Source organism: Molossus molossus, unplaced genomic scaffold (assembly GCF_014108415.1).
Source record: "Molossus molossus isolate mMolMol1 unplaced genomic scaffold, mMolMol1.p scaffold_m16_p_20, whole genome shotgun sequence".
Lineage (NCBI taxonomy): Eukaryota > Metazoa > Chordata > Mammalia > Chiroptera > Molossidae > Molossus > Molossus molossus.
In genome coordinates this window covers 36,855,554-36,999,732 of record NW_023425356.1, presented here as the reverse complement: position 1 = coordinate 36,999,732, position 144,179 = coordinate 36,855,554, and the positions used below count along the sequence as shown (strand labels likewise).

Sequence of the window (144,179 nt, the reverse complement as noted above, 5' to 3'; positions counted from 1 at the left end):
TGGGGATTCTCTTCCTGGCACTGGAACCCTGAACTGGGCTCCTGGTGGGGACGGGGACCCCTCAGTCCTCAGGGAGGTGTCCCCCTGATTTTATCTGCCACACGTGTGTGTGGGACCAGCCCCTCCGCCCCTCCTACCAGTCTGGATGTGGCTGCTGCTTTAATTCCGTAGTTGTAGGACTTCATTCAGCTCGATGTCAGGTAGTTCTGAATGATGGTTGTGCTGTAGTTTAGTTGTCATTTTGATGTGGTTGTGGGAGGACGCGATACCTTGTTTACCTACCCACCATCTTGACCGGAAGTTCGACCTTTAAACGTTTTTGACAAAACACTTAAAATTAATTATCTTGCTGTCAGTTGTAAATGTATAGGGAAATGCAAAACAATAGTAAAGCTAACGTTTATTTAGTACCCTGTAATTTAAAACATGAGACACCTTAAAAATAAAAGTGTTCTATTTCTTTCTAATAAAACATATTAAGAACGGTGCTTGCCGTCTCATCACATAACATGCAATACCGTCTTTTCTATGTTTCGGTGAATGACACTTTCTAAATCTGGATCAGCTTCCAACATTTTGTCCTTTGAGTTTTCAGTGTTGTGAAAACATCTCCAAGAGTGCCTTCCATGTGAAGATTCTTTGCAGTGTCACTTCCTCTGGACATCCTCCTCCTTTTCATCACAAGCACTTTCGTCCACGAGTTTGCCTTCCGAGTTCTTTTGGCTGCTTCCATCGTCTCCCATGGCGACAATGTCAGCAGCCCCACCGTGAGCTGTTAATCTATACGTCCATCTATGTTCAACTTAAATTTCACTTTCAAAGTTTTCACTCTTCATTTCTTTGATGCATTTTCATTTTGGGGGCCAAGTCTCTCTTTTGATTATCCATTTTTGTAAAATGTCCAATGGGTTTATTACTAGGAGACAAGGAGGAAACAGCACATACTTTTCCGTCTTTGTGAACTCAACAGATCAACAGTGACCAATAATCAAATGACAGACTTTTTAATTTTTATTTTTATTGAATTTATTGGAGTGACATTGGTTAATGAACTTATATAGGTTTCAGGTACACAATTCTATAATACATCATCTGTATACTCTATTATGTGTTCACCAGGCCAAAGTTAAGTCTCCTTCTGTCACCATTTATCTCCCTTTACCCCCGCCCACACTTTCCCTCTGATAGTCACCATACTGTTGTCTGTGTCTATGAGGGTTTGTTTGTTTGTTTGTTTTGGCTTAATCCCTTCACCTTTTTCACTCAGCCTCCCAAACCCCCTCCCCTCTGACAATTGTCAGTCTGTTCTCTGTATCCATGAGTCTGTTTCTTTTGTTGTTGTTGTTAGTTTATCTTATTCATTAGATTCCACATATAAGTGAGATCATGTGGTATTTGTCTTTCTCTGACTGGCTTATTTCATTTAGCATCATGGTCTCCAGGTCCATCCATGCTGTCACAAAGGCAAGATTTCCTTCTTTTTTTTGATCCTCACCCGAGGACATTTTTCCATTTTTTGTTCAGATAGAGTGAGAGGAAGAGAGAGGAAGAGACAGAAAGTGAGAAACATCGATGTGAAAGGGACACATTGAGTGGCTGCCTCCCGCACTACCCAACCAGGGCCGGGGACAAACTGCAACCAAGGCACATGCCCTTAGTGGGAACCACACCCAGGTCTCTCTGGACCACAGGCCAACTCTCTAACCGCTGAGCCAAACTGGCCAGGGCTTTTTTTTTTTTTCCTTATTGATTTGGGAGAGTGAAGAAGGGAGAGGGAGAGAGAGAAACATCAATGAGAGAGAAATTGATTGGCCGCCTTCTGCTTGCTCCCCACTGGGGATTGAGCCCACAACCTGGGCATGTGCCCTGACCAGGAATAGAACCAGCAACCTCTTGGTGCATGGGTCAATGCTCAACCACTGAGGCACACCGACCTGCAGATTTCCTTCTTTTTTATGGCTGAATAATATTCCACTGTGTAAATGTACCACAGCTTTATAATCCACTTATCTACTGATTGATGAGCACTTGGGCTGTTTCCACATCTTGGCTATTGTAAATGAAGCTGCTATGAACATAGGGGTGTACATATTCTTTCAAATTAGTGTTTTGGGTTTCTTTGGATATATTCCAAGAGTGGAATCACTGGGTCCAACAGCAGTTCCATTTTTAGTTGTTTGAGGAAACTCCATACTGTTTTCCACAGTAGCTGCACCAGTCTGCCTTCCCACCAGCAGTGTACTGCGGTCCTTTTTCTCCACATCCTGGCCTGCACGTGCTATTTATCCAACCGACAGGCTTTGAAAGGAGTGGTGTGATCAGTTGCTGGTCGTGTTGTGCATCTGGTTTTTGCACAGTGAATTGTGCACTGAAAAGTTAACAGCAAAGTTTGTGCTTTACACAGTTACTCACAGTTAACATACAGCAGTAACTGAAATTGAACTGTGCTGAGAGGGGGCTGGTTTATGATAACTGCGATCCACACATATCAGAGCCATGCAAAATGAGGACTGCCTCTCTAGACCCCCACGTATTCATCATCGAGCTTCAACCATTATCAGCTCATGGCCAATCTTGTTTCTGTAACTACCCCACTGGCTCTTTCTTTCCTGCATTATTTTGAAGCAAATCCCAGACATCTCATCATTTCATGCATAATTATCTCAATAACTCAGATTGGGGGGTTTGAACCCAGCTCTATCTAATTCCAGAGTCTGAGTTCTTAGTGATGACATTCTAAAGCTTCCTGGGAAAAGGAGTAGACCCAGAGAAGTATAATGACATGTTAATAGTACTTGATCTTTTCATCCTGTCAACAACCCTGCGAAGTATTGTATTCATTTTTTCAGATGAGGAATTAAGGCACAGAGAAGCTAAGTGACTTATTCATGGTCAGAGTGAGAGGGTAGTTGAGTCAGGCTTTAAGTTCAGATCTCCTGATTCCACATCCATTCTCATTCCTGTACATCACAACCACATGGAAGGAGGTCCTTAAACTCCCATCGTTGACTTTCTCCTGTGCCCAACCTCCTGTACCAGTTAGCCCCCAGCTATGGACAAGAACTCACGTACTAATACTTCCTTCTCTCTGCACCTCCAGTCTTATTGAAATACGTGGTGAATGGAAAAATGAGTCCAATCAAGGACTCAGCACAAATCTTTGTGCAGGTGTTGACTTCTCCCAATCCTGGGGGGAATGGTTCCTTCTGGCACTGAATCCATTGCCAGGGCCACACTTGCTGGGTGCTCAGGAGTCCTGGTGTACCAACAACCCTCCTTCACAGGTGTCTTTGCCACGGACTGTAACAATGGCTGTGCAAGCTGAAACCATGCAAAGTGATCTTAATAAACAATGAGGAACAAAAAGCCTCGTGGAGCAGGTTACTGGGATGAAACCTAGTATATCCTCCACCCCGAGGCCTGAGTTAAATCACTCTTGGCTTCTTGCTTGAACACCTCTGCTCTTGACTGGAGCACTCCATGTGCTTGAATCTCTGGCAAGGGAAAAAGCAGTGCCCGAGTTCTGATACCCTGGAAACTGCAGAGAAGACACGAGGCAGGAGGAGTGGGGAGGGGAAAGAGAAAAGAAACCCTGCCTGTCCATCTCCTGGCACCTCCCTGAACCCTGCTACTAATTGTAATGGGACTTGCTGTGTCCCAGCTCATAATTTCTCAAGCACTAAGATAATAGGCCTTATTAATGGCCTCTCATTGCTCTCTTTCCTTTCTACTACAGCTTTGTTATTTCTCTGTGAACCTTCCTTCTATTCTGGAACAAAAGCATATTTTCTCTCCTGCTCTTGGAGGGAGTCAAGCAAGACAGAGTCATTTCAGCCCCCTTTGTCTGCAGTTCCGGGCAGTCTCAGAAGTGACTTTGGGTGTGGCCGGGACGAGGATATTTAAGGAAAGAGTTGGGAGGCACCAAGAACAGAGGGACTGGGAGCTGCCAAGGGAAAGAAATGGGTGGTTCAGTTGAATATCTATTTTGGTACTAGACACTGTCACCTTACATATGGCATCCCATTGATTGAAATGGACAGTTGCTATTTTGTCTTCTCAAGTTCAGCTCTCCTCTACTCTAAGTTCTTATTTTTTGGTAACAGCATTTATAAATATCCTTTCCTCTCTTCTCCCTACTCTACCAACAGATTCTGGTGGGACTGTCAATCACAAAACTCTTCTCCCCTCCCAAGGGGGGGGGGGGGGCATGCAAACAGATCTGACCAATCAGAGACTTCCTTGAGCTTGTATATACTGACACAGGAAAAGAGAGGTCCTCATTCCCTCTGGGTTACTAAGCAAAATTACAATCATTGCCACCACTTCTATGGAGAAAGCTTATTTATAATAGGAGAAAATGAGGGTACTAGCAGGAAGAAGCAGAGTTGGGGTGTGTGTGTGTGTGTGTAGAGACAGAGAGAGAGAAACTGAGAAACATATCTCTGTATCTCTATCTATGTACCTATATATGTATCTATCTATCTACCTACCTACCAACCTCTATCCATCCATCCATCTATGAGAAAGAGAGACAGAGAGGAGAAAGAGATCTGAAACTATTTTAGTCTCTGTATTAAGTTACGATGTAAACCAATAATACTTCTTTTTTTTTTTGGTGTAAGCTTGAGTTCTGTTTTCAATACTCAGAACAAAGAAAGCTCTAATAGAATCCTTTCATTGTCATTTCAATCTCACAAAGTAGTCAAGGCTCAGGGAATTAACTTGTCCAGAAGTCATTTATTTAGTCAGTCATTGGTGAGCCAAGGTGCACTCCAGGTCTCTGCTCCCCCAGCTCTGCTGCCAGCACTCTGCTGAGCTGCCACCTAACAGGTAAAACCTGGTCCTGCCCCCAAGAAACGTCTGCAAGGAAATTAGACCTTTATAAACCACTGTAAAGCAAGATAGAACACAGTGCTATAACTGGGGTACAAATAAAATTCAGTGGGATCCACAGAGGAGGGAGTATTTGAGACTGCAGTTGTGCCTCAAGTCAGCTCAGACCTAGCTTGGGGGACTCCTGAATACTTGGATGCCCAAAGAAACCTCAAAGTAACCAGTCTCCCAGAGTCACTCTGGGCTTTTCTGGCACTGGCTATTGACTGATGTGCAAACCAACAGTTATGACAACCCTAAACAGAAACTGATTGCTGGAAGCTGTGGCCACTATTTGCAGAGCTTGGCATTGTTTGTGACTCTGCCATTCATATTGACAGTTGCCCTGAAACCTTTGCTCGGGAGAGCTCCACCCCATTCCCACTGCTCAGCTGGGCTGCCTGGTTCGTCAGACTCCATTACTTCCTGCTACAACCGCAATAAGTCTGCAGCTGAGTTGGGGTTGGAAAAAGGTAAGCGTGAATAATTATTTTCCAGGCATCTACCAAGGGAAATGACTTTGCACATGCCATTAACAAGCTATTTGCAAAATAGGCAGTACACTCAATTGTTTATTCAATAGTGGTTTTCAGTGTTTTCTTTTTCCTACTCGAGCCCACTTTAAGCCAGGCACAAGAGCCCACAGACAATCAACCCCATCCTTTCTCATGTACCCATGGAAAAATAATGCAGGGATACTCGTAAGGAGCATTGTAAAGTATATTCGGGGGTAGTAAGTGTACATGTGCTTTAGCAATTAGGGCATAAATGATTCATATTCAAATTTCAATGCATAATTGTCTTTAGGTATAATTACTGGAAAATTAAAGGCCAAAAAATACGGTTGAAGCAAATATGTAACACTAGTCACTTTAAGGTTAACCAAACAAATCACAACTAACTTGTTAATGATGAAGGTAAGTTATCAGTAAGTTATAATTAAAAACAAGAATGGCAGCAATCGAAGACCTTGACCCACATATGGCCACACTGACGGTATACTAATGACAGAGTTTCAGTCCAGAGAATGTCAATGTGTGGGCAAGTCTCCATCAGAACTTTCCCTGGAAGCCGGACTTCTTGGTGAAATATTAAACTAGAATTTGGGGGGGGGGGGGGTACGTGCCCCTAGCAGGAACCAAACCTGGACTCTCTGGTCCGCAGGCCAACACTCCAACCGCTGAGCCAAACCAGCCAGGGCTTACACTAGAATTTTTGTAAGATTTGGTAGCTCATTGATTTTGGTTTATGAATTTCAAATTAGATTAACCTTTAATAATTCACTTAGCAAGCTTTCCGTAAGTCTTAGATGTACATAAAAATGGGAGTGTATGGATTTGTAAATAGTTTGTCCCAAAGGACTGAAGGGAAGACTTGCTTTCTTGGGTCAGTTTGAGGCCTGTCAGGTGGGCCTCGGGTAGCTTTTGAGAATCACTGGTTGCAAGACTCTGGAACATAGCTGCAATGTTATTTGCAAGGGTCCTGGTCCAAGGCAGGAGTGGGGTATGAGAACTGACAGCCGGGGACATTTGTTCCAATTCTCCTGCCTTCGACAGTAAGAGTTTGCTCCACTTTCTCCTGCCTGGAGCTCAGAGAAAGTGGAGCGTTCCAACCCAACACTCCCAGTTAGGTTTGCATGGAGGTCAATGTAACTTGGAAATTTTTCACACTTGCTAAAAGTGTTTGGCTTTCAGCAAGTTTGGCTTGGTCTGTTTTCTCAGTGGTTAGAGCATTGGCTCACGGACCAAAGAGTCATGGGTTTGATTCTGGTCAAGGGCACGTACCTCGATTGCAGTTTAGTCCCTGGCCCTGGTCAAGGTCGAGCAGGAGGTAACAAATCAATGTTTCTCTCTCTTTCTCTCTCTCCCTCCAACTCTATCTGAAGACAAATGGAAAAATATCCTTGGGTGAGGATTAAAAAAAAAAACAGCAACCTCCTCAAAGCAATGAAAATAGATATTGGTGACTCACAGAAGAGTTATGATATTTTATTTGTGGCTAGAAAATTACATGAGAGAAAGACCAGGAAGTAGTATGCCAGAAAACCCAGCAGTGCCAGTCTCCAAAGGTAGAACGCCTTCTACCTTAGAAAATAACACTTCATTTATTTGTTTTTGTTTTTGTTTTTTTTATCCTCACCCGAGGACATTTTTCCATTTTCTCTTCAGATAGAGTTGGAGGGAGTAGGAGGGAGTAGGAGGGAGGGAGGGAAGGGGGTGGGGGAGAGAAAGAGAGAGAGAGAGAAAGAGAGAGAGAGAGAGAGAGAAACATCGACATGAAAGGGACACATCGAGTGGCTGCCACCAGCACGACCAACCAGGGCTGGGGACAAACTGCAACCGAGGTACGCACCCTTAGTGGGAACTGAACCCAAACCTCTCTGGACTGCAGGCCGACACTCCAACCGCTGAGTCAAACTGGCCAGGGCAAGATTGGCTTTTCAATGAGTCAGGCCTTCATGTAAAGCTCCTTAACTCCTGGATAAATCATCCTGGGCAAGTGGGTTGATGGATTGTGAGTGATTCATGCATAACATAAGCTCTCCTGTGTTTCTAGCCTCATGAGTCAGCCAGCTCTAGCTTATGTGTGTCTTGGTTGTGAAACCTAAGGTTCAGTGACTGGGGGAGTGTTAAGAGTTGAACTGTGGCCCTCCACTTCCCCATGTGACCCAATTCATAAGTGGAAGTCCTAACCCCTAGTACCTCAGAATGTGATCTTATTTGGAGATAGGGATCTTAAAGAGGTACTCAAATTAAAAGAAAGTCATTAAGATGGGCCCCAATCCAATATGATTGGTGTCATAAGAAAGGGAAATTTGGATCTGGAGACAGACAAATAGAGGGAAGATATGTGAAGAGACACTGAGAGGGAGATGGCCACCTAATAGCCAAAGAGGGAAGTTTGAAACAAATGCTTTCCTCACAGCTTTCAGAAGGACCAACCAGTCCTCCCAACAGCTTGATCTGGGCCTTCCAGCTTCCTGAACAGTGAGAAAATACATTTCTTTTTCTTTTTTCAAAGCACTCACTGGTACTTTTTACTAGCAAACTAATACAGAGAGCAACAGAGCCCAGGAGACTAATTTTTCCTATATCCTCACAAGATAGTTTTAGGAATTAAATGAACTAGTAGATATAAAAGCATTTTTCTAATAGGTAAAAGCTACAATGATGATGAAAAGGGTTGGTATTAATGTTGTAGCCCATCCCTGGCTACCATATTTAAAACCACTATACTTTAAAAATCAGCCCCCAAAACTAAAAGCATTTCTCTTAAGAACAGGAACAAGAGAGGGATGCCTACTTTTGCCACTGCTATTTAACATAGCACTAGAAGTCTTAGCCAGAGCAATTAGACAAGAAGAAAAAATAAAAGGGATCCAAATTGGAAAGAAGGAAGTGAAACTGTCATTATTTGCAGATGACAAGATATTTATTATACATAGAAAACACTAAAGACTCAATCAAAAATCTACTAGATTTAATAAATGAATTTGGCAAAGTAGCAGGACACAAAATTAGCATCCAGAAATTGATGGTATTCTTATATACCAATAATGAACACTCAGAAAGGGAAACTAAAAAAATAATACCATTTATGATTGCAACAAAAAATAAATAAAATACCTAGGAATAAACTTAACCAAGGAGGTAAAAAGTCTGTTCTCAGAAAACTACAGGACATTGAAAAAAGAAATAGAGGCAGATATAAAAAAGTGGAAACACACACTCCCCTCGTCAGACCCTATTTTCATGCTACTGCACATCCTGGGCCAGAGGCTCAAAGGACACAGCCAATTTAGGAAAGGGTGTGGCTGAGGAAGATGGTGTAGGTGAAGGTGGCTATATGACCACTTCTCCCCACCCTTCCCACCCTCTAGACTCTCTTCCCTACCTGTTTTTGCTATGGCTGTAAAGGTATTTTTCCTCTGCCCCACTCTCTGACATGCCTTTACTCTGGGATCCTATTTTAGGCCTGGGTGGGGGCACTTGGGGCTGGTCTTAGGAGGGGGCCAGGCTGCAAACTGCCTTGTACCCCCTGGACACCCTCACATGAGTTTTTTCTGTGTTATTTCATAAGACTCTTTGAAGCCCAATAAAGCATGTGGGAGGTTTAAAAAAAAAAAAAAAAAAAGGAAACATATACCATGTTCATGGATTGGAAAAATGTCCATACTACCCAACACAATCTACAGATTCAATGCAATTCCTATATCCTCAATGGCATATTTCACAGATCTAGAACAAATACTCCAAAAGTATATATGGAACCTTAAAAGACCCCAAATAACCACAGCAATCTTGAAAAAGAAGAACAAAGTGGGAGGGATCTCAATACCAGATATCAAGTTATACTACAAAGCCATCGTAATCAAAACAGCCTAGTACTGGCACAAGAACAAATGTATAGATCAATGGAACAGAGCAGAGAACCCAGATATTGAACCAAAACAGTATGCACAATTAATATTTGACAAAGGAAGCAAGAACATACAGTGGAGAAAAGACAGTCTCTTTAATAAATGGTGTTGGGAAAATTGGACAGCTACATGCAAAAAAATGAAACTAGACTACCAACTTACACCATACACAAGAATAAACTCAAAATGGATAAAAAGACTTAAATGTAACTCATGAAACCATAAACATCCTAGAAGAAAAAGTAGGCATAAAAAGCTCAGACATCATACGTAGTGGAATTTTCACTGATACATTGCCTAGGGTAAGAGAAACACAGGAAAAAATTAATAAATGAGACTATATCAAACTAAAAAGCTTCTGCATGGCAAAAGAAACCAGCATCAAAATGAAAAGGGAACTCACTCTCTGGGAGAACATATTTGCCAGTGATACATCAGATAAGGGGTTAATATCCAAAATATACAGAGTACTCATACAACTCAACAAAAGGAAGACAAACAATCCAATTTAAAAATGGGCCAAGGACTTGAATAGGCACTAATCCAAATAAGACATGCAAATGGCCAGGAGACATATGAAAAAATGCTCAACATCTCTAATCAGCAGAGAGATGCAAATTAAAACCACTATGAGATATCAACTCACACCTACCACAATGGCTACTATCAACAAATCATCAAACAACGAGTGCTGACGAAGGTGTGGAGAAAAGAAGACTCTAGTACACTGCTGGTGGGAATGCAGACTGGTGCAGCCACCATGGAAAACAATATGGTGTTTCCTCAAAAAATAAAAAATGGAACTTCCATTTGACCCAGTGATCCCAGTTCTTGGAATATATCCTAAGAAGCCTAAAACACCAATGAGGAAGAATATGTGCACCCCTATGTTCATAGCAGCACTATTTACAATTGTTAAGATCTGGAAACAGCCCTGGCCAGTTTGGCTCAGCAGTTGGAGTGTCGGCCTGCGGTACAGAGAGACCCGGGTTCGGTTCCCGCTAAGGGCACTTACCTCGGTTGCAGTTTGTCCCTGGCCCTGGTTGGTCGTGTGGGTGGCAGCCACTCGATGTGTCCCTTCACATCGATGTTTCTCCCTCTCTCTCTCTTCCTCTCTCTCCCTCCCACTCTATCTGAACAAAAAATGGAAAAATGTCCTCGGGTGAGGATAAAAAAAAAAAAAAAGATCTGGAAACAGCCCAGTAGATGAATGGATAAAACAGCTGTGGTACATACACACAATGAAACACTATGCAGCTGTAAGAGAGATCTCTTACCCTTTCAGACACCTGGAGGGACCTGGAGACTATTATGCTGAGCAAAATAAGCCAGTCAAAGACAAGTACCACATGAACTCATTTATTTATGGAACATAATGAACAAAATAAGCTGTCCACCAAAAGAGATCCAGAGTCATGGAAGTAGGGAACAGACTGACAAACCTCAGAGGGATGGGGGGCATGGGAAGAGATAAATAAAGAACTTATATGCATATATACATAACCAATGGATGCGAACATTAGGTTGGGGAAACAAGAAGGGGAGGTGGGAGTGGGAAAAGGGGGTTAATGGTGAAAAAGGGGGACATCTATAATACTTTCAACAATAAAAAATAATAATTTTTTAAAAATCAGCCCCTTCCATACATGCACACTGAATCCCTTTTCTTGATTTATTTTTCCCTACATAGTGCTTTTCGCCTTCTAACATACTAGACATTTTACTTATTTTGTTTATTGTCTGCTTCTTCCCAGTAGAAGTAAAGCTTCACGAGGGGTATCTTGCTTTTTTGTTCCCTGCTGTCTCCCGAGCACCCAGAACTTTGCCTGGCACCTAGCAAGTCCTCAATACACTCGTTGGATGAATCATAAATACATATTTGTATCTTGTCATCATCATCAGGCTATTGCCTATTAATTCTCATTTTAAAAATAAACAGCCCTGGCCAGTTTTGCTCAGCAGTTAGAGTGTCCACCGGTGGTCCAGAGAGACCCGGGTTCGGTTCCCACTAGGGGCATGTACCTCAGTTGCAGTTTGTCCCCAGCCCTGGTTGGGTCGTGAGGGGGCAGCTACTTGATGTGTCTCTTTCACGTCGATGTTTTCTCTCTCTCTTCCTCTCCCTCCCTCCCACTCTATCTGAACAAAGAATGGAAAAATGTCCTCAGGTGAGGATTAAAAGAAAAAAATAAATAAAAAATAAACATTCCCGCATGGCCAGTGTGGCTCAATGGTTGAGCATCGACCCATGCACCCAGAGGTTGCCAGTTTGATTCCTGGTCAGGGCTCATGCCCGGTTGTGGGCCCATTCCCTAGTGGGGAGCATGCAAGAGGCGGCCAACTGATGTTCTCTCTCATCAATGTTTCTATCTCTCTCTCTCCTTCCTTCCTCTCTCTCTAAAATCAATAAAGAAAAAAAGTTCCGCAGGTTTTGAAAAACGAATTTCCCTAGGAAACATGGAATACCCTAGACTATATATTTTGTATTCTTTGTGAATTCTGTAAATATTTTGCATATTAGAGACAAGAAGTTATTCAGCGTTTACTTTGGAGGTAAAGGGAAAAGGGGAGTAGACAGTCTTTGTCCAAGTCATCATCTGTTTTCCATTCGTGAGCAATCTGTGGAGGGTTTACTCTGTCCAGCACTGTGCTGAGTTCTGTGTTGGTGGAGCAGGAAGGTAGATACAAAGGATGCAACAGCTATTCCTCAATAAGCTTCCGGGCTCCTGGAGATGTTAGTGTTACAGGTCAGGTTCCCTGGGTCTCAGGTAGAGATTCAGGAGCAAGAAGTTTGTCAGGGAGTGTTCTCAAGAACAACACCTGTATGGGACCGAGAAAACCAGGACTGGTCAGAGGTGCGAGTTGACCTGAATGTGACAAAAGCCTCCGCCAATCCCACAGGGAGCTCTGAAGCTGAGGTGGCCCTTCAGAGATGTCCTGAGCTGAGGCACGGGAGATGTGCCCTCATGCTCTCCATCCAATGGCACTGGGTGCAGGCCTCCCGCCAGGAGGGAAAGTAAACTTGGACAAAACAATGACCTTCCGTGGAGGGAAACTCGTGGGAGGGACTCAGCTAAGAGCTTTCAGCAGGCAACACCCCCAGAAGTTGGGGGCTCTGTGCCTTGTCCCTGCAGGTGTGAGTGGCACACCACAGCATCCACCAGAAGGGAACACACCACGACAATACAAAGTGTGATATGACATCACGGGGCTGTAACAATGGTGCAGATGTAGTAGAAGGAGCATCGGAAGGTGGAGAGGTCACATCTGCTAGGGAGAAAGGAAAACCTCCTGAGGAAGTTGAGGTCCTCGGGTCTGTGCCAGCCCTCCCACCCCTGGCCCAGGAGACGAGCTAACGCGAAGGAATCGCACGTTCCTAGCTCATGGGGAAGGAGCACGGAGCAGTGGGCGGGGATGAGGTGTCTGCAGTCATCTCCTTCCTCAGCACTTTCAGAGTTCTCGGCCCAGGGGTCAGTCACATCGACCTCCAGGATTTCATGGTCTCCGCAGGCTCCGGAAGCCCCCGATGGCGCAGGCAGAGAGCTGCCCATGGAGACCCGTCAGGTGTGTCCACTGACTCCTGCTCACACACTGGCTTACTCGACTGGGCACTCCCTGTATGGTCCCAGAACAAACCCATCCAAAGTGACCCCAGAATTCTGAGTCTAGATGGCACTTTGCTAAGACAGTGCCTCTCAGTCTCAAAAATTTTTGTTTCTATCGGGCCCGGTTGTTCACCCAGTTTTGAAGCGTGGTTGTGAAGACTGGTGAACCTGGAGCCACCTTTCTGGGATCGGAGTAGATGAGAAAGTGATGCTCTACTCTCCGGCAAGGCCAGGGTATTTTCATCGGTTTTGTGACTTATCTTTCTGTTTGAAAGATGCCCCCAGGATTTCCCATGGATTTACCCCTTGCCCCCAACAGCAGCGTGTCCCCTTTCCCACTGTATAATCTTCCCCTTGAAAGCTTCCACCTTCAGGCACGGCCAGGAGCTGCTGTCAGAGCGGGATGAAGGTCTCCCTCCCAGTGCTTTGCATACATCTGTATAGTGCAACGCACAATTAAACAAATAAAGCGAAGCACTTAGCCCTGTGGCAGAGAGGGCCTCATTTTCCTGTTCGTAGAATTCAGAGCTTGGTCTTACTCAGTGATCTTTATTTTTTTTAATTATTATTTTTATTATTATTATTATTTTTTATCCTCACCCGAGGACATTTTTCCATTTTTTGTTCAGGTAGAGTGGGAGGGAGAGAGAGGAACAGAGAGAGAGAGAGAGAGAAACATCGATGTGAAAGGAACACATCGAGTGGCTGCCACCCGCACAACCGACCAGGCCGGGGACAAACTGCAACCGAGGTACATGCCCTTAGCGGGAACCGAACCCGGGTCTCTCAGGACCGCAGGCCGACGCTCTAACCGCTGAGCCAAACTGGCCAGGGCTACTCAGTGATCTTTAATTTACTTGCTAGGCCCTTCCATGCCAAGAGCCAGTGAATTAGACCGACCTTAAGCAGCTGTCTGAGACCAGGTATAATAGTAACCTAGTGTTGCTTACAAATTACCACAAAATTTAGTGGCTTAAAACAACAAACATGTATTATCTCAGTTTCTTTTGGTCAGGGATTCTAGAGAAGTTTAACAGAATGGTTCTGCACAGGGCCCCTCATGAGGTTGTGGTTAGGTTATCGGCAGGGCTGCAGTCATTTAAAGGCTTGACTGGGGTTGGAAGATTCATTTCTAACATAGCTAAACTCACAGTCTCAGTCCCGTGGCACACAGACCTCTAGGTCATGGTACCTGGCTTCTATGGGAGAAGGTGATCCAAGAGAGAGTGACCAAGGTGGAAGCCATGTGACTTACTCTTGGAAGTGACATACAGTTACTTTTGCCACATTCTGTCCATTAGTAGCAGTCACCAAGTTCAGCCCAGAACCAAGGGGAGGAGACTCAAGCTCCTACAGGAGTGGGGAATGTCCAGCCCTTGCGCCTTATCAGGCCTGAGAAATCAATACCAGCTAAGATCAATGCCTCACCAAATTAGCCTGACCAAATATAGCAGGCTAATTTTTTTTTTTAAATCCTCACCCGAGGATATTTTTCCATTTATCTCCAGATCCAGTGGGGGGAGGGGTGCATCAATGCAAGAGAGACACACTAGCCCAGCTGGTGTGGCTCGGTGGTTGAATGTGGACCCATGCACCAAGAGGTTGCCGGTTTGATTCCTGGTCAAGAGGTTGTGGGCCTGATCTCCAGTGGGGTCATGCAGGGGGCAGCCAATCGATGTTCTCTCTCATTGATGTTTCTATCTCTCTCTCCCTCTTCCTTCCTCTCTCTCTAAAATCAGCACAAAAAAATTTTTTTTTTTTTAAAAAGAGAGACACATTGACTAGCCACCTCCCCCATGACTCCAACCAGGGCCAGGACCAAACCACAACCAAGGTACGTGCCCTTGACCAGAATCGAACCCGCAACACTTTGGTCTGCCGGCCGACTCTCTAACTGCTGAGCCAAACCTACAGGGCAATAGCAGGCTAATTTTTAAGTTGATGATTCTGTATGTCCCGTGAATGATGTTATAAATATCCAAAATGGTCCTTGGCAGAAAAAAGGTTCCCCATCCCTGACAGGTCAAAGAATTAGTGGACATAATTCAAAACCACTTCGTAAGAGAATGTGGCAGAATGTCACGTTGAGCTTCAGCGTGAGCCCTGAGCACAAGTGCGAATTGGAGCCTCACCTTGTTGCAAGTGTCTCTCCAGTGCCCTCGCCCCCAACCCCATCACCACTTCTTTGGCTCAGCGTCTCAGCTTGTGTTCTCACTCTCCCATCAGTCCATCCCAGCCCATTGCTTTATCCTTCCCTAGGGATATCTGTGCCCCGAAGGAGGTGGTCAGACATGTTGACGGACTAACCCACTCCTGGCTAATGCGGGCATTTCATTATTGGAAACTGCCTCTACTGTGAAAGCAAAAGCTATCCTCGTGGAGCAAGAATGCATTTAGAGGGCAGTTCCCTGGAGGACCGTGGGGTGACTGCCCAAAGCACTCACAGATATGGGGTCTCCTAGGGAGCTTGCATGCAGCAAAGGATGAAGAAGAATGTCCAACTTGCTGCATTTTCCAAAGCCTGCTCCGTTCCCTTCTACCTCTGAGGTAGAATAAGCTTTAGGCCTGGTGATGGCTCCTTTCAGGGAAGTCCTTCCTGTCAGCCTCTGCTTCCGATCCTGTGTTGGGACCATAGCTCAAGAGAGATGCTTCAAGTTCTTACTAAACCAGCTGCCAGAGCCCCCTCCTCCATCGTCCCCTCCCCCACGTTTCGTCTACTGTTGTTCCCCCTTATCTGCAACTTTGTTTCAGTAACCCACAGTCAACTGTGGTCTGAAAATGGAAAATTCCAGAAATAAACAATTCATAGATTTTATTTATTTTATTTTATTTTATTTTGGAACATGCCCCTAGCAGGAACCGAACCCGGGTCTCTGGTCCGCAGGCCAATGCTCCAACCACTGAGCCAAACCAGCCAGGGCAACAATTCATAGATTTTAAATTGTGCACTGTTCTGAGTAGTGTGGTGAAATCCCATGCCATCCTGCTCTGTCCCTCCGGGATGTGAATCATCCCTTTGTTCAGCATCTCCATGCTGTGTGTGCCACACCTCCATCAGTCACTTAGTACCCTCTCAGTTATCAGATCACCTATCACAGTGCTTGTGTTCAAGTAACCCGTATTTACTTAATAATGCCACATTTACATAACTTTAAATGTTTTTTTTCTTTTTTGACTTTAGATTGAGAGGAAGAGAGAGGGAGAGATAGAAACATCGATGAGAGAGAACATTGATTGGCTGCCTCCTGCATGCCCCCCACTGGGAATCAGGCCCACAGCCTGGGCATGTGCCCTGACCGGGAATTGAAATGGTGATCTCTTGGTACATGGATCAATGCTCAACCACTGAGCCACACCAGCCGGGCCATTTACATAACTTTTATTACAGTATATTATTATAGTTGTTCTACTTTATTACTACTTATTGTTGTTCATCTCTTACTGTGCCTAATTTATAAATTAAGCTTTATCATAGGTAAGTATGTATAGAAAAAACTTGTATTAATAGGGATCAGTGCGATCCACCGGGAGTCTTGGAACATATCCCCCACAGTCAAGGGAGAGATACTATATTAAGCTGTACCACCTCCCATCCTAGAGTGGACAGCAGAGTTGAACCAGTTTCTCAGAGTCCATCTGGGTTGGGCCCTCAGAGCCACTGTTAATAACTATAATAACTGTGCTCTTTGGGGTCAACCAGCCAGGCCTGGTTCCATCAGGAACACAGGGAGCTGGACCTACAGTTTATCAACACCTCTCAGATTTGCTTTCGTTAGTTGGTTCCAATCACCAGATGATGGATACGCTCTGCTGTTGTCTCTAGGAGTCTAAAGAGGGAGTAGAGTCCATGTAACATCAAGGCTGAGTGCTCGGGGCTAGATCCCCTCTTCTATCTGTTGCTTCCTCTCCTCTCCCTTACCATGGCCAGGTCCAGGCCCTAGTGACCTCTAACCAGATGATTGCAAGAGCCTCTCTGCTGTCCTCCAGGCTCTGCTTGGTGCACTTCAAACTACACAGTGCTTCTGGCTTGCTCAATGGTGGTGCCTCTCGACAGCTTTCCGTGGCTCTTGGATTCATCTCCCAAGTGAAGGATGCATTCTACTCCCTAGTTTTCCAGCCACATCCCCCACCACTTGGCTTCTTATGTGCAGTTATTCAGCCAAATTAAACTCTGGGTTGTTTCCCAAACCTACTCTGACATTTTCCCACCTCTGCTTCTGTTGTTCTCTGATCTGTAATGTTCTCCTTTCTCACCTGACTTACACTTCTTTCTCCTAATTTCTTCTCACTTCCACCTCAAGCCATATCCCTTATGAACATAGACAGACAATTCTGACTAAAATTTCAGCAAACCAAATCTAACAATATGTAAAAGGATAATGCAGCATGATTAAATAGGGTTTATCCCAGGAATGTAAGGTTGGTTTAGCGTTCCAAAATCAACCAGTGTAATTCATTGTATTCATTTTCTAGTGTTGTATAAAAAGTTAGCACAAACTTAACAGTTCCAAACAACCCAATTTTATTAACTCACAGTTGCTGTAAATCAGAAGCCCAAGCATGGCACAACTGGATTCTCTGCCCAGGGTCTTACCTGGCTGGAACCAAATTGGCCATAGCTGTGGTTCTCATGCAGGGCCTGGGGTTCTCTTTCAATCTGGCAACAGCCCTTTATTGTACCTCTTTCTGTGGCCTATTTTATTGTAGAAATACTTGCAGCTTTGTCTTCTACCTACCACACTCCCTGCCTTGAGGGCAGATTTTGTGAAATTGTACCAAGAAGTCCAAATATACTACTGCTTTCTTGAGCATTCTGTAACAGTGAATAAAGAGTCACTTCAGGTTTTATATTTCTCCCATTTTGCCACAGAACTTGTCTGCATTCCTCCCATTTGTCAGTACTTTCCCCAGTCTGGTAGTCAGCATTTCTGACAGCTGCTTGGCATGGCTTGCAGTTAAAGACAGCCATATGCCCTGTCGGGTGTGGCTAAGCTGGTTGGGCATCGTCCCATGCACCAAAGGGTTGCCAGTTTTATTCCCAGTCAGGGCACATGCCAGGACTGTGGGCTTAATCCCTGGTGGGGGCATGCAGGAGACAGCTGATCAATGTTTTAGCTCTTACATCAATGTTTTTTTTTTTTTGTTCTCTCTCTCTAAAAATCAATTAAAAAATTTTTTTAATCTTAAAAAAAAAAAAAGACAGCCATCTGTAAAAGGCACAGTGCCACACAGCCCGTTCTCTGGAGATGGCAGTGATAACAATAATCACTATTACTTATTTACAGTCTAATGGGCCAAAGCACTTTTATTTTAGAACTCATACCCAAACGTGGGTCCGCCATTTCTGGATTAAACTTTCATTTTAAGAAGTTACATCTAGCAAATCGAACCAGACAGAGAGATATCTGAGAAACTGAAGCAAATACCCATACCCCAAAATAGGGGACTGTCCTTGGACACACAGTTCAAAGTGGTTCTATACTTCTCCCCACATCTCAGTTATACCTTCTTTGAGTCCTTGTCTCACGTTCATGTCCATGTGATGGGGGCAGACAGAGGATTGAGGCTATGGGAGCCGCCAGGGACTGTCCCTTCCTTCACCCATAGAGATCTCCAGCTGGATGAAGTAAGTCAATCAAGGAGGTTCAGGGATGCAGTACTAGTTAACAGCTCAGGCTTTGGAGCCCAACCGTCTGGGGTTGAATCCCAGGATGTATTTCTTAATATTTCGTACCTCAGTTTCCTCATCTGTAAAATGGAACAATTATAGCACTTCTCTCATAAGCTTAATACAAAGACTAAGTGAACTAATTCATTTAGAACAGTGACTGGCACAGAGTAAGTATTCATTTGTAAAGGTTAGCTAGTATTATTATCTTTAGAGCTGTTGTTCGCAGCCCTGTCTGTGTATTCAAATTAACGGGGAAGATTTTGAAAAATGCTGATGCTCAGCATCACAAACCTAGATCAGGGCTGCTCGTCTGTGACACTGTTGATGTTTTGGATCGCTAATTGTTTGTTGTTGAAGGTTGTCCTATGCATTGTAAGATGTTTAGCAGCATCCCTGGCCTTTACTCATCAAAGGCCAATAGCATATCTTCCCCTCCACTCTCAGATGTGATAACCAAAATTGTCCTCTGACATTGCTAAATATCCAGTAGGGGCAAAAATTGACCTCAGCTGGGATCCACTGCCCCACATGAGTGAAATCATAGCTTCTGGATGTGGGGCCTGGGCATGGTCTTCCCCAGGGCAGATCCGGGTCTGGTGGGGCATGAAGCTTATAAAATTTGGGGGTCGCCCTGGCCAATTTGGCTCAGCGGTTAGAGTGTTGGCCTGCAGCCCAGAGAGACGCGGGTTCAGTTCCCGCTAAGGGCATGTAACTCGGTTGCAGTTTGTCCCTGGCCCTGGTTGGGTCGTGTGGGTGGCAGCCACTCGATGTGTCCCTTTCACGTCGATGTTACTCTCTCTCTCTCTTCCTCTCTCTCCCTCCCACTCTATCTGAACAAAAAGCAAAGAAATGTCCTCGGGTGAGGATAAAAACAAAAATTGGGGGGGTCTCTCTTTTAGAAAAATAATACATATTACAAAATTAGGTATGAAGTGAATATTCATTTAGAACGAGTAAAGAAATCACAATAAAATATTGGTGACTTAGAGATTCATATCACTTTGTTTTGAGATCACTGTAGATAATTTACCAGCAAAAATTCTTCTTGATAACAACCTGGCTTTCTCTTCCCACCTGTAATGCTCTACACCTCCCGGCTTTCCCGTAGGCCCTGAAGTTAAAGCCACCTGAGCGAGCTTTACGGGAAATCTACCTCTGGGCCTTTTCTCGCTGCAGTGCAGCTCTCTGGATGGAGGCCCAGCTGGGCAGAGCAGGCACAAGGCCCACAAGGTCTAGTTACCTTCATCAAGATTTCAGAAAACTTGGCAATGGGAGGTAGGTTGGAGGCAGTCAGAGAGCACAGCCAGAGGAAATTGAGATTGTAGTCCAAACCCAACGTCTGGAGAACCATAACTCCGGTCATGAAACAAGTAGTTCCAACAACAGTGCTGAGCTTTGTTTTCAGACTTAGCACTGAGGTCCTGGGCCGGGTAATTGGTCAAAATTGAGGACTAGGGGTGGTGGGGGCCAGACAGAGGAGAGATTTGCCTTACCTGTCAGTATAGTTATCCTCCATGAATACTTCAGGAAAACTGACTCCAGAAACCAAAAAAAAAACAGGCAATGGGCAGGTCACACAGGCACCCAGCAGCTATAACTAGGGAGCCCGACTCCAGGTCTTAGAGAGTGGACTTACTTTCAGCCCCATTAGATGAGGTTATAAGGAGAGACTAAGCATATAATACTGAACTGTGCTATAGACTGAATAGTTGTGTCCTCCTCAAATTCACATATTAAAATCCTAACTCCCAATGTGATGGTATTAGGAGGGAGAACCTTTGGGAAGTGATTAAGTTATAAGAGTAGAGCCCTCATGAATGGGATTAGAGACCCCAGCCCAGTTGGTGTGGTTCATTGGTTGAGCGTCGACCCATGCATCAAGAGGTCGCCAGTTCGATTTCCAGTCAGGGCACATGTCCAGGCTGTGGGTCCGATCCCCAGTGGGAGACATGCAGGAGGTGGCCAATCGATGTTCTCTCTCATTGATGTTTCTATCTCTCCCTCTCCCTTCCTCTCTCTCTAAAAATCAATAAAGAAAAAAAAAATTTAAAGAGACCCCATAGCCCTAGCCAATATTGTTCAGTGGTGAGTGCATTGGCCCACGCACCAAAGGGTCACAGATTTGATTCCAAGTCAAGGGCACATACCTAGGTTGCAGGTTCAATCCCTGGCCCCAGTTGGGGTGTATGTGGGAGCCAACAAATGGATGTGTCTCTCTTGCATTGATGTTTCTCTCTCCTCTCTCTCTCCCTTCCTCTCTTCCACTCTCTCTAAAAGAGATAGAGAGAGAGAAAGATATATATAGAGAGAGATACCCCATAGAGCTTCCTTGCATCTGCTGTCACTTGAGGACACAATAAAAACATGGCAGTCTATGAAGCAGGTAGTGGGATCTCACCAGACACTGAATCTGCCAGCAACTTGATCTTGGACTTCTCAGCCTCCAGAACTATTAGAAATACATTTCTGTTGTTTATAAACCACCCAGTCTCTGTTATATGTTATAAACGAAGGCAAATTCCCTGCCTCCCTTTGGGTGGGCTCCAGAACTGGACGTGAGGAAGAGCAGCTAGGACTGGGTATAGACATAAGCTGTGAACCCAGATGGGATGCGCTGGGAACTGCTGAGGAAGAGGAAATGAAGCCAGGACCAACAGGGTAAATGCTACTGAACAGCTCTCTTGATCTTGTGGATGGACCTTCCAGCTCCTCATGCCATCATTGTGGTTGCCCATGGAAGCATCATGGAACTTGCTAAGATAAAATGATGAAATTAGCCCTGGCCGGTTTGGCTCAGCGGTTAGAGCGTTGGCCTGCGGTACAGAGAGACCCGGGTTTGGTTCCCGCTAAGGGCATGTACCTCGGTTGCAGTTTGTCCCCGGCCCTGGTTGGTTGTGCGGGTGGCAGCCACTCGATGTGTCCCTTTCACATCGATGTTTCCCTCTCTCTCTCTTCCTCTCTCTCCCTCCCACTCTGTCTGAACAAAAAATGCAAAAATGTCCTTGGGTGAGGATAAAAAAAAAAAAAAAAAAAGATGAAATTAGGGGTTTTCCATACCCAGGAAATCAAAAGAATTGAACCTTGAAATCACCCATGCAATTTGGGTTGACCAGATATTCGATTGATCAGACCTGGGGATGAGGACTACTTAACTATGAACTGTGCTCTAAAGGTTAAATGGTTATACCAAGGATCACATAGACTATTTCCATGAAGTGACCCCTTTAGCACACTTAATAGAGAGTGTCTATACTTTCAATATCATTACTGCTGTCATTTCATTAACCAAGATTCCTAGCAAGTACTGTGCCTTCATGAGGCAGTGAAAAGGACAGATTCCTTTTCATTCAGAATTACCCTGGTGTAAAGTTTGGGTGAGCTTTTTGGGGACATTGATTACAGCATGTGTGATGGCATGAGGGGCAAAGTGGAGGAGGTTTTTTTTTTCAGTTTGACTCCCTTGGATAACTGTAGTCGTTTCCTTATCCTACCTGTGTTCCAGTTATGCATGAATATGGCTGCATGTGCTCTAATCTTTATACTATAAACCATCAGGGAAGAGGCAATCTGTGTTTAACTGTTACTGTAGTCAAACAAGTCATCCTAATGAGCCAAGAGAATCTCCATTCTGCCTCCAAGTGTTCTTCCAACCTTGGGCGTTTGAATCACTCAACTAACCTAGGAAACTAATTTGAACCAGTGATTTCAGCCTCTTCCCCATTCTTTTACCAAAATTTCTATTGGGACATGAATCCATCTTCCTCACCCTTTCTCTCCCTTTCCTTGCCCACTCATTGGTAATCCTGCAAATGGATAATAAAGTGGTCCAAAGAAGGCAATGGTAACAGAAAAAGCAACAAGTTGGGATAATTTTGAAATTAGAACTTCAAATAATCCCTTGAGCAATGAGGACAAATTGCATAACATGAGAAGTATGTCTTTTTTCTCCCAAATAACCAAAGTCTTCCAGGCCATATTCCATAATTCTAGGAACTCATATTTCTCACAGGATTATAGTGAGAAATAAAGATAAGTATATAAAAGTGACTGACACATCAATGATAGTTATTAAGTAGTAAATATTACTAATACTATGAATTTGGTAGAAACACATTCTCTAACTCTAGAGTCAGACAGACCTGAATTTGTATGACCTTGAACAAGTTATTTAAACTCACAAAGCCTCAGTTTCCTCATCTATAAGTGAAAGGAAATAACTCCTACTTCATACAGTTGTTACGCAGATGAAATGTACTGATGCTATAATATTAGCATTATGCTTGTCATATAGAAAATGCTGAATGGCCCCGGCCGGTTTGGCTCAGCGGTTAGAGCGTCGGCCTGCGGTCCTGAGAGACCCGGGTTCGGTTCCCGCTAAGGGCGCGTACCTCGGTTGCAGTTTGTCCCCGGCCCTGGTCAGTTGTGCGGGTGGCAGCCACTCAATGTGTTCCTTTCACATCGATGTTTCTCTCTCTCTCTCTGTTCCTCTCTCTCCCTCCCACTCTACCTGAACAAAAAATGGAAAAATGTCCTCCTGTGAGGATAAAAAAAAAAAAATGCTGAATGAACACGGTTGTTATATTCATGTTTTTATGCGGTCTTTTTAATTCTGTTTTTGTTTAGTTTGTCCTTGATGCCATCCCACATACCATTTCCTTGTTAATGACCCCGCATATCTTCCCTCCCCCACCTTTTGGAATATCTATGCTTTTATAATTCCAAAATCAACTTGGAAGAATCCCATTGGATTCCTTTTTCTAATCCTTATTGAGTCTACTTTGATTACTTTTCCCCCCTTAAATTCTATAGGTCCTTTCTTTTTGCCATTGCTATTTTAATTTAGAACACTCTTGATGCACAACCCTTTATTCAAACCCAGCACATTTTGTGACTTGGAAACTCTTTATTCAGTAACAGTCATACTTTTGATTAAAACCGTGATGCTTGATTCAAGGGGCAATTCCAGTCTTCCATCTGCGTGCCTTTGAGCCCTCCGTTACCATGAGTGAGAACCCCACAGGGAAAACCGCTGCCCTCCAAATTAGAGCGGCAAACAGGTGAATACAGACACTGATAACTTGCCAGAGTAGAAACCTTCAGAGGACCCAGTACCGGGGTAGAGAACTTGAACTGTAATCGATGAATTGTTGGAGGCTCAGTATGGACAAGTCTGAGCACCTAGTCATAAGGTGCTCCCACACATTTGTGAATTTTACCTCTAGCAACTCTACCAGGTTGTCACAGGGAATATCAGGAAAAAAAAAATGCCCTCATGCTTTCCACAGGGTGAGGGGAAAAGGGACCATTTTGAAATATGCCACAGCATTCTGGTCTTCTTAACAAAGCACATGGATTTTAATAGGATAATAAAGGAATACTATGAACAACTCTACGCCCACAAATTTGATAAGGTAGATGAAATGGACCCATTCTTTAAAAACAACCCACCAAAACGCACCCAAGAAAAGACAACCTGAATAGGCTTATTACTGTTAAAGGAATTGAATCAGTCATTGACCTTCTAAAAGAGAAATCACCAGGCCCAGATGAGTTCACTGGGGAATTTTACCAAACATTTAAATAAGAAATATATCAACAGAAACTGTCATTCATTGCTAGTGAGAATGTAAAATGGTACAGCCACTATAGAAGACAGCTTGGCAGTTTCTTACAAAACAAAACACACTCTTACCATACAATCAAGCAATCATGCTCCTTGGTATTTACTCAAAGGAGGTGGGCACTTACGTCCACATAAAATCCTACCCACAGATGTTTATAGCAACTTTATTCATAATTGCCAAAACTTGGAAGCAATGAAGATGTCCTTCAGCAGGTGAATCAATAAAATGTTGTACATCCTGACAACAGAACATATTCATCACTAAAAAGAAATAAGCTATCGCGCTGGCCAGTTTGGCTCAGCGGTTAGAGCGTCGGCCTGTGGTCCAGAGAGACCGGGTTCGGTTCCCGCTAAGGGCACGTACCTCAGTTGCAGTTTGTCCCCGGCCCTGGTCGGGGTCATGCGGGAGGCAGCCAGATGTGTCTCTTTCACGTCAATGTTTCTCTCTCTCTCTCTCTCTCTCTCTCTCTCTCTCTCTCTCTCTCTCTCTCTCTCCCTCTCTTTCCCTCCCACTCTATCTGAACAATAGAAATGGAAAAATGTCCTCAGGTGAGGATAAAAAAAAAGAGAGAGAGAAATAAGCTATCAAGCCATGAAAAGACATGGAGAAAACTTAAATGCAATTACTAAGTGAAAGAAGCCAATCTCTGAAAAGCCTACACATGATGTGATTCCAACTATATGACATTCTGGAAAAAACAACCCTCCAAAACCTATAGAAACCTGTTTACCTATAGAAATAGTAAACAGATCAGTGGTTGCTAGAGCTGGGAAGAGGAAGGAATGAATAGGCAGAGTACAGAGGATTGTTAGGACCATGAAACTATTCTGTATAATGCTACAATGGTGGATACATGTCATTATACATTTGTCATAAACCCACACAATGCACAACACCAAGCGTGAACTTCAATATAAGCTATGGACATTGGGGGATAATGATGTGTCAGTTAGATTCGTCGATTGTAACAAAGGGACCACTCTGACGCAGGATGCTGATAGTGCGGGAGGCTGTGCGTGTGGGAGGGGAGGGGTAGTATGGGAACTTTCTGCTCAGTTTTGCTGTGAACCTAAACGTGCTCTGAAAAACAAAGTTAGTTAAATAAATATATAGAGCATTAGTCTTTAATACCACCCACTTTTACATTTGTCTCTTTTTCCTAATACATGGTTATTGTTGAAATAAATAATGTCTACGTTTAAGACCCCTTTTGAGATCTTAAGGCTCAATCTTAAGGTCTTCCTAGCACCAAATGCCAACTCTGGGCAACCTTTCTCCTCTTCGGCTTTTGTGGCTTTATTTATAACGCTCATCTCAAAAGTTAAAGGCTTTTCCCAATCAATCCTAGTTTTCCTAAGAACCCAATATAAACCTAAATATTTTTCATTACAAGAATATATGATAAATAAATTGTGGAAATATATTTCATTTGATATAGTCATACTAAGTGGTCATTAAAATAAACATATTAGAAATATGTATTTTGACAGTGTGTATTAGACAAAGTTTATTAGAAATGATAGATCTCTCAAATATGCTCAGTAACAATACCAAGTTGCACAGTATTACACATAGCATACTATTTTTTCATTTATTTGTATTTATTTATATTGTTAAACACATTATTTCTGCAAAGTATAAAAACACAATAATAGTAAACAATCAAAAACAGAAGAAGGGCCCTAGCCGGTTTGGCTCAGCGGTTAGAGCGTCAGCCTGAGGTCCGGAGAGACCCAAGTTCGGTTCCCGCTAAGGGCACATACCTCGGTTGCAGTTTGTCCCCGGCCCTGGTTGGGTTGTGCGGGTGGCAACCACTTGATGTGTCCCTTTCACGTCGATGTTTCTCTCTCTCTCTCTCCCTCCCACTCTATCTGAACAAAATATTGGAAGAAAAAAAAAACAGAAGGAGAGTGGGTGGGGTGGGGGAGAGAACCCAGGGACTTCAACTTTATTTTAAAGAATCTGTCACGCAAATACCACATGATGTCACTTATATATGGAATATAATGAACATAACAGTCTGAGGAATACAGTAGACCCAGACACATGGAAGTAGGGCACAGACTGACATCTCTCAGAAGAGGGGATGGGGGGTGGGAGGGTGGGAAGAGATAAACCACAGAACTTATATGCATGTATGCATGACCAATGGACATGGACAACTAAGCCGGGGACAGGGTGGAGGGGGGGTGGGGTGGGGGGTGCCAATGGGGTAAAAAGGTAAAATATCTGTAACAAAAAAATAAATCAATAAATAAATTCATAAAAAAAAAAAAAAAAAGAATCTGTCATGGAACTTCTGGTTTTCCCCTCAGGGGCCCTTCGGGGTAAGATGTCCCTGTTGCCTGGCCATTTTCTAGCGCAATGCTTTCATTTGTTCCCACGTGTCACTTTCAGTTTTGAGAGGCATACTAACTGCGGCATTCTGAAATTTGTGAACTTAATTTTGTTCACTCTATCTTTACCATTACTATTTTATAGGCAGTGCCCATAAAGATTCTGTTTAGAAGTAATTAGACCTAGTATTAAATCCCAGAGCTATCACCTGTTGGTGGTTTGGTGTCAAGTAAGTTATTTAATTTGTCTGTAAAATGGTGTTAACAAAAATATTCCTCTCTGGTTGTTATGAGGTCCTTTATGAAATAGTGGCTGACATAGAGCTGGTATTCAGTAAATGCTAGCTTCTTTTTTTTTTTTTTTTTTGGCCTCACCCGAGGACATTTTTTTTTTGATATTTTGTTCAGATAGAGTGGGAGGGAGAGAGAGAGAGAGAAACATCGACGTGAAAGGGACACATCGAGTGGTTGCCACCCACACGACCCAACCAGGGCCGGGGACAAACTGCAACCGAGGTACATGCCCTTAGCGGGAACTGAACCTGGGTCTCTCTGGACCGCAGTCCAATGCTCTAACTGCTGAGCCAAACTGGCCAGGGCAATGCTAGCTTCTTTAAAACTTAAATCCTATTCATTTTTAGTCTTGGAACTATTTGTGGTTTGAATGAATAGATGAATGAATGAATGATGAATGCCAGGAGAATTATATAGTCAACAATGAAGTAGCTATACTGAGAGCAGGCTAGATATTTTACTTGGAAATATAAGTAATAAGTTAAAGCACCAGTTAACAGTTCATGAATAAGTGTGTTTTAAAGGTTAAAAAAAATAAGTGAGTACTTTATTTTTTTGTTTGTTTTTTTAATTTTATTTTTGTTACAGATGTTTCTCCTTTTTTTTACCCATAAGTGAGTACTTTAAACTACACCATTGACAGGAAGTTGATATATCATTGTAAAATGTGTGATGCAATTTGTCCCCAGCCCCGGCAACCACTCGATGTGTCTCTCACATCGATGTTTCTCTCTCTCTCTTCCTCCCTCACTCCCTCCCACTCTATCTGAAGATAGATGAAAAAGTGTCCATGGGTGAGGATTAAAAAAAAATGTGTGATGCAAAAAATTAAGCTGTCTCTTAGACTAGCCTCAAGCTGCCATCAATAGCATGGATGGTTCTAGTCATGTCATATGATATATCACATAGAGAACCTGTATTAACAAAAATATGAAAGTCATGATCCAGAATTACTAAGAATGAAATGGGGGGGTGGAGGTGGGGAATTTTAAAGTTAAACATGCAGGTGTGTTATGGTCTTAAATGTAATAGTAGCTACGGTTAATATGTGATCTTCCAGGCAATAGACAGATAAGCCCCTTAACAAACCAGCATTCAGAAAATTCAGGATAGTAAAAATCTTGTTTCCTTTTTTGAGTGCTTGAAGTTTGGAGACCTCTTGGAACAGAAAGTGCCTATTCAAATATTTTTCAAAGTAGTCAAGTATTTCTCAAAGTGTGGTCTAGCTCATCAATAAGGAGCAAATGGATATCCTATGTCTCCAGAGAGGATATTCTGAAAAGGATATATCAGTTGTGTAGGAGTCTAGCCAAAAATGCATAACTCAAATATAATCACTAGAAAACATTAGCTAAACTTACAATAAGGGATATTCTATAAAATAATTGATTTGTAGTCTTTAAAAACTGCCAGGGTCATAAAAAACAAAAATAGGCTGGGGCACTGTTCCAGATTAAAGGAGACAAAAGGAAAGTCACATTAAATGAAACATGTGGTCCCTGGCTTGAATCCTATATGGGGGGGGGGGAGGTTGCTGTAAAAGGCATTAATGAGACAATTGATAAAATTGGAATATGAATTGTGTATTAGATAAAAGTATCTTATCAACGTGAAGTGTCCTGAATTTGGTAAGTGAAGAGTGGTTCTATAGAGAGAATATCCTAATTCTTAGTAAATAAACATTAGTAAATGAAGTTTTCATTTTTTAAAAATAAATGTTTGCCTTTGCTGGTTTGGCTTAGCGGTTAGAGCATTGGCCTGCAGTCCACAGAGACCCGGGTTCAGTTCCTGCTAAGGGCACGTAACTCATTGCAGTTTGTCCCCAGCCCTGGTTGGGTCGTGCAGGTGGCAACTACTCGATGTGTCCCTTTCACGTCAATGTTTTTCTCTCTCTCCCTCCCACTCTATCTGAACAAAATATGGAAAGGTGTCCTCGGGTGAGGAAAAAAATAAAACAAATAAATAAATAAAATAAATGTTTAATTATTTTCCTTTATTTATTATTTTTTACAAATATATTTTTAATTGATTTTCAGAGAGAGAGGAAGGGAGAGGGAGAGAGAGAGAGAAAAACATCGATGGGAGAACGAAATATCGATTGGCTGCCTCCTGCACTCCTGCTACTGGGGATCGAGCCCACAACCCAGGCATGTGCCCTGACAGAACCAAACCCATGGCCTTTTGGGTTTTTTTTTATCATCCTCACCCGAGGACATTTTTCCATTCTTTGTTCAGATAGAGTGGGAGGGAGAGAGAGGAACACAGAGAGAGAGAAACATCGATGTGAAAGGGACACATCGAGTGGTCGCCACCCGCACAACCAACCAGGGCCGGGGACAAACTGCAACCGAGGTACATGCCCTTAGCGGGAACCGAACCCGGATCTCTCCGGACCGCAGGCTGATGCTCTAACTGCTGAGCCAAACCAGCCAGGGCAAACCCATGGCCTTTTGGTATACAGGACAATGTTCCAACCTACTGAGCTATACTGACGGGGGCCACACTGAAGGTTTTTTTTGTTTTGTTTAATTTTTTGTTGTTGTTTATTTCTGCATGTTTATTGCCAATTTTAATCTGTTACATAACCATATTCTTAATTTACATGCACCTGAATCACTAGGAAGTGTTGTTAAAATACAAATGTCCAGGCCCTGCCCTCAGAGTTCCTGATTCTGGGGCAGGGCCAAAAATGTACATTTTTTAAAAAAATTAATTAATTTATTTTTGTTACAGATGTTTCCCCTTTTTCACCCACTGATTCCCCCTCCCTCTCCCTCCCCACCCTGTCCCCACCTTTGTTGTCCATGTCCATTGTTCATACGTACATGTATATAAATTCTGTGGTTTATCTCTCCCCCCCACCCCCTCTTCAGGGGATTGTCAGTCTGTACCCCACTTCCATGTTTCTGGGACTACCCCGTTCATTATATTCCACAAATAAGTGAGATCATGTGATATTTGTCTTTCTCTGCTTGCTTGGATTGTTTCACTTAGGATATACTTTCCAGGTCCCTCCATGTCGTCTCAAAGGATAAGAGATCTTTCTTTCTTACAGCTGCATAGTACTCCATTGTGTACATGTACCACAGCTTTTTTATCCATTCATCCACTGATGGACACTTGGGCTGTTTCCAGATCTTAGCTCTTGTAAATAGTGCTGCTATGAACATGGGGGTACATATATTCTTTCTGATTCGTTTCAGGCTTCTTAGGATATATTCCTAGAAGCGGGATCACTGGGACTAATGGAAGTTCTATTTTTAATTTTTTGAGGTAACACCATATTGTTTTCCATAGTGGCTGCACAAATCTGCATTCCCACCAGCAGTGCACTAGAGTCCCCTTTTCTCCACACCCTCGCCAACACTTGTTTGATGATTTGTTGATGGCAGCCATTCTGACAGGTGTGAGGTGATACCTCATTGTTATTTTAATTTGCATCTCTCTGATGATTAGTGATGTTGAGCATTTCTTTGTATGTCTCTTGGCCATTTGTATGTCCTGTTTGGAGAGATATTTGTATTTAGCTCCTCTGCCCATTTTTTCATTGGGTTTTCTGTCTTCCTTTTGTTGAGTTGTATGAGCACTCTATATATATTGGAAATTAACCCCTTATCTGATATATCATTGGCAACTATGCTCTCCCATAGAGTGGGTTGCCTTTCCATTTTGATGATTGTATCTTTTGCTGTGCAAAAGCTTTTGAGTTTGATGTAGTCCCATGTGTTCATTTTCTCCTTTGTTTCTGTTGCCTTAGGTGATGTATCTGAGAAATTCTGCTGCGTATAATGTCTGAAATTTTGTTCCCTACATTTTCTTCTAGGATTTTTATGGATTCATGAATAACATTTAATTCTTTTATCCATTTTGAGTGTATTCTTGTGTATGGTGTAAGTTGATGGTCTAGTTTCATTTTTTTGCATGTAGCTGTCCAATTTTCCCAACACCATTTATTAAAGAGGCTGTCTGTACTCCACTGTATGCTCTTGCCACCTTTGTCAAATATTAATTGAGCATATTGCCTTGGGTCCATTTCCGGGTTCTCTGTTCTGTTCCACTGGTCTATATGCCTGTTCTTGTGCCAGTACCAAGCTGTTTTGATTACAGTGGCTTTGTAGTATAACCTGAAATCTGGTCATGTGATCCCTCCAACTTTGTTCTTCTTTTTCAAGATTGCTGTGGCTATTCGAGGTCTTTTTTGGTTCCACATGAACTTTTGAAGTATTTGTTCTAGTTTTGTGAAGTATGTCGTTGGTATTCACACTGAAGTTTTAAGAAGTAAAGAGGCATAATATGAAACTTTCTCTGAAATTATTTAGAAAAAAAATGTATAGATAAAGAACAATAGAGATAGAGAAAAAGATTGCTAAAGCAACTGCAGCAAAATATTAAAAACTAATGAATCTTGGTAAAGCATACATGAGAGTTCTTTGTGCTGTTTTTGCAACTTTTCTGTAAATTTGAAATTATATCAAAATAAAAGTTAATTTAATAAAGTGTTCATGGATCACCTGAATCAGAATATTTAAGTAAAGTACTAACTAAAGATCCAGATTCATAGCCCTGTCACTGAATCAAAAATTATGGGGGTAGAACCTGGGAATGTTCATTTAAAATATTCTTGCCCAGCCCTGGCCAGTTTGACTCAGCGGTTGGAGCATCGGCCTGTGGACCAGAGAGTTCTGGGTTCGGTTCCTGCTAGGGGCACGTACCAAAAGAAAAAAAAAGTCTTGCCCACCTGACCAGTGTGGCTCAGTGGTTGAGTGTTGACCCACGCACCAAGAGGTTGCCGGTTCGATTCCAAGTTAGGGCACATGCCCAGGTTGTGGGCCAAATCCCCAATGGGGGGCAAGCAGGAGGTGGCTATTTGATATTCTCTCTCATTGATGCTTTTTTCTCTCTCCCCCCCTTCCTCTCTCTCAAAAATCAATAAAGAAAAAAAATTAAAAATAAATAAAATAAAATATTCTTGCCCTGGCCAGGTAGCTCAGTTAGTTAGAGTATAATCCTGATGCACCAAGGTTGTTGGTCAGGGCACTTTCAAGAATCAACCAAATAAATTAATTCGGCAAAGTAGCAGGATGCACTATTAATATCCAGAAATCAGTGGCATTTTTATACACCAATAGTGAACTATCAGAAAGAGAAACTAAGAAAATAATCCCAGCCCTAGCTGGTCTGGCTCAGCGGTTAGAGCATTGGCCCATGGACCAGAGTCCCAGGTTCGGTTCCTGCTAAGGGCATGCACTTAGGTTCCTGTTTGTCCCCAGCCCCGGTTGGGTCGTGTGGGTGGCAGCCACTCAATGTGTCTCTCTCACATCGATGCTTCTCTCTCTCTTCCTCCCTCTCTCCCTCCCATTCTATCTGAAGATAAATGCAAAAATGTCTTCGGGTGAGAATAAAAAAAAAATTTCCATTTCCCATTGCAACAACAAAAAATAATGCCTAGGAATAAACTTAACCGAGGAGGTAAAAGACCTGTACTCAGAACACTATAGGACATTGAAAAGAGAAATACTAGAGGAAGATACAAACAAGTGGAAGCATACACTGTATTCATGGTTTGGAAGAATTAACATCACTAAAATGCCCATGCTACCCAAAACAATCTATATATTCAACATAATTTCTATTAAAATACCAATGGCATTTCACAGATCTAGAGCAAATATTCCAAAAATTTATATGGAACCAAAAAGACCCTGAATAGCCTCAGCAATCTCGAGAAAGAAGAACAAAGTTGGAGGTGTCACAATACCTGTAATTGTAATCAAAACAGCCTGGTACTGGCATAACAACAGGCATAAAGACCAATGGAACAGGATAGAGAGCCCAGAAATCAACCCGTGCCTTTATAATCAATTAATATTTGACAAAGGAGGTAAGTGCATGTGTTGGGAAAATTGGACAGGTACATCTAAAAAAAAATGAAGAAAGAAAGAAACTAGACCACCAACTGACACCACACACAGGAATGAACTCAAAACGGGTAAAAGACTTAAATGTAAGTCTTGAAACCATAAAAATCCTAGAAGAAAACATAGGCAGTAAAATCTCAGACATTTCTTGGATGTCTTGGATCAGTATTTTTGCTGATACATCTCCTAGGGCAAGGGAAACAAAATAAAAAATAAACAAATGAGACTATATCAAGCTAAAAAGCAGCAAAAGAAACTATAACAAAATGAAAAGGGAACCCACTGTATGGGAGGACATATTCACCAATGATACATCTGATAAAGGGTTAATTTCCAAAATATATAAAGAACTTGTACAGCTCAATACCAGGAAGACAAACTGCTGTTGGGAATGCAGACCGGTGCAGCCCCTGTGGAAAACAGTGTGAAGTTTCCTCAAAAAAATTAAAAATAGAACTGCCATTTGACCCAGCAATCCCACTTCTGGGAATATATCCTAAGAATCCCGAAACACCAATCAGAAAGAATATATGCACCTCTATGTTCATAGCAGTGTTACTTACAAGAGCCAAGATCTGGAAACAATCCAAGTGCCCTTCAGCAGATGAGTCGATAAAAAACTGGGGTACATTTATACAATGGAATGCTATGTGGCTATAAAAAAGAAGGAAATCTTTCCCTGGCCAGTTTGGCTCAATGGTTGGAGCGTCAGTCTGCGGTCCAGAGAGACCCAGGTTCGGTTCCTGCTAAGGGCATGTACCTCGGTTGCAGTTTGTCCCCAGCCCTGGTTGGGTCGTGCGAGAGGCAGCCACTCAGTGTGTCCCTTTCATGTTGATGTTTCTCTCTCTCTCTTCCTCTCTCTCCCTCCCACTCTATCTGAACAAAAAATGGAAAAATGTCCTCGGGTGAGGATAAAAAAAATTTTTTTGAAAAAGAAGGAGCTCTTGCCCTGGCCAGTTTGCTCAGTCGTTAGAGCATCAGCCCGCAGTCCAGAGAGAACTGGGTTCGGTTCCCACTAAGGGCATGTACCTCGGTTGCAGTGTGTTTCTGGCCCAGTTGGGGTTGTGCAGGAGGCAGCCACTCAATGTGTTCCTTTCACGTCGATGTTTCTCTCTCTCTCTCTCTCTCTCTCTCTCTCTCTCTCTCTCTCCCCTCCTCCCACTTCCTCTGTCCCTCCCACTGTATCTGAACAAAAATGGAAAAATGTCCTTGGGTGAGCATAAAAAAAAGAAGGAACTCTTACCCTCTGCACAACATGGATAGACCTGGAGAGTATTATGCTAAGCAAAATAAGCCAGTCAGAGAAAGACCAATATATAATCTCACTAATATATGGAATCAAATGAACAAAATAAACTGACAAACAAAATATAACCAGAAGCATGGATACATGGAACAGACTAGCGGGTGCCTGAGGGGAGGGGTGTGGGGGTGACGATAAGGAAGGTGAAGGAATTATCTAAAGAACATATATGCATTCCCCATGGACATGGACAATAGTGTGGCGAAGGCCAAGGGAGCCAGGAGCTGGAGGCAGGGGTGAGATGGGCAAAGGGGGGCGGGAGGGAATGGAGGACATCTGCAATAGTGTCAACATTAACAATTTCTAAGCCCTCGCCCTGGCCGGTTTGGCTCAGCGGTTAGAGCGTTGGCCTGCGGTCCGGAGAGACCCGGGTTCGGTTCCCGCTAAGGGCACGTACCTCGGTTGCAGTTTGTCCCCGGCCCTGGTCGGTTGTGCGGGTGGTGGCCACTCGATGTGTCCCTTTCACGTCGGTGTTTCTCTCTCTCTCTTCCTCTCTCTCCCTCCCGCTCTACCTGAACAAAAAATGGAAAAATGTCCTCGGGTGAGGATGATAAAAAAAAAAAAAATTCTAAGCCCTGGCCAGTTTGGCTCAGCGGTTAGAGCATCTGCCCACGGACCAGAGAGGCCGGGGTTTGGTTCCCACTAAGGGCACGTACCTCGGTTGCAATTTGTCCCAGGCCCCGGTTGGGGTCCTGTGAGTGGCAACCACTCGATGTGTCTCTCACATGTTTATGTTTCTCTCTCTTTCTCCCACTCTATCTGAAGATTAATGCAAAAATGTCCTCAGGTAAGGATAAAAAAAATCTAATAAAGAAATAGAAATAGACTAAAAATAAATAAATAAAATTGATTTTGGTGATAGCTGCACAACTCTGTGACTATACTAAAAACTGTTGAACTATACATTTTATTTTTTATGTATTTATTTATTTTTTATCCTCACCCAAGGACATTTTTCCATTTTTGTTCAGATAGAGTGGGAGGGAGAGAAAGAAAGAGAGAGAGAGGGAGAAATATCGACATGAAAGGGACACATGGAGTGGCTGCCTCCCACATGACCCCAACCAACCAGGGCCAGGGATGAACCACAACTGAGGTACATGCCCTTGGCTGGAATCGAACCCACTACTCATTGGTCCGCGGGCAGATGCTCTAACCCAGTGGTTCTCAACCTTCCTAATGCTGTGACCCTTTAATACAGTTCCTCATGTTGTGGTGACCCCCAACCATAAAATTATTTTTGTTGCTACTTCATAACTGTAATTATGCTACTATTATGTCTTAGGCAACCCCTGTGAAAGGGTCGTTCGACCCTCAAAGGGGTCACGACCCACAGGTTGAGAAACGTTGCTAACCACTGAGCCAAACTAGCCAGGGCTGAACTGTACATTTTAAATAGGTGAATTGTATGATATGTGAATTATCTCAATAAAGCTGCTTTACATATAAATGACCACATATATATACGGTCTGCGTCTTTCCTCCTTTCCTCTCAGAAATAGCAGTTGCTCAATAGGTGCTCTTTACTACTTAGAAGTTGGATGGTTTTTAAATAGTACCGTGAAATGAGGGAATTCCTAGTAATTCTTTTACTTAATGTGTCTAGGAAACTTAAATTAAAATTTCTCTAGATGATCAAAAGCACATAAATAGTGGCTGCAGATATGTTTCCAGTTGAGGGTCAGGGAGACAGTCATTCTATTGAGATGGAGGAGAGAGAATGTAGTTCATAGATGTTTAAAGAGGATATTATATTCGAAATGAGACAAATGGGATGGCAAGCTGATCAGGGATATATACAGAGATTTCCAAGAGGCCCAGAGGGCCTAGTTGAGTCTAAAAGCCATATTGCATTGCATCACCTCTCTGTATAGACCTGTGTCATTTTTTTCCAATGGAGCCCAAGAGCCCCAATATGGATACAACACAAAATTGATTCCTCTCTGGTTTTGTAGGGCAGGTATAATACCAAGACTATGGGAAGGCAAGGGTAAAATAATTGGGTTCCTATAGAGTATAAATGAATAATATTAAGAGATGGTAATGATTAACTTGCAAAGAAAATAGTTAAGTGCTTTATGGATATAAAAAACACTAACAAAGAAGTTCCTGAAGGTTCACTAGAGATTTTAGATGAAATATAAATGGAGATTTATAGTTAGATTTTAGATTAAATATAAAAGCAGAATGCTGTTTAAGTGTAAATTTTGATCCTCTAATATCAATCTTGTTTAATCATTGTTTACTTGGCTCACAACTCTAACCTCTTATTTCTAAAGCCACCAATTGTTTTTTTGTTTTGTTTTAATTTTTTTTCTTTGTTGATATTTAGAGAGAGAAGAAGGGAGAGGGAGAGAGAGAGATAGAAACATTGATGAGAAAGAACATTGATTGGCTTCCTCCTGCATGCTTCCCACTGGAGATCGGGCCCACAACCTGGGCATGTGCCCTGACCGGGAATCGAACCAGCGACCTCTTGGTGCATGGGTCGACACTCTACCACTGAGCCACACTGGCTGGGCACCACCAATTAGTTTTATGGTACAAAAAAAGACTTATGGTGACAATTAAGAAGTTATATATACTGTTTGCTATTTCTACTAAGAGAGGTGGAACATTTTGCAAAGAATGTTAAAATATCATAAAACCCAATGGTAAACATAAGTTAGTAATCATTTCTTTAACTATCTTACTTTAGAAATATGAGTTAGGAAATACGACAGAAGCAAATGATTACTTGGAAATACTGTCAGAAGCACAGTTATTATACCAATAAAATCTAGATAAGTAGCTAATGGTAACTATTGGGACACTTTGTTGTATCAAAAACATTTTAGAGCCCTGGCTGGTTTGGTTCAGTGGTTAGAGTGTCGGACCAAGAGTTTCAGGTTCGATTCCAGTCAAGGGCACTGTCAAGGGCATGGTCAGTGTCACATACTTCGGTTGCAGTTCAGTCCCAGCCCTGGCCAGGGTCGTGTAGGAGGCAACCAATCGAAGTCACATCGTTGTTTTTCTTTCTCTCCCCATCCCTCATTCCCTCCCATTCTATCTAAAAATAAATGGAAAAATATCCTCAGGTGAGGATTAAAAAACACACACACAACATTTTAGAGCATATCCAGGTGAAAGAATTCTTGGCTTCATTTACAAGTTTATTTGACTGTTAGGCTATAAAGAAGATTGTTTCCCTTGTGGAACACATTGATCTGAGGTAATTTAAATGGCCCTTGCCTAAAGGTAGTACGTTAGCCGTAATTTTTTCTTTATAGCCTTTGATTCTTGAAAGTAAAGCCTAGACCAGATGGTTTATACTGTAGCTAAGATAATATCCTCTTGGGTCTACCCTGGTGTTTCAGTGCTTAGAAGAATATAATTAGAGTAGTCCTATGTGGAATGTGAAGTCCAGATTTGACTCTTTCACTTGAGTTATTCCTGCTGTCTTAGAAATAGCATTTCTGACCTCTCACCATGTCCTGCCAGTTTTGCCTCCTAAATTTCTCTCAAATCTACCCTCTTCTCAGCTCCATGGCCACCATCCTTATCCCAAGCTACCATCTTCTCTTGCCTGGATACTCCACCAGTCTGTTGGGTCTTATCAATTCCAATGCTATCTTCCTACACTCAGTTTTCCACACAGTAGTCCGAGTGTGATCTTCAGAAGAAATTAGATCATGTAAAACTACTAGGGTGACCAATTCCTTGGTTTGCCCAGGACTATCCCATGTCAGCACTGACATCCCTCAGTCCCAGGCAAACTGGGATGGTTGGGTACTCTAGGATTCTGCTCAGAATTTGCCATCATCAAAGCCAAGATGAGTTGGTCACTGTAAGACAACACCAACTTTATTTCTGATACATTCCAATCATCCTTGGAATAACCCCTCTATAATGGTCTATGAGGTCCTATAGGACATGTCTTTTGCCTTGTCTCCAGTTTCTATCATGCTAGGCTTGCCCCTGGGCACACCACTCTAGGTACACTGGTTTTCTCTTAATTACAAGAACTCACTGTGCTTCTTTCAACCTCAGGGCCTTTGCCTTTCATTTTCCTACAGGAAATGCACTTTCTGCATCCCTTCACTTAGTTAATTCAGGTTCATCATTCATATCTTAGCTTCATCCTACCTCACTGTTAGAGGCCTCTAGCTCTCAAAACAGCCTGTTCCTTTCCTTCATAGCACTTACGCAATTTGCCATATTAGTAGTAGATTTATGTCTTATTCCAATACCAGACCATAAATTCTATCAGTGTAAAAAGCATGTTTTTGTTTATCATTGTGGCTTTAATGTCTAGAATGTTCCTGGGACATAAAAGTAGCTCAACAGATATCCACTTTAGTTTACTGCTAATGGGCTAGACTTGAGATTTTTAAAGCATTTCCCTGCTTCTAATCTGTTCACCTTCCAAACCATGATGTGCTCTACTGCCATGCTCATCTTCTAGATGTAGATACCCTCTGCTTTTCCACAGCCATCATTGTGTTCTATATGGCTCTGTTGATATGCCCCTGTATATAATTAGAGTACATTTACTAAGAGTGTACTTTGCACCAGCACCATGCTAAATACTTTATATACTTAATCTAATTTGCTCCTCACAACCACTCTTGAGGAATGTTCTACCTATTTTACATGTGAGAAGAGAGAGGCTTAGAGAGATTAAGTAACTAATCTATTAGGGTCATAGGGTTTATAAATGATATCACCAAGTTGGTGCCTGATGCAAAAACCCTTGCATTTTTTACTTTTAATTACATGTTTTATCAGTTAGAATTAGGTTTGGCTGGATGTGACAGAAAAGTCCAAAGTACAGTGATAGCGGCTTAAGCAAGAGAGAAAAATTACATCTTTCTCATGTTGAGGAGAACAAAGGAAAGCAGTCTGGAGCTGTTGGCTCGCCCAAGCTTGTAGCTTCTACCTTCTGGTCCAAAATGACTACTTGAGCTCCAGTTACTCTCATCACTATTTAGTTAACAAGCAAGTGGAAGATGTAATGATGGTTGTGCCCTTGTCCTTTAATGATACTAGTTTAGAGAAGTCACAGCTGACACTTCTGTTTATATATCTCATTAGCCAGAATAGTCATATGATCACACCTCCCTGCAAAGGAGTCTGGGAAATGTAGTCTATGTTTTGGTCAGCTATGATCCCAACTTAAAAAAAAAATCCTCTTACAAGAAGAAAGAATGAATGGATATTGGGGCAAGTAATCAGCATCTTCCAAATACATGTGATAGCAAATTCTACTTCTGACTTGCTAATTATGTACAATTTAGTTTCATTCTACATAATCTTGTTTTTCCACCCATCACTCAACTTAAACCTTTGCCACAATAGAGACATTCAGCCATTCACTTCTCTGTCTCCCAAACAAATCAAACTCATTTTAAGTTTTACTCTCCTTGCTCTCTCCTCCTTGGGAAGGCCTCCTGACAGCTTACACAATGCTTATCCACTCTTTACCAACCAGCGCCCCTCCCTCCTCCATGGAGGTTCTGCTGACTCTTCCAGTCAGTGTACATCCCTCTTCTTTGAACTCAATGGCAAACATCCAATGCACACATAGCATAGAGGCATTCATTATCTTCTAAAAGTCTCCTCTACAGTAGCTTTCTTTCCCCAAAATATGGGAGAAGCAAAATTCTGGGCACATAGCAAACACCTAATAAATACTTGTTGGTTAATATGTAAAACAGTCTTCATTATGTACTCTAACACTTATCTAGACCTTTGATTTATTCAGCATTTTGTCAATGCAAGTTAGTTTGCACAATGGACTTTTGTTGTCCCTATTCCATGACAATGTATCTATCTAATGAATACTTACTGAGTACACATTAAAAGCCCCCATGGAAGAAAGGTTAGTTCCGACTTGGTTTCAAGTTTTAAGTTGACGTGATGTTGTTTGTTGTACTGTAGTGCACTGCTTATCAAACCTTATTTGTATTCAAATCACCTGTGGATCTTGTTAAAATGTAGATACTACCCTGGCTGGTGTGGCTCATTTGGTTGAGCGGCATCCTATGCACCAAGAGGTCACTGGTTCAACTCCCAGTCAGGGTACATGCCCCGGTTTCAGGCTCGATCCCCAGTAGAGGGTGTGCAGGAAGCAGCCAACTGATGGTTTTCTGTCATGAATGTTTCTCTCTCTCTCTCTCTCTCTCTCTCTCTCTCTCTCTCTCTCTCTCCCTTCCCCTCTCTCTTTAAAAATTAATTTAAAAAAATAAATGCAGATATTGCATTTAAGGAGATTTGGGATGGAGCCCAAGAATCTGCATTTCTAACCCATCACAGGTGATGTGATGTTGGCAGACCACACATTAAATTGCAAGGCTGCAGAGATCTTCAGAGCATTTGCCTCAGGTCACCCGAAGGTGCTTTAAAACACTGAAGATCCCTGGGCCCCACCCCAGACCCACTGAATCAGGATCTATGGGATGGGGCCTAAGAATCTGCATTTTAAAAACTGTCCAGGAAATTCTTATATGATTAAAGTCTGAACTTAAAAAGATCCCCAGATGATCCTTATGATTAAGCATGTTTAAGAAATTTTTTTTTTTATCCTCACCTGAGGACATTTTCCCATATTTTGTTCAGATAGAGTAGGAGGGAGAGAGAGAGAGAGAAACATTGACATGAAAGGGACACATCGAGTGGCTGCCACCCGCACGACCCAACCAGGGCCAGGGACAAACTGCAACCGAGGTATGCCCCCTTAGTTGGAACTGAACCCGGGTCTCTCTGGACCACGGGCCAATGCTCCAACTGCTGAACCAAACCAGCCAGGCTGTTTAAGAAATATTGAGGCTGGTTTCCTCCTGTGGGGTGAAACCCTCCATGTAGACCTCAACTCCAGTGTCTTTTCTCTGGAGCTATCAAGTTCCCAAACATGTCTCGAAGATATGACTCCAGGGCCACTGTATTTTCTCCAGAAAATTCAACTTGTGCCAAGTTGAATATGCCATAGAGTCCACTGGACATGCAGGCACCTGTTTGGGAATTTCAGCAAATGATAGTGTCTTGCTCGCTGCAGAGCGACGCAATATCCACAAGCTTCTTGAAGAAGTCCTTTTTCCAGAAGAATGGATAAACTCAACAAGGACATGACTTGCAGTGTGGCAGGCGTAACTTCTGCTGCTAATGTTCTGACTAATGAACTGAGGCTCATTGATCAAAGGTATTTATTACAGCATCTGGAACCAACTCCTTGTGAGAAGTTGGTTACAGCACTGTGTGATATCAAACAGGCTTATACACAGTTTGGAGGAAAATGTCCTTTTGGTGTTTCACTGGCTAGGATAAGCACTATGGCCTTCAGCTCTATCAAAGCGACCCTAGTGGAAATTATGGGGGATGGAAAGCCACATGCACTGGAAATAATAGTGCCACAGCTGTGTCAATGTTAAAACAAGACTTTGGAAAAGGAGAAATGACTCTGAAGTCAATACTTACTTTAGCTATCAAAGTCCTCAGTAAGACCATGGATGTTAGCAAACCCTCTGCCAAAAAAGTGGGAATTGCAACACTAACAAGAGTGAATGGAAAGATGGTCATCAGAGTTCTCAGAGAGAAGGAAGGGGAACACTTGATCAAAAAACATGAGGAAGAAAAAGCTACAGCTGAGTGTGAGAAGAAAGAGAAAGAACAAAAAGAAAAGGAGAAATAGAAGACAAAATTGGGGATTTTAAAACTCTTTTGGGGCACCATTTCAGTGTGAAAGCTGCCCTCTTCCACACTGGGAAGGCATTGGCGTTTTAAAAACCTGGATAATGGAAAAGTAGGATGGTTCCATCTGATTGGGCCCTCGATATTTCTGTCCAGTTGAATGATGATTGATCTTCATGGACCTTTTAATTCCGAATCACTTCCCCCTTTTTGGGAATAAAATTTGAAAAGAATGAAAATGGTGAAAAAGGAAAAAGGAAAAAGAAACATGGAAATAGAATTGTGAAAGTTTTGGAATAATGTCATTCAATTCAACATAACAGGGAGTTACTAAAACTTTACCAAACTTTCATATGAAAACTTAAACTATATAATTAGTATAACTTGAATGGCTCTAAACTAAAAATCCCACACTTTAAGCAGCGTTTTAGCATCACTCTTTTGCTCATACCTTTGTTTGATTCATAGTACTTAAAACAGAAGTTTGAGTCTAGAAGACGATACAATAGGAAACCAAGGGGTGAGGTGTTCTTTATTGACAGTTCCCAATTTGCAATCAGGTTATACGTTAAGAGAATGTTGTAAGTTTGCTTTTCCTTATAGAAATAATATTCTGGGTGAGAAGGAGTAGAGAGGAGGACCTGCCAGCCTTTGGGGTGACAAAGGATGTGACATTCATTCCAGGGCCTGCCTTGGCTATGTTGGGAAGGAGGAGCTGGTCCAGGATCCCCCAGCTCTACTCTGAGGTTTTCCAAGACTGAGTGGTTGCCAGCAGCTGATTCCAGATAATTTAGATCTCTATTTCGGTTTATGCTTTGAGCCAAAGTTGAAGAGAAACAAAGAATTTGAAAGTATGTATATTTATTTAAATATGGGTTTTATTATTGGTTTTTTGTTTTTGTTTTTGTTTTAGAGAGGAAGGGAAAGGGAGAGAGAGATAGAAACATCAATGAGAGAGTAACACTAATTGGCTGCCTCCTGCATGCCCCTTACTGGGGATCAAGCCCACAACTCAGTTTGTGCCCTAATGGGGAATGGAACACTCTACCTCTTGGTGCATGGGATGATGCTCAACCAACTGAGCCACATCAGCTGGGCTGAAAGTATATTTTATAAAATATTTCTTGAAGACATTTCAAGAGAAAACCACTTGTAAAGAAATGTTTTCTTTACCCTTCTTTCAATCAATAAGTACCTGTCCACCTCAGGGAGTTACTGTTAGCATTCAGCATCTAACAAGGCGTGTGTGTGTGTGTGTGTGTGTGTGTAAGAGAGAGAGAGCCCTGGCAAGTTTGGCTCAGTGGTTAGAGTGTCGGCCTGCGGACCAGAGAGTCCCGGGTTTGGTTCCCACTAAGAGCACGTACGTCAGTTGCAGTTCGCCCTGGCTCTGGTTGGGGTCATGTGGGTGGCAACCAGTCAATGTGTCTCTCTCACATCGATGTTTCTCTCTCTCTCTCTTCCTCCCTCCCTCTCTCCTGCTCTATCTGAAGTTAAAAAAAAGAGAGAGAGAGAAAGAGAAAGAGAGAGTGGGCTTTGTTGACTGCAAAGTGCAGGAGAAATGCAAGGTGGAATGATTTTCATTACAATAGAGTCTTAGGCACCAGGTTCAATCCCGAATATGACAAATTAAGTTTAAAGACACAGTTGGAATAGGAGCAGAGTGAAAATTTCTGCCCAAATCTCTTATGATTTAAGCTGATGAGAGCCATGGAAAGAGCCAAGCTGCACTGCAGAAGGCTTGGATAAGAGGAGGAAAATTAACCCAGATAAGCATAAGTAACATGCTTTAGAGAAAACATAAAACGTACTGTCAGCCCTGAATGGCTTGTTAATGCTGATGTATCAGGTGATCAGGGAGTAGGTGTAGCACAGAAAAGGTGTGATGGGCAGAGAAGCTGGACCTCCGTCACCTGACTAAGGGACTGCCTGAGGACTCACAAAGGGTCACTAACCATTTGCCAGGACTGAGGACGTGGAATTTTGAGTGCTAAAACTCAAAGTTTCAGGGATGTGCAACTTTAAGTGCTAAAATGATGAAAGTCTTGGGCAAATCAGGAAGTTGGTCACTATGACCACACTGGCTCTATTTCTGACACATTCTATGATGAACAAACCATCTATGTTCTCCGCACCTATTTCCTTTGTTCATAAGTGGACTTATTCTGTGTTCCTTTCCTACAGGGAAATTCTTCTCTTCTCAAACATCACCAAATTCCACACCCCAACACCAGAGCAAAGATACTCCAGTGTTGCTGTGTTTTTTTTAATTAGTTTATTTTTGTTACAGGTATTTCTCTTTTTTCCCCCATTGACACCCTCCTCCCTCTCCTGCCACACCCCCAGCATTATTGTCTATGTCCTTGTTTACACATACTTGTGTAAAAGTTCTGTGGTTTATCTCTTCCCTCCCCCAACATCCACCTCTTCTGAGGTTTGCCAGTCTGCACCCCACTTCATGTCTCTGGGTCTATTTTGTTCCTCGGCTTGTTTTGTTCATTATATTCCACAAATAAGTGTTTTGTTTTGTTTTGTTTTGTGTGTGTGGGTGGGGGGGGGGTGGAACCCAGCAGTATAGGACACCTGTGAAATAAAAGGTTCCAGAATAAATTAGGAGTTTGTTGTCAATGGCAGGACTTGGAGATGAAAAAAAGCTTGAGTTATGAGATTCAGTGGGGTCTCCTGAGGATGGAAATGAGGGCAGAGGAAACGGAGAAGAAACTTGCCCAAGAAGCTTGTCAGGATACTATTTCCAAAAAGAAGTCCATGCTAGGAAATTCTATAGACAGAGTCCAAGGAAACTGCCAAGTTGGAATTCAGGTAACTGTGAGGAGAGTGGTCTTGTCCAGAAATTAAGGGGAACTCAGGACCTTTAAAAGACCTAGCTTTGCCAAGGGGCCCGAGAGGCTGGAGAAAGTGGATTTGGCCTTAAACTAGAGGCTGAACTTGGAAGGACAGAAAAATGGAAAGGGTCAAGCTACTAAAGGACCAACAGGTAAAGAGGTGAAATGGAGGAGCTGGAACTTGTTTGCATTCTGAGCACCTGGAACTTCTCAAATCTGAACAGTTTATATGCTAAGATCTTGAACTGCAGGTCCCTAACTGGGCACTTAATTGTGGCCATCCACGGCAACAAACATGCAGAAGGAATCTCTGAGAGAGAAAAATGAAGTCTATCCTTAATTTGAGGCAGTGTGTCTCTCTCTATAAATGCAGTAGTTACTCAGAGAAGGAACTCAGAGTCCTAGACAAGCAGACAGGCTTCCCCTGGCTGTTGAAAGATGGTCAAAAAGAAAGAAGGATAGCATGCCAGGTAAGGGAAACAGCCAAAATGAAGCTATGGAATATACTCATTTAAAAAAGGTAGAGGAAACTGATTGGGAAGTCAGCGAGAATTGAAGAAGAGTTTGACAACGTTTCCCAACATTGTTGAAAACGGTAATAATAGTGTGGGGTGAATGGAGGCAACCAGTCTGCTGCCCTAGAAGCACCAGGCTCTGCCATGCGAACCTGAGACATATCAGTGTATGTGGCCCACTGGCTGATAAGCTCTAGATTTTAGAATAATGAGTGAGGAATCTGGTATTGAAGGCCCTGGCTGAAGTAAATAAAATAGAGACATTCGGACTTGATTTGTCAGGACGTGGAGAACCAATGTCAAAACTTGAACAGAAAAATGAAATGTTCAAAATGATACTTTAAGGAAAATACTATGACTACACTATCCAGGATGGGTTAGGAGTTAGGTAATAGCTTGAGAATGGAAAATACTATGACTACACTATCCAGGATGGGTTAGGAGTTAGGTAATAGCTTGAGAATGGAGGAAGGAAACTATTTTAACATTAAGTAGTATTTTGTGCAATTAGTGATTTCATTGAGGTAGTTCTGACCACTGAATACTACTGAAATACTTATTTTTAAAATATTGAATCAACACATTTCAAATTAACTGTTTTGTTAATCCTCACCCAAGGTTATTTTTCCATTGATTTTTAGATGGAATGGAAGGGAGAGAGGGAGAGAGAGAAACATCGATGTGAGAGAGACACATCAAGTGGTTGCCTCCTGCACGGCCTCCAATAGGATCCAACCTGCAACCCATGTACGTGCCCTTGACTGGGAATTGAACTCGGGACCCTTTGGTCCACAGGTCAACGCTGTAACTGCTGGGCCAAACCGTCCAGGGCTGAAATACATTTTAAAATAAAATATTAGCAACACTATTTCTTCTGGGTATGGTTTGGATGACGATGATGATGATAATATCACCATTCAAGGTATCCTCTTGTCAACTTCAAAAATGAAGAGCCCTGGCCGGTTTGGCTCAGCGGTTAGAGCGTCGGCCTGTGGTCCAGAGAGACCAAGGTTCGGTTCCCGCTAAGGGCACATACCTGGGTTGCAGTTTGTCCCCAGCCTTGGTTGGGTTGTGCCGGTGGCAACCACTCAATGTGTCCCTTTCACGTGGATGTCTGTCTGTCTGTCTGCCTCTCTCTCTCTCTCTCTCACCCTCCCTCCCACTCTATCTGAACAAAAAATGGAAAAATGTCCTCGGGTGAGGATAAAAAAAAAATGAAAAGAATTAATTTAGTCTAAATTAAACTAACATTGAATTTAAAACTTTGTTTCCTACCACATACAAGGCTCTAAGGTAGACACTGGGAAAACAATAATGAAATAGGTGATGTGGAACCCCTAGTCTTAGCAGACAACCTGAAATATAAAACATCCAGGCTTGTTCCAATGTCCTAAGCTCTGTGACAGAAGCATACATATGGAGGAAGACACAATGAACTCTAGGAGTGAGGATATGGATCCTTTGACACAGAGAAGGGAAAAGCATGGACCAAAAAAAAAAAAAAAAAACAAACCATGAGCTTGTATGTGTGAAATTGCATAGAGCATCCTTTCAAGAAGGTGAGTACCTTAGTCTGGCTAGTACAATAGCTGGGGGGCGGGGGTAGGGGTGGGGATGGGGGGTGCAGCATGGGAGGAGCCAGGAGGTAGTGATTAGAGGTGAGAATGGAAGAGAGTAGCATCCTCTGAAACTGCCTCTCTCTCTCACTGGACTTTCTACCAGTCTCCTAGAGAGGCAATGTGTGTGGTCAGTAGCATGGGCTCTGGAGCTTCAATACTGGGAATCAAGTCCCTGCCCTGCCACTTGCTAGCTGAGTAACCTAAGGCAGATTATTGAATCTCTTCATCTGTAAAATATGGATAACAATACGGTCCTCTTAAGGTCTTTGTGATGACTGCATGCAAGTAAAGCACAGAGAAGAGGACCTAGAAGTTGAAAATCAGCTTTTATTATTAACACAATCAGCAATAACGTGATTATTTTAGTTCTTATGTTAGGAAAATGCAATTTTAAATGTGAATTTTTCTTATCCATAGGTGTACTACATGACTTCATAGGTTCTATCAGTGGAGAAACTTGCTGAAATAGCCTTCTCTAAAATATCTCACAAGAATACTCATCCATTGTAGTGCCCGAGAATCTACCACTAGAAGGTTCGTTGTAAAATGTTTATATTTTAGTAAAAGGGAACATAGTTTTTTAGCTATAAGCATCTGAGCATGAACCAATTTACCACTGTAGGCAGGAAGGACAGGGCTGAGCCAAGGAAATGCAATGTTGGACAGGTGAGAAGGAAAGTTCTATCTTGCTTAGGGATCATTTTGATATTAAGAGAGGAAAAGGGAAATTAGTTGAAGAGGAGAGCAGCCCAGAGGAGAAGAGAGAATTATTTACTTAATATTGCTTAGGGCCAAGCTTGTTAATGAAAAGTTGCTGAAACGGCTTAAATAAAACTGCAGTCAAGCCATAATGGTTTAACCCAGGACTTGTCTAAAAAATATTAAGGTTATAAGCCCTAATACATTTTATATAAAATGATTACTAACATAGAAGAAAAAAATATTTTTATATGTAATATATTTACATATATATTTCTTTTTGTTTGAAGTTAAAGCTGACAACAGTCAGAATTCATTATTCTCTTAGGGTGCTCATTTTTAGGCTGCAACTGTTTCTAGTGATATGGGGTGCTTGTGCTAAATCATTGCACATTTACAATACTGCTGATGGGGTTTCCCCCTAGAGAGGAAATAGTTCATTGGAGCTTTAGTGCAGAAATCGGCACAGGTAGGCGAAATGTTTTTATAATTGCCACTAGGAAAATGAGAGGGCCCAGGGGGGATTTTGCTGCCCAAGGGAGCCCCTCCCTAGTTATAGCTTAATTTGTTGTGTGTATGTGGACCAGATGGGTGGAATTAAACCTTCTAAGGTGTTGTGGTTAGATTGTTTTAAAACATCCGGAGACTCCAAGGAATGTGAGAAGTTATATTTCTTTTTCAAAGGACCATCCTTCTGTGGTTCAACTGTGGGTTCTGGAAACAGAAACTATAATGCCTGTGGCTATAGGGTGGGGTCTGTTTTCCTTTTTCCCCTATTGGGATATATATGAAGGCTATGAATTTCTTAATTAATATGTTGGTGTTTTGGTAAACACGGCTCAAAGGTAGCAAGATAGGGGAGAAAAGCTAATTAGTCATTGAAGAAAGTCCTTGCTTTCTACATATCTGTGTACCCTGAAGAACTGGCCTTCCCAGTCCTCCTGTTACAGTCATTCAGAGCATTCATACAGCCGTCTGCCTGTGGTGTTGTGGAAATAAGCTACAGAAAAATCTCAGGAGGCTGCTTAAGTGGGTTGAGGGCAAAAAAAAATTATAGTCGAGAGGAAAGTAGTATATATAAGGTGAAAGAGAACAAAATATTTATCTAAAATGAACTCTGAAATAGAAGAAATACAAACATTGTGTGACATTGTTCCCTGAAGTCAGCCCAAATGCAGTTTTTTATCCATTGTAGGTACTGAATTATCTTGAAACTAAATGTGCTCCAGTGGTAAAGGAAGTTAAAAAGATAAGCCCTTCATTCACCCAGGGGAAAGAGAAAAGCATATCTACACTTGAAACACAACGTGTTGCTCTTTTTGCTTAGCTTCAAGAAAAGTCTAATGAGATTGGAGCCAGTCAAGAAAACAGCTGAAATAATCAAAATTAGGGCTTCTATATCCCTTCCATCAGGACCTACTTAAATGGCAATTTCTGCGATCTAGACAGTAGAAGGATTATGTTATTGGTAAATTGTGTCCCCTTAGAATTCATATATTGAAGCCCTGATTCTCAGTAGCTCAGAATGAGACTACATTTGGAAATAGGGCCTTTAAAAAAGGTCCGCAATTAAGTAATATGGGGTCATTAGGATGGGCGCTCTTTCAATGTGACTTGTGTTCTTATAAGAAGAGATTAGAACACAGAGATGGACACCAGACACATGTACACACAGAGATGACCATGTGAATGACACAGGGAGAAGATAACCACCTGCAAGCCAAAGAGAGAGGCCTCAGAAGAAACCACCCTGCCAATACCTCGATCTCAGACTTCTAACCTCCAGAACTGTGAGAAAATAAATTTCTGTTGTTTAAGTCACTCAGCTCATGGTATTTTGTTATGGCAGGCCTAGCAAACGAATACAGCTGAGAACAGATATGGACAAACGATTAAAAACGATGAAGGGTCTAGAAAAGGATGTGATTATGTCAGGATACCTTCAGGCCAGGGTTTCTTAAAGCAGGGTCTGCATACTACCTGTATCAGAAACATCTATGATGTTTTATTCAAAAGCAGGTCCCCAGGCACTTCTGGACCTAGAGTATTAAAACTTTCTGGTATGAGGCCCAAGACTCTATCTTTTCAGTAGACACCCAAAGTGATGTTTTGTTTTAGTTTTTTTATCCTCACCCGAGGACATTTTTGCATTTATCTTCAGATAGAGCGGGAAGGAGAGAGGAAGAGAGAGAGAGAAACATCAATGTGAGAGAGACACATGGACTGGCTGCCACCCACACAACCCCATGGGGCCAGGGACACACTGCAACCGAGGTACGCACCCCTAGTGGGAACCGAACCCGGGACTCTCTCATCTGCGGGCCAATGTTCTAACCGCTGAGCCAAACCGGCCAGGGCCGAAGTGATGTTTTTTGCACATTAAAGTGTGATTGAGACTCACTGTGCAAGGTCCTGCCCAACCTCTGGCTCTTTTCTGGACCTAGCTGGCAGGTACTAATTACATCTCAGCAAGTGCTGGTGTACCTGGTACTCTGGCAGGTGCTCTGTGGTCCAGGAATCAGGTGTACATTCCATTGTAGGTTATATCTCTCCATGTGTCAGTCAGTGTTTACCAGCATGTGGGGAATGCTGAATGGTATGGACCAAATGGAATCCTTAGTGGAGTTTATTCTTGATTCTCAGAAGAAATATATGCCTCACCTATCTTGTTTAAGAATATAATGACATATTTTGAACAACAATCTACAGTACATATATTATTTCACTCATGAGATTTATTTAAAGATGATACTACCTTGGCACCTAAATCCTCAGAGAGAGTACAGGGACTAGCAAGAGCATATCTAACTTGTGCTATACATCAATTGAATTTATGTGGAAAGTTCTCTGACAGGGCCTGGTGCCTTTGGAAGCCCTGTATAGTTAAAATATAATATTAGTAAAACAGATAAATAACATATATAAACAAAACTAATAATAAATGGAAAGGGATCTAATAAATTATTTCAGCCATGCCCTATGCTTTCTTCATTATCAAAGAAAAAGGGAATGGAAAGTATTCTTTCATGTAGCTAGCGTAAGATGGATTTTCTTTCCCTAATCAATGAACCAAAGAGAAACAGAAGCTACAGAGAGAGTCCAAAGCAAACACAGTGATAAACATTTTCAAAGAATGATTTAAATATCAAAGTTCACTAGGAACATGTAAAAACTGCCCCTCCCCAATTACAAATGAGATTAAATAACAAGCTTGTATAAGTTCAATTTTTTAACTGAAATGTCGACAGGCCACTTGAGAACGTGCAGGTGGGTAGGTCAACTGGGCTATTTCTGTTTTCCTTCTGGTGGTCCAGGGGTACCTATGGCCACCGTGTTTTGATCACTTACTAAGTGGCAGGTGCTGCCTAAGTGCTTGTCCCTCCTAGATGTCCGTGTCTCTGTGCAGACTCCCCATTCCCACTGGATTCCTTTTCTGAGGGGGTGGGGATGGGAGGATGCACGGGGCATGGCAGTTGTCAGCGTTTCGGGTGCTCCCCAGACACAAGAATCCTGGCCCTTAAAAAGAATTGATTTTAAAGCCTAGACCTTACTGCTCCGGAGCGGTGCAGAAGGAAAGCCCCGGGAACCCCGGGTGTCGTTGGGAAGGACAGGAGGACTCGGTCGGCGATCGGGGAGCGGCGCCCCAGTTCCGGCTTGTCGGAGGAGCGCGCACTAACAATGAGAAGCGGCGGTCGGGGCGAAGGGGGCTCTCCGCCTGGACCCGAGGCTGCGCGTGCGGTGTAGGGTTGGTGCTCCTTCCTAGACCTTTCCGAGCGGCCCCTCCTCGTCCTGGCCTCGGCGAGGTCCCGGCCTGGGGCCAGGCAGCCCCGCGGGCCTTGACCCGCGGAGCAGCGGGCTCGGGGGGCGGGCGGCGGCGGGACGAGCGGGCCGGTGGCGGCGGCCGCGCCTTCATTAGAGGGCGCTATGGGGGCGGCTCCGCCGCAGTCGACTCCCGCCGCTTCCTCCCCGCCGCCCCTCCCCACCAGCCCGGCGAACGCGGCCGTGCCGTGGGGACCAGGCTCCGCGCCGCCAGGGACGGGCGCCCGCCGCGCCGCAGCCGCAGCGGGGCCGGGTCCCGCCGCCGCCTCCTTCCGCCGGCCGCGCCGCCGGCCATGCATTCTTCCGGCTCGCCTGGCTGCCGCAGCCCGGGCCGGGGCCCGGCCAGCCCGAGGTAAACTCCGGCTCGGCGGGCGCAGGCCCCGGGCTGCGGGGGCGCCGGGCCTGGGGAAGCGCCGGGGGCCGGGGGGGTGTCGTCGTCGTGCGGCCGGGGAGGCGGCGGCGGCGGCATGAGGGACCTAGGGCGCGGTAGGCCCCGAGGAGGAGGCGGGAGCGCGGGGCGTCCGCCCGCCTCTCCGGGACCCGCCCCGGTGACAGGTCCGGCCTCTGAGTCCTCGCCGTCCCTCTGTCCGCAGGCAGCCGCGAGGGCAGTAGGGCGCCCGCTCGCGCCGCGCCTCGGCCGCCGCCGTGTCCATGACCGCGACCCCTCGGCCGGGGACACACGCCGCCGCCGCCGCCGCCGCGCATTCGCGCGCCCCGGGCCGCCGGTTCCCGGCCCCGCTCGCCCCCGCGCCCCCGCGCCCGCCGGCCGCGCACGCCGAGGTGAGCCGAGCACGCGGGCCGAGACCGCCGCCCGACCCCGTCCTCCTCCGCGGACTCGCCGTGGGCTCCACCCGCCGGCTGAGCGCAGTCGTCGCCTCTGCTCCCCGCTGCTCTCATCATCCCCGCGGCCGGCCCTGCGGTCCGAGACTGAGTCCCTCCATCCCTGTTCCCCTCCCCTGCCTCCTCTGCCTTCGGGCCCCTGCCCCTGCCCCCGTCCTTCGCCCCTTCTGCCTTCTTATCTCCCACCTCCTTCCTCTCACCTTTCTGCCCCGTTTCTAGGCCCCTCTCCTGTTTCTTAAAAAGGAAAACAAAACCCCCCTTCTCCGCAAATGGACATTTTTAGCGGAACCCCGCATGCTCATCGGAGAGACCGTGGCAGGACGGAATCAGTGTGCGGGGCTGGTGGAGGGGCACCCGTCACGGAATCGGGGGTCTGAGCGAGGGGTTTCAGCCCTCTGGCCACTCGTGTCCTCAGCTTGGAGACCCTGAGGGTGTCTGAGCAAGTGGGTCTGCTTGTCTTCCGCCAAGTCCAGCGGAAGACCGCGGGGCACGCGGCGCCGGGACGGCCGGCCAGTCGGTGGGAACGGCAGTATCCTTGGCTAAATATATTATGACATACCCTGTGCCTCTGTGAGCAGCTCCCTTGACCTTGTGCGGCTCCTCCCCCCTCGCTCTCTGCCCCCCTCTGGAATTTCCCGGGGAGGTCGCGGCGGCACGACACCGGGAAGGCTTGGACCCTCCAGGCTCTCTTATTTTGGTGCTGGAGACGATTTCTGCGGTGGTGACTGTTTAGAGGTGTTGACTCCGTTTCCCTTTTTAAATGAGTTTTCCTCTCTCCGCAGAAAGGCAGGACGGACTCCAATGTGAGAATGGCTGTGACTTTGGAAGAGGCTCCGTGGCTGGGCTGGATCTTGGTGAAAGCCCTAATGAGGTTTGCCTTCATGGTCGCCAACAACCTGGTTGCAATTTCATCGTACATCTGCTATCTGATCGTACTTCAGCCCCTCCGAGTGCTGGACAGTAAGCGCTTCTGGTATATTGAAGGAATCATGTATAAATGGCTTTTAGGCATGGTGGCTTCTTGGGGATGGTATGCTGGATATACAGGTAAGAATGAGAGCACTTTTGTTTAATGTGTGAAGGAATACGTAATGTTATGCTTGGCTCAGGAGCCATGATTAAATATATATTATACTTTGGGTTGACGTTGCTTTTATGCTTTGAGTGCTGAAAAAAATAGATGGAAAACAATTCTATTGAGTGTTTCTTTAGAATCCCAATTAATAAGGATGTTGTCAGAAGTATAATTTCATAATTGTGTATTGATAAATTCCTTCAGTAATAAGTTACTTAGGTGAATTACATTTAGTGAATCAGGTCTGCAAAGCCCTCCTAGAGAGTGTGTTATATAGAACTTGAGGGCTTATAAAATGAAGAGGGAAGATATTTAGCTCATAAACATTGGGCATTTAGAAAAATGAACCGTATTTGTGCTGAGATAGCTTAATATAGATTTTTTGAAATTTAATGTAGTATTGTACTGCTAACATTATACGCCAAACAAAAAATGACTTTCTTTTCTGTTTGTACGTTTCTTTTGCTTACTAGAATCTGTTTTATCTCATAAATCTGTTTATTAAGTATAAAAATTAAGTTTAATATATGTTAAGCTAATTTATCTTCTGTGTCTCTAAGTACATTTTTTTTTTTTTGGCCTTTAAATTGCATTTTGGGAAGCAGGAGTAAGGCTGCTCTAAACTGGGCTTTTAGGGAACTATATGAGAAGTAGTATTTATTTTCTGTTTTGAAGCCTTATGTGCTTTGAGAACTTGTACCTATGCTATGAAAATTCTGGATTGTGTGTTATATTTATTTGACTTTCCCTTCCCCTAAGAATTAGGATGATGAAAAAAGCAGTGAGGTTTCTAGCACGTGTCTTAGACATTGAGGCTTTTATCTTAGAATTTTATAACTGATAGGCTCCTTAGAGATCACGCTGTATAGATGCTGTGGTCAGTGGAGTCTGTAGTTTATAGCTTGGAAGAGTGAGGAGGGTACTCTCAGGGTCAAACAGCATAGCAGTTCCCCATTTTAAATTCTCTGTCTCCCTCTTTTCCTGCCCAGGCTGCACCTGCAGATTTTATCCAGACACATGAGAAAAGGACTGACAGCACCCAGCCTTTGTGGAGTCTGACAGACTCTTGCTAGGTCAGAGTGCTCTCAGTTGCCCCAGATGAAGCCTTTTCTCCTCCTGGCAATGCAATTTATTATTCTGGAAGACCTGAAGCCCCTGGGTTGTGTATGCATTGCTTCCTTGTCATGTGTCTTGTTGAGATCCTAATGCTTTTTGGATGTAGTAGGTGAGCTTCTAGTCCTTTTATAGGACCTCATGGTAGCAGTAGTGGTGATAGAGAAAAAATGAAGCTCTCATCTGTGGTGTTGAATATTTACCTGAATTACACGGCTATTTTAGAATTGCTTTGCTCTATATAGTTTGAGCTTCTTCAGAGAGCCTATGTAGTGCTATTGGCTTTGTATAGTATACTTAAGTTGCTTCTTTTAAATGAGCCGATAATGTTTTTAGATATGTTTCAGAGGTTCATTCTACTTAAACATGATGCAATTACTGAAATATTTGTGCTTGTGTGTGTGGTATATTTGTGTATAAATGTTAGCATGATGAGAAGCTGAAAAAACTTAATTTGGCGTTGACCTTGAGATTGTAAAGAGTGCAATTATAAGTGCTGCTTGAAGTTAGAGTTAGTTATCCTGTGGCCACAGCATGGTTGCAGTGTATTTTTAAGCATATTTTCTTGGGGTGTCTCTTCCTTGCTTTCTATAGAACTGCACAGTTTCTTTTGCTACCTTGGAAAGTGATCTTGACATGATCTGCATATTTTGGTCTCTCTGAAGCATCTTCTCTCTTCAGGCTATTGCATTTTGACCGTTTGATCAGTTAATGTCATTTAAGAATAGAATGTTTTAGTGTTTATTTTAAATGGTTTTTCGATAGGTAGAATCCTTTTAGAGGGTCTGGTCATGGTTTGATCATGACAGAACACACTTAAGAGATCAAACGTAGGAATGACATTCATTGAAAGCTGCAACTAGGTCTAAAGAAGCAAACATAAGGCCCTGACCGGTTTGGCTCAGCGGTTAGAGCGTCCACCTGCGGTCCGGAGAGGCCCGGGTTCGGTTCCCGCTAGGGGCATGTACCTCGGTTGCAGTTTGTCCCCGGCCCTGGTTGGTCGTGCGGGTGGCAGCCACTCGATGTGTCCCTTCACATTGATGTTTCCCTCTCTCTCTCTCTTCCTCTCTCTCCCTCCCACTCTGTACAAAAAAATGGAAAAATGTCCTCGGATGAGGATTAAAAAAAAAAAAGAAGCAAACATAAGCAGGGATTGATGAGCAGATGTACCCATAAAATCATCGAGGACAGTGATTTTCAACCTTTTTCATCTCATGGCACACATAGACTAATTACTAAAATTCTGTAGTACACCAAAAAAATATATAATATTTTTTGCCTATCTGACCAAAAAAATAGGCATAATTTTTATTTATTCACATCGGATGGTCTTGTCATTTTTTAATTTGACAATCTAAGGGAAAAGAGGTCAGTGCTCCTGACTAGTCAGGTATTGCATATTTTAAAAATTCTTGTGGCACACCAGTTGAAAATTGCTAGTCCAGGAGGTCAAATTAACCTTTGTATGAATTTTTGTGTTTCATTTCTTTCTTCCCTTTGTATCAAGAGGGGGATGGGCTTAAGTTGGTTTTTTTTTTTCTTTTCTCTGTACTGAAGTTTCACAGATGGAAAATTGAACATTGCCCAAGGAATTCTGCTCAGGAGGCTTAGTCTCTTCATTGTTTAGAATAAAAATTGCCAAACTTTGTTGAAAAACCATTTCCGAGGAAATCTTAAATGTGAATTAATTAAATATTAATTAGGAAGCTGAAAAGTGAATATTGGTTTAGAATATACTTTTTTCAAAATGTGGCATTCAGTCTAAGACAAGTCAGTTACACAGCTCTGCTGCCAAGGACTTACGTTGCTTTTCAATCCTACACTGCCCTGTATGGTAGTTTCTAGCCTATGTGGCTTTTTAAATTTAAATTAATTAAAATGAAGTAAAATTTTAAATTCAGTTTCTTAGTCACACCAACTACATTTCAAGTGTTCTGTACTAGATGGCTAGTCGCTACAGTATTGGACAGTGCAGATATAGAACACTCCCATCATCACACAAAGTTCTGTTGGACAGAGCTGATAGTCAGTATGACTTTCTCCTTTTTCTTAGGAAAAATGCATTTTATCTTTATAAAATAATATTTTTCTAAACATAGTTTTAAATAGGTTTCTTTTAGGAAAAACAGGAAGATTTATTCAAGGTTTTTAAAAAAATTGTCTTTAATTTGAGGCAAATGTCACAAAAATGAGTCCTCTAAACTCAGACATGCTTCTCAGATGGGAAATGATGAGTCTAGTAAGCCCAAGAACTTGAATGAACATTTTTGTATTTAATTTGCATGCTCAGAGCAGGAGAGCCTATGGGCACAAAAGATGGAGAGGGGTTTTCTAGATTTTTTGCTGTTTTCTGACTTTACATCTTGTTAGGGGAACACAGTTCTTCTTTAAATATATTTTTATTTCTTTTTTAAATGTTTTTATTGATTTTTAGAGAAAGAGGAAGAGAGAGAAAAACATTGATGTGAGAGAGAAACATCCATCAGTTGCCTCCTGTACATGCCCTGACCAGGGATTGAATCTGCAACCTAGGTATGTGCCTTGACCGGAAATCAAACCTGAGACCTTGTGGTGTACAGACGATGCTTCAACCAACTGAGCCACCCGGCCAGGGCTATTTTGTTTTAGACAGAGAGAGAGGAAGAGTGAGAGAGAGAGAGAGAGAGAAACATTGACAATTTGTTGTTTCACTTATTTATGCATTTATTGGTTGTTTCTTGTATGTGCCCTGACCAGGGATCAAACCTGCAACCATGGCATATGGGAACGACACTAACCAACTGAACTACCTGGCCAGGATGTGAGGGGAAAAACAGCTCTTTTTTTTTTTTTAATCCTAGCCCGAGGACATTTTTCCATTTTTTTGTTCAGGTAGAGTGGGAGGAAGAGAGAGAGAGAAACATCAATGTGAGAGAGACACATTGAGTAGTTGCCACCCACACAACCCAACCAGGGCCAGGGACAAACTGCAACCGAGGTACGTGCCCTTAGCGGGAACCAAACCCGGGACTCTCTGGTCCGTGGGCCGACGCTCTAACCGCTGAGCCAAACTGGCCAGGGCAGGAAAACAGCTCTTAAAAGAGCTCTGAGTACTTGGCGTTTGTTTGTTCATCTCTAGCTTGAGACTAAATAGTGATGCTTGTTGGTACCACATTTCCTTTAGTGGGAAGTGCTGTAGAAACATCTCATGTTGAGGAAAACATGTGTGCTGCCTTTGCTCTAATATTTCAAGGGCACACCAAAAGAGATACTAGCCTAGTGAATGATCCACTTCTGCATGCTTTGTTCAGATCTGTGATAAATCAGTATACTTCCCCTCCCCCAACTTAAATGAAGATTGGAAAATTTCAGAGAGAGATTTTTTTTTATCCTCACCCAAGGACCTTTTTTTCCCATTTTTTTGTTCAGACAGAGTGGGAGGGAGAGCGAGGAAGAGAGAGAGAGAGAGAGAAACATCAATGTGAGAGAGACACATCGAGTGGTTGCCACCCACACGATCCCAACCTGGGCCGGGGACAAACCTAGACCCAGGTGTCTAGAGCAGGCCAGTGCTCTAACCACAGCAAAACCGGCCAGGGCAATTGTTTTTTTTTAATCTTCACCCAAGGATATTTTTTCCATTTATCTCTAGACAGAGTGGAAGGGAGGGAGAGGGGGAGAGATAGAGAGAAACATCGATGTGAGAGAGACACATTGATTGGTTGCCTCCCACAGGACCCCAACCAGGGCCAGGGATGAACCACAACTGAGGTATATGCCCTTGGCTGGAATCGAACCCACGACTCTTTGGTTCACGGGCCTATGTGCTAACTACTGAGCCAAACCGACCCAGGGCAGAGAGAGATATTTTTAATAGTTCACTGTATTTTGATTCTCATTAACATATTTTAATAAATTCATTGTTCCCTGTCCAAACACATTCAATTAAAGGCTCTTACTCAAAATCGTTTCAAAAAAATAATTCATTGTAAATAGAAGCATCAGAATTTCTGTATAGGATAGGAGTCTTTTGGGCCACAGTCTAGCTGAAAGGGAGCTGAGCTGAGGTGGTTAGGGCACTTGCCACCAAACTGTTTTTGCTTAGCAAATGCTGTTTCCCCTGGAGTGGGTATTTACTTGGTGGTTTTAGGAAAAGCTGATGGAGATTAGGTTTAGCTTCCTCCCACTCCCCAAGTGACAGCTGTCATGGCTCTGTGTTAGTCTTTGTGGGTTGATTATTTGATAGTGTTTTTTTTTGTTTTGTTTTTTTTAACCAGGATACAAATTCACTGTGTGAGAAAAAATATTAAGAATTATATCTGACCTTGAAATTCTAGAGAAATTTTAAAAATATCTTCTAGAACAGTATTTTTCCACCTTTGATTGAGTCATAAACCAATTTTAGTGTGTCAAGATGAACATTTATAAAAAGTGAAATACAATAGAGTTAAATAGAAAAGATCAGAAATGTGTGTATCTGTACTAGGTAGTGCTACTGGATGTGTTTTTTTTACTGTGGATCCTGCCAGCATTTGAAAGGTATTGTTCTAGGGGAAAGAGCACTGTAATTGACAACTCTGGGAGTCAGACAAGACCTCTTAATCTAGCTTTAACATATTTACTCACTGGTGGGGTTGAGATTCTTAATCTGCTCTGTGCCCACTGGAGATGTGGTCTTCTTTATAACCCTACAGCCCAGTTCGCTGCCTGATGCTCACAGAGTGCTGCATAGTGTCTAAGTATTTCTTGAATGATATATCCTTTCTTGGGCCCAGCCGAGGTGCTTTAGCTGCCAACCTTCCTGAAAGGTCTGATATCAAGGTCATTGCAATCCACAAATATAAATCCCAAACTAGATCATGTTTTTCACACACATATAAATACATATCCTATAGTACCACATTTGTTAATTTAACACACCTTTATTGAGCTTCTGTTATGGGTGGGAACAGGTGCCCTGGAGATGCTGAGATGCACAAGACATAATCACTGACTTTAAGGAGTTCACAGCAGCCTTGGTGGGGAAGACAGTGCACCAACAACAAAAGCATCCTGGTATCATGCTCTCATGGGGATGTACCGTGGGATAAAAGAGAAAGGGCTGATCTCCCATCAGTGATAGGTGGTAGCAGAGAGGGCATAGGACATTTAGGGAAGGAACTACGTATAATTTTTTTTCCACTAAGGAACTATTTCTCTGTGGGGCTAACTCTATCATAATTATAATAGATTTAAAAGACTTGAATAATGTGTCAGTTTGAAATTTATATCTTTGTGGTGATAATACTAGCTAACATTTATTGAAATATAAGCCAAGTAGTGTTCTGAGTGTTTCAGTCATTTAATGTTCAGAACACTCTTAACTGGTTGGTTCTCTTATTATCCCCCCTCCTTTTTTTATTGATGTTGAAATTGAAACACAGAGATTTCACAGTTACTTCCCCTTAAGCATTAACTGAATTGTCACGGGTTTATTTTTGTATTTAAAGAGCAATTATTGATCTTTATATGATATTCCTAGAGTTTTTCTTGATTTTTACTGCCCTTTGTTTCTGAGGCACGAAATCTCTTTCCAGAGCTACAACTCTTTAACACCTGAAAACAACATGGATTTCCGCAAGAGGTTAAAGAGTTGTTGCTTCAATGGAAGTATTTTGAGTATACTGTAAGTGATAAAAATACTACTTCCCTTAAGTCGCTACTTTTAGAGAGAACAACAGTTCAACTGGAATTTGAATTTTGGGGTACTTGACAGTAGATTCATCAGAGTGAGGAGTATACTGTATGATGTTAGGTTGAAAATTGATCTTGACATAAATTCGGCTGAGGAGTTTTCATTACAGTGTTTTGATTTTTATATGGAAAGTATACCATTAAAGGTAAATATTACTAAATTCTTTAAACTCAGCAGTCTGGTGATACTTCAGATTTGATAAATGGTCTTATTTCAAAGATCAAATGTAATTGAGTAATTTATTTTAGATACTTTTCTTTTGGAAATATATATTCATTCAGGCACACATGCCCACGTGCACTATTAAAGAAGCATATGAAGCAGTATTTGTAGTGCGCAAGACCTCAGATTCTTGGTTCAGACAGAGCTGGGTGAAACAATTCCCACTTTCTTTTTGTTCACATTTGCCTAGTATATCTTTGTCCATCCTTTTGTTTTTGAACGTTTTAAATGACTTGGCTTTCGATGTGTCTTTATTTATTTATTTATTTTAATTATTAATTTATTTATTTTTGTTACAGATGTTTCTCCTTTTCCCCCCACCTATTCCCCCCTTCCTCTCCCTCCCCACCCTGTCCCCACCTTTATCGTCCATGTCCATTGTTCATACATACATGCATATAAGTTCTGTGGTTTATCTCTCCCCCTCTTTAGGGATTGTCAGTCTGTACCCCACTTCCACATCTCTGAGACTACCCCATTCCTCAGACTGTTATGTTCATTATATTCCACAAATAAGTGAGATCATGTGATATTTGTCTTTCTCTGCTTGGCTTATTTCACTTAGGATAATACTTTCCAGGTCCTTCCATGTCATCTCAAAGGATAAGAGATCTTTCTTTCTTACAGCTGCACAGTACTCCATTGTGTATATCTTTTTTATCCATTTGTCCACTGATGGACATTTGGGCTGTTTCCAGGTCTTAGCTATTGTAAATAGTGCTGCTATGAACATAAGGGTACATATATTCTTTCTGATTGGTGATTCAGGCTTCTTGGGGTATATTCCTAGAAGTGGGATCACTGGGTCAAATGGCAGTTCAATTTTTAATTTTTTGAGGAAACGCCATATTGTTTTCCATAGTGGCTGCACCAGTCTTCATTCCCACCAGCAGTGTACTAGAGTCCCCTTTTTTCCACACCCTTGTCAACACTTGTTGTTTGATGATTTGTTGATGGCGGCCATTCTGACAGGTGTGAGGTGATACCTCATTGTTGTTTGTTTTTTTAAAAGGTTTTTTTATTTTTTTATCCTTACTTGAGGACATTTTTTGATATTTTGTTCAGATAGAGTGGGAGGGAGAGAGAGAGAAACATCGATGTGAAAGGGACACATCGAGTGGTTGCTACTCACATGACCCAATCAGGGCCGGGGACAAACTGCAACCGAGGTCCGTGCCCTTAGTGGGAACTGAACCGGGTCTCTCCAGAGCCAAATCAGCCAGGGCTCATTGTTGTTTTAATTTGCATCTCTCTGATGATTAGTGATGTTGAGCATTTCTTCATATGTCTCTTAGCCATTTGTATGTCCTGTTTGGAGAGGTGTCTATTTAGTTCCTCTGCCCATTTTTTCATTGGGTTCTCTGTCTTCCTTTTGTTGAGTTGTATGAGCACTCTCTATATATTCTGGAAATTAACCCCTTATCTGATATATCATTGGCAACTATGTTCTCCCATAGAGTGGGTTGCCTTTCCATTTTGATGATTGTATCTTTTGCTGTGCAGAAGCTTTTGAGTTTGATGTAGTCCCATGTGTTCATTTTCTCCTTTGTTTCTGTTGTCTTAGGTGATGTATCCGTGAAATTTGCTGCGTATAATGTCTGAAATTTTGTTGCCTACATTTTCTTCTAGGATTTTTATGGATTCATGAGTCACATTTAAGTCTTTTATCCATTTTGAGTGTATTCTTGTGTATGGTGTAAGTTGATGGTCTAGTTTCATTTTTTTGCATGTAGCTGTTCAATTTTCCGAACACCATTTATTAAAGAGGCTGTCTGTACTCCACTATATGCTCTTGCCACCTATGTCAAATATTAACTGAGCATATCACCTTGGGTCCATTTCTGGGTTTTCTGTTCTGTTCCGCTGGTCTATATGTCTGTTCTTGTGCCAGTACCCGGCTGTTTTGATTGCAGTGGCTTTGTAGTATAACCTGAAATCTGGTAATGTGATCCCTCCAACTTTGTTCTTCTTTTTCAAGATTGCTGTGGCTATTCGAGGTCTTTTTTGGTTCCATATGGACTTTTGAAGTATTTGTTCTAGTTCTGTGAAGTATGTCATTGGTATTTTGATGGGGATTGCATTGAATCTATAGATTGCTTTGGGTAGTATGGACATTTTAATGATGTTAATTCTTCCAATCCATGAACAAGGTATGTGCTTCCACTTTTTTATATCTTCCTCTATTTCTTTTTTCAATGACCTGTAGTTTTCTGTGAAACCTGTAGTTTCCTTTATTTCTTTGGTTAAGTTTATTCCTAGGTATCTTAATTTTTTTGCTGTGGTGGTAAATGGTATGTTTTTTTTTAGTTTCTCTTTCTATGAGTTCATCATTGGTGTATAAGAACACCATCGATTTCTTGACATTAATTTTGTATCCTGCTACTTTGCCAAATTCATTTATTAAGTCTAGTAAATTTTTGATGGACTCTTTGGGATTTTCTACGTATAGTATCATGTCATCTGCAAATAATGACAGTTTCACTTCCTCCTTTCCCATTTGGATCCCTTTTATTTTTTCCTCCCGTCTGATTGTTGTGGCTAAGACTTCCAATACTATGTTAAATAAGAGTGGCGAAAGTGGGCAGGCATCCTTGCCTTGTTCCTGTTCTTAAGGGAAATGCTTTTAATTTTTGCCCATTGAGTATGATGTTGGCTGTAGGTCTTTCATATATGGCCTTTATTATGTTGAGATATGATCCCTCTATTCTCACATTGCTGAGCATTTTTATCAGAAATGGGTGCTGGATTTTGTCGAATGCTTTTTCAGCATCTATTGATATGATCATATGATTTTTATCTTTCATTTTGTTTATGTGGTGTATCACATTTATTGATTTGTGAATATTGTACCAGCCTTGCATCCCTGGGATGAATCCCACTTGGTCATGGTGAATAATTTTTTGGATGTATTGCTGGATTTGATTTGCTAGTATTTTGTTCAGGATTTTGGCATCTATGTTCATCAGGTATATTGGTCTGTAGTTTTCTTTCTTTGTAGTGTCTTTTAGATGTGTCTTTAATAATCAACATGGAGTTAGGTTTTGCTTTCTGAGTTGATCTGAAAATCTTTTAATATAAGTTGAATCCATTTACATTTATTGATGTCAGATATGTTTTGTCAGTGCTCTATAATTGTGTTTTATTTTGTTTTCTGTTTTTTTTTAAATATATTTAAATTTAAGTCTTTCACTGTGTAGTCTGTTTTTCTTTGCATTTTTATTTTTCTGATATTTAGTAAGGCTTATATATTTGTCTTCTTAGTTACTTGATAGCCTTGGTCCATTGATAGTAACTATTGTCTTTTGATGAACACAGGTGAAACTCTTTTTAAATCTTCTCTTCTCTCCTGTTGTTTCTCCATCACCCAGTTTTAGTCACTAGTCAACAGTATTTATTCACAATAATATTTACATTTGTATTATTATGTGTGCTTATACTTCTGCTACTTGCTTTGTGAGCTTTAAGGCTATCCATTTACTCTCAGCTGTTACATCAAGGTAATTAGTAAGCTTAGTATTCTTCCTGATCACTTTCTCCCTCCTTCCAGTTTTTGTTATTTGCATTCATGTTTTATTATGGCCTATAATATTTGTTTTATTACCCTTATCTCCTTCTGTTTTAGTCTTAATTCTTCATTAAATATATGTAGTGCTCACCCAAGCATATTTGCTGAAGGTTTTCCCAGTCATCCTTTGGTTGGCTAAAGTTTATCCTCTAGTAGTTTCTCAATAAGGAATCGTGTGAACAACATAGGAATATTATTCTTACGACGTTTTCAGAACATCACTTAATTGCTTTATACTCAAAGGACAGCTTAGCAAGTAATAAAATCATTCTCACTCTTTCTTTCTTATAGGTGTTGTACAAATGTCTCCTGGCATTAAATGTGTCAAGATGTGCGAAGCCAGCTTGAATTTTCTTCCTATTACTAATGATTTGATCTTTTTTTGCCTATCTACCTAAAGGATTTTCTCTTTTCCTCTAATATTTAGTGACTTTACTAGGATTTATTGATGTAGGATATGCTGGCACATGTGTGCCCTTTTAATTTGTAGATTCAAATCTATTTTTATTTCAGGGAAGTTTTATTTAATTTCATCTTTAAATATTTATTTACATTTTCTGTTTTTGTGACCCTAAATATATCTCTGTTGGATATCCTTTTGTTTTCCCTTTAATCCTTTTAAATGTTTATCTTTAATGTCTCTTACTCTGTTACTCTGTCTTCTGCAGTGACTCTTCTCTTCTTTCTGCCTCCTCTTTGTTTCTCTTATGGTTTGATTATTCTTCTGTTTCTTTTTTAAGTTCTGTCAGTTCCTCTTTCCCTATTGCTGTTGTCTAGACAGTTCTTCCTTGAGTTCTTATGCTTTGTGATCTTCATTGTGGTGGTGACTTCATTGATTTTCCCAGATTCATGCAAGAATATTTAGTTATAATTTTTATCTTCTTCACTGTAATGTTTTTCTAGTGATCATCCTTTGACACTTGGTACATTATGCTGCTTATTTCTACCATATTTCTTATAGTATCTCCAAATTAGTGCTGTGCCAGCTACCTTTTTATTCCCTGTAATTAAATGAATTGGACTTTCCTCAGTTATTTGTAGGACAGATGGATATATTGCCAGATTTTTGCCCCAGACAGTCTTTTTTTACATATGGTGCTTGAGTGTTTTTCTCTCTGTTGCCACAAATCCTCTGCCCCTCCAAACTGAGTCTGGGAGGTTTTTTGTCAGCAATCCTGGACTTCCCACTCCTGTATTACCAGTTGATACTGGAGGGAAATAGCCCAGCATGCTAATGTAAACCCCTCTCCTTAGGGAAGTGCATTTCTGCTGTTGCTTTCTGAGATCTGCCACTGCTGGGCTCTCCTCCTCACATGCCACACCTACCCTCTCTCTCTGCTCTCCATGCTCCACTTAGATTCTGTCTGATATCAGCCTTGTTTGATCTCAGCCCTGATCTTATGTGTTTTGGAGTTTTTATATTTTTGTTTTTCTCCTTGGTTTTCAGAAAAGAGTTTTGTGAGTTTTTTCTCTCTTTCTCCTGTTGCTATGCGTATTTTCCAGGAAGATTCGTGTCTATACGAGGGTCATAGCAGAAAGTGCAGCACGAGATTTTTATTCAGCTATGTTATTATAATTTGGACTCTCTGTCACCATTCTACTGTACTAATAGTTGATTAGTATAAAATGGAGACCAATTTTACCTCCTAATTAATTTCCTTTAAGGTCTGTCCAAAAGTAAGAAATAACCTTCTAATTTTTTTTCCCCTCCCAGTGGTTCCCAAACTGTTTTGACTCTTGGACTATTAGTTACGACATCCACTCTGATTTCCACTTGAGTACAGTAGAAAATGAATGGAGGAAGTGAGTTACCTTTGATACTTCAGTGAGGCACATGGATGATCTGACATTATTACTCTCTAGGGTCTGGTCTGTGGATCACCTTGAAAACTTTAAGGATGAGCAGTGCCCCCCACACTTTGATAAATATATTTATTGTATATTATATATATTAAGTATATATAGAATATGTATTTTTATATATAAAATAATTATGTATTAAATGTAATATACTTATAGTATACTTATATTTGTTATAAACTAGTTTTAACAGTTTCTTTTCACAGTTTGCAAACTAGTGGGCATCTTCACCAGCTGATGTGCTTTATTTGGCCTTTGTACTATACCAGCCTTTTTTTTTTTTTATTAGTTGCTGACATTTCAAAATTAGGGAGATTTCACAAAACATTAAAAACAGTTTAGAGCCCTGGCCGGTTTGGTTCAGTGGTTGGAGCGTTGGCCTTCGGTACAGAGAGACCCGGGTTCAGTTCCCACTAAGGGCGCGTACCTCGGTTGCAGTTTGTCCCGGGCCCTGGTTGGTTGTGTGGGTGGCAGCCACTCGATGTGTCCCTTCACATTGATGTTTCTCTCTCTCTCTCTTCCTCTCCCTCCCGCTCTATCTGAACAAAAAATGGAAAAATGTCCTCGGGTGAGGATAAAAAAAAACCAAAACAAAAAAAAAAACAGTTTAGAAATCTGGCCATGCTGGACCCTCATTTCTGTCTATAGCAGTTTGCGGGAGCTAAATGATAGCTGCCTCCATTTTACGAGGCCTGTGCTCACCAGTTCACCAAAGATCCCACCCCTTCCTTGTCTTACTTTGGGCCTACCCTGCTCATTTACATCACCTGCTTAGACCCCAGAAGCTCAGGTGATACTCATTTAAAAAAAAAAGAGCAACAAAAAACCCCACAAACCTTGCTCGGCCAGTGTGACTCAGTGGATTGAGCGTCCTCCCATGGACTGAGAGGTCCTGGTTTGATTCCCGGTCAGGGCACATGCCCAGGTTTCAGGCTTGATCCCCAGTAGGGGGTGTGCTGGAGGCAGCTGATGGATGTTTCTCATGTCAATGTTTCTATCTCTTTCTCCCTTCCTCTCTCTTTAAAAAATCAATAAAGGCATATTTAAAAACAAACAAACAAACAAAACCTTCAATAATAATTACTAGTCTATTTCTGTTAGACATATGATAGTTTTGCATTTATAAGTCTTAGGGCCTATACACTAATGAGTTCTAACATTAAAAACTGTAAGTTTGCTCTGGCCCATGTGGATTGGTTGGAGTATCATCCTGTATATCAAAAGGTGGTGGGTTCGATTCCCAGTCAGGACACAGGTTGCAGGTTCAATCTCAGGTCAGGGTGTGTACAGGAGGCAACCAATCGATGTTTCTCACATCGATGTTTCTTTCTCTCCCTCTCCCTTTCCCTCTTCCTCTCCCTCTCCCTTCCTCTCTCTCAAAAATCAATGAAAACATATCCTTGGGTAAGGATTGAAAAACAAACAAACTGAAAATTTGCTAGTGACCTTGACTGCTGATTTCATGTAGCAGAGACATGTGATGGGAACTAAAAATGAAGTACCGTTAGTAAAAGCTGTGGTCACAGGGTTTTAAAGTTTCATGTGACATATTACTAACTTAGTGAAATGGTTCCTACAGTTGGTGCACTCATTAAGTAGTAGAATGTCTCATTTCTTCTTATGAATATAATTATGTAAAATCTATGTTACTAAAATTTACTATTTCTCTTTGCTTTTTATATTTTTAAATATGAAAATAAAGCAAGTCTACTTGATGCCTGTTTCTTTAAATTATAGTACAGATAATATAAAAATAGTATTGTAAAAAGCATGGCTAAATTTTAGTTATGAGGTTATATTTTTTTCTTAAGGTTTTTAATAGATCTGATCAAGTTTTGATAGCAAATCACCTTTCCTAAACCTTTTTTTACTCATTAAACTTTACGAAGCATTATGACTCATTTATAAAACACATTTTACATATGGTATTAATTAGAATTTTGCATTATTTGACACTTTAAGGGAAAATGTCTGTACATTTAAATATATCAAGAAGTTTCTAGCCCTGGCCGGTTTGGCTCAGCGGTTAGAGCATTGGCCTGTGGTCCAGAGAGACCCGGGTTTGATTCCCGCTAAGGGCATGTACCTCGGTTGCAGTTTGTCCCTGACCCTGGTTGGGTCATGCGGGTGGCAACCACTCGATGTGTCCCTTTCACGTCGATGTTTCTCTCTCTCTCTCACCTCCTCTGTCTCCCTCCTGTTCTATCTGAACAAAAAATGAAAAAATGTCCTTGGGTGAGGATAAAAAAAAATGAAAAAAAAATGCTTCTGTGAACATTCATATTTAAGTTTCTTTGTGAACATATATGGGGTTTTTTTTGTTTTTGTTTTGTTAATCCTCACTCAAGTATGTTTTCCTATTGATTTTTAGATAGAGGGGAAGGGGGGGAGGGGGGGGAGAGAGATAGAAACATCGATGCGAGAGAGACACATTGATTGGTTGCCTGCTACATGACCCTGACCTGGGCCAGGGATCAAACTTGCAACCCAGATATGTGCCCTTGACCGGGAATCGAACTGGCAACCCTTCGGTCTGAGGGCTGACACTCTGACCTCTGAGTCAGACTGAACAGGGCTTAATATATGTTGTCAATTCTCTTGGACCTAGGAGTCAAATTGCTGGGTCATATTATAATTCTACGTTTAACTGTTTGAGGAGCTGCCAAACTGTTTTCCATAGCAGCTGTCCCATTGTGCCTTCCCACCAGCAATGTAGAAGAGTTCCAATTTCTCTACATCTTCATAATAATTACTGTATTCTGGGTTTTTGTTGTTTTGTTTTGTTTTAATTTGGCCATCCTAAGGAAGTGAGTGATAGCTCATTGAGGTTTATATTTGCATTTTCTTAATGACTAATGATGCTGAGCATCTTTTCATGTGCTTATTTGCCATTTGTATGTCTTTGGAGAAATGTCTGTTCAAATCCTTTGCTCATTTTTAAATGTTTTTTTTTTTTTTTTAATGTTTTTATTTGTTTTAGAGAAAGAGAGGAAGAGAGATAGAGAGAGAAACATCCATGAGAGAGAAACATCCATTGGCTGCCTCCTCCGTACCTCCTACTGGAGATTGAACCTGTAATCCAGGCTTATGCCCTGCCCAGAAATTGAACCAGCAACCTCTTGGTGCATGGGACAATGCTCAGCCAACTGACCCACACCAGCCAGGGCAGGAAGTTTGTCTTTTTATTAATGAATTATAAGATTCTTTCTGTATTCTGCATACTATACCCTATCTATTTTTTCTTTGGTTGCTTGTGCTTTTGATGTCACATCTAAGAAACCATAGCCTAATCCAAGGTTATGAAGATTTACACCTATGTTTTCTTTTAAGAGTTTAGTTTTTATATTTAGGTCTTTGATCCATTTTGGGTTAATTTTTCTCTCTGGTGTAAGGTAGGGGTCCAAACTTCCTTTTTTATATGTGAATATCCATTTGACTTAGCATAGTTTATTGAAAAAAACTGTTCTTTCCACATTGAATGATTTTGGTACCCTTGATGAAAATCAGTTGGCTGTATGGGTTTATTTCTGGACTCAATTCTGTTTATTGATTGTATATGTCTCTCCTTGTGCCAGTACTACACTGTCTTTATTACTGTAGTGTTGTAATACTTTTTGAGTGTTAAGTATATTTTGTTGCATTTTAATTCTTTAAAAAGTCATGATCCTTTTTGTTATGTATTATGACTTTAATAATAATTAATTCATGAATCAGAAATCCTAATTTAACTTCATCTTGGATTTTAAAATGTTCACTGAGAATAGTGTTTTTTAATAATTAATATTCATAATTTGATTAAATGACCCCTACCTGTCTATATGTTGATGAAATGCTTTCTAGTTAAGTGTTTCACTAGGAGTTGTCTTAGAAGTATTGTTATTAACAATATTAACAGTAACAATATTTACTATTTGCTTTCTCAAGAAAACAGGACATTAGTTGTAGGAGTATCTTGTGTGATCAGCCAAATGTTTATTGACTGCATACTGCCAGTTATCAAAGTTACTGATTTGTAAAATACTGTGTTAGAGAGTGTAGTTTAGACTAATTCCTACCAAAAGGATTTTTGGCAGTTTTTAATTTGCTGGCTGGTTCAAGGAATAGTTCAGTTTACTGTGAAATATGTGTCCAAAATAGATCTGCAAAAAGTTTTCTGGAAAATGGAGATCAATATGCACATTTTCCCCTAATGTAATGGTTCCATTTTTTTAAAAGTTAATTTGAGGTCCTTGCAGAGATGAAAATTAACTGGCAGCAGCTACATTTATTTTATAGAATAAAACATAGGTTACATGGATAAGGAGCAAAGGTATCATTTTTAATGAGTCGCAGGCTGTTTTTTTGTGGGTGGGATATAACTGATTTTTGTACATGAGAGACTGAATTGGGTAGTTATTTTAAAATTAAAATAATTGCACCCAGCTGATGTGGCTCAGTGATTGAGTATCAACCCATCTACCAAAAGGTCGTCAGTTAGATTCCTGGTCAGGACACATGCCCAGATGAAGGTCCCAATCCCCAGTGAGGGGCATGTAGGAGGTGGCCAATTGAAGTTCTCTCTCATTAATGTCTCTCTCTCTCCCTTTCCCTTTCTCTCTCTAAAATCAATAAAAATTATTTAAATAAAATTGAAATAATCATTTAAAGCCATTTTAAGCCTAAGATCCTTATATAAAGATGTATTTTTAACAGAAAATAGATATTGCTAAATTGAGTATGATATTAGAGGTAGCATGATATATTTTTAAAAACTGACTTTTGAGTTATTATGAGTTTGAGTCCTGCCACCACCACTTGTTAGTTGTATAAATTTTAGCTGGTTACTTAACTTCTCTGAGCCTTAGTTTCATCAGCTATAAAAATAGAGGTTATGCCCTGGCCGGTTTGGCCTGCGCGGTCTGGAGAGACCCGGGTTCGGTTCCCGCTAAGGGCATGTACCTCAGTTGCAGTTTGTCCCCGGCCCTGGTTGGGTCGTGTGGGTGGCAACCACTCGATGTGTCCCTTTCACATTGATGTTTCTCTCTCTCTCCCTCCCACTCTATCTGAACTATATATATATATATATAAAATAGAGGTTATGATATTTATTTCTAGTGAAGCTTGAATATAAAGTTAATAACATGGTGTTTGTTACTCTATCAATAACTTTTGTTGTTTTTGTTATATTCATGCCTAGGAAAACAGCTATATTAACCTTTTGGGGAAAAGTATGTCTAAATAATAAAAGCTAACTTATGGGATAGTTTTAGAAGTATATTTGAGTATACCTCAAGCCTAACTAATAGTATAGCTCAATGTAGTTTTTGCTTTAATTAATAAATAATGTTATTAATTTAAGTCACAGTCTATCTAGCTAAAATATTAACTAAATTTTATGTTTACAAATTATGCAATGCTTCAGAGCAGTTTATGTTTAACTATCTTTTCATTGATTCCGTCACCTATTCTAATAATAATATGTGAGTGCCTGCTCTCTCAGGCCCTGTGCTGGTGGGTGGAGAACAGTGGCAAATAAAATAGCACAGCTCCTGTGCTTCTGCAGTTGACTGTTTTGTTTGGAGACAACAGGAGTCACCATATCCACGTAATCACAACTGTAAGAAGTGTTCCAATGAATAGTATAGGGGCTCCGAGATTAAGTAACAGAGGGCTTACTCTGGAGATGAGTGGTGGTGGAGGAATAGCCTCCTTGAGAAGGTGGTATTGAGACTGAAAACTGAGGAATAAGTGGGAGTTGGCCAGGTGATGCTGGGTGAGGGGCAGCCTGTGCAGAGGATAAAAAGGGTTTGTCTTGTTTGAGGAACAAAGGGAAGGTTAGATTGGCTGCAGTATGGAATAAATGAGGAGAGGAGTAGGGGTGGTTGTGTTGGGGAGTTGATAATGTCAAATTTATTGAGGCCTTTTAAGTGCATATTAAGGATTTTAAAATTTATCCTAAGAAGAAGGTATTCAAGAATTTTAAGTAAGGGGATGGTGAGATCAAATTCATATTTGTAATTCTATTCTCTGCTGGCTTTGTGAAACTGTATCAGAGGGAACTGAGAGTATGCAAGGGATACCCCCCTGGAAGATGGTCACCTTATCCAGGTGAGGCCATAGTTGCTTGGTCTATATGTGATGGCAGTGGGGATGGAAATAAGTTAACTAATTGGGAGAGTTTTATAGAAGGAAAATGGTCAGGACTAGCTGAGGGGTTGGACATAGAGCACGCAGTAGAAGTGTTACTAAACCAAAGTCAGTGTACCTGATACTTCAAAAGGCCAAAACTTAAAACATCAGAGTTTGGAGTAAGGAAAAGTTTATTGACTGAGAAGGCACCAACTGAGAAGGTGGGAGACTTAGTGTGCCACAAATCCATCTTAAGAAAGCATAGAGTTCAGCCTTCTTTTATGTCAAGGAAAGGGAAATGGGAGGGACAAGAGGTGCTAGCCATACTGCAAACAGCTGGGCACCAGTAAGAGTCTGAGGAAGATTATGACCTTCTTTGTTCTTAGTCTGTTGACTCTAGTTGATGTGAGTCTGGTCATGAGGTTCCTGCAAATCTTTGATAAACAGTCATTATTTTTGTATTTACTCCCCTCATCTCCTTGGGAGAGGCAACTTGTGGTAAAGGGCTGTTATTGTAAAACTCAAGCTGCAAGCAGAATTCCTCTAATGATTAGCAGGTCTGTACTCAAGAAGCTGTTAACTGTAAGGCCATGGGAAGGAACAAAGCAGGCTTGAACAAATGGAATCAGAGAGGCCCAGCATTTCAGGCTGTTACAGAAGAGCAGGTGACAGGGATGACCCTGAGGTTTCTGGTGTGAGCTGCTGGGTGATTCGGGAAGCCCAGAGAAGGAGTAACATGGAAAGGAAAGATAATTATAGAATAAGTGAGAAACATCTAAGTAGAGCTCTGAAGTATACATATGGATATGAAGTCTGGAACTCGGAAGAGAAAGCTGAGCTAGAAAGGTAGATGGGGCAATTACCAATGGTATTTTAAGCCATGGAGATGGATGAGATCAGCTATGGAGATTGTAAGTACTGAGTGATTAGAGGCCAGGATCATACTCATAGGATTCCAACATTGGAGTGTGGGAAGAGGAGGATGGGGGAGTCTAAGAAGGAACAGCCAGAACTAGAAGGAATGCCTGCCCTGAGAGTGTGATGTCAGAAGTCAACGGTGCATCAGGGCAGGGATCTGAGTGCTGCTGAGGGTTTGTTTTGTAGGGTGAGAAAAGACTTATCCTTTGTTGCATTTGGCAAGAGCAGCTTCATTGAGGTGGTAGGAATGGAAACCAGATTGGAGTGGGTTGGAGATGAAGGATGAATTGGAGAAGATAAAATGCAAACATGAATGTATGACTTTCCAGAAGTTGGCTCTAACGGAGTAGAGGGTGATAGTTGCAGGAAAGAAACTGAGTCAAGAGAAAGCCTTTTTTTAAAAATCCTCACCTGAGGATATTTTTCCATTTCTCTTCAGATAGAGTGTGAGGGAGGGAGGGAAAGAGAAAGAGAGAGAAACATCCATGTGAGCGAGACACATTGATGGTTGCCTCCCACACGACCCCTTTCAGGTCTGGGACTGAACCTAGGTACGTACCCCTGACCGGAATCCAACCCGCCACTCTGGTCCTTGGGCCGACACTATAATTGCTGAGTCAAACCGTCCAGGGCAAGAGAAAGCTTTTCACATTTAAAAAATTTTAAGATGGAAAAGTCGAGATGTCGACCCACTTAGAGTTGTATCAGATGAAACTAGGGCCATTTCCTTACATGGCTGATGTATTTAGGGACTGTTCTTAGTGAAGATTGAATGAGAGAACACTTATCAGGGCATGATACATGGAAGGCACTTCAATGTTGGCCCTGGTGGCAGAGGCAGGCAGTGAGGCAGTGCCTGCATAATTTGCTCCTGTTCTGAACTCTTTAAAATTTTTATTAAATCTTTATTGTTGAGAGTATTACAGATGTCCCTCCCTTTTCCCCTTCATTATCCCCTTCTTCCCAGTTCCCATCCCACCCCAGGCCTTCACCACGCTAGTGTCTGTCCACAGGTAACGAATGTATGATCTCTTATTTAGAAAGCTGCTCCCCCTCAGGCCCTCTGCGTTTTCTCTCTGATATTATCCCTCTCCCTAAGGTCTTTTTTGAAAATTTCTACCTACTTAGTCAACCCCATGACATCGCTTTCCACTCTTTCAGTTTCTACTCTTTCCTTTGTTCTGAACCTCTTTGGCATTTGTTCTGTAATCGTGGTTCCTAATCTCTGGGCTGAGGTTTCTTGTAGTGCTTCAGAGTTCTCTCATAGGTTCAGGAATCTAGATGCATATGGAATATCATCTGTGGATGAATAAATTATGTGTTATAAATATATGTTAATATTTTTCAAATATATGTAGCTGCTGTTTTGATTTATAAGAAATCACTTAAAAGCATTATAGACATTATAGTTGCTTTTTGCTGTGGATGTTTTCACACATAGTTAAAAGAACTGCTAGCATAGATATCTGCTACATATTTTGACATTAACCAAGCTGTTTGTAACTTGAAATGGTTAAGACTCACTGCTTTATGACGGAAAACATTCAGAATTGCTTCCTGTTTTTCAGTCTTGTTTTACCTTTGCTGTTTGTGTCTCTTTAACTAACTTGTCAGTTGCTTAAGAGCAGGAGGTATGGTTCTTTCTTACCCCCCCCCCCTTTTTTTTATACCTTTCTGTAGTTGTTGGTAAACTATGGCTGGGCCAATTCAGCCCACTGCCTGTTTGTTTTGTAAATCTTTTCCAGCTCTGGAGGTTTTTACAGAACAGCATTTGCCATCCATACGATGATAGAAAGCACTAACTTTGAACTCCAATTAAGTGAAATGTTACCCCTCCCCAAAACAATTCCATTCTTCTCATTAGACCTGTACAGCAAAAAGTTGTACAGTAGTTACCTTTCTCTGCGGTTTTGCTTTCCTTGGTTTCCCTTTCTGTGGTTTCAGTTACCCGCTGTCAACCACAGTCTGGAAATATTAAATGGAAAATTCCAGAAAAAAACAGTTCATAAGTTTTAAATTACACGATATTCTGAGTAGCATGATGAAATTTTGCACCTTCCTGCTCTGTCTGCAATGGATGTAAATTATCCCTCGTCCAGTGTATCCATGCTGTGTTTAAGCCACCTGCCAGTTAGTCACTGTTACAAAGATCAGATTGACTGTTATCCTATCACAGTGCTTGTTTTCAAGTCCCCCTTATTTTACTTAATAATGGCTCCAAAGACATTCACCTACCCTTTATAACAGTATGTTGTTATAATTGTTCTATTTTATTATTAGTTATTGTTGTTAATCTCTTACTGTGCCTAATTTATAAATCAAGCTTTATCATAACTAAATATGTATAGGTAACAACAGTATATGTAGAGTTTGGTACTATGTGTGGTTTCAGGCATCCACAGGGAGTCTTGGAACATATCCCCCCATGGATAAAGGGGAGACTACAATATTCATTTATGTTTATATTTTGAATTTTGTCAATAAAACTCTTGGAAATATATTGGAAAACAAATTTGTAAATACCTATATACTATCTTCCATTTTGCCTCTTAACCTGCATGGCCTAAAATGCTTACAATCTGGCCCTTTATAGAAAAAGTTTACTGACCTCTGCCTTATAGTAGTAGTTTCCACTTTAGTCTCCATATCTGAATTATCAGAGGATCTTTAAAGATATATATAGTAATTCCTCTGCCCTGGAGATTCCAATTCAGTTCATCTGGATGGAATCTGGGAACCTATATTTTAAACAAGCTTTTTGCTGTTTGGCAGTCACTGCCTTTTTATGCATTCATAGAGTTGGTAGTGAATTTTGGATTAGATGTTAGAGGACAGCTTATTAGTTTTTTATTTTAACATTTATGAACTATGGGATCTTAAAGAAGTAACAACTTGTTCTGCAGGTTTCAAAAAAAGTTTTCTAGTTCCTTTGTTAATAGATACTTTTGCTTTTTCCTTTACAATGGTAGTTTTACCTTTTGGGATTCATAAGGATCTCTTTTTAGAATCTGATGAAAGTTATGGGCCCTCCCCCCAGAAAAGTGCACCTGTATTGATTTCCTATGATTGCCATAACAAATTACTACAGAATCACTTAAAACAACATAAATTTATCCTGTCACACTTCTGGAAGCTAAAAGTTTAAGTCACGGTGTCAGCAGTCTTGCCAGAGGCTCAAGGGGGAGATTCCTTGCTTCTTCCAGCTTCTGGTAGCTACAGCTTTCCTGGGCTTGTGGCTGCGTCACTCGAGTCTGCCTCCAGAGTCACATTGCCCCTCTTCTCTATGCTATTGTATGCATCTCTTATAAGGACCCATCCAGATAATCCAGAATAAGCTCCTCCTCTCAAGATCCTTAATTTAATCACATCTTTAACCTTACAAAGTAACGGGGATTTGACATGGACATCTTATAGGGTGGAGGTGGGGGTACATTTTTTGTCTTACCACAGCACCTTTGCACATACTGACAATTTTACAGTTTCAAGGGGTTTATAACTCTTTGAAGTTTGTACATGGACCCCATGAACTCTGCATTTGAACTCCGTGCTCAGTGAGAACCTTGCACCTATAGTGTATTCTAATTATATGGTCTCTTGATTTACTCCCATGTCGTGTTTTTGCATTCATCCTCCTATTAATACTAGGCCTGAAATGATATTTTCTTCTTGTGACTTTAGATTCTTCAGTTTATAGTTTGCTTTCTGAGTTTTTCTGATTCCTTTAGGATCTATTTATCTTCTGATAAGACTGTTAAAAGTAAGTCTTTTTTATTTCATTCTGTAGCAAGGAGACTAAGTTCTGTGCAGACCATAGGTAACTGATAATGCCGCCAGCAAGAATAACTTACCTCCATCCAGTACCTGGTATGCCAGGCCCTTTGGCAGGTGCTTTCACATGGCTTCTTATGAAATACTGAAAACATTCCTCAGAGTGAGAGAATATCTACCCCATTATATAAATGAGAAAATGAAGACTGGAAGTTAAGTAATTTGGATGACAGAGCTTTAGTGAGTGATAGAGCTAGCAAGGGACAGAGCTGCCTTTGAATGAAGGTCTACTCTGAAGCCCATGCTATTTTCATTATGCCATGAAAACAGCACACTTCCCTGATAGTCGAGTGTTAGTAATCTCCTTAGACAGGGGCTGTCTATGCTTTGGTTTCAGGGGTCAACAGACCAAGATTTCAGTCAGATTTATAGTGCCTACTTACAGTATTACCTTGTATAATATCTTCTCTGATCCTCAGCTCGAACTAAAACTGATACCTGGCTTGTGTGCCTTATAGCACCGCTGTAGCAATTGAGGAAAATATGAATGAAAGCTCTTCAAAATAGGAAAATGTGCTACTATGTAATACAATTCATTAGTTTTTCATTTGATTATATTCTTAGTGCTTTCTTCCATTACTATCCTAGATTTCAAAGTTTAGGAATATGGTCAAGTCTCAAACCAGAGGCTGTCTTAGCTCCAACTATGAACTTCTTCGCTGAAGAGTTCTTGGGCCCTGGCAGGTGTGAACGCTTGTGTCAGTTCTCTGCTCCTTCACTTAGAGGGGCATCCCCAACTTTGTCTAGCTCAGCTCCACTTAGTATATCTATGTCCATGATTATTTTCTGAACACTTCTTTTTCCCAGGTCAGTTTTTAACTCCTCTCATTGACCACTTTGCCTTGGGGTTGGTTGGTGGCCTGGGTCTGTGATCTGGAGATTCTTCCCTTTTTCTCTATCCCTCTCCCCAAATTTCTTCATACCCTCACTTATCTATAGTTATCCAAAGCTAAGGTCCCATCTCTCTTGCTTCACTCTACTAATTACTATCTCCTTTTATCTTTGCTCTTGACTTCCAAGATATAATGATACTAAAGACATTTTTTTTTTTTTAATCCTCACCCAAGGACATTTTTTTTCCATTTTTTGTTCAGATAGAGTGGGAGGGAGAGAAAGGAAGACAGAGAAAGAGAGAGAGAGAGAGAGAGAAACATTGATATGGAAGGTGCACATCGAGTGGCTGCCACCTGCACGACCAACCAGGGCCGGGGACAAACTGCAACCGAGGTACACGCCCTTAGCGGGAACCGAACCCGGGTCTCTCTGGACCGCAGGCCGATGCTCTAACCGCTGAGCCAAAGTGGCCAGGGGGCAGACATTCTTATCTTTTACAGAAATGCCCCTTAATAAAAACTACTCTTCCACAGCCCGACCCAGTCTTCTATAATGTCAGTTCTGTTCACCTTCTGGCTGGCTTTCTGTGGTTTAGGAGATAATATGCAGAATTCTGGTGCCTACTTGTAGGGTAATCTAATTGGAATATTTCATTGGAAAATCCTGGATGTCAGTATTTTTAGATTTTTTTTTTTAGAGCTGGTCAGATTTTCTGGAGAAGACTCTTCCAAACTCCTGGCTGCTATATTCTGGGGCTGAGTGGGTTTAGAGTGGGCATCAGAGGGGTGGATCTGTTTCCAATAAGCACGGCTTCACTTAGGCCTCATGTCGTCTATACTATTTTAATTTGTTATTTAACCTCACTCTGATTTTACCACAGGCCTATATTGACCTAACTCATTTTGAACTGTGTTCTGAAGCTTTCTTTTAAGCAGGCAGATAGAGTGGAAGCTAGAAAACTAGGTCACTGCGGAGGTCCAAGAGTTAGTGGTTGCTTGAGAGTAAAGGACACACATAGAGGATGCAGGGTATGTTCTGGAGATAGAGACCACATGATTTAGAGATGGATTGAGTGTGGAGAACTACGAAAAAGGAGGACTCAAAGGTGGACTTGGGTTTTGTCTTCAGTTGTCTGGGTGAATGACAGTGTTCTTTGTTGAGATGGAGAAGGCTAGGGTAAGGAGCTGGTTCTGTGTTGAGCAAATTAAATTCAAGATACCTGCATCCTGGGCCCAAAGGCAATGTTAATTTTTTTCTTAGATACCCATTGCCTCTTTAGACTTGGTTATTATTCAACTGTCATGCAAAAAACAAACAAACCCCACAACATTTAATTCTTTGACTGTATGCTTCTGTACCCCTCCTTATTGCCGCTGTCTACCAACCTTATTAATTGAGGACTTTGGGGCTTGGCTTGTCCACCTCACTTTCTGGCATAATCATGGGCAACTCCAGGGGCTCTGTGAGCAACTTACCCAAGTTACTGTTTTCAAGGTTCTCTGACCTGTAGCGCGCCAGCCCTGCAGTAGTGTTCCCCTACTTCCTAACTGCGTAATTCAAAATACTGCTTACCCTTCTGTGTCTCATTTTCCTCAACTATAAATTGGGGATCATGGTATCTGTACATTTGGGATTTGTGGAGGTTAAATAAGAAAATAATGTAAATTATTTTCTGTTACTAATTATAAATGCCGGGCATAGAGTAAGCATTCTATAAATGTTCTCTGTTAAGATTATTAGTATTTAATTATATATCTATTTAATAATATATGCTACTATTACTCTTTTAGTTAAGCAACCCTTTCAAAAACTACACCTTGAGCCTTCCCTTCTCAAGTTAAAACTTAAAAATTTTATGTGCCAAAAAAGAGGCACTGACCACAATTTCTCAGTATGTTCAGTATACTTGCTTTAAAACAACAACAACAAAAACTCATCCATGCTTCAATTCCAGTGGTTCTTATTTATAAGTATGTATCAGATTCACCCATGGGGCTTTTTCAAAATGTCTGGGCCTTCTGGGAGTTTGAATAGGTTGGGTAAGACTGGAGATGGGGGATAGCATCAAATACCTCTATTATAATAGTCCTTCCTTCGTTTTCTTTTAGTTAATAACCCCCTTGCTTGGTTCCTTTCCTCACCAGTCACCCCTCCATTAATTACTACCTTAAGCTGCTTTCTCATGACCACCCTTAATTATGTTCTCATTCTCTTTTTATCTTGTCCTATTTGCTCTGCTATCCTCTAACTTTGAATGAATCCAATCCAATCTCCCTCCACTATGGGCTACTGAAAGCCACACTTTATATGCTACGTGAGATTCTTTCATGTGTTATTTTGCTTTTTAATCTTTACTATTCATATTAGAATATGTGACCTTAGGTGACACTGTAGGCATATGACTCTTTTAATTAACAGTGATTTGAAAAGTGACTTCAACTCTCATGTAATTCAATTACCCAGGATCTCCATGACTTTCTCAATTATGTCTCATTTATTTTCACAATATGTTTTGAGTATTATTAATGTTTAAAGATATTATTAATGTTTCACAAATGAGAAAACCTAGGCGCAGGATGGGAAATAGTTTTTGGCATCAGCTTGCAGGCACTTTTTTTTTTTTTAACTTTGAAACATAAGTTATGCCCTGGCGGGTTTGGTTCAGCGGTAGAGCATCAGCCTGTGGACCAATGAGTCGTAGGTTCGATTGCAGCCAAGGGCACGTACTTTGGTTGCAGTTTGTCCTCAGCCCTAGTTGAGGTTGTGTGGGAGGCAACCAGTCGATGTGTCCCTCTCACAGCGATGTTTCTCTCTCTCTCTTTCTCTCCCTTTCTTTCCCTCTCACTCTATCTGAAGATAGATAAAAAAAATATCCTCGGGTGAGGATTGAAAAAAAAAGAAAGATAAGTTATTATGGTCATGTATTAAGCAACCTTTCTTCTCCATGTTAATTCTGTCTTGTGGGTCAGTAAAATGGCTCTAGCATCACTTTTTTAAAAGAAATTAGTCATGAATTATTCTTTTCTTAATTTTCTTTTTGAGATGTAAAATGTCCTGATCAATTCTAGTCTATAACTGTTGGGGGAGGTTTATTGGGGGTGTGTGTGTGTGTGTGTTAGGTTAGGTGATAATCTTTGGCTTTGGTTTTTAATATGAATTTTAAAAATTCTGTTACAACTAGAAAACTTCTCTTTCAGTTTTTATTCAGTTTGCCTTTATCCCCTTTGGAAATAGTGGACATGACCCAATTATTTTTTGAGAATTCATTTCATGGAACAGTATGTTAAAATATTTTTGTTTTTCTAATCAAGTTCAATGTAAGAACTGTCAGGCATCCATAGCTTCTATTCTTTAACATGCAAATATCTCTATTCCTTGGTCAAGGTATTGGCTCTATTATTATTACTTACTGGTTCTGTGACAGCAGGGTATGATGTGAAGAACATAACTGCCTCATACATAAAATAAGTCCTTTTTCTCTTCAAGTATTTTTTATCTTGATTTTGTTAGTCATATAACTCTCTCACAGTGATCTTTGAAGTATATAATAATATGGTAGTATAAGAATACCATAGATATTGAAATTAAATTCACTGTTGAATAAAATTTAGGTTATTAAAAAATTCAACATGAGCCCTGGCTGGTTTGGCTTAGTGGTTAGAGTGTTGGCCTGCGGTCCAGAGAGACCCGGGTTCAGTTCCCGCTAAGGGCACGTACCTCGGTTGCAGTTTGTCCCCAGCCCTGGTTGGGTCATGTGGGTGGCAACCACTCGATGTGTCCCTTTCACATCTATGTTTCTCTCTCTCCCTCCCACTTTATCTGAACAAAATAGGGAAAAATGTCCTCGGGCGAGGATTAAAAAGAAAATCCACATGACTTTATTGCTACTTCCAAATAATTTCTCAATAAAAAGTTGATCCAGCTACCTTTACTTGTTTGATTTAGTATGTCATGTGAGTCTTAGTAAATTGACATTTAGTTTGAAAATAAACTTTGGCTACGTTAGGCTGAGAGATGAAATATGTGTATTTTATCAACTCAATGATTTTACCTTGAAAATATTACAGAAATGAACATTGAAAACCATTTGTTAGATGTTTGTTAAAATGTTCTACATGTTTAAAGTACAGTTCTTTCCTCTATTAGATAAGAAAAAAAAACCTATAATTTGTGATGGAAAAGAAAGAGAAAGGATAAGCAAAATTGAGGTGGGTGGGGCATCTTAGTTTCAGAGACCTGCGGTAACAAAGCACCTCAAACTGAGGGGCTTAAAACAATAGAAATGTATTCTCTCATAGTTCTGTAGATTGGAACTCTGAAATGAAGGTGTTGGCAGGGCCATACTCCCTCTGAAGACTCTTGAGGAGGATCCTTCCTAGCCTCTTGCTCGCTTCTGGTGATTGTCTGCAATCCTTGTCTTGTAAACACATCACTCCAGTCTCTGCCTCTGTTGGCACATGGCATTCTCCCTGAGTACCTCTGTGTCCAAATTTCCCTCTTCTTCTAAGGATAACAGTCATATTGGATTTAGGCTTCGAGTCCACCCCAATCCAATAATATCTCATCTTAACTTGATTATATCTGCAAAGATCCTGTCCCTTAATAAGGCCACATTCACAGATTTTGGTCAGATGTAAATTATGAGGAAACACTATTCAACCCAGGACAGAGGGTTCTAAATTTAATTTATATTTTGAGATTTAAACCAACACACTTATTGGGCTTATCTACTTCATATAAAGCAAACAGGTAAGATACATTTTATGTAAAAAGCTTATTTTTATTTGCAGTTATATATTTGCATATATGCCTCCCTACTGCATGGGCCTAGGTATATAATATTTTTTTCTTTTTTTTAAAGCATTTTTAAAAAATTGATTTTAGAAAGAGAGCAAGGGAGAGGGAGAGAGAGAGAAACATTGAAGCAAGAGACAAACATCTGTTGGTTGCTGACTGGGAACTAAACCTGCAACCGGGTATGTGCCCTGACCGGGAATCGGACCTGCAACCTTTCGGTGCACAAAACAACGCTCCAACCAACCGAACCACACCAGCCAGGGCTCTGGCATTTTCCATTCATGTAGCAGAGATTGCATTAAAGGAATATTTGGTTATGAGACATCTTTTTATAAAGATGTGGAGCCAGAAGACTTTCCACATAGCCTAATATTTATAGAATCAAACTAGACTTTTCTTGAGCATTTTAACTGCTATTAGAATGATACCTTTGTTCTTATTTATTTTGAATCCATAACACCTAACATTACCTGATGCTTATTTACTGAGTGAAGAATGAATTAATAAAAGAATGGTGTGTGTGTGAGTGTGTGTGTCTCCATTGAGGGATTGTTCATAGAGGCAGGTTATGGGAAGTTTTCATTTAGTGTCTTCTCCTCAGTTCTTTTTTAAAACCCAAACTGGTGGCATCCTTCACACACTGTTCTACGTGTTGCTTTTATTACTTATAGTATGTCATTCCATATTAGTATACAAATGCTATGATTGCATAATATTCCATTCACAGGTATATTGTAATTTATATAACTAGTCTTCCTTTTTTATTTTTAGTTGTGATAAATACACATAACTAACATGTATCATCTTAACCATTTTTAGGTGTATGTTTCAGTATTAAGTATATTCACATTATTGTATAACCAGTCTCCTAAACTTATTTTTAATCCTCAACTGAGAATATTTTTCCATTTATCTTCGGTCAGAGTGGGAGGGAGGAAGAGAGGGGGGCAGGAGAGAGAGAGAGCGCGCGCGATAGAAAGAGAAACATCAATGTGAGATACATCGAGTGGTTGCCTTTTGCATGACCCCGACCAGGGCCAGGAACTGAACTTAAATTGAGGTATGTGCCCTTGACCGGAATTGAATCCATGACTCTTTGGTCTGTGGGCTGTCACTCTAACCGCTGAGCAAAACCAACCAGGGCCTGAAATTTTTAATATTGTAAAACCAAAACTCTATACTAATTAAACAACAGCTTCCCATTTCTCCCTCCTGGAGACCACCATTCTTTCAATTTCTATAAATTTTAGCTGGTCTCCCTTTTTGGTTGTTTTCATCTTTGCTCTTAAAAATAAAGCTACAGTAAATAGCTTTACATATGTGTCATTTTGCACGAGTAAGTGTATCTGTAAGATGAGTTTCCAGAAGTGGAATTGCTGGGTAAAAAGATTTTCACATTTCTTAGTTTTGTGATATATTGCCAAATTGACTTCTAAAACTATTGCACCAATTTATACTCCCCCAGCAATGTATGATATAGTAGGTGTTTAAATATGTTTCAGGAAAGTCAGCTTGTCAGCCAAACTGAATTGGGAACTTGGGAAAGGACGGGCACTGTGGAGGGAAGCTGGTGCTGCTGCATTGTGCCCCCGCAGTGTTCCCCCTCTGAAAACCTACTTTTGCCCCACCCTGTATGTTCAGCCCAGCTGAAAATTTCCTTAATATAAAATTTTAAGACCTCTAAAATGAATGGATGCCTTGCTTAAATAAAAGGATTTTGATAGAAAGAAAAAATTAGCCGAACCCTTTTCTCCAGTGAGCTCTTCTGAAGAACTCCACTACATTTTGGGAGCTCAGCTGTATTGGGGTAACAGTGAAGGGTGATTGGGGAAGGAGGGAGGCTGGGTGAGGTGAAGCAGGTGGTCTCCAGGTTTCCTCATCCCTGTTTCATCCAAGCTACCTAAAGGTAGCTTGACTTCCTTTCTTATCACCGTGAATGAGATAAGTGAATACTAATGTATAATCAGCCTCTGGTAATTCATGTCAGACATTTGAGAAACCCTAGGAGCCTCTTTGTAGGATACTAGTGTTTGAAACTGGTACTCAATTTTATATTTTTCTGTGAAATAAAAATTTACTATAAGATGAAGCGTAACCTCATGGAGATACCACTGTTTTTCCTTAGAGAGTGCACACAGGTTTTGGTTCAATGACTGTTCGTCTGGATATTTAAAAGAAATGGAACATCTTTATTTTCTTATTTTAAAATGAAGATACTTAGTATATTTTTGTAATGTTTGCATATTTTATTATAAAGCAGAATTTGGAGGGCTCTGGGAATCACTTCCTAATGATGATCAGTATTAATAGTTTTGAATTCATTCCCCTAGACTTTTTTTTCAATGTATTAAATAACATAAATTTTATTCCTTCTTTTAAAATATGTAATCATGCTATATAAAATACTGTTTTATGATTTTCTCTGTTTACTTGATAACAAGTCCTTTTGGGGTTAGGGTATAGAGATACCCTCCATTCTTTTTAATGGAGTTATACTCTTCCATTATATCATAATTTTCTTATGCATTCCCCTGTTGGTGAACATGTAAGTTACAGTAAACATCCTTTAAGCATATATCTTTGCCTTTTTGGACAAATGTTTCTGTAGAATAAATTTTAAGAAGTAGAACGTCTAGATCAGAAGGTATGACCATTTTATATTTTAATGGGTGTTTTGGGGCTTCGCAAAATGTTATATCAATGTCCTGTTTTATATAGGAAAGAAAGTTATAAACTTGTAGAAGTTTTAGCCAGGTCCTGTATCATCATTAATGTATACCAGTTTTTCTAATTGTAAGATCTATAGACATGTAAAAGTCTTTAAAATGACAGCTTGTTTATTCTGACAGTGGTGGAATGGGGGGACGATATTAAAACAATTACGAACGATGAAGCAGTAATGTTGGTGAATCATCAGGCAACAGGAGACGTGTGTACTCTGATGATGTGCCTCCAGGACAAAGAACTGGTAAGCCATCCTGACGGCAGAAGTGGACAGCAGAAAGGGGAGGTTAACAGAGACTGAATTCAAGTATCTTATAGTTTGGAACAGAGACTTTAATATGTGTACTTCTGAAAATTTAGAAAAACATAAAAGAAAAAATACGTAATTCTAAGTCACTCCAGAAGAGGAATATAGAGACTTAAAAAATAATACTAATAACTGGGGTAATGTGAATTATATCTCCATCAAGCTGTTTTATCTTTAAAAAAATAATTGGGATGAAAACAAATTTAATATGGTTTAAATTGGGGGCTGTCTTGAGATGAAGTGCTAGATGCCAGTTTGAGAAATATGGACACAAAAAGCAGTATTGCTTAAGATAGAAGGGTAAAATTGGTCAGTAATTTTAGGGATCTTTAGCCAAAGGAAAATAAGGTAAATATTACTTTGGATTTTATTTACAAAGCATATTGAAAGGAAAAATGTCAATCTCATTTCATTTAGTGTTACTAAGGCTCTGTTTGAACTATTAATTTACATTGCATAGATTGATAACTAAAATAGATCTATATACTGGGTGGCTTTAAAATAAATTATCTTTAGCCTGGCCAGTGTGGCTCAGTGGTTGAGCATCAATCCATGTACCAAGAGGTCGCCAGTTCGATTCCTGGTCAGGGCACATGTCCAGGTTGTGGGCCAGATTTCCAGTGGGGGGCATGCAGGAGGTGGCTAGTCGATGTTCTCTCTCATCAGTGTTTCTATCTCTCTCTTCCTCTCCCTTCTTCTCTCTTATAAAAGAAAAAATAAATAAATAAAAATAATAATATTTTATCTTTAGCCTTAAAGGAGTTATCACCTTAGGAGAAGTTAAAGAGGGTCTCTTCATAGAAAATGAAATAGAAATATTAATGGAGCAAATATTTGGCTTAATAATAAGTAAACAAATTAGTAGGTGTTTATTAAGAGCTTCGTATTCATGGTCAGTGACTGTAAATATAGAACACCATCCTATGAGACACTTTTCTACTCTTTTTAAAAAAATTTAAGTAATTTTTCTTTATTAATTTTAGAGGGAGAGAGAGATAGAAACATTGATGAGAGAGAAATATAAATCGGCTGCCTCCTGCATGCCCCGCACTGGGGATTGGGCCCACAACCTGGGCCTGGGCCCTGACCGGGAATCGAACTGGTGACCTCTTGGTGCATGGGTTGACACTCAAACACTGAGCCACACCAGCCAGACTTCTTCTGTTAAAGAAGGTAAGAGGCCAGTGGTAGGGGGAGGGGGAGGGTATAGCAAATAATACATAATTGCAATGTGAGAAGTGTTCGATGGCAGGTGAGCTCACAATGTACTTGATAGTTATAGAAAACTTTGTGGAGGGAAGAGGACATAAACTTGACCTTGAAGAAGTAAAATTTAGTAAGGCCTTGTTCTCTAGTGAAACAGTCTTGGCCAAATACCAAGGCTAGAATAAGCCTGGTATGCTTAGGTCCTAGAGATTTTGATTCTAGGTCAGAAGTGAAAACAAATTAGGTGAGAGTCAAGGAAAATATGTTTATTGTGGAGTCTGTTTTTCTTGTTTCTCTGAAAAGCAGAGGCATCAACTTGCTGGAATGTGGAATAAATTCTGTCCTTTATTCTATTCAGAATCTTGAATTGTTAAAAGACTATCACCGTATAGATATATTTGTATTTCTAGTAATATGTATTTCCTGTCCCCTAAATTCATGTTAAAATTTTGTAAAAGCTAGTTTATTTGGTTTTGTATCAAGAGACTGCCCAATTAACATTTTTATTCTTACTGGTATGATAATTATACTTATAGTGATTATTTAGTGTCCTTAATTAGTTTTGAACCTCAAAGAATGATTCAAATGGTCAGTATAAATATATATGCCTAACATTATTACTCTAACTCCAGTTTGGCATAGAATACAATTGTATTAAGCAGATACAGTTAACCTGAAATTCTCCAGTCATGTGGACAAAAGAAAGTTTGGTTGGTGGGCTTGTTTGCTTTTGTAAAAACATTTCAGTTAGTTTGCCTTAGGTTCATTTTTCTGTTCAGAGTAATTTTTTTTCTGTTTTCAGATTATACTAAACATTTTTTATGATCTGATATTACCAAACAATTTGAAATCTTGAAGAATTTTTTAATCTTCTTTCATAAAAGAGTAATTGAAAAATACAAAGCAGGAAGTATTATAATCTTTACCTATTGCCTAATAAGTTAAGACAGTATTAATTTATATTTACAGGTAGAAATGTTTACTTGATTTATTGCATACCCCATGATACATTCTAAGAAAGTACTCAATACTTAAAGAGTTGTCTAGATTATAGTCAGGTTTTTTCTTTTCAACATTTAATTATTTCTTATTTTTTAATATTTTAGGTTGTTGCTCAAATGATGTGGTTAATGGATCACATTTTTAAGTACACAAACTTTGGAATTGTTTCTCTAATTCATGGAGACTTCTTTATAAGACAGGTAAGTAATGAGCATTTTCCCCCCCAGTGATAGCCTGATCAGACTGATTCTTTATTGTATAAAGAGGCATAACAAAACCAGTTATAGTAGGTAAAGTCAGGGAGCTCTTCCTGAATGTTCCCTAAATCATTTGTTTCAGTATGAACTTGAGTGTGCATAAGTGTCAAACTCTGAAACTATAAATATTCTAAATATTCTAATCTCTCCCTTCCTTCTCCCATCTAAACAGTACAATGTTCAATAAATGTTTATCAAGCACCTGTCACATTCTCAGCTCTTCTATTTAGTAGGTATGTGAATTGGACAAGTTATTTAAACTCTCCAAGTTTCATTTTTCAAATGAGAATAATAGGTGTTCCCCTCATAGGGTTGTTGTGGGGATTAAATGAAGTGGTACCTGTGAAGCACTCAGAACAATGCCTGCTGCCTTCATCATCATTTTATCATAATCACCTCTATCATCATCTATATTATCACTATTATTTTTATTTACAAGTCACTGTTATATGACATGTAAATTAGCAGTAGGGGGATTATTAAATAAATAAGAGGATATATTTTGAGAATTCATAGTAGGAAAAGTGAGTACATCAGAATTCTGTGAATCCCAAAAAACTTTAAAGGAGAAGATGATATTTGTTATAAATAATAAAGAATGAGTATGGCCCTGGCCGGTTTGGCTCAGCAGTTAGAACATCGGCCCACAGACCAGAGAGTCCCGGGTTTAGTTCCCTCTAAGGCAGCGGTTCTCAACCTGTGGGTTGTGGACCCCTTTGGGGGTCGAACGACCCTTTCACAGGAGTCACCTAAGACCAGTAGGAAACACATATTTCCGATGGCAATTCATAACAGTAGCAAAATTACAGTTATGAAGTAGCAACGAAAATAATTTTATGGTTGGGGGTCACCACAACATGAGGAACTGTATTAAAGAGTCGTGGCCTTAGGAAGGTGGAGAACCACTGCGCCAAGCGCATGTACCTCGGTAGCAGTTTGTCCCCGTCCTGGTTGGGGTTGTGTGGAAGCACTCGATGTGTCTCTCTCACTTCGACGTCTCTCTCTCTTTCCCCCTCTCTCCCTCCCGCTCTATCTGAAGATAAATGCAAAAATGTCCTCGGGTGAGGATTAAAAAAAAAAAATGAGTATGGGTTTGACAGAAGAATGTGGATTGGGAATGCGTCCCCAGCATCAGGAATAATTTAGTGTGCAGGAAAAAGAATGCTAGCCTCTTATCAAGTAGCACTACATTAATAGTATTTCCCTGATATGCTACTAGTATCACATACTTTTTTTTCTTAGAAATGGGGAACTGAAATGTGATATGCAAGTATTTTTATGTACGGTAATGCCACACTTAGTTGGTGTTTATATATTTGGCAACTTAAACCTGGGTTGTGCAGTACCTTACACATAATAAGTACTTATTATGAATAACCAGTTAATCTCATTAAGCCTCTTCTAAGAACCACAAATTCAGAAATAAACTGGAGAGTGTGTAGCTCTATGAAAACAGGTGACACAAAACACAAATTCTTTACTCCAGACAGTTTTATGTACAGAACACATTTTTATTTTTCACATGCTATGCAATTATCTAGTTTTTTTTCTGGAAACACCCTTGGTTCTTCTGAGCAGATATATGCTTTCGAACTTCAGGTGGAAGTGGGAGTGGGAGTTGACCACAAGGTTGAGACAAAATAAATAGTGATCAGAACAACAAAGAAATAAATAGTGATCAGAACAAACTCAGAGTATCCCAACAACTGAAGCATAGCAGTTTAGGGGAATCCAGAGGAAAAACCAAGCTGATCCCTTTGCATCATGGCAGTCTAAGGAAATCATCGAATTTATAGTGTAGTGTAGTATAACAAATGACCCTACTATGATTCTCAGTTATCAAGAGAGGCTAAATTATACTCAATTATCAGTATACTTTGAGGAGATAAATGCAGAAAATAATGCACTTTAAAGCATTTTTCTTTTTTATTACAATGTGTGAAGTTTTGTATCCTTAAAGACTTTCAAATATCAGAGAGATTTGCAAATTCTTTTCTAAAGAGCAGTATTTTCCCTCTGATAGATAGTAACAAAAATCTGAATATGGAAGGGAGATAAAAAAAAGTATTAATGGTAAAGAAAATCTATTGGGATTTTGCTACTAGATTATTTTGACAAGTTATTTCCAAGAATATTAAAAATATTTTACATGTAGACTTGGGAACTTACGTATATAAAGCTTAATCATAATTCAGTTCAGTAAATTAGCTAAGAATATGTCTTACTTGTTTTGCATTCAGAATAATTTAAAGACTGAAAGCATACAGATTATTTTAGGGAGCTTCTGTAATTGCGTTGGCTGGAAAAGTATTAGTGAATTAATCACACTGGAAGGAAAAACCTTTGTAATATTGTGGGTTTTGGACCTTTCTACAATTTTTTTCTAGATTCCTCTTTTCATTCTCCAAGTCATCCTCTTTCCTCAAGATCCAGTGCATCAGAGTGTCCTGTTAGCTTGACTTTCCAATTTTTTCCTAAATGTATCCACTTCTCATCAATATACCATAATTGAAGCTCATCAGACTCCTTCGTCTAGACAACTGCAGTATTCTTCTAATTTACCTCCTATAATCTTTTTGTCACTGGAGCCTGCAAATTTTTTTAATGTAAATAAGAGCATGACACTCCCTTGTTCACAGCTATCCGACGACTTTGTACCCCAAACCACTCACAAAGTGCAAGGTCCTTCTTATCTGTTCTTCACCTCTTCAGTTTCCTCTCCTGAGCTGTCTGCCTCGTTCATCACACCTCAGCCATGCTGGCCTTGAATCTGCCACAGCTTGTTTCCAACTCAGGGTCTTTGTCCTTTTTGTTCTCATCACCTGGGATATTCTGCCTCGAATTTTCACATGGCTTATTCCCTCACATTATCAGCTCTTTGACCAAATTTCATTTCCTTGGAGCTGCTTTTTCTGCCCACCCCCTTTTTAAAAAAGATTTTAAGTTGATTTTTAGAGAGAGAGGGAAAAAGACAAAAAAACATCCATGTGAGAGAAAGACATCCATTAGCTGCCTTCTACACGCCCCCTGCCCGGGGATCCAGCCTGCGTGTGCCCTGACGAGGAATCACTGGGCAATCTTTCAGTGCCCAGGACGATGCCCATCCAACTAAGCCACACCAGCCAGGGCTCCCTGATCATCTTGACCCTCTCTCTCCTCTTTTTTCCCCTAACACTCATCATCAGTTCAATTGTTACTCCTTATTTGTAATCTTCCCCACTTGAGTAAGCTCCATGAGGGTCTCTTACTTACCTCTCTATCTGTAGTGTAGAACATTACCTGGTAAGTAGGAGGCACTCAGAAAACAGTCACAGAATTGATGAATGAAAGAACTTTCAGGGGCAATTAGAGAAATTTTTTTTTCTTTAGAAAGAAGGGCTTGTTACTTCTGGTCAAGATGGCGGCGTAGGTAAATGTGGTATCACCTCCTTCCACAACCACATCACAATTACAACTAAACTATAGAACAACCATCATTCAGAACCACCTGAAATCGAGCTGAATGGAAGTCCTACAACTACGAAATTAAAGAAGAAGCCACATCGAGACTGGACCAGTCAGAAATGAAGGATACACTAACTTAAATAAATAATTTACAGGGAATCAGTAGTAGAGTAGATGAAGCTGAGGAGCAAATCATTTATTTGGAATATAAGGAAGCAAAAAACACCCAATCAGAACAGCAAAAGGAAAAAAGAATCCAAAAAAATCAGGAGAGTATAAGGAGCCTGTGGGACAGCTTCAAGCATACCAACATTCGCATCATGGAAGTGCCAGAGGAGAGAGGACAAGAAATTGAAAACCTATTTGAAAAAATAATGACAGAAAACTTTCCTAACTTGGTGAAGGAAACAGACATACAAGTCCAGGAAGCACAAAGAGTCCCAAACAAGATGCACCCAAAGAGGCCCACACCAAGACACATCATCATCAAAATGCCAAAGGTTAAAGACGGAGAGAATCTTAAAAGCACCGAGAAAAAAGCAGTTAATTACTGACAAGACTGTCAGCTGATTTCTCAAAACATGCTTTGCAGGCCAGAAAGGGAGTGGCAGGAAATATTCAAAGTGATGAAAAGCAAGGACCTACAACCAAGATTACTCTATCCTGCAAAACTATCATTTAGAATCAATGGACATATAAAGCGTTTCCCAGACAAGAAAAAGCTAAAGGAGTTATCACCACCAAACCAGTATTATATGAAATGTTGAAAGGTCTTGAAGAAGAATATAAAAAATATGAACAATAAGATAAGCAATAAATATATACATATCAACAATGGAATCTACGAAGTGAACAAGCTGAAAAGAAACAGACTCATAGATAGAACTTTTTGTTGGTTGCCAAATGTGAGGGGGGTTGGGGGAATGAGCAAAAAAGGCGAAGGGATTAAGAAGTACAAATTGATTGTTAGACTGACAAACCTCAGAGGGAAGAGGGTGTGCAGAAAGAGATAAACCAAGGAATGTATATGCATGTATACATAACCAATGGACACAGACAATAGAGTAGAAAAGGCTAGGGGGAGGGGGTTGGAATGGAGAGGAGGGGGTCAATGAGGGGTGAAAGGGGGGACATCTGTAATGCATTTAATAGTAAAGATAAATTTTTTTTAAAAACGGGCTTATTTATATAAGTACTAATAATTTCTTTTTACCATTGTGGTCAAGATGGGCAGTTAAGTGGGGGGAAATCACTGCTTAGTCTGATTGGATTTTACTTTAGAAGCTGTTACTAATGTTTAATTTTATAATAGTTTAATTTCAAATATACCTATATTATTATATATGTGTCTACCTTCTAGGGAAAATCTCATCGTGAACAACAGCTTCTTCTTCTCAAGAAACACCTAGAAAAAAATTACAGGAGCAGAGATCGAAAATGGATTGTTTTATTTCCAGAAGGGGGCTTCCTCAGGAAGAGACGAGAAACAAGTCAGACATTTGCCAAGAAAAATAACTTGCCATTTCTTACACATGTCACTCTGCCAAGGATTGGAGCAACAAAAATTATTTTGAATGTACTTGTGGCACGACAGGAAAATGGAAGTCCAGCAGGAGGAGATGCTAGAGAATTTGGTATGATGGTTTTTAGCGTTTTTTTTTCTCCTTTGTTGGAATTAAGGATTTTCTGGAGTTCCAGAAATAACTGCTGTTCTTTTCTGTATTTATAATTTTTGTCAAGTAGAAATAATACTCAAAGAGAAAATGAAATACAATTTTAAATGTTTCTAGTTACAAAGGTAGTTCATGCTTACAATAATTTATTCAAATAATACAGAAATGCATGAAATCAAAGGTGTCTCCTACCCTACCTATTCTTACTTCTGGGGATTCTCACTGCTACAGTAAAAGTTCCTGTAAATATAGCTACATTTTTGTGGCAGTATTTCTGTGGCGTGGATTCCCAGAAGTAGAATAGCTAGTTAAAGGACACAGGGAGAGAAGTGACTGATTTGTGAAACTAATCATAGATATGCAAATAAAAGTAGTAATGAAATGTTGTTTTTTTCACTTACCAAATTTAGAAAGCTTTTTTGTTCGTCTTTAACACAAAGAATGCATTTCATACAGTTTGGCAGTATTTAAGAACCTTAAAATAAATGACTCAGTTGTTCCACTGCAAAAAATACTTATCAAAAGGAAATCATCTGAAATATTGGCAAAGAAGTTTTTTCACAGTATTATTTATAATAGCCAAAAATTGGAAATAGCCAGAAAGAAGGCGAGATAGGTAATTATAAAATATCCACAAAACAGAATACAAACGCAGCCATTACAAATGAGGTTGGTGGAGAATATTTTTTGGCTTAGAAAAATACTTATGCTCTCTAATGTTAATGGAATGGGGGGAACTTACAACTCTGGTGAAAACAGTCTGAGCCCAAAGATATAAACAATAAAGCAGTAGCAATGAGTGAAAGGAATGTTAGCCATGACATTGCTTCTCTGAGCTGTAACATTATGATTTTTTTCCTCAAGTCTTAATGCTTTTCTGCATTAAAAAAAAAAAAAAGAGTGAGTATTACTTTTATGGCCAGGAAAATGTAAACCATACTCAAAGATGCAACTGCATTATCTTGGAGATAGTCTAGTAAATTCTGAATATTTGCAGACAGTGTTTGTGCCAACAGCATGAAGAATGTTATGAGCAAATTTAAGACAGCTGATGATAGAAGCTGAAAGAAACTCACTAGGCCTTTTTCCTTAGTAGCATTTTGCTATTTTAAAAAATATTCTTTAGACAAAATAAAAGTAGAAATGATAGGCCCTCAGAAATATGTATTTTTAAATGACAATAAGGATGAGACATAGAAATAAGGCCTGTGAGATTACACTGAGTTTTCCTTTTATTTGTTTTTTTCTAAGCAGCTACTTGGCAGTCAGCTCTCTTAATCTTTCATCATCTATTAAGAAGACAAATTGAAAGAGTCTTTTAATAGAAAAGGAAAGTTCAGAATAGCTTTGCTGTTATACACTGTGGCAATGTCAGCCAAGACAAAGCTTGAAAGCAAAGGAGTTCCAAATAGGTTTTGTTGCACTAATTGCGGCAGCTGTTTTTAAATAGTTTTACCCAGTTAATTCCATGTGATGTTGTAGCTCTCAAATGTAGGGACAGTTGTCATAGTGATTACACAATGGTGAAAAAAATGCTTTTTTCCTTGGGAACGAGACACTTCTGCTTATAACCAAAACAAAGTAGTTTGTCATTTTTCTTAGATAAAAGTTTTATTGTAACTGTTTAGGAAGACTCATAAGAAATTTTAGAAAGTTATATACCTGAAAACTAGTTTTACTTTTATTTTACCTTGTTTCCCTCTATACTTTGGTATTATGTATTTTATTTTATTTTATTTTATTTACTGTTCATATTAATTATTTAGTGTTTTATCCCATACAAAAATACCATGTCTTTGTGTCTTTTTTTTTTTTTTTAAATCATCACCTGAGGATAATTTTTTCTATTTATCTTCAGATAGAGTCAGGGGAAAAGAGAGGGAGAAATAGAGAAACATCAACGTGAGAGGGATACATCGATTGGGTGCCTCCCACACCACCGCAACCAGGACCAAGGAGGAACCTCAACCAAGGTGCAAGCCCTTGACTGGGGTCAAACCTGCAACTCTTTGGTCCACGGGCTGATGCTCTAACCACTGAACCAAACTGACCAGGGCTCTTTGTGTCTGTTTTAATATGTAATCGATACAAATATGAAAATTAAGTTGTATCTGATTAACTTGAAATGATTGGGTTTTCTTTGTATATTGTATGACTTAATGGATATTAAATAACTCTGGTGATTTTTACCCCATGGTTTTATTATAAAATTTTTCAAACATAGGTAAAAGTTAAAAAAATTTTACAGTTAATCTTCATGAGCTGACCAACTAGATTCTGTAATAAACATTTGACTGTAATTTGCTTTATCATAGCTCTCTTCTCTTCATCCTGCTATCTATTCATTAGCCCATCTTTTTTTTTAATGCATGTCAAAGTTAGTTGAAGACATCAGTATACTTTATACCTCAACATTTCAGCATGTACATCATGGGTAGCTTGTCAAAATGTGTTTTGTTACATAAACTCTGTTCCTTTAGCAGTATGTTATTTAAAAACATTTTTTACTATATTTCTTTAATGGGCATTTTTCTCCCTTTTACGACGTTGTCTAACATTTTTTAAGCATTTAAAGTCAGTTTGTCCCTGGCCGGTTTGGTTCAGCAGTTAGAGCGTCGGCCCGCAGACCACAGAGTCCTTGGGTTTGGTTCCCACTAAGGGCACGTACCTTGGTTGTCATTTGTCCCTGGCCCTGGTTGGGGTCATGTGGGTGGCAACCAGTCAGTGTGTCTCTCTCATATTGATGTTTCTCTCCCCCCCCCCCCCCCTTGCTGTATCTGAAGATAAATGCAAAAAATGTCCTTGGGTGAGGATAAAAAAAATAAAGAAAGAAACTTTATAAAAATGTACTAATAAAAAAAATAATAAAGTCAGTTTGTAATTATTTGACATACAAGAGTAAAATATCATTGATTTCCTAATGCACATTTGGACTTATGTTTGAGAATAAGTTTTATTCTTTAGGGATCTTAAATACCCCAGATAAGGATAGACGATTACATGTTAAAATCTGGCTATCAGCATTCTCTGTGAGATTCCCTTTGCACTTCTTGCTCAACTTTGTACTTCATGCTGGCAGTAGAAACAGCACTTCCTCATTCTCTCTCACAACAGTAGTTACCTCTTCTACTGACCAAGGGCAAACAAATTTATTGCTTTATTTGTATGTAACTCTTGCTACTGTAGGAGGAGATTTTTTATTTTGTTTCAAACAAGACCAGCAAGCTGATGATTATGTGTGTCAAAAAAAAGTAGCATTGGTGGTTCAGTGGTAGAATTCTCAAAAAAAAGTTTACTTTTATTTCCTTATTCTAGAGTATTTATTAATGTCTCCCAGATGTCACACACCTTGGTGTCCATACTGTATTGTGTTATATTTAATGAATGGTTTTGTTTGGTTTTGAGGTCTGTTTTTCATTTTTGTGATGTGATACTTGAACTTCTGACCTTTTCATAGGCCATTTTTTATGCATGAGAAAATAGAAATTAGATCTTGATAGTACATACTTGTAGTAAATACTTGAATGATACATATCCAATAAATAATAGTGCTGTTATTTGTTAATTTGCTTGAAATTCATCTATTTTATAATATAATAGGAAATGCTTAATTTCCTATTATATTATATAATAGTATAGAACAGTAATACCAAAATTCATCCTGTTTTTTTAAGGCAAAAGGTATATCAATATATTTTATACTCCTCAAGTAACCTATACCATGTTATTTGTTGTAAATAACAGAAAGATTGATCAACTTCTAAGTTGTTTTTTTCTTTGTTCTCAGACAGCAAACCAAAAGGCCTCCAGTGGATAATAGATACAACCATAGCTTATCCCAAAGCTGAACCCATAGATATTCAAACCTGGATCCTTGGATACAGGAAACCAACAGTCACACATGTACATTACAGGTAAGAATTCTACATTAATACTCAATATACAGCCAACATAAAGTACTAGCTCAGGACAGTGTGAATATTTCAATATTAAATTTTTAATCAATAATGAAAATGGTTGGCTCAAAATTATTATGTTGAATTTTTAATATGAAAATATTATTTGAATAGTTATTTTCACTGAATAAGTCTCTAAAAATGACGTTCTAGAAGCACTAAGATTACTGATTGCCTAAAATGCTTCTATACAATTTTTTTTTTAATCTTTATTGTTGAATGTAGAATGTATTACAGATGTTCCACATTTTTCCCCTATTGACCCCTTCCCCCCCCACCCCCCCGCCTTTTCCCACACTATTGTCTGTGTCCATTGGTTATGCATATAAGTTCTTTGGTTTATTTCTTCCCACCCCCCAACCCCTTTCCCTTTGAGGTTTGTCAGTCTAGCAGTGAATTTGTACTTCTTAATCCCTTCACCTTTTTCACCCATTCTCCCAACCCCCTCCCATCTGGCAACCAACAAAATGTTGGCTCTATCTATGAGAATGTTTCTGTTCTGCCTATTCATTTTGTTTGTAGATTCCATTGTCAATAGATATGTATTCATTGCCATTTTGTTTGTTCATACATTTTATCTTTTTCTTCAAAAAGACCCTTCCTCATTTCATATAATAACGGTTTGGTGGTGATGAACTCCTTAAACTTCTTCTTGTCTGGGAAAGTCTTTATATGGCCATTGATTCTAAATGACAGCTTTGCAGGATAGAGTAATCTTGGTTGTAGGTTCTTGCTTTCCATCACTCTGAATATTTCTTGCCACTCCCTTCTGGCCTGCAAAGTTTCTTTTGAGAAATCAGCTGAGAGCCTAATGGGAACTCCCTTGTAGGTAACTAGCTGCCTTTCTCTTGCTGCTTTTAAGATTCTCTCTTTGGCCCTGGCCGGTTTGGCTCAGCGTTTGGAGCGTCGGCCTGCGGTACAGAGAGACCCGGGTTCGGTTCCCGCTAAGGGCACGTACCTCGGTTGCAATTTGTTCCCAGCCCTGGTTGGTCGTGCGGGTGGCAGCCACTCGATGTGTCCCTTCACATCGATGTTTCTCTCTCTCTCTCTCTTCCTCTCTCTCCCTCCCTCTCTATCTGAACAAAAAATGGAAAAATGTCCTCAGGTGAGGATAAAAAAAAAAAAAAAAAAAGATTCTCTCTTTGTCTTGAACCTTTTGCATTTTGATGATGATGTGTCTTGGTGTGGGCCTCTTGGGGTTCATCTTGTTTGGGACTCTCTGTGCTTCCTGGACTTGTATGTCTGTTTCCTTCACCAAGTTAGGAAAGTTTTCTGCCATTATTGTTTCAAACAGGTTTTTGATTTCTTGTTCTCGTTCTTCTCCTTCTGGCACCCCCAAGATGCGAATGTTGGCACGCTTGAAGTTGTCCCAGAGGCTCCTTACACTATCCTCATTTTTTTGGATTCTTTTTTCTTTTTGCTGTTCTGATTGGCCGTTTTTTGCTTCCTTATATTCCAAATCGATGGTTTGCTTCTTGGATTTATGTACTCTAGTATTGAAGCTGTGTAAATTATTCTTTATTTCAGTTAATGCCTCCTTTAATTCTGACTGGTCCTTTTTTATGCTCTTGAGGCCCTCACTAAGTTCACTGAGGTTCTCACTGAGTTCATTGAGTATCCTTATAAGCAGTATTTTGAACTCAGCATCTGTTAGGTTGCTTATCTCCATTTTGCTTAGTTCTTTTCTTGGGGTTTTGTTCTGTTCTTTCATTTGGGACCTGTTTCTTTGTCTCCTCATTTTGGTTGCCTCCCTGTGTTTGTTTCTGTGTATTACTTAACGAGTGGTATGGGGCTAGCTGAAACCAGATGCTGCTTGTCTGAAAGAATTTAGGAAAAACCTGAAGCAGGATCCAAGACAGGCCAATCCTATGGTTAAGCAACTGGCAACAGCTTGGGCGGGCTTGAAAGTTGGGTGGGGCGGGGCCTCAGGGAGTCACCAGGGCGGGGCTACCAGTATGAGCCAGGTTGCTGGAGTCCCAGATATGGCGGCTGTCTGCTGCCCCAGGGAAGGGCTCACCAAAGGAACAAAGGCCTCTGACAGCACGTATGTCCCGGAGAAAGCCCCCTCTCCAGCCCCCGCTCCAGTGCCAAACAGCTCAGTTCTTCCCTGTATGTCTCTGGTGCCCCTCGAGCTGCCTCCCCTCCAAGCTTAGAGGGAGAGAGTCCGATAAGTCCGAGCGCGGGCCCTTTAAGGAGCTGCCTGAGGCTCCAGCCGCGTCAGCATCCCTGAGCCTCAGTTCCCGCTGGTTTTTCCAGCCAGAAGTGATGGGGACTCTCTTCCTGGCACTGGAACCCTGAGCGGGGCACCTGGTGTGGGATGGGGACCCCTCAGTCCTCAGGAAGGACCTTCCCAGTCAAAGTATCCTTTTGATTTTTATCTGCCACACTTGGGTGTGGGACCAGCCCGTCCACCGGCCGCTGCCCCTCGTGCCTCCGCCCCTCCTCCCATGTGGCTGCTGCTTTAATTCCGTAGTTGTAGGACTTCCATTCAGCTTGATTTCAGGCGGTTTTGAATTATGGTTGTTCTGTAGTTTAGTTGTAACTTTGATGTGGTTGTGGGAGGACGCTATACCGTGTTTACCTATGCCGCCATCTTGACTGGAAGTACCTATACAAATTTTCAAAGGGCAAAGAGCAAAGATAAATATATACTCATTTGGGTTAAGTAGATTTGTATTAATAGAAATTAATTTGTTTTTAAATCATTAGATCATGTAAGATTTTCTAAGTGATTAAATGGATAACTTACCTATGACTTACATTTTTAAATAGTTAATATTTTAATACTATGTCTTTTGCATAAACAACAGCAAAACATTTATTGAATATTCTGTACTAACTTTAGATTTTTTAAATGTAGATTTCCTTTTTAAAAGCGTTTCATGTAAATGTGTGTAGGTATTTATATCAAAGCATGATGCTTTGGATAGATTTTATCACTTTATAAGCCATTTATCTTTACTCTATTTCCTAGTCAAAGATCTCAACCCATGGGAGCTAAATTACTAAATGAGCAGTTAGTCCCAAGGAAGATCAAAGTTACCACAAAAGCCCTCGATTCAAGAGGGAAACTACTCAAATTACATATCCTTTGAGAATAAATAGGTAGCATATTTGTAAATCATCATATGTGTAAACCATCAGAGTTTTACAAATATAAGTACAGAGTTGGAATAACTTGAAACTTAAATTTTTAAACTTAAATATTGTAGTTTGGGGGTTTTTTTGTACGTGCTCCTAGCCGCTAGGGCCTAGTGGAAACCAAACCCGGGGCTCTCTGGTCCGCAGGCCAGTGGTCCAACCGCTGAGCCAAACTGGCCAGGGCTATTGCAGTTTGGGTTTTTGATGTGTGAGGGATGACTATAAAATTATAATTGATTTTGCTGTGTGACTTACATTGCTAAATTATGAAGTTTAAGGACCCTGATTTAGAAATTAGAACCAAATAGTAGACAGAACATAAGGAATGGTTAGTTCGATACCAAAAGATACTTCTATTAATAAAATAGAAGCTTCTCAGAAATATATTTCTCATAGAAACTTTATCATCAGACATCAAATTTTGTTTTAGATTAGCAGAGCTTAGTTATGATTTAGAATCATACCCCAAAATATTTAGTTAATACAATGTACAAATTATGCTCAATTGTTTATTCACACACACACTCACACATATACATATACATATATACATACATATATACATATATATATACACACACACATATATATATGTATGTGTGTGTGTGTATATATTATATAATCTCCTAGGAGTCTTGGGAGAAGTGAAGAGATAGACTTTCCTTCCCAGAAATTGAATAGAGCTCATTGTCTAACCAGTATTAGGAAAAGGGAAGGACCTATGCTCATATGGGAAAACATGGGTGGGCGGGCAAATGAAAGGGGCAAGAAAGAACAGAGGTGTCTTAGTGTCAGGATAGTTTTGAGGATTTGCATGTCCTTAGCAACTCCCAGGAGTAAGTCTCTATCAGCCATAGATTGACTAAGTCTCCTCATATATTGTTCTAGGCCATCAGGACATCCTGGGGGATAGGAAAGAAAGACTGGTTTTGTTTGGGGTTCTTTTGCTGTTTTCTTTTTTTATATACTTCCTAGCTTTCTTAATTCCAAAATAATCTGTTTATTGCTTATCCTGGATTTTTCTTGGTAGGAATAACACCATTAAAATCAAAATAAATTTGAACAAACATGTTACTCCTTATCCATTTATGTTTTCTGTTCTCAGATTGTTTTGTTGTTGTTGTTGTTCAGATTCTAGTTGTTTGGTTATATTTTTTAAATTTTAAACAAGGATGTGATGTTTTCACTTACAATAAGAGACTTTAAAATGCAACATCAGAAGTCATATATACACAAATGTGAATAATATAAATAATTGGAGTTAGATCTCTTTCTCTTTAAATCTGAGGAGGTTGTTAAAAAACTAAACAGCATTGATTGTCCGGCTGGTGGCTCAGTGGTTGAGCGTCAACCCATGCACCAAGAGGTTGCTGGTTCGATTCCCGGTCAGTACACATGCCCAGGTTGTGGGTTCCGTCCCCAGTCGGGGGCATGCAGGAGGCAGCAGTCGATGTTTTCTCTCATCGATGTTTCTCTCTCTCTATCTCTCTTACTTCCTCTCTCTCTCTAAAATCAATAAAGGAAAAAATAAACAGCATTGATTGCCTAAATTAGGGAATGGGTGCCCAGAGAGATAGAAAAAGGTGATCTGGAAACTATAAATTTCACTGTAAAATAGGCGTTTTGCTTAATGTGGGCTACCTTATCGTCACCTATAGGCAGATTTTAAAAACTATCCATAAGTGTATTTTTTTCTGCTGTTAAGCAGAATTTATCAGAATATCACTATTAAGCCACATGGTGCAAAAGCCAATTTTGCGTCACATGATGTGGAACAAGTATTTGTTTTTTTCTTAACCCCAGATGACTTTTTTTTTTTTATCTTCAGATAGAGTGGGAGGGAGGGAGAGAGAGGGAGAGAAAGGGAGAGAGAGACACACATCAACGTGAGAGGGACACATCGACTGGTTGCCTCCCGCCCAACCCTGACCAGGGCCAGGGACGAACCGCAACCAAGGTACATGCCCTTGGCCAGGATTAAACCCGCAACTCATTGGTCCTTGGGCTGACACTCTGTTGCTGAGCCAAACCAGCCAGGGCGACTTTTTGAAAAATAAAGCAGGAAGCCCATCTTAAGGCTTGGATGGCCAGAGATTGCCTGGGCTTCAGTGAATGCATTGTTTGAGCACTAAATGATATACTTATTTTTAAAAGTATTATACAGAACTCTGGAGAACCTTACAAATATAATGTACTATTTGTTTGTTTGTTTGTCTGTATAATGTACTATTATTAAGATATATAAAGTGTGTATAGATGATTGCTAAATTCAGTATTAGTAAATTAGCATTCCCCATAGATTGGATGTAAGCCACTTACTGCTAAGAGAAAAAAATGTCTTTTCTTATTCCTGACTTCCCAATATTATGTATTGTTTAATTAGGGAAATATTGTTTATTAGTTTGCTTGCAGATACATTATTGATCTTTTTCTGAAGTAAAGCTTGTTTTAAAAGAGGAACTAAAAGTTTAACTCTGGGAAACATTTGAAGGGAGCAACTTTTTCTTCCCCTGTCCCCTTTGTATTCTTGTTACACTAGAAGGCAGCTTCTTCCTATTAAAGAGGTAATGGGTTCAGTGTGCTGCTGTTAATGAGTTAATAGGAAAATTAAACCTAATTAGATTTTAATCACAGGAGCACACAGTGTTTATAGGGATGAAAACAGAGTAATCCCTGTCCTTCATATAAATGTTTGCTTCATTCCAAATTAAGACAGTGAGTTAGAGAAGCTGATCGTCACGTGCATCTTTTGGCCATCTGAATGTCCTCTTAGGATAAGTGCCTATTCAGTACCTTTGCCCATTTTTTTAAATGTTTTTATTGATATTTTAGAGAGGGAGATAGAAACATCTGTGTGAGAGAGAACATTGATTGGCTGCCTCCTGCATGCCCCCATCTGGGGATTGAGCCTGCAGCCTGGGCATGTGGCCTGACCAGAAATCGAACCAGGACCTCACAGTCCATGGGACAACACTCAGTCCACTGAAACACACCAGCCGGGCCCTTTGCCCATTTTTTAATTGGACTGTTTGTCTTCATTTTGTTGAGTTGTATGAGTTCTATATATTTTGGAAATTAACCCCTTATCAGATGTATCATTGGTGAATATGTCCTCCCATACAGTGGATTCCCTTTTCATTTTGTTGATGGTTTCATTTGCTGTGCAGAAGCTTTTTAGTTTGATGTAGTCCTATTTGTTTATTTTTTGTTGTTGTTTCCCTTACCCTAGGAGACATCTTGGCAGAAATATTGCTCCAAGAGATGTCTGAGATTTTACTGCCTATATTTTCTTCTAGGATTTTTATAGTTTCACAACTTACCTTTAAGTCTTTTATACATTTTGAGTTTATTCCTGTGTATGATGTAAGTTGGTGGTCTAGTTTCACTGTTTTGCATATACATGTCCAGTTTTCCCAACACCATTTATTAAAGAGACTGTTTTTACTCTATTGTAATTTCTTGCCTCCTTTGTCAAATATTAATTGACCATATAGGCATGGGTTGATTTCTGGGCTCTCTGTTCTATTCCATTGATCGACATGCCTGTAACTATGCCAGTACCAGGCAGTTTTGTTTACAATGGCCTTGTAGTGTAGTTTGATATCAGGTATTGTGATCCTTCCAATTTTGTTCTTTTCTCAAGATTTCTGAGGCTATTTGTGGTCTTTTTGGGTTCCATATAAATTTTTGGAATATTTGTTCTAGATCTGTGAAATATGCTATTGGTATTTTGATAGGAATTGCATTGAGTCTATAGATTGCTTTGGGTAGTATGGACATTTTAATGATGTTAATTCTTCCAATCGATGAACATGGTATATGCTTCCACGTATTTGTGTCTTCCTCAATTTCTTTTTTAAAATGTCCTATAGTTTTCTGAGTATAGGTCCTTTACCTCCTTGGTTAAATTTCTTTTTAGGTACCTTATATTTTTTGTTGCAATAGTAAATGGGATTGTTTTCTTAGTTTTTCTTTCTGATAGTTCATTGTTGGTTTATAGAAATGCCATAGATTTCTGGACATTAATTTTGTATACTGCTACTTTGCCAACTTCCTTTATTGGTTTTAGTAGCTTTTTGGTGGCATCTTTAACGTTTTCTATGTATAATATCATGACATCTGCTAATAATGACAGTTTTACTTTCTCCTTTCTGATTTGGATGCCTTTTATTTCTTCTTCTTGTCTGATTACTGTGGCTAGAACTTTCAATACTATGTGGAATAGGAGTGGTGAAAACAGACATTCCTGTCTTCTTCCTGTTCTTAAGGGAAATGCTTTTACTTTTTGCTCTTTGAGTATGATGTAGGCTGTGGGTTTGTCATATATGCCCTTCATTATATTGAGGTGTGTTCCCTCTGTTCCCCCTTTGCTGAGGGCTTTTATCATTAATGGGTGCTGAATTTTATCAGATGCTTTTTATGCATTTATTGATATGATCATGTGGTTTTTATTCTTATTTTTGTTTATGTGGTATATCACGTTTATTGATTTGTGGATATTGTACCAATCTTGCATCCCTGGAATAAATCCCACTTGATCATGGTGCATAATCTTTTTTAATATATTGCAGGATCTGTTTTGCTAGTATTTTGTTGAAGATTTTAGCATCTATGTTCATCAGGGATATTGGTTTATAATTTTCTTTCTTTGTAGTGTCTTTATCAGGTTTTGGAATTGGGATAATGCTGGCCTCGTAAAATGAGCTTGGGAGTTTTTCTCTCCTCTTGACGTTTTTGGAATAGTTTGAGAAGGATAGGTGTTAGTTCTTCTTTGAATGTTTGGTGAAATTCACCTGTGAATTTGTCCAGTCCAGGACTTTTATTTGTTGGGAATTTCTTTTTATTACTGCTTCAATTTTACTAGTTGTAATCTCTCTATTCTGATTCTCTGATTCTTCCTGATTCAATTCTGGAAGATTGCATGTTTCTAGGAATGTATTCATTTCTTCCAGATTTTCTAATGTGTTGGCATGTAGTTGTTATTATTTTCTTACAATTCTTTGTATTTCTTTGATGTCAGTTCTTCTCTTTCATTTCTGATTTTATTATTTGGTTCCTTACCTTTTTTCTTGATGAATCTGGTTAAATGTTTGTTAATCTTATTTATCTTTTCAAAGAACCAGTTCTTGGTTTTATTGACCTTTTGTATTTTTTTAAGACTCTATTTTATTTATTTCTTCTCTGATCTTTATTATTTCCTTCCTCCTACTCACTTTCGGCTTTGTTGTTGTTGTTGTTTTCCCCAGTTCTTTTTTTTTTTTTATCCTCACCCGAGGACACTTTTTCATTCTTTGTTCAGATAGAGCAGGAGGGAGAGAGAGAGAGAAACATCGATGTGAAAGGGACACATCGAGTGGCTGCCACCCGCATGACCAACCAGGGCTGGGGACAAACTGCAACCGAGGTACATGCCCTTAGCGGGAACCGAACCCAGGTCTCTCCGGACCGCAGGCCGACGCTTTAACCGCTGAGCCAAACCAGCCAGGGCTCCCCAGTTCTTTTAAGTGTAAATTAGATTGTTCATTTGAGTTTTTTGTTTGCTTGTGTGTTTCCTGAGATAGGCCTGTAATGCTATGAATTTCCCTCTTAGGACAACTTTCATTGTGTTTCATAGATTTTGGGTTGTTGTATTCTCATTTTCACTTGTTTCAGGGTAACTTTTGATTTCTTTCTTGACCTCGTTGTTAACCCATTTATTGTTTAATAACATGTATTTAGCTTCCATGACTTATGTGTTTTTCAGTTTTTCTTATGGTTGATTTCTAATTTAATACCGTTATGGTCAAAGAATATGCTTGATATGATTTCAGTTATTTTAAATTTATTGCGACTCATTTTGTGTTATAATGTCTATCCTAGAAATGTTTTCCACATGTGCTTGAAAAGAATGTATATTCTGTTGCTTTGGGGTGAATTACTCAAGGTATCATTGAAATCCATCTGATCTTGTGTGTCATTTCCTTGTTGATTTTCTGTCTGGAAGATCTATCCATTGATGTTAAAGTCCCCTGCTATGACTTTATTACTGTCAGTCTCTCCCATTATTGCCATCAAGATTTGCTTTATATATTGAGGTGCTCCCATGTTGGGAACATAAATGTTTACCAGAGTTATATCCTCTTGTTGGATTATTATTTTTATCATTAGTAGTGTTCTTCTTTGTCTCTTGCTATAGCCTTTGTTTTAAAGTCTATTTTGTCAGATATAAATATTGCTACCCCAGTTTATTTTTAATTTTTCCACTTGCATGAAATATTTTTTTCCATCCTTTCACTTTCAGGCTATGTGTATCTTTCATTCTGAGGTGGGTCATTGCATATATATGGGCCTTGTTTTCTTATCCATTCAGCTTCCCTGTTTCTTTTGATTGAAGCATTTAAGCCATTTACATTTAAAGTGATTATTGATAGGTACATATTTAAATTTTTTTTCTTTATTGACTTTAGAGAGAGAGGAAGAGGAAGGGAGAGAAAGATAGAAACATCGATGAGAGAGAACATTGATTGGCCCCCTCCTACATGCCCCCCACTGGGGATCAGGCCCACAACCTGGGCATATGTCCTGACTGGGAATTGAACTGGCGACCTCTTGGTATATGAGTTGATGCTCAATCACTGAGCCACACCAATCGAGCAATAGGTACATATTTATTGTCATTTTATACACCTTTTACATCTGCTCCTCCTCTTCCTCCTCCTCCCCCTTCTTCTTAAAGCAGACTCTTTAACATATCTTATAATACTGGTTTGGTGGTAACAAACTCCTTTAGCTTTTTCTTGTCTGGGAAACTCTTTATTTCTCACTTTTAAATGATAGCCTTTCTGGGTAAAATATTCTTGGTTGTAGGTCCTTGCTTTGCATCTCTTTGAATATTTTGTGCCAATCCCTTCTGGTCTTTGTAGCATCTGTTGAGAAATCAGCTGACAGTCTTATGGGGGCTCCCTTGTAGGTAATTAACTTTCTCTTGCTGCTGTTAAAATTCTCTCTTTGTCTTTAACCATTGTTGTTTTAATTATGATGTATCTTTTTTTTTTTTTTTAATCCTCATCCGAGGACATTTTTCCATTTTTTGTACAGACAGAGTAGGAGGGAGAGAGAGGAAGAGAGAGAGAGGGAAACATCGATGTGAAAGGGACACATCGAGTGGCTGCCACCCGCACGACCAACCAGGGCCGGGGACAAACTGCAACCGAAGTACGTGCCCTTAGCGGGAACCGAACCCGGGTCTTTCCGGACCGCAGGTGGACGCTCTAACCGCTGAGCCAAACAGGCCGGGGCAATTATGATGTATCTTGTTGTGGGCCTCTTTGGGTTCATCTTGTTTGGGAGTCTCTTCCTGGACAATGTGTGTTTTTTCTTCACCTGGTTAGGGAAGTTTTCATTCATTATTTCTTCATAAAAGTTCTTGATCCCTTGCTCTCTTTCTTCTTCTGGTGGCCCTGTAATGCAGATGTTGTTACTTTTTTTTTTTTTTTGATGTTGTTACTCTTCATGTTGTCCCTAAGTTCCCTTAATCTGTCCTCATTCTTTTTTCTTTATTTATCCTCACCCAAGGACATTTTCTCATTTTTTGTTCAGATAGAGTGGGAGGAAGAGAGAGGAAGAGAGAGAGAGAGAGAGAAATATCAATGCAAAGGGACACATCAACTGGCTGCTTCCCGTACGATCCAACCAGGGCTGGGGACAAACTGCAACCAAGGCACATGCCCTTAGCAGGAACCGAACCTGGGTCTGGCTGGACCGCAGGCCATCGCTCTAACCACTGAGCAAAACCGGCCAGGACCTCATTCTTTTTTCTTTTTGCTGCTGTGATTGGGTGCTTTGTTCTACTTTGTCTTCCAAATTGCTGATTTGATCCTTTGCTTCTTTTCGTTTCTTCCAGTGTATTCTTGATGTCAGATATGACATTCATCCTTTACCAGTGGTTCTTTTCTTTTTCTATGGTTTTTATGTACTTTTTCATGCTGTTGTAGTTCTCACTAAATTGCTTGAGAATTCTTACAACCATTACTTTGAACTCTGTATCTAATAAATTGCTTGCCTCCATTTTATTTAGCTCTTTTTGAGGGGAGATATCTCCTGTTCTTTCATTTGCGGGTTGTTTCTTTGTTTCCCCATTTTGATTGTGTCTTTGTGTTTGTTTCTATGTATAAGATCGAACTGCTATGACTTCCAGTCTTCATGGGGTGGACTTATGTAGTAGGTGCCCTGTGGAATGCAGTAGTGCAGTCTCCTTGATCTCCTTAGGTGGGTGCTCTAGGAATGCCCCCTGTATGGGTTGTGTGGGCCCTCCTGTTGTGTTTGGGTCTTGATTGTTGGTGGTTCATTCTTGGGTGTGATCGACCCTCTAGCTGGATTGATGACTGTGAGGCTCAACTCCAATCATGGTGTACAGCTGCTGTACAGGTGCTGACAAAACAAAAGAATACAAAACAAAGAATTAAGAAAGAGGAAAAGAATAAGAGAAGAAAAAATGAAAAGAATACAAAGGAATATGAAAAGAAAAAAGAAGAAATAGAATAAGAAAAGGAAAAAAATATATAAAAGAAAAAGGAAAGCCTGGCCATTGTGACTTAGTGGTTGAGCATCAACCCAGGCACCAAGAGGTTGTGGTTCGATTCCCAATCAGGACACATGCCCAGGTTGTGGGCCTGAACCCTAAAGTGGGGCATGCAGGAGGTGGCCAGTTGATGTTCTTTCTCATCAATATTTCCATCTCTCTCTCTCTCTCTCTCTCTCTGTCTCTCTCTAAAATCAATAAAGAAAAAATAATAAATAAAAAAGGGAAGAAAATAATAAAAAAGAAAAGAGTAGAGTTTACCTCAGCAGAGTTTAGTGCTTGCTGTTATCTCCATCTGGATATACTGTTTGTGGAGCTTGTTGGATCCTGCTCCCATGTTGTCTGATGTTGGCCACTTGGTGATTGGTTCTGGGAGGTACTCTGGTGTAAGCCAATGTCTATGCCTGGCCTGGCAGCCTGTTTGAAGCTACAAGCATCCACGGTTTGTGGCTGCCTCTTAGAGCTTGGCTGCACACAGGAAGGACCAAGCTGTGCTCCAAGGGCAGCTTTTACCTGCTCTGGGCCCAGGGGCAGGTCAAATGTCCCAAGGCACCCTGGGATCCACTTCCCCTTGCCTCTGTCTGCCAAATTAGTCACTGAAAAGGCTCAGTCATTGAAAGAGCCTCTGGCAGAATTGGGAGCATGGGGCCATCGGGCCATCGGATCTCCCATGATGGGGAGGTGCTGTTCAGACTTAAGGGAAGCTGGTGGGTGTGATCCCCTGCCCCATAGCCACACGTCTGAATCTGTCCTGGATTTTTCCCTCACCTTTGCAGGGTGGAGCCCCCAGTAATCAGCTGGGTGGGGGCTCTGGAGCCCAGAGGAAGGGTCTGCCAGAAGCCAGGAGAATGTTTCTATTGGATCTCCGGTGATGGGAAAGTGCCAGTTAGGTTCACGGGAAAATGGGGGGAATGGCCCTATCCCAAAGCTAGTCACTGACACCCCCTGAGTGTTCCCAGACTATTATGCTCTGACTCCTCTGTAAGGCTTAAGATCTGCAGGTTGGGGCCAGAGGGATTTCAGAGAGTGGGGTAATTGCTTTTTCCCAGGCGGATGCCACTTGGAGGGGATTGCCCTGCCCAAGAAAGATGGTGACTGTGGTATCAGAGGAGTACTCAGTACAGGGATCCTGGAGGCTGTTCCCTCATGTTTCTCTCCAAAGCCACAGACTCCAGACTCTCCTCAGGTGACTCCAGTCCACACTGCTGTCCCTCCACTGGAGCCCAGGGAGAATGGCTGCAAAGGAAATTTTGTGTGTTGGCCCTTCAAGAGGGTGCTTTTGTTTCCAGCATGCTCCACCTCTCCTTGGTAGACTGAAGTCCCACACTTTCCACAGCCAGGCACTATGCAGGCACCTCTTCTTGGCCCTGGCGCTCAGGGCTAGGGAGCCTCTCTGGGAACCTCCTACTGCTGAGATATGCCTCCATAACCTTGGCCACAGCCCCGTAGGAACGGTGCCAGCCCCTTTTGTGTCTGCCCTTCCTGCCAGTCTTGAGATGGCTTCTTTTGCCAGTCCCTGGTTATAAGACTCCTCTTTAGCCCTGGCCAGTTTGGTTTGGTGGTTGGAGTGTTGGCCTATGAACCAAAGAGTCAAGGGTTCGATTCTAGTCAAGGGCCCGTACCTCAGTTGAAGTTCAGTCCCAGCCCTGGTTGGGGTTGTACAGAAGGCAGCCAATCAATGTGTCTTCTAGCATCGATGTTTTCTGTCTCTTTTTCTCCCTCCACTCCATCTGAAGATAAATGGAGGAATATCCTCGGGTGAGGATTTAAAAAACAAACAAACTCATCTTCAGATAGTTTTTGGTTGATAATTCAGGTAATTGTTCCCCAATTTAGTTGTGTTTCCAGTTTTGTTCTGAGAGGAGATAAGAACAAGATCCACCTACTCCATTGCCAACGTGAAAACAATGAAAATGAAACATTTTAGTGTGACACCATTCAGGATGCCAGGGGCATTAAATAAGTGGATTGAGGCTGACTCTATTATGGATTGAATTCTGTATTTTTGTTATGAAGTTGAAGATTTGAAAGGTGAATCATCATTTCAAATAAGATAAAAATTTCCATCCTCTAGCTAGAGGATATGCTTGATTTCTTCTCAAATATTTATCAGAAGTTAAACCTGAAATAAATTTTTTACTATTGATATGGTAAAGAAACAAAACTATAACAGATAAATCCAATTTACTAACTTGTTTCCAATATATGAACCTGGACATAATATGACTTGGAGAACTAGAATAAGCTTGGAAATGAAGAGCTCTCCCCACCTCATTGGCCTTCTGGGGGTTCATTCTGTCTTTTTCACTTACAGGTCTCTTTAAGGTCAAGCCTAATATAGTGACTACCTTTGGTCCTCAAAATTAACTTTTTGTTTTCTAATTTAATTTCATTTTGTTAGAAATATTATGTCAGAATTCTTAGAGTTTATATTTTAATTGAATAATAGTTAAGAATAATTCACTGATGATCACTATTAAGAATTTAATTGAATCTGAGATGCATAAGGGCAAGCTTTGGTCTAATCTTTCATTTAATATAAGATCATATATACACATGTGTGTGTATGTGTATATATGTATACACACAGAAACTCTCTGAGAGATTGACATTATATAAATATAGACCTTCGGCAGGATCCTGTTCAGTCCTTTTTTTCCTTTGGAGGTTGAGTTCATTGTAGCACAGCTTATAGAAATGGCTTTTTATAAATGGTCCTAAGCTCTCAGTTTTTCTCCTGAGTTCCAACTCCTTATTTAACTTCTTTTCCCACCCGGATACCCTGTTGCTTCTTCAAACCTATCATTTCTAAAACGGAACTCATTTTTCTTCATCCAGATTTGCTTCTCCTGGCTTTCCAGTTGGGGTTTATGTTGACATCATTCTGTGCACACCCAGAATGAAAAATTTTGGAGTTTTTTTTACTTCCACTTTTTAATTTTATCCTACCTCTCAAATTCACCTGCCAGTGCCTATGAAAGGTACATCTGCAATGTTTGTGTCTAGTTCTTTTTTTAAAAAAAATCTAAATTCCATAGCCTGTCTCAGGCTTTATTACTTCTTACCTGGAGTATAATTGCTTATTAATTATTCCCTTTATTTTCCCACTATCATTTATTTTACTGCTATATTTCTCTTTCTAAAGCATGGTACCTTCCTTTTTCCTTTAACTGCTTTTGTTTTTCTTTTTCTCTCTTTCTTTTGTTTATAAACATTAGTGGGACAGTTGGCAAAATTTTAGTGAAGTAGTTAGATTGTAGATTAGATAACAGTATTATATCAGTGTTAATTTCCTGATTTTGAACATTGCCCTATGGTTATATAAGAGATTGTTCTTGTATTTAGAAAATAAAAATGTAAGTATTTAAGGGACACAATATCTTTCTCTCAAAAGTGGAGGATAATCATATATATGTAAATATATATAAAACAGGAAAAAAATATATGTACAGAGAAAAAGAAGAAGATAAAGCATATATGGGAAATACTCATATTTGGAGAATCTGTAACTTTTCTCTGAGTCTGAAATTATTTCAAAATAAAAAGTTTTAAGTCCTTAGACAGGGGAGTTCTCTGCACCTTCCCACAATTTTGCTGTGAACCTTAAACTGATTTAAAAAAATACAAGACAATTAAGAAAAGGTCATTAGACTCATGGAAAGCATCAGAGGGACTATCTTAAGCAAATATACCATTGTCATTGTCATGTCTTGCCTACTGGACAGTTTACTTCAGTTCATTCAGCAAGAATTTGTATCTCAAAGGATGTAATAGGAATAAAGATATAAAACATTTAATGTCTGAACAATACTATCTCGTTGTTTATATCCTCAAGTGTCATGTTGGTTTGCTGTAGCTTTGACTATCACAGGGAGAAGGCTTGAGAGGAAAGGGAACCGGGTTCAGTTACCCTGACTGTGAAGGGAAGCAGTGGCTTGGGTGCTGAGTCCTTGGCATCTCCCTTTCTATGCACACGCTAGTCACTCAGAGTTCTCTCCTGGGTGATCCTACAGCTGCTACCTTTGTCAGAGCCTTGGTACATCCCTGTATTAAAGCGGCTAAGTTTGTCTCTGAGTTGCTGAATTCTATTTTCAGATAACTGAGTGGAGATTTTTTCAAACCTTTCTAGTGAATCCAGGGGAAGCTATAAATATTATGTTAGTATGTTGAGGATAGGGCCTGAACATCTTATTTCAGGACAATGGCTCAAAGCAAATTTTCTGGGAACTGAATGCTGGGAGAAATTCTCACATGTTAAATTGGACTGTATCTGTTCTTGTCTGTACATCTATTTTTGGTGGCAAGCAGTTTCTGTGTTTCTGAGTTATTCTTGTTACACTAACGCTGGTGGTGTCAGTTAACAATGCCCATGGTATTGATGGCTGTCAATAGATGGCACCTCATAAAGGTTTATGTTGGCAAGTTACTTTCAAAGTTTAATTCAGTTCATCAAACTTGAGTTCCCATGAAGGAGCCAGGCACTGATTTACACATTGGGTATGCAAAGATGAGTATAGCAAGGTCCGATAGAGGAAACCGACATGTAAGAAAGTAAATAGAACACATAGGAGTAAACATAAATACAAAGAATAGAGTTGGCACTGAGAAGGAATTATTAACCGTGTAAAAAGGAAGAGAAAGCCCTGGCTGGTTTGGCTCAGCGGTTAGAGCGTGGGCCCAGGGACCAATGAGTTGCAGGTTCGATTCTGGTCGAGGGCACATACCTTGGTTGCAGTTCATCCCCCACCCTGGTTGGGGTTGTGCGGGAGGCAGCCACTCGATGGGTCCCTTTCACATCAGTGTTTCTCTCTCTCTCTTTCTCTCTCTCTCCCTCCCATTCTGTCTGAACAAAAATGGAAAAATGTCCTCAGGTGAGGATAAAAAAAAGAAGGAAGAGAAGGCCAAAGGAGACTAGGACTAAGAAGTAAAAGCCACATCCAGAATAGTGGTATTAGCATGTTTATTTATATGCAATATGGAGGTGAATAGCAACAAAAAAACAAAAACAAAAAAAACGTTTTCTGGGAAACAGGTATCTGAGGAGGGAAAAAAAATAGGGCTATTATATTTTTCACTGTGAACCTTATAGTTTTGAAAACTATGTGCATGTTGTTACTTGGTTTAAAAAATTTTTTTTTGGTGTTAAATTCTATTTACTCTTAGGCCGTTTCAAGTGATACCTTTTTCATGTGTCCTGTGCCATACATAGGCATGCACACCCCTTCATTTAATTAAACAGAAATTCTTTCAACTTCTTACGCTACATTACCATATTCCAGTTTTAGATTATTTGTTTACTTTTTGTGTCCCACTGCTAGATTATGATGTTTTTGAAAGTAGGAACAATTTACCTTAAAACCTTCAGTGTTTATTAGCAGAATTCAATTGAGGGGTTAGCCGTGTTGTTAGTTAAATCACATTTTGGAGTCTTTGTAGTTTGGAAAGTCAAATGTTCTTACTTGAATTTATAGAGGTGCCAGCTGCTAAGCATTATTATATATATATTTGTGAAAATGTAATATATCTAGTGCTTTGAAATCAGATTCAGTGGATTTTGGTAGAATACTCTGTATTTAAGAGTTCATTCTGGATTACAAATAATAAGAATTTTTATTTCTTGAAAATTAGGAGCTAGTTTCTCATTTGGATAGCTATTGAAATTGGAACGATTTATTTATGTTGTTTATTGTGTTTTTTTATAGCCCAGAGAACTCCTTTTATTTAATTCTAAGAGGACCGGTATTCAGTGCATTTGATACTTTGCCATATTAGGGGATGATTAGTCATTTTAATATTTTAATCCCACGGTGACCAAAAAATCAGTAGATTGCTTTGAAGGAAGCATTTGGTCTGCCCTGCTGGCTGTTTCCTAAGGCAAGAGAATGTCCAAACTATTCTAGGCATTTGGTGGGGTAGGATTTCTGTTAAAACACAGCCCCACTTCCACATTCTCCCCCATTTAAAGTCATAGATACTTCTGCAATTTTATATTCAAGAGTTCACTTGGTAAACCCAAACAGACTTCCTCTGTTTAATTCAGTCTTACTTTTCTCCTTATAAAGATGTTTTAAATAGTATTTTAAGATGTTCTTTAGCCCTACAGCTCTTGCTAAATTATCCTTAGGTTGATAAGGTCTCATTTTATATTTACAGAAATAGTATACTTTTAGAGATCAAGAAAGGAATGCAAGTAATTCCCTGAACCATTTGGCTGCTACTCAGTGTGGTAGTGGTGAATAGCCTAAAAAGTGCTACTTATATGACAGAACTGTGTTAAGACATATTAAATGGCCCTGGCTGGTTTGTTTCAGTGGTTAGAGCGTCAGCCTGCAGTCCAGAGAGACCCAGGTTTGGTTCCCTCTAGGGGTGCGTGCGTACCTTGGTTGCAGTTTGTCCCCAACCCTGGATGGTCGTGCGGGTGGCAGCCACTCGATGTGTCCCTTTCACGTTGATGTTTCTCTCTCTCTCTCTTCCTCTCTCTCCCTTCCACTCTATCTGAACAAAAAATGGAGAAATGTCCTCGGGTGAGAATTTAAAAAAAAGACAGATGATCTAAAAGTAAAAAATTAATGTGTAATTCCATTTACTTAAAAAATAAAATCTGATTTTTAAATTAAAATTTTTAATTTTAAAACATTTCTATTTTCCTAAAAATCTAAATATTTAAGGGCATTTAATTTGGAGAAAATAAAACAAATGACTAAATTTCCTGAGTAATTAAATTTCCTGTGTATTTCTGGGCACCCCCCTTGTGCCAAAACTAAGAATTGCAGGGCTTTATTCTGTTTGGACTCTGCCCTACATGTACATTGTTCAGGGGCCATCCAGAGATTTGAGTGGGGTTTAGACATAAAGTCTTGGCTCCCACTCTGTTTACTTCTTTCTGGGATTCCTCATTTTCCAACTGCTGTGGTCGCCCATTTCTGCCCTCTGATTCTTCAACCAGTAAGATGACTTTTTAAAATATAATCTTTAGCTTCCTTGCTAACTGGGAATAATTCTTTGATAAAAAGCTGTAAAAAAAAAAAAAAAAAATGCCCTGGCCAGTTTGGCTCAGCGGTTAGAGCGTCGGCCTGTGGACCAGAGAGTCCCAGGCTCAGTTCCCGCTAAGGGCGTGTACTCGGTTGCAGTTTGTCCTTTGCCCAGGTTGGGCTTGTGTGGGTGGCAACCACTCTCTCTCACATCAATGTTTCTCTCTATCTCCCTTCCTTTCTCTCTCCGTCCCGCTCTATCTGAAGATAAATGCAAAAGTGTCCTCAGGTGAGGATTAAAAAAAAAAAAGGCTGTAAAAAATGGAAATCTAACCAAGTGCTATTCCTGCCTATCAAGTGTTGACTCTCCTCTAATATCTGCCTGCTTTTAGTCACTCTGGTACCTTCCACTAATTACTTTTTTGTGTTTTGTCCAGAATTTATAACTGTTACCTGCAAACTGTTCTGCATTTATAAGAAGCAGAACCCCTCCTGTTTTATTTTAATGAATAGTAAAAGTCACAGGGAAAGTTATAGCTAAGTCTCAAATTTTAATAGGTGAAACAATAGTTTACTTTTCTGCCTTATACTTTTTTTTTTAAATTCCTCACCTGAGGATATTTTTCTACTTATTATCAGATAGAATGGGAGGGAGGGAGAGAGAGAAAGATAGAGAAAAACATTGACATGATTACATTTCATATAATACTGGTTTGGTGGTGATGCTAAATGATAGCTTTGCAGGATAAAGTAATCTTGGTTATAGGTTGTTGCTTTTCATCACCTTGAATATCTCTTGCCACTCCTTTTTGGCCTGCAAAGTTTCTTTTGGGAAATCAGCTGACAGTCTTATGGGAGCTCTGTTGTAGGTAGCAAACTGCTTTTAAGATACTCTCTTTGTCTTTAACCTTTGGTATTTTGATGATGGTGTGTCTTGGTGTGGACCTCTTTGGGTTCATCTTGTTTGGGACTCTCTGTGCTTCCTGGACTTGTATGTTTGTTTCCTTCACCTAGGGAAGTTTCCTGTCATTATTTTTTCAAATAGGTGTTCAATCTCTTGCTGTCTCTCTTCTCCTTCAGGCACCCCTATGATGTGAATGTTGGCATGCTTGAAGTTGTCCCAGAGGCTCCTTACACTCTCCTCATTTTTTTTGGATTCTTTTTTCTTTTTGCTGTTCTGATTGGGTGTTTTTTGCTTCCTTATATTTCAAATTGAGGGCTTGCTTCTTGGCTTTATTTACTCTGCTATTTATTCCCTGTAAATTATTTTTTATTTCAGTTAGTACATCCTTCATTTCTGGGGGGGGGTTTTGTTTTGTTTTGTTTTTTAATTTTTTATTTTTTATATTGTTGATGTTCTCACTGAGTTCCTTGGAGGTCTCACTAAGTTCCTTGAGCAACCTTATAACCAGTGTTTGGAACTCTGCATCTGTTAGATTGCTTCTCTCCATTTTGTTTAGTTCTTTTCCTGGAGTTCTGTTCTTTTCTTTCATTTGGGACATGTTTCTTTGTCTCCTCATTTTGGCTGCTTCCCTGTAATTGTTTCTATGTATTAGGTAGAGTTGCTATGTCTCCTAGGCTTCGTAGGGTGGCCTATTGTTGTAGGTGTTCTATAGGATCCAGTGGCACAGCCTCCCTGATCACCCTAGCTGGGTTCTTGAGGTGCACCTCTAGTGTGGACTGTACACCCTTCTGTTGTAATTGAGTCTTGATTGCTGGTGGCACGTCAGTGGGAGGGATTTACTCAGGCTGATCAGCTGCAAGGACTGGCTGTGCCCACTGACCACTGGCCTCTGACTACCTTGGAGGATCAGCTGTGTAGGGTCCATCACACAGAGCAAGACTTACTTCAGCAGAGCTCTGGTACCCACTGAGTCTGCTCATTGTGTGTCACTTGGGGAGGTGGTTGGGTGGAAGTGTTTTGATGTGGTCTGAAGCTGTCCACTGGGTGTGCTAGCTCTGGGGCAAGGTCAGCCACTGCCTGTGTTCTATCCGGGGTCACCAAGCATAAGCTACAAAGTGATCTGCCGATGGCTGTTTCTTGTGCTGGGCTTGGAGGTACCCAGGATAAGCCAAGTTGTGAACCAAGGCTGGCTGCTTCTAGTCCCAGGCCTGGGGCCACTTAATGAGAGGTATGGGGCTCGCTGAGACCAGATGCTGCTTGTTTGAGAGAGATTAGGAAACCCTGAAGCAAGATCCAAGACAGGCCAATCCTATGGTAAAGCCATTGGAAACAGCTTGGGTGGGCCGGAAAGTTGGGTGGGGCAGTGCCTCAGGGAATCACCAGGGTGGAGCAAACAGTGTGAGCCATGTTGCTGGAGTCCCAGATATGGTGGAGTCTGCCGCCCTGGGCAAGGGCTCACCAAAGGAACCTCCGCCAACAGGTCTTTCTGAGAGAAAGCTGCCTTTCCAGCTCTCGTCCAGAGGCGAAACAGCTCAGTTCTTCCCTCTGTGTCTCTGGTGCCTTTCCGAGAGCTAAGAGCGGTGGTTCTCAACTTTCCTGATGCTGGGACCTTTAATACAGTTCCTCATGTTGTACATGGGAGGACCCGAGGTGTCTCGGTTCCTAAGACCATCGGAAATATGTTTTCCAATGGTCTTAGGCAACCCCTGTGAAAGGGTCTTTCGACCCCAAAAGGGGTTGCAACCCACAGGTGTCTGAGTAAGTCCATACACGAGCCCTTTAAGAGGAACTGCCTGGGGCTCCAGCAGCCTCGGACCTCCTCTGCCTCAGTTCCCTCTCAGTTTTCCAGCCTGAAGGTATGGGGACTTCTCTTCCTGGTACTGGAAGGTTAAACATTTTTCCCAAGGTCACACAGCTGGCAAGTGGCAGAGCCAGAATTCAACCCCAGGCAGTCTGTTCCAGAGTCAGCACTCATAAACATTATGCCACACTACCTTTTGGGATTGTTTAAATTGTGCCTAAAAAGCAGACTCCACATGTAACAAAAAACAAAAACCCCACTGTTTGTGGAAGGGAATCTCAGCCAGGAAGTCCCACTTACTCATTTGCGGAGGCATATGGGAACGTGAGAGCATGCAGAGGTAAAATGTTTAGTATGAAAGAGATCTTTCAATTACTTAGGAGAATAGGCATGAAAGGGTTAAGAAATACTAGCCTATGGGATGATTTTATGTAGTGTAAGCATTTCCAGTATTTTTTTTCTGTTTTTAAAAGTGATGACATTCTTTAATCCATCTCTTTGTTAGCTCTTTCAGAGCAATGGAAAATCAAATTCTGATCAGGGAAGCTAAACCTTGAAGTTTCAGGACCTTAGCATCTCCTACCCCATTAAAATATTTGATAGGCCAGAACACCTATATTCCTGCTTTATAGCAATATAGTATTATACTTTGGGGAATCAAAAGATGACTAAGAATGGGAAACTATGAATAAAACTATATTTTGTTTACATTTCTTTTAAAAATTTTTAAAAGCAAAATTTTTATCAAAATTGTGTGATTTCTTGAAATTGATTTTTAATAGATTTTTTTATACCACATTCCTTTCTTCTTTTTTTTCTCTTCTTTTTCTTGGTTCTTAAAATACCCCCAATCTGATATTTAAATGTTTAAATAATAAGAGAAAGGAATCTGACTCAAAAATAATTTTCCTTCTGATTTTTTTCCAAGTTGTGTGCAGATGGTCACATTACATGATTAATTTTTTGAAAAGCCTTTGAAGGAGTCTGAGCACAGTTGGTCATTTGAAATCGCTGGTGGTATTTGACTGGTCTGGACACTGCTGATAAATTGTAGAAGTCATTTAGTGTTTTTATGATGGTATGCATCACCGTCATTATATTTTTTAAATCCTTACTAAGTAACTTACATACATTTTGCCTAAGCTTGAAACAGCAATATAGACCCCTTTGTAGAATGGCAGGTGGTAGGTAATGGCCATAGACAGAAAATCATTGCAGACTTTTCAGAAATAATAAAATAGCTTCTCACAAGAAATGGTGGCTTCATGTCTACTTTCATGCCTTTCCAAACCCCAGTAAAAGAACACTGAGGAGGTTTTAAAGGTGTAGACCATCAAAGAATGGGAGAACAGTAGGAAAGACAGTAGCAACAATACTTGGGAAGTTGAAAAACATGGAGCAGTAGATACATAACAGAACCCTAAACCAGCTGAGGGGAAAGCCGAGAGCCAACCTATTTATACCACGGAACCTCCAAAAGACTGGAAAACCAGCAGCATCAGTACCTGTGGACATGAGAGTAAAAGGGTTGCTAAGCTTGAGAAGACTGGTTGAAATCTGTTTAGGGAGAACTCAGACCCCCAGAACCTCTACCCTACATCCCACAGCGGGGTGATTATTCTTTCCCTCTCCTGGCAAATACTGGAGGTTTACTCTGGAGAGAGAAATGTGGCTCTCTGGACTCAGGAACACCAGTCAGAGGCCCCCTAATGAAAATAGCATGGTCAAGTGAAGTAAGTGTGCCAAGTGCTCAGACTCCCAGCCCTGGTACCTCACTCTGCTGCCAGAAAACTAGCAATCAGGCCTTTACTCAGTAGGCAGACATTAGATGATCTTTCTTAAGAGAAATGGTGAGTTCAAGAGGAGAACCCAACTTAACTAGCCCAGCCAGACAATCCTCAGTCAAGTTCACAGTCAACAAACTCTACTCACATGCTGAGAGCATCAGTGAGCTGTTAGGTCTCACATCTGTAAATGTGAGTGAACAATAAAGAATTACCAAGTAACTGGTAAGCTAATCGGCCTCTAATGTGAAAGATGGAGACTAAAACAAGCATAGGATGGTAACTTGGAAGAACAGAGACTGTACAGGGAAAGAACAGCTTCCAAAAATCCTAATAATACATGGGAGCTCATTAACTCTTTTCTCTGCTTTTGTGCATGTTTTAAATTTTCCATTGTAATTCTCAGAGATTAGATTCAACCATAATAGCATACTAAGAAAAGGAACACTCAGCTCTTAGATGTTAAAAATAAGATAAAAGAAGCAAAAACTCAGTAAAAAGTTTAGAAATTAAATAAGAAATCTCCCAGAAAAGACAGAGATGGAAGAAAATGCATCCCAACCCTGAATCTTATGTCCAGTCAAATGATCAACCACCGGTGTGTGGGTAGAAAGAAGACACTGGCAGAAATGCAAGGTTTGAAGTACCTTTGTCAAGAAAGTGCTCGAGGATGTGCTTCCTGAAATGTGGAGTGAAGAGAGAGAGAGGAAGGCATAGGTGTAACAAACATTACCTCCATTTTGGAGTGCAGAGAACCTCCAGGACAATAGTGAAGGGCCTTTGTAAGAGGAAAACTACAGGTGGCAGATCCAGACTCTGGGTGGAATCCTTCAGGAAGATGAAGTTGAATGAGTGTCTGATGCATGTGAGTGCCTTGGGGAAGCTCTAGACCACAGGACTTTTAGGTCTTTTAAATACAATTTTATTCGAACACAACTACAGGCTTTAATTTACACATTGTCTCTGGTGGCTTTCGCACTGCAAGCAGAGTTGAATTGTTGCAACAGAGTCCATGTGGCCTGCAGAGCTAAATGTTTTTCATCTGGCCCTTTAAGAGAAAGTTTGCAGACTGGATCTAGAGAATTGATTCTAGACAGTTGGCCAAGAGCTTGTGGTTGAGTCAGTTGTGTGTACAGAGGAAACTATGATGCTCGATTTGGGGAGAACAAAGATTGATCAGGAAAAGAAAAGTAGCCATGATTTACTACATGGTTTAGCTTTGTGTATATTTACATGATTATAATAATGTAAATGGCTAATATTTTGCTAGTTAGAATTACCATACAACTGCATTGGGAAGATAGGATGTGCATGTGTAGTGGGAATAGGAAGAAGAAGGAGATTAATCCTCATCTTTCATAGTAGGAAGTCAGTAGATAAGCCCCAAAACTAAAGAAGAAACATGGTAATAAACATCAAGATAATTGGCCCTGGCCCTTTTGACTCAGCGGTTAGAACGTTGGCCTGTGGACCAAAGAGTCGCCTGATTCGATTCTGGTCAAGGGCACGTACCTTGGTTGCAGTTTGGTCCTCAGCCCTGGTCCAGGTTGTGCAGGAGGCAATTGGTCAATGTGTCTTTCTCACGTCAATGTTTCCCACCTCCCATCTAAAAAAATCAAGATAATTGACTAAAAGAGGTAAAAATTTATTCTTCTTGAGAGGGAGAAACGAAGGGCAGAAGGACAGGCCTGCTGTTTTTTCATACAAACAAACCTTTGGTAGACTTTTTAACTGTACCTTAATACCTTTGGTAAAGGGAAAAAAATAAAGAACACTCTCCAATTTGGAAACCAAACAAGAAAAGAAATTCTTCCTCAAGGTCAGCAAATACCTAGCACCTACTTACGCTGTCCCTCTCTGTTCTCACCTCCAGGGGATATTTATCACTTATCATCCCTATCTGCTTGCTGTTGAGTCAGGATAGGCTTGCAGAACCTTCAGAATTGTGTTCCAGCAACCACTCCCAAACAGTAAGAGTTGGCTTGGCTCATGAAACTGATATCTCTGATATAATTAGCAAAAAGGCACCAATTAGGGGGATTCTATCTAGTTCACAGACATTCCCAGCAAAAGAACATTGCTAAGCTGCATTATTTGGCCTAACATTTGACTACTGTAGTGTCCTAAAGTAGTTGTCTTTTAAAATTTCATCTTTTCGCCCGGCCAGTGTTGCTCAGTGGTTGAGCGTCAACCCATGCACCTAAAGGTCGTTGGTTCAATTCCCAGTCAGAGCACATGCCCAGGTTGTGGGCCAAATCCCCAGTAGGGGCATGTAGGAGGCGGCCAATCGATGTTCTCTCTCATCGATGTTTCTTTCTTCCTCTCCCTTCCTTTCTCTCTAAAATCAATAAAGAAAAAAAAATTTTTTTAAATAAAATTTTATCTTTTCTCAGTACCACTGCTACTTAACACACAGGCATGGGAAGACAGTAATTATTATTCGTAGATATAGGATAATCTAATAATATGTTTTTACCATCTAGCACTAGACCTAACATATAATAGGCTAGTAAATGTTTGAATGAATGGGTAAATGAACTCAGTTGCATAATCAACATTCATTTATTCATTCACAGTTTTTTTTTAATTTTATTTTTTATTTTTTTATTTTATTTTTGTTACAGATGTTTCTCCTTTTTTACCCATTGACACCATCCCTCCCGCCCCATCCCCGGCTTTGTTGTCCATGTCCATTGGTTATGCATACATGCATATAAGTTCTGTGGTTTATCTCTCCCCACCCCCCACCACCCCCTCTTCTGAGGGTTGTCAGTCTGTACCCTACTTCCATGTTTCTGGGTCTACCCTATTCCTCAGACTATTATATTCATTATATTCCATATATAAGTGAGATCATGTGGTATTTGTCTTTTTCTGTTTGGCTTGTTTCACTTAGGATAATACTTTCCAGGTCTCTCCATGTTGTCTCAAAGGATAAGAGATCTTTTTTCTTATAGCTGCATAGTACTCCATTGTGTATATGTACCACAGCTTTTTTATCCATCCGTCTACTGATGGACACTTGGACTGTTTCCAGATCTTAGCTATTGTAAATAGTGCTGCTATCAACATTTTTTATAAAGATCAAGATAACTTGAGAGGCTGCAGAAACCCACCCTTGCAAAAGAGGATTCCATAACTTTCTTCAGCTTTTCAGTCACCAAACCTAAATTGTGGTTCTGAATGATTTTGACTTTTGAATTAAAGTAGTTTTTGCCTTTTTTTTTTCTTAACTAGGATCTTTCCAATTAAAGATGTACCCCTGGAGACAGATGAACTTTCTGATTGGCTCTATCAACGTTTTATTGAAAAAGAGGACCTCTTATCACATTTTTATGAAACAGGTATACAGTAACCTATTAATACACCACCCTGAAGTTACAGGTAGTTCCAAAGATGTAATTTAAGGGAAATAACCTCTTTTTTTATTGTTCAGATACCTTAAAGGAATCAACATATTTCTGTATTCTATACTGAAGAATTTCAGCTTAGAATTTTCATAAAAACAAATGTATAGTAAATGTATTCAGGCACTTACTCATCAGCCAGTGTACAAATGGTTCTAATTCAAGAGAGTACAGTCTGTGGAAGACTGTAATCATACATATGTAATTATATGGCTATTTTATGAAATAGCAAATGACATTCATTTTTGGCGTTGTACTTGATTAAATAATACCATCATCTAGCAGTCATGTGATCTCATTTGTAACAACTTTTTTTTTTTTTTTATCCTCACCTGAGGAGGATTTTTCCATTTTTTGTACAGATAGAGTGGGAGGGAGAGAGAGGAAGGGAGGGAGAGAGGGGAAGGGGGAGAGAGAGAGAAACATCGATGTGAAGGGACACATCGAGTGGCTGCCACCCGCACGACCAACCAGGGCCGGGGACAAACTGCAACCGAAGTACGTGCCCTTAGCGGGAACCGAACCCGGGTCTCTCCGGACCGCAGGCCGACGCTCTAACCGCTGAGCCAAATTGGCCAGGGCTCATTTGTAACAACTTTTTAATATGCTTTTTTTTTTTTTTTTTTTTAACATACAGGGATAACATTCACTTTTTAGTTTTCATGGATACAACCTTGTACTTTTCTCCTTGGGAGAAAAAGTCTGTTTACCCTAACATCCCTTTTCTATACTTAATATTCTCTACATTCTATGAAAACTACAGTGCAGTGAAAAAGACATAGCAGGGGAGGAGGAGAGAGGGAGGGAGAAAGGAAGTTATGAAAGAAGGAAGTGAACATTGCTAGAACTCCAGGCGCTATCGGAGTGCTCTCACAAATAGCTATTTGTGGGCCTGTTTTCTAGAGGCTGCCATAGGGGGGAAAAGGTGAAGAGAGAGTTGTCACAGGTCTGAGGATGGCCATGGAATTTTCGATGAATAGAAGACACTATTTTCTTCCCACTTAGATGGGTTTTTAGGGGGGTACAAGATGAAAGTTTATGCTAATTCAGACTGCAAGGCCTAATGTTGAACAAAGGCTGATACCATTAATTACCTTTAGTGCCTTTGACTTGGGATTCAGGATTATTTCATTTTGCCCTCCAGAAGATTCCTTCCTGATCTTAACTTTCTGATTCTGGAGCTGTGGAGTAGTGCATATTAATATGACAGGAGTTGAACACTGTATGTCCTTAGAACTCCTAATGAGACTAATACGATGTCCCTCTCTGTGTGCAGTCCTTGGTCTTAGTCTCATATTTTCCTTAAAGATAAGACAATGGGTGTGTAAGAAGGCATGACCCAATTAAGAGGCCACCAAGATCTCTTTTTTTTTTCCATCTGTCTCTTGCTTTATGGTATTTGGCCTAAATTGTAGCAACAATAATGGAAGCCTTTATTTAAGAAAGCTATTTGCATAAAAGACCTTAAAACTTGAAAGTGTTCTCTGTACATTGCTTGTGAACAGCAAATCCCCTCATGAATCAGCTTAGCTGGGGGATTATCCACAAGGTCAAAGACTATTTGAAATTCTGAAGAGTGTTACCAGGATGACCTTAGGTAATATTGCCCTGGAATGGTCTAGCTTTTCTTTCCAGAAATTTGTTTACTTTGTGTTTCTCCTTTTTGTTATTAAGATATCTTTCATAAATTGTATTGGCTTTTGAAAATATCAGTGATTTACAACCACTTTTTTTGTGGTAAAGACGTTTAACTTGTAAATAGAGGAATTAGTATAAGTTAATGCTATTTCGGAAGGTATTCTGTATTGATGTCACACATCTTGTGTCCTGGCCACTGGAAATCTCTAGCATACAGTGGGAAACAAGTTAGCAGAGTGCCTGTTCTCACACTTTATACTCCCATAGGAGACAGTCTGTAGGAAAAGGAAGAGATAGGTGGGGATCGTTACAGACTGTGGAAAGTGCCAAGAAGGAAATAATCATGGAGATGAGAGTGACTTACTGGGGGGTGAGGGGCTGGACAGGAACAGGTGGCATTTTTTTCTGATACTGGCAGAGTGCAGATGCCCCAGCCATCACTGAGGTAGAGGAGGAGCACTCCAGGCAGAGAATAGAGGCAGAGTCTCAGAGGCAGGAAAAGGATCAGCAGGTTGAAAATTGTATTTGAAATGAGATCTCTCATCAAGAGCAATGGGAAGTCACAGAGATGCATAAAAAAACAAAAATCCTAGTTAAAACTAATATTCACCTTTTATTCCAGGAGATATACCACTACAGTAAAACAAAGTAATATTTCCATCTTGTTTTTCAGGGGCTTTTCCACCTCCCAAAGGCCACAAGGAAGCCGTTTCCAGGGAAATGACCCTCAGCAATACGTGGATCTTTCTCATACAGTCTTTTGCATTTTTGTCAGGCTATATGTGGTATAACATCTTTCAGTATTTTTACCATTGCCTGTTTTAGGAGTTGACTTGGACTTTTCAAGGTCACCATAGGAATTCAGACTTTCATGAGTGTGCATTATTTTACATGTGCAAATCAGAATATTAAAAAAAAGCAAAGGAAATTCCATGGATGGATTAATATTTATCCCCCTTTGGGATATTTTAAAACTCTCCTAAAATGAGGATCAGTAATCTGATGACCTGCTAATATGTTTTAAGGACTTTTCATGTTTTAAAAAGATACACTCAACCACACATTTAAGCCGCCGTCACATTTGGAGAAGAGGAAATCATAAAGTCATCCTAGAAGACAGAGAAATTCTGTTGCCAGCAGATACTGGATCATCTAGCTCCAGCTCAGAGAGCTGTGTTGGTCCTCTTAGCTAGTATCTCCATTAGGGCAGTGCTGTAGACGCCCTCATTTCCCCAGCTCCTCCCGTGTTTCTAGTGACCTCGCGGGGGCTGGTTGGCACCTTCTGAAGAACTGTCGCCCTGTCGTTTGCAGTGACGCTCCAGTCCTCACCAGCTCAGTGAGGTTCAGTGTCAGGCACGCTGTAGGGGGAAAGCAGTGTCCAGTGGACACATTCCGGTCCTGGAATGTGCTCTTTCAAAAAGGCTAGCTCAGTCCGACACCGTGTTTACATGCGCTAGTGCTTTCCTGTGTGTGTGTGTGTGTGTGTGTGTGTGTGTGGTGGGGGGGATTGGTGTCTCCTTTTGTATAAAAGGCATATCGTAGATTGATAATTTTCTTTTACAAAATGCACTTTTATCAGATGCTTCTGTAGCAAAGGAGTAGTAATCTAGCCTGAAACAAGTGTTCGCATAGTCAGCGAGGGGAGCTCTGGGGCGGCCTCTCCGCCGCTCTCCCTGTGCCTGATGCTCCCAGCGCCTCCCTGAACTGCCCACAGCCCACCGGCCCGCCCGCCCCGGAGGCTTCCGGCTGGCGCAGAGCCTTGGTTCTTGTTGGCGGTCTTTTTTTTTTTAATTTTGGTATATTAGCACCGAATGCATTTGGGGATGGTTAAAACAAATTAATGCAAAACATATAAATGACCAACATCTGGTGAAATAGGCTAGTTTATTAGAAAAGTAAGAGCTAGAGCCAGACACTGGCCTAAAATGGTGACAGATGATCACAGAGCACCCCCAGAACCTGTCCCATCAAGGAGCTGCCCTTGTGACCATAGGAGACAGCAGCACAGGAGGCTTCCCAATCTCTTCCATTGCTTTTGAAGAGGATACAGTCGTGTCTATTTCTAGAAGACAGTTTTCTGTTTTGTTTGTCACTCTGTCCGTGCAGTGTACCTCACAGCAGGAGCAGACTCTTGCACGGAGCGCTGGCACTGCCCGTGGCCGCCCTCCGAGCGCGAGGCGGGTCCTCTGGCCGGGACTGGCCCCGGGATCCTGGCGCGGCAGCGCTGGTGTTCTGTGGCGGGGGCACCGTACATCCCCTGTTGTCGCTAATCATACAATTTGACAATTTTGAGAAGTAGCCAGAAAGTAAAAAGTAAAGGCTGGTGTTTTTTGTTTTTAAATAAACCAAAAAACAAAAACCGAGAAGATAGGCATTTCCTCCCACTTAGGTGGGAAAGGTAAAGCAACACCAAATACAAGCCCACGGCGGCTTCATCTTTAGGTTCATTCAGTGCATGTGTGAAGAGAATGGTGTGTGAACTGAAATACCTCATTGATTAGACTACTGCTGGTAGGACACAGAAGGCCGTGTTCCTGTGTTTGATTTGGGAATGTTTGTCCTAGGTGCCACTTTTTGAAATCCAAGCATTTCATTGTGTGTTTTACAATGACAGTGAGGAGGTGAAACCAATCTCATTTTGGAGGTACGGATGATGACAGGAAGCCAAATGGAAGCTTAAAGAAGCCTCTGTTTGAGGCGCAGCAAATGCTACCAGATTACAAGATGCATTGGAATTGTTCATTTGAGAAGTTAGTCAGCCATCTGGGGACAAGCTGTTCACTGTCGAGTATGGCAGACACAGTCCTAACTATTAGACCTTTTCTTCGTCCTCATTGCTAAAGCAAGCCACAAGCAGAGTGGCCACTCTCCAGCAGGACAGAAGAGAAATGCATACAGAGATGTGGTTTAGGGCCACTTTTGCATTCACTGTGCTCCAAAGGAGCATGATATTGTTTGATATACTGTACACATTAAACAGATGATTCTGTAAGATGCTTTATTTTTCAAGCACAGTCATTTCAGCAGCCTCGAGAATGACAAATACCGATAGATGTGTGTTAATTTTTGAACATAGATCTGAGTTGTAAATAGATGTGTGTTTGCTCTGCCCTTTTTGTTTCTTGATCAACCTGTTCCCTCTCTTCTGTTAGCAAAGTATGCTTGTTTGAGAGCATTGCTAGTGCTTTCCTTACTAGTAACTGGGGTTCTCTTGCTTGCACTAGGGAATATAAAGAGCAAACAAGTGTTCTTATATGGCAATCAGGGAAGCAGCAATATGCCACTGTACAGAACTGAATAAAAATTCCTAATTTGTACTTCCCTTGCAAAGTGAGTGGAAGGAGGTTTAGCAAATATCCATGTTGTCAAGGGGAAAGAAAGTAACACTGTGCCAGTTTTATACCAGTAGCTGATTCAGTCTCAGCACTTCTTGGTCTCAGCTTACCTTCCTAGATTCCCACAGCAAGACAGGGTTGCAAACTCCCTGCTGGATCCTGGAGTCACAGGGATGGAGCACCTGCCTGGCCTCAAGCAGGTGCAGTGACTACAGAAGTGACCACCCCAGAAGTTCACGCTTAACTTCAGAAACTATTACTGGTTTCAAATATACAGATATTGTAGAGAAACCTGGAGGCCAGTGGAAGGAAAAGAAAAATTACAGAATGGAAATGATATCTTGGTTAGTCATACAATCTAGTTGAGAATCTTAATAGCAGGTTTAAAGAAATAGATAGCTGTAAGTTCAAATCTCTCATATTTTAATATCACAACTAGCCCTTAATTTTGCACAATAAGGGAACTAGAGATTACTGGATAATTAGTGTAGTAATAAGTCATGGTAAGCCAAAAATGTAATTGAATTTAGGAGTTTGAAATTTTATTCTCATCAAACTTTTTCCCCTTCCTGGATGCTTACTAATTTTAAAAAAATGATTTGAGTTGCTTATTCATTTATCTTGCCTATGTGTTTATGACTGTATTAATGAGTAGTGGAAAGATTTGGAAAGACAGGCAGTTTCAGGAGGAGGAAACACAGAAGCCTAAATAATGCATAGTCTAGAAAAGGCATCCCTAATAATCAAGAGTTGGCAGTATTGCAATTGTTTTCAAGCGTTTTTATGAAAATGAAATGTTAAATCACCAAATGTCAACCTCAGAACATCATTCTAGTGTTCACATCATTTGGATCAATGTTAAGAATGCCTCTTCATTCTTTGCTCATGTTATTCATTTTGTGTGGATTTGTCTTAGTAGTGTTTTTGACAATCACTTCCCCAAAGACTCCTCTGGATTAGTGGGACCTGGTTATAATCATAGGACGTAGTCTTTAATCATGGATGGTCTTATTGGATTCTTTTTATATTTAAGAAAATTTTATTTGCACTGCTGCATAGGAAGAGTTAGTTACACATGACTTCACTCCAGAGTTACCATTACAAGCATGCCAGTGCTGGTCCACAGAGGATGGATAAAAATGACTAGTCTTATTTCTTGCCATGTAGTGCAATGAACCTTGCTTCTGGTAACATGAAAGGCAAAGTCAAAAGCAGCACTGGGCAGCAGGTACACTGGTTCATTTTCTGAAGGGACAGAGACTAATATATTGGGACCAAAACCACCTAAATTGGACATTTCTTGATCACAAGGGGGCCGGGCATTCTCTGGAGCGGTCACTGGTTGGTGCTTTATTGTATTTATTTTGCATTGATCCCCAACAAGTAGGAACTGGACCCTGGGAATGAGCTGAGAGTGCTGAACTGTTGGGGGAAGGTGACTGGCCACATGGAAGATAAAATATGCATTTTTCTGCAAAATTTTCCATTTGAGGATTTTTACATTTAATCTTTTTTAAAAACAGTTTAAAGAACAAAAAATATTTTAAGTGTATTCTAGTTGCAAAATATGCACACATATTTTTAATGGTTTTATTTTTATTGTGTAAAACTGTTGAACACATGGCTGTGATGCACAAATTCTTTGTATGTAAGGAGTCTGTGCATTTTACAGTAACTTACGTTATGATTGGGTAATGAAACAGTTATACATTCAACTGCCATTGTTGTGTTAAGTGCTTTCATTTTCTTTACAGTTATCACAAAGTTGTATTTATTTTATACAGATGGGTTTTCATTTTTCTGATGCCATAATGTTTACTTCAGCTTGGTGACCTGTCTTTCTTTGTGTTAGCTGCATGTTGTGATGTATGATAAGAATGAATGTAAAGGTTGTGGCAACTGTTAATTTTTGTAAAGGGCTGGTCACACGTGGATCTGGTTTGTGAATGCATTGGGATTATTTTAGTAACCAGATTACCTTTTCAGAAATTGAGATGTGAACACCAAAAGAAGCATTTTCTCAACAACAACAAAAATAATAGCTGGTTCTATTTTTTTTAATCTAGAAAAAATAAAGTTGATTTTTTTCAAGTACATAAAGTGCTTTTAATTCTTAGTAGTGGGCATGGGGTGTTCGTATTTTCCTGGAGCTGTTTTGGCATTAACATCTGTAGATATGTACTTGGAACACACCAGGGCAGTTGGATGCTGAAGGCAAACCGAAAAACCAAATGGAAAACACTGTTTTCCTCCTTTGATTTTAAACTATTTCTCCCTCCTCCTTCACTGTTCTCCCCACCCAGTTGTCTACTAAATGTTTAACAGTCCACTCTCCTGGGGGAAAATTTTGTATACCAGCTTACATAAGTTATAAATGCTGCTGATAGCAAGGATTTCATAACATGATTAACATAATAATAAAGTATACTTTACTGTAAATTCCATATAGCCAATTGATTCTCCCAGGATGCTCTAATTGATTTTTCCTGAAATCTTTGGCCAACCTATGACTGTGATCCAACCGTGATTTGAAAAATGGAATTACTAACATCCTAATCCGCTCATTTCTCAAATGTGTCATTCAATTTGATATGCGATCTACTGTTAAACTATTTCTTAGCCTTGTACAAATTATACTCATTAAAGTGAACCACTTTTAGCTCTAGCACCAATGGGAAGCTTATATAATTTAATTTTAATAACAGCCGTTTGACAACTACTGGCAAAATTCTAAAACTGCCAAACTGTTGGCTTTCTTGACAGCGGGAGATGTCTCCAGCACACCACTGCCCGATTCCGTTTTATGTTTTTTGTTTTAAAAAACTGTTAGTGTTGAATAAACATCTCACTGTTAATCTACTCACTACTCTCAAGAGATTCCTATCTCTAACCCTGGCAGGGGCTTTTAAGGGTAGGAAAGCATTAACATCAGTTCTGCAGAGTGGGCTTTGAACCTTTGAAGAATTTGCCAAAAGCCACCTTTTCCTGAAGTGCATGGAAAGCTTGCATATTTCTAAAGTTAGTTGTATGTTTTTATTTCTCAAAGTAAACTGTGATATAGGCATCTCTAAGATTTTGTTTTGAGCATTTAAAACACTTTTTCCCCCTATATTTGTAGAATATGTTTGAGCCCACTGAAAAATTTTAAATGTATTAAAATGTCTTACATGACATACAAAATAGGTTAAATAGTTACAGTTCATTCTACCTCTTCTGTTTCCTGTCTGGGTTTAGGCTGCTGATTGGTGAGGTTGTAATCCTCCCCCCCCCCCCCAAGTGGTTACTGTAGAAGATGAAGAATAAACTGGGGACAGAGGCCTGAAAGCTAGTTTGAAGCACTGAGAGATCTATTGCTGACCAGCCCTATTACTCATGAGTTGGGGGAAAACAAACAAAAAAGCCATTGTTTTTAATTTCCATTTAATATGAAAATGTTTGTTTTAAAAGTGTTTCTTCCTGCTGAAAAAAAAAAATGTATTTTTAAAGGAAAAATATTCCTCTTTTGGCTATAGAAAAAGTCAGCTGTATGAGCAGGTGTGACCATATCATAACACGCTGATATGATATAAATCAATAAATTTTTACCTCTCAGGACTTGGACAACCTTGTTCTTAACTCTTAGAGGCTTGAGAAACACTAAGTATCAATAATCCAGATAACAAATGGAACATGGGAGGAGGGTTGACTAACCACTGGAAATGAGACAGGCTTCTTTGATAATCAGAAAATACTCTGAATTAGCTAGGATTAAACCCATTTTACAAAGGAAGAAATTGGAATGATGTTTTTTTGCTAGAAGGCATGAGCATATCACAGAGCTCATTCCTGAGTTCACTGGAGAATTTCTATTGCCTCTTCTTGGAATACTGTCTGACTTTTAGGCATGTGACCCTAGAGGTGATGGCCGAGTTCTCTTTACTTACTTACCTCAGGCAAGAGAGAACATGGGCCATCCTTGTGATTGTAGCAGCCGTCTTAGTGATATCACTGAGAAGTGGCCAGGCTGGGATACTTCCCCGCAAATATTAAGTGCTACATCTTTGTTCCTTTTTCATTTTTGATGAAAAAAAACTCCCTGAAAAGGGTCTTTTTAAAAATTAATTTATTTTTGTTACAGATGTTTCTCCTTATTTCCCCCTAGATTCCCTCCTCCCAATCCCACTTCCCCCTCCCTGAAAAGGATCTTATCTTCAGTTTTATACTAGTTAACACTGTATCGGGATCAGCTGTATGATAGACAGTGACGGGAAAATAAAACAGGTTCCTAGAAGTGGAGAAATCAGAGGAGCGTGGCGTTCTAGGAAGAGGAACCCAGGAGCATTGGAAAGCTGATGGCTGCTATCTACAAACAGGCACAAACACCCTGACACAGGAGGACCTCGGAAGTATTCAGACGGGGAAGTCTCAAGGAAATCAACTTAATTTATATGGGAACTCTGTCCTAAAACTGCCATCCCCGAGGGTTCACCTGTAGAGGCTCCCAGCTGCTATTTCAGATACTCTACCTTCTTGGCAGAAAAAAGAGCATGGCTCTCAGCCACTAGGCATCTACAGGATGCCAAACAAAGGAACAATTCAAAATATTGTTGACAAGAAGCCTCTTTTAATCAAGGAATCTAGAGCCAACAATAGGGCTTTTTATCTTTCCCCGATATGTACACATTTGAATAAGGACAAAGGATGGCATTGGAAATGAGGCATCTGGCCCTGCATTGGATATATTGAATGCTGGTATATTTAGTGTGGGATAGTGAGAGCAATGGCAACTCAGGGCTCCCCAAAAGCACAAAAGTAGATGTTTAACAGAAAATGCAGGTTCGGCTGCTGCCACAACTAAAGCCAAACTCATGAGACAGGTGCTGGTGCAAAAGGAAAGGGGTTTTATTCAGGTGCCGCAACCTGGGAGAATAGGGGACTTCTGGCTCAAAAACCATCTCCCTTTCCTGCTCAACCTCACTCTGATCATGTGTTAAATAGGAAATTGTTTTTCTTTTTAATTTTTTTTCATTTTGAATTTAGTAGCGTGACGCTAGTTAACAAAATTATACAGACTTTAGGTGCACAATTCTATAACACATTGTACACTGGACTGTGTGTTTCCACTTCAAGTCAAATCTCTGTCCAATACCATTTATCCCCCCCTAATCCCTTTTCCACCTCCCCAAACCCCTCCTCCCCAGTCGCCACACTGTTGTCCATGAGTTTTTTCTCTTTTGTGGTTAATCTCTCCATTCCTCCTCTGGAAACAGCCCAAGTGCCCATCAGTAGACGAATGGATCAAAAAGCTGTGGTACATATACACAATGGAGTACTACGCAGCGGTAAGAAAGAAAGAAAGATCTCTTATCCTTTGAGACTACATGGAGGGACCTGGAAAGTATCATCCTAAGTGAAACAAGCCAAACAGAGAAAGACAAATTTCATATGATCTCACTGATTTGTGGAATATAATGAACATAACAGTTTGAGGAATGGGGTAGCCCCAGAGATGCAGAAGCGGGGTACAGACTGACAATCCCTTAAGGAGTGGGGAGGTGGGAGAGGGATGAACCACAGAACTTATACGCATGTATGCATGAATAGTGGACATGGACAACAATCTGGGGAAGGGGCAGGGAGGGAAGGGGGAGGGGGGAATCAGTGGGGGAAAAAAGGAGAATCATCTGTAACAAAAATTAATAAAAAAAAAATTTCTTTTCTTTATTGATCTTTAGAAAGAGAGGAAGGGAGAGGGAAATAAAGATAGAAACATCGATGAGAGAGAACATTGATTGGTTGGGGATTTGGCCCACAACCTGGGCATGTGCCCTGACTAGGAATCAAACTGGAGACCTTTTGGTGCATGGGTCGATGCTCAACCACTGAGTCACACCAGCCAGGCAGATACCCTTTTCTTTATGTCCGAGTAGTATTCTGTGCAAATGTACCACAGCTTTTTCAAAGAGTTCTTTTCAGTATTAAACGAGATCATACATGTGAAGCACTTAGTACTAACTGCTCAGTAAGGGAGCTTGTCTTATCCCACCCCAACTAGGTTTCACAGAGTATGTACATTATTCCCACACCTTTCTGTGCCTAAGGTCCAAATGACCTGTTTGGTTCATAATGTCTACAGTACCCACCATCCCATTTCCCAGAGCCCTGGGTTTTTTGGGGGTTTCTAAGGTAATCTGAAATGCAATCAGCATAGCCAAGCTCCTAAGTTCACCTAGTCAGACTATATCTAATTATCTTAAGGCTCTAGACAGCAGCAAGAAAAAGCTTTGAGGTTGGAGAGCCAAACAGAAAGGTGAGGAGACAAGGGCATAAAGAGGAAATAAGATCTACTAGACAGAAGACATTACATAGTCTTAATAGGGACTTATTTTTGCCTCTGAGACATGATGTCACTTGTGGTGAAGACCTTGAACTAATTATCAAAAGGGAGGGAAATATCATTTCTGGTAGTTGGAAGCTATCCACCATAGTTCCCCATGTATAATTTATATGATCCTAAATATAAAAGCCTTGATGGCATTGAAGGCATCCTAAAGATTTAGGAAGCCACAGTAATTTTTAAAACCCTTTCCTTTCTAGTTGCAGAAGACTCTGAGGTTTATATGTCGAGAATTGACATTTCATCTTTCAAGTTGTAAGTGCAGTGTACTCAGTTCTTAGAAATTTAGATACCAGAAAGAAATGGGCAGATTAGAGTCGAATATTGCTTATGGTTATTGAGGTGTCGTGGTAGAGTACAGAAGAACTTTAGGCAGAGCTGGAACAGCGGGCATGGAGCAGAGACTCAGCTCTGCTGGGGGTGGGAGCAGGAGCTGATAAGAAGGAGATGCTTCGAAGTCTGATCTGGCCCTAAAAGCCTTTGATTTTCTAGCCTGATAACCATCTAGCCTGATGGCTATCAGTCTGTCCAGCCCACCACCCATAGGACTTGTTCAGAGTACAGACACCAAAAGGTGGCGATTCCAGGACAGAGAAGATGAAGGACAAGGAGAGATTGTCTGGGAGGAGATTTGGCAATACTTAGCAGCCATCACCTGGCATGAAGCTTGGCATGAACAGTGACTCCTGGAGATGCACTTGTGCCTGCCCAGGCATGGCAATCTTCAGAGCAGTCCTGGGCTGGCTTACAGTGAACAGAACCTGGCTTTGTTTTCCTAAAGGATAATTAAAACAAGAGACTGAATGAATTAATGAATGTGGAATTTATAAAGCAGTTTCTCCTCGGAAGCAGAGACATGGAATTGTTGACTACTCAATCTTCATTTAAGATCAGGAATAGTAATCAGAATAGACCAGAGTCATGTCTGAGTGATGGGGAGACCTGGTGTGCCAGGAGGAGCACTGAGTCAGTCTGCTTCCCCTCATTGGAAGAGGAAGGAAAGGAGTGACAGGAGGGTCGGCTCCCCAGCCCCCCTGGCAGTGACCTGTCTAACCACAGGGTGGATTCTGACACAAGAGACCAGCCCAAGCGGGAGTGCCCACGGGCTTCTCATTTATGTTGGGGTGAGGTTGGGGAAGAGTGGTGATGGTAGGCACAGAATATTGGTGCAGAGAATCTGAAAACCATAGACAAGAAGGAAGAGAAAGAAAAAGCAGGAGAGCATTGGGCCTAGTAAGCAGGTGAGACGCAACAAGCATGTCCTTCAAGGAGTTCCTGCCACATGCTTAGCCCCAGACATCTTGGTGATACCAGGTGCTTACCAGCAAGTCCACGTGATGAGCACCTAGCGGCTCCTCCTGTGGGCTCCAGCTCTTCCTGTCAACCCTGGACCCCACCAGGAAGACAGCAAGCCAAGGACAACCCTTCCTGCCTGCTCAGGTCCCAGGCCTCAGGACCTCCACTCACAGTTCCTTGCCTTAGCTATCCCCTCAGGTGGCTGCCCTCCAAATTAAAGGGCATCGGCAAACTGCTTGAGATTTTCTCGATGAACATATTTCCCTAGTCTAGGGTGGGACAAAACAATGTGGTTCTAGAAACTTCCATTTCTTTCCTTGACTGGCATTTTTAAAAGTGTGTGTTCTACCCTCTTTCCTTGTGTGATTGTCCCTTTGGCTGTTTGAGGTTGTTGTGTTTTTGTTGTTTTTACATTTCTGTGCTATTTCCTTGGCCAACGGGGAGGGAAGTTCTATGATCCTGCTGTGTTCCACCCTCTTTAACCAAAATCTGATATATTTAACACGGTTTGTTAAAGGGCAGCTTAGCTTATGCTACTTTCATAGCTGTTATTACATTACTACAGCTCATGGGGAGAAGATTTAGTACAAAGAATTAAGGAGTTATGTCTTCTCTTTTGATAGGCTTAAAGACTTCCTAGGTGAGGTGAGATTTCAGTTGCTGAGAGAAGGAAAGGGAAAGATGAGCCAGCAAGTACAGTTGATCTGGATGTCCCTTCAGTGCCCACTCCTCAGGCAATGCCTGCCACACAAGGCAGTGGGAATCCAGTGGGATAATCCTCGTGAAGAGGTTGGAAAAACCTCAAAGCACTTCACAAGAGTGAGGGGCGGTTACAATGAGAATCAACAAGGAAACAGGTCGCTTCCTGTTACAAAGAATTCACAAATCTGGGAAAGCCTGTACCGGGGTGCTGGGTGGGAGAACCCAACTCTGGGTGGGGTTTGGACCAGCTGACCCGAGGTCTGTCCCCGTCTGAGCCACTCACTGGGATGCTGATGGAAGCTCCCAGGGTGCCTGCATTTGCTGCAGTGCTGAGAGTTGGAAGAAACAATGAGCTCAGGGGACAGGGCTCCTTCACTCTCATCCCTTGTGAGAGGCCTGTCCCAGAGCATCAGACCACCAGCAGGACCAGCCAGTAGGCTGTGGGACCCAGGGCAAAATGAAAACGCAAAGCTCCTGCCTGGTTAAGACATTTTTTTTTCCCCTTTATTGATTTTAGAGAGAGAGGAAGTGAGAGGGAGAGAGAGATAGAAACATTGATGAGAGAGAACATCGACTGGCTGCCTCCTGCATGCCCACCCACTGGGGATGGGGCCCACAACCTGGGCCTGTGTCCTGACCAGAAATCGAACCGACAACCTCTTGGTGCATGGGTCAACGCTCAACCACTGAGCCACGCCGGCCAGACTAGTTGAGACATTTTAAGAATGTCACAATGGCAACAGCAGAGCATTAAAATAAGTACAGGTGAAACTTTATGAAGTCAGCCCTGTCACCAAGACCACCAGGGAGGAAATGAGGATTAGGAAGGACCCTGGTGTACCTCTTCCCCAGGTACTGCACAAGGAGTGGAGGGGACAAGGAGAGCCAACACCATGCATGTCCTGTGTGCCAGGCAGTGCTCTCAGCATTCATGATGCCCATGAGGTAGGCATCATTAGCTTCACTATTTTACGGATTTAAGAAATGACACACCGAAGTTAAGTGACTTGCCCGAGACCACCCAACTGGTAGTGGCAGAGCCAGGATTTCGAGGCAGTCAGTCTGGCCTCAGAGTCCTGCCTCTTAGCCACTGTGATTTCTTCTTTTTCAGGGCTCTCAATTGCTTAGAGGGGACTGGTTACTGGGGAGCTGCTACAGGAATGTAAATGGGTCACCAAGCCGCAGCCTCTTCTCCTCTATTACCCTCAGTGAAACCACACCAAACCCACCTGGGAGGTGGGCAAGGTGGCCAGGAGCCTCAGCTGCCCAAACAGGCAGCGATGCCCACGTGCTCCTCCAGGTGAGGGATGTTTTAGTCTAAAGCAGCACTTCTCAACCTGTGAGTCGCGACCCCTTTGGGGGTCTAACGACCTTTCCACAGGGGTCGCCTAAGACCATCGGAAAATACCTGTTTCTGATGGTCTTAGGAACGGAGACACCGCTCTTCTATCCGTCTCTACGCGGGTCCGCCCACATGCAGATACTCCCGCATACAGATCCTTCAACGAGGGACTGCACTTTTCATCGCTGTACTCAGTTGTCACTGTCTTCCGCGTGACCCCACCTAGGCTCAGGGTACAGGAACCTGAGGGGGGGGGGTGTCACAGTGCAAAGGTCAGAATGCGGTTGAGGCAGTGTGCAAAGAAGTCTCAGAGAGACCTCTGGACTTCCGTTACCTGGACGACTTCAGCCACAGCGAGTTGCACAGACCCGCCTGAGGCCGCCCTCCATCCCCCGCCCTCCATCCCCCGCCCTCCCTCTGCTTTAGCCCCGCCTCTTTCTCCCTAGTGGTCCAAAGCGGTGGCCCACAAGGACGCGACGCGGTTGCCTATGGATACGCCTTCCCACGATGCCTAGGGTGCTGTGTTCCTCTTGGCCAATCCGAGAGGTGACGCCTCCTCACTGTGGGCCAATAGGCTGTGAGGCCAGGGCCCGCGACGGTTGAACGAGGCTGGAGCCTGGGCGGCGGCAGTGTGCCTTGGAGGGCTCTGCGGGCGGCTGCGGTTCGCTGGCTGCGGTTCGCCGGCTGCGGCGCGATCTGCTCGAGTCCTGCGGCGGCCCCTGCCATGCCGACCCGGGCGGAGGACTACGAGGTGCTGCACACCATTGGCACCGGCTCCTACGGCCGCTGCCAGAAGATCCGGAGGAAGAGCGACGGCAAGGTGAGCGCGGGCCCCTTCCCGGTCCCCGTCCCCGTCCCCGTCCCCGTCCCGGTCCCGGTCCCCGTCCCCGTCCCCGTCCCCGTCCCCGTCCCCGCTGCGGTTTCGCCAGCCGGTGGCATCTGTGTCTGTACTGGGCCTCTCAGGGGATGGGAACTGCGTCTTTATATAGATACTTCTGTCTTTTTTTCTCTTTGTCTTCTATTTCCTTCCTGCTTTTCCTGCCTTGACCTGCTAGGGGCCTTCCATTGTTGACAGGTAGCTGACCCCGGAACTATTTTTATTATTTTTTTAAATTTAAAATTATTGATTGATTTGAGAGAGAAAGAGAGACAAACATTGATTTGTTGTTCCACTTATTTATGCATTCATTGGTTGCTTCTTGTGTGTGCCCTGACCGGCGATCACCTGCGACCTTGAACCCTGGTGTGTGGGGAGGTCGCCCCAGCCAACCGAGCCACCCGGCCTGGGCATCACAAGAACCTGGAGCTTTATGTCTCGCAGTCAGCTCATTTAAGTCACCCTTTATTTGGATTATTGGTTTTATATTTCCCTTACTTGTGGGTAAACTTTATTCAGAGAGAAGCAGTGGAGAGGAAACTGCCCGATTGCTGATGGAAGTGACCTGGGCCCCGAGGCTAAGGCGACTGGATTCCATTCTTATGTAGGCCCCTTGGCTAAGGCGACTAAATGACTCCGTTTTTATCATCAATATTTTTCCAATAATAGGTTAATTACCCCTAGAAGTAAAGGAATTTTGCCTAAGATTATAGTTGCCCCAGGTGTTGGGAGGCATCTGCAGTTTCCGAGTACCAGTAACTGCGGCATTTGCAGGTATTTCTGAGCCCAGTGAATAATGCTAATTTTGACTCTGTAATCACTGTCATGCCCACTATTGTACCGGTCCTCTGGGGGGTGGGGTGGGGAAAGGAGGAGGGGGCTTCTGTCTTTAAAATCGGACAAGCAAGAAAAATCTCAGCAGCTGATCTGAGGGGAGACTGTGCCCTCCCCAGCCCACCGGCGAGGATAAAGCGCTCCTTTACAATTTGGCTGTGCGTCTCTGGTTATCTGGCTGACACATTATAATAGAGGGACCTTTACTCAGGTCTTTCACCCAGGAGAAGCTTGACTCGTTGGAATGGTCAGCGACTTGGACTGTCTCTGCCCCACCTTTGACCAGAGTACCATTGCTAACCTCCCACCAAGCAAGTGAAGACAGGGGGTTGGGGGAGGCCTAATGTGCTTCATCTCCCTCTCTCCCCCTGCATTATTGTTTGCTTAAAAATTGGAAGACATAGCCTGGCCGGTTTGGCTCAGGGGTAGAGTGTCGGCCAGGGGAGCAATGAGTAGCGGGTTTGGTTCCAGCCAAGGGCATGTACTTCTGTTGCGGTTTGTCCCAGGCCCTGGTCTGGGTCGGTTGAGGAGGCAACTAGTCAATGTGTCCCTCTGACCTTGAGGTTTCTCTCTCTCCCTTTTTCTCCCTCTCTCTTCCTACCACTCTATCTGGAGATAAATAGAAAAATATCCCCAGGTAAGGATTTAAGAAAAAGATTAGAGGATAATTATGAGAATAAATTCAGGAGCCCTAAGTTCATTGAACTAAATTAGATTATAATGACTGTATGATCTATGTAATAAAGGAGTAATTTTCGCCCTGGCCGGTTTGGCTCAGCGGTTAGAGCGTCCGCCTGCGGTCCGGAGAGACCCGGGTTCGGTTCCCGCTAAGGGCATGTACCTCGGTTGCAGTTTGTCCCCGGCCCTGGTTGGTCGTGCGGGTGGCAGCCACTCGATGTGTCCCTTTCACATCGATGTTTCCCTCTCTCTCTCTTCCTCTCTCTCCCTCCCACTCTGTCTGTACAAAAAATGGAAAAATGTCCTCGGATGAGGATTAAAAATAAATAAATAAATAAAGGAGTAATTTTCAAATTTTGGAGCTCTCATTCTTTGTTTTTGAGTGTGAGTTCATTCATACTTTGGAAATTCTTATTTCAGATACTAGTTTGGAAAGAATTTGACTGTAGCTCCATGACAGAAGCTGAGAAGCAAATGCTTGTTTCTGAAGGGAATTTGCTTCGTGAACTGAAACATCGAACATCGTCCGTTACTATGATCGAATATTGACCGAACCAACACAACACTGTACATTGTAATGGAATATTGCGAAGGAGGAGACCTAGCTAGTATAATTACAAAGGGAACCAAGGAAAGGTAAGTTAATCTTCTAAACGTAAGCTGAAAATGGGCCTGGTTTCGCTTTTGTTAAGCATCTTTTAGGATCAGGGATAAAGCACTTAGTAATGTGGAAGAATGTTCTTGTACTTGGTGGGTCCACAGACAAAACTTTAGGAAATCCCTTGTGAATCAACACCCATGTTTTATATCAAAATATATTTATTTACCTATCTGTACACTTTGAAAACTAGATAATTCATTGTCCCATCTTTGTATTTAGAAGTTATATGCTGTATGACTGCTTTGATTTCAGACAATACTTAGATGAAGAGTTTGTTCTTCGAGTGATGACTCAGTTGACTCTGGCCCTAAAGGAATGTCACAGACGAAGTGATGGTGGTCATACTGTGCTCCATCGGGATCTGAAACCAGCCAATGTCTTCCTGGATGGCAAGCAAAACGTGAAGCTTGGAGACTTTGGGCTGGCTAGAATATTAAACCATGATACAAGTTTTGCAAAAACATTTGTTGGCACCCCTTATTACATGTCTCCTGTAAGTATTTCAGAATTTAGATACTTTTTAAACCTCTTAATGCTAAGCATTCACTTGCAGGCAAAGTGAGTTTTTTGTGTGTTTAGTAATAGCCAATAGCCAAGAATTAATAACACTGTGTCATTTTAAATTTATATTTTTTCCAAATGGACCACCAGACCATTGAACTCTACATCAGCAATTCAAGTCAGGCTTTTATTAAATGACTACCATGTGCTAAATTCTGGGATTACAAAGACAAAATAGGTTTGTCTCTGGTCTCAAGAGCTGTTTCCAAAGTGCCATAGGTCCTGTACACCAGCTCGGACTCATTTGCAGTAATTGTTCAAAATGTAGATAGTATAGTCCAGGGCCCCCAGCCGCAATCCAGTAAATTTGGATCCCTGGACTGGCCCTTATGCTCTGTTTTACTTCTGCTTTTCTTTTTAAAAATATATATATTTTTAATTGATTTTTAGAGAGAAAGGGGAGAGAGTGGTAGAAACATCGATTTGAGAGAGAAACATCGATCTGCTGACTCGTGCACACCTCCCACTGGGGATGAGCCTGAAACCTGGGCAGGTGCCCTGACCGGGAATCGAACCGGGACCTTTTAGTGCATGGAACAAGGCTCAATCCACTGAACCACACCGGCTGGGCTTCTGCTTTTCCATTTGGACTCTGCATTCTAGCAAATGCTCTAGATGATTCTTGTACATGGAGATTCAGGGCTCAGGAGGCTTGCTCATTTCAGGTAACATGTTTTTACAGTGCTAACTTTTGGTATTTGTTGTCGTTTTTTTTGTTGTTGCCTTTTCCTACAAGGGAGCTGCTGAGTAAACATACTTATATATTTCCTTTATTGCTGGATAATATTTTGCTCCCAAAATTTCTCACCAGTCTAAGGAGCACTGCTATGCATATGAATTAGTCTTTCTTCCTTTTTCGTTATTTCCTCATCAGATAACTCTCAAAATGAAATTGCGGGGTTGGGTCAAAGACTCTGAACCATTTATGGCTCCTAGATTTTGCCTGATGGCTTTTGAAGAGCTTGAAGCAATAAGTGACAGCACCAGTTGGTTGTAAATCTGAGCAGATAAAGGTGCAGAGATACTGAAGTTTTTCAGCAGTTCACAAACATTTCCAGGTTTTTCTAAATCTTTGTTAGTTACATTAACCAACCTGACTGTAGTATAAAACTTTGTATTAATGACTGTTTTTCATGAAGATTAGACATGGCCAGAACAATGTCATTTTCTCACTATATCACATTCCAAATAGAAAGCCTTTAACATAAAGGAAAATTATCTAGAAGTGTTTCTTGGAAAAACTGAAACCTGTGCAGTTCTTTGTTCCTTTTCCCTCCTGCCCTTATATTTAGATCTGTTCAGCCTTCCCTAAGGCGTTGCCAGGAAGTGGTATCAGACTCACCTGTTGGACTTGAAAACACTGAGAAGCCTCCTGACGAGTTTGGTACTTGCCTCTGTGCCCTCTGTTGAGAATAAGAGCGATGGCAGACTGTTCCTGCGAGTAAGGAAGAAAGACAACTAGAATAGGAAATGAGAATATCAGTTAGTGTGGTTTATTGAATAGACCAAGGAAAAATATAAATGAATAATTCAATTAGTCATTTATGTCTACACCCATTTAAATGTGGGCTAGATATATGTATTGGTTATTCTGGAATTTTCTCTTTTTTTTTTTTATTTTTAAAATTTTTTAAATTGTGCTCTTGATTTGCTTTCTAATACCATTTTATTTTTACATTATTATTTTTTTTCTTCCAGGCCTTCATTTACAGCTTTCAACCAGAAGGAATTACCTGGGAAGCTCCGAGAAGGCAAATTCAGGAGAATTTCATATCGTTATTCTGATGAATTAAATGACATCATTACAAGGATGTTAAATTTAAAGGTAAAGATTATAAGATTACTTTGTCTGTTTCTATCTCTCAGTTAAATTTTGGAGTATGTGTTCTGTGTCGTAGAGCAATGAGACTGAAGAAACATTAAACATATTTCCTTAGCTAAATCTGCTCTGTTGTCCTGGCCGGTTTGGCTCAGCAGTTAGAGCATTGGGCTGTGGACCAGAGAGCTCCGGGTTTGGTTCCCGCTAGGGGCATGTACCAAAAAAAAAAAAAATCTTCTTTGTTAACACAAGTGAAAACATATATAAGTCGTCTGTCCTTGCTGGCCTACCCTGTGTGCTTTCTCTATGTCTTCTCCCACTCGCTGCCATGCTAACAGATGGCTGGTAGCAAGAAAAGATTGCAGAAAGCATCCAAATCCTTAGTTCCCTGTGTCCTTGCCTACCTCAACGTGGCAGATGGTAAGAAGGGGCCACAAATAAATAGCCTCTAGCTCCAGTTGAGAGTTAGAGACCACAAATAAGTGCATTTATGTGGGGGGGGGGGGAGGTGGAGAAGGGGTGTAGATGGGGAGCTAAAAAGAGCAGAGAGGAAATAACTAAGAGATTATATGGAAAAAATCTGATCAGACTGATGTAAAAGTTAAATGCTAAGCCCTGGCTGATTTGGCTCAGCGGTTGGAGCGTTGGCCTACGGACCAGAGAGTCCCGGGTTTAGTTCCCGCTAGGGGCACGTACCAAAAAATGAATGAATAAAATTTTTAAATGCTATGAGATCACAAAGAAGGATTCAGCTGAGTTAATGGGATTTAAGGGCTGTGAGCGAGTATCCTGCTTACTCAGTGTAGAGATGCCCTAACACTGACTCTAGCAGTGCCACTGAGCACCGGCACAG

General features: G+C 40.9%; 2 protein-coding genes and 1 pseudogene across 4 annotated transcripts; all 3 read left to right on the top strand.

Moving 5' to 3' along the window:
- The first annotated feature begins 40,929 nt into the window (after positions 1 to 40,929).
- Positions 40,930 to 41,706, top strand: LOC118637420 (annotated as a pseudogene).
- An 11,118-nt stretch (positions 41,707 to 52,824) lies between these two features.
- Positions 52,825 to 131,468, top strand: LPGAT1 (lysophosphatidylglycerol acyltransferase 1). Of its 3 annotated transcripts, none has more exons than XM_036272845.1 (7): positions 52,825 to 53,084; positions 84,920 to 85,038; positions 87,414 to 87,509; positions 92,371 to 92,644; positions 96,471 to 96,597; positions 123,038 to 123,144; positions 125,519 to 131,468. In XM_036272845.1, the coding sequence occupies exons 1-7, from the start codon at positions 52,847 to 52,849 to the stop codon at positions 125,668 to 125,670; spliced, it is 1,113 nt and encodes a 370-aa protein (XP_036128738.1). In that variant the 5' UTR covers positions 52,825 to 52,846; the 3' UTR covers positions 125,671 to 131,468. The 3 variants fall into 3 exon arrangements, with proteins under 3 accessions (XP_036128738.1, XP_036128739.1, XP_036128740.1); XM_036272846.1 differs by having other exon boundaries at positions 52,832 to 52,997; XM_036272847.1 differs by lacking the exons at positions 123,038 to 123,144; positions 125,519 to 131,468 and adding an exon at positions 99,614 to 99,749 and having other exon boundaries at positions 52,832 to 53,084.
- A 9,253-nt stretch (positions 131,469 to 140,721) lies between these two features.
- On the top strand, positions 140,722 to 142,966 carry LOC118637767 (serine/threonine-protein kinase Nek2-like). The gene is made up of 3 exons (XM_036273328.1): positions 140,722 to 140,921; positions 141,199 to 141,439; positions 142,764 to 142,966. The coding sequence occupies exons 1-3, from the start codon at positions 140,863 to 140,865 to the stop codon at positions 142,797 to 142,799; spliced, it is 336 nt and encodes a 111-aa protein (XP_036129221.1). The 5' UTR covers positions 140,722 to 140,862; the 3' UTR covers positions 142,800 to 142,966.
- The last annotated feature ends 1,213 nt before the right edge of the window (positions 142,967 to 144,179 follow it).

Excerpts from the sequence above, each read along its gene's own strand:
- LPGAT1 (XM_036272845.1), top strand. The coding sequence starts at position 52,847 with ATGGCTGTGACTTTGGAAGAGGCTCCGTGGCTGGGCTGGATCTTGGTG. Across the intron at positions 92,645-96,470 it reads AGGAGATGCTAGAGAATTTG|ACAGCAAACCAAAAGGCCTC; the intron begins GTATGATGGTTT and ends CTTTGTTCTCAG. Across the intron at positions 96,598-123,037 it reads GTCACACATGTACATTACAG|GATCTTTCCAATTAAAGATG; the intron begins GTAAGAATTCTA and ends TTTCTTAACTAG.
- LOC118637767 (XM_036273328.1), top strand. The coding sequence starts at position 140,863 with ATGGAATATTGCGAAGGAGGAGACCTAGCTAGTATAATTACAAAGGGA. Across the intron at positions 140,922-141,198 it reads ACAAAGGGAACCAAGGAAAG|ACAATACTTAGATGAAGAGT; the intron begins GTAAGTTAATCT and ends CTTTGATTTCAG. Across the intron at positions 141,440-142,763 it reads CCCCTTATTACATGTCTCCT|TTCTTTGTTCCTTTTCCCTC; the intron begins GTAAGTATTTCA and ends AAACCTGTGCAG.